Consider the following 144,179-nt stretch of genomic DNA (forward strand, 5'->3'; position numbering starts at 1 on the left):
CCCCTGTGGTGGTGCTGCAGGGAAATTGAACACTTGCTAATCTACCAAGTTTTCTCACAAAACCTACAAAAAAATGGAGCTCACCACGTACCAGTACAAAAATATAAATACTTTATTGAAGTCATAACAATACCTGTATAAACGGCGTTGCTATTAAAAACGAAGTAGCAGAAAGGAACACCACCCTGGTAGGACACCGGCTACGTATTCATATTATAATATAACAAGCTACTTATCAGTACGTAGTAAATAAAGGTGGGTCTCATACATTACATAGCTGTATACACTCACCTAAAGAATTATTAGGAACACCATACTAATACGGTGTTGGACCCCCTTTTGCCTTCAGAACTGCCTTAATTCTACGTGGCATTGATTCAACAAGGTGCTGATAGCATTCTTTAGACATGTTGGCCCATATCGATAGGATAGCATCTTGCAGTTGATGGAGATTGAGGGATGCACATCCAGGGCATGAAGCTCCCGTTCCACCACATCCCAAAGATGCTCTATTGGGTTGAGATCTGGTGACTGTGGGGGCCATTTTAGTACAGTGAACTCATTGTCATTTTGAAATGATTCGAGCTTTGTGACATGGTGCATTATCCTGCTGGAAGTAGCCATCAGAGGATGGGTACATGGTGGTCATGAAAGGATGGACATGGTCAGAAACAATGCTCAGGTAGCCCGTGGCATTTAAACGATGGCCAATTGGCACTAAGGGGCCTAAAGTGTGCCCAGAAAACATCCCCACACCATTACACCACCACCACCAGCCTGCACAGTGGTAACAAGGCATGATGGATACATGTTCTCATTCTGTTTACGCCAAATTCGGACTCTACCATTTGAATGTCTCAACAGAAATCGAGACTCATCCGACCAGGCAACATTTTTCCAGTCTTTACCAGTCCAATTTTGGTGAGCTCGTGCAAATTGTAGCCTCTTTTTCCTATTTGTAGTGGAGATGAGTGGTACCCGGGGGGGTCTTCTGCTGTTGTAGCCCACCTTTTTTTCCCATTCTGACATTCATTTTGGAGTTCAGGAGATTGTCTTGACCAGGACCACAACCCTACATGCATTGAAGCAACTGCCATGTGATTCGTTGACTAGATAATCGCATTAATGAGAAATAGAACAGGTGTTCCTAATAATTCTTTAGACGAGTGTATTTAAATCACAAAGCATGCAAAGGGTTCCCAGTAATACTCTGAGAAACCCAGAAGCAAGTGCGAGCCACGTGTGTCCAAGACCATTGTTACGCCATCCTGGTCTTGGTTCAGGACAGCACCGCTGTAAATCTACTGTGCAGTGTTTATTAATGGCAATCCAAGCAGTTGGGCAGCTGAATGTCAAGTACCCTGCAGCTAGAGACTGACAGGGATCATGGAGAGATGAGCGCTTTGCATGGCATACAGACAGTGGTCACGGCACGCAGAGAGATGGCAGTGACAACTGTCTTTGAAACAGGGCAGATGTCCTCCGTGACTGGCCATACTACAGTAAAAAAGTCTGATGTAAAAAATAAAATAATAATGTCCCTGAATGTTTTTTTTTATATATTTTCATGACCACGTCCCTGCAGCCCTTTCTTATTTCCTGCGATGTTATGTCCATGGGCGGGGCAGTTATAGGGGTGTGTTTATGTAACTATCTGGGTGGGAGGAGCTATAAACTAGTTGGGTAATTTTAGGGGCGGTGCTGGAGCTGTGACAGAAGAAGGAGAATTGCATCATGGGGTTGGTTGGATACAGGAACAGGAAGTACAACATACAGGATAGAAACAAACCAGAATAATGGGTTTACATGGTGAAAACAGATCAGAAGAGTCCAAATTGGTCGACGGGACCTATGCTACTAAGGTCCAGAGACAGACAAACACCAAGAGACAAAAACAACACAAAGGGCAATAGACAGAGTGGTCAAAAAGACAAGCCAAGGTCAAAAGCACAAACAAATCCAAATAGATATTAGAACCAAGAACCTAGTTAGTGAGCCCAAACAAGATTATCACTGGCACTGGTATATGGCTAGGAAGGGGTTTAAATAGAGCACTGAGTCCCAGGATTAGAACCTGATAACTCATGACTCGGCGCTCCATTAGTCAGAACACTAGCGCACAGGAATAGAGCAGCTGAGCAGTCATCCAACTGCTAGTCTCCTCCTGTACCCGAGGAGATCTTGGAACTGGAGCCCAAACAGGTAAGTTTGTGACAAGAATACAATTAAAAAAGGAAAAAGTAAATAAATACATTAAAAATAATTTATATAAATGCACAAAAAACATACTCCAATTCTTAGCTGCTGTGGTTCCAATAGTCCTAACTAAATTGGAGAGTAATACATCAAAATTCATAGTATACAATGATAAAAACTACTAAGACTACTTTAGGGTAGTACTATTTAATTTCTAGAAAAAAATCACTTTAAAAAAATATTTTTTTTTACAATTTTTATTTTACAGTTTTAAAATGACTATAAAAATTATAACCACATACAAAATCATTCATATAAACAATGTGGCAAAGATCACATTGATAGTCTAACAAATAAAAAAAATATATAAAACTATACTACATAAACAGTTAAATTGTGTCAGGTCCCCAAAAGGGGACGGGGGACACACGGTCGTGTGCAAGAGGCCACCCTGCAGTAGCCCCAACTACACTCAGCTGCTTGCATTATAAACATTAAAGACAACATAAGAAGACAGTAAAAAGAGTTTCAGGTTACAACTTTGCATCTCTAGCCAAATCTATGAGAGCATCCGCATTCGAGCAGCAGATATCAGTAAACAATTCGCAGTAACTTTACCCATTATTTAAACTTGTGAAAATAATTATAAACTGCAAGATGCCTCCAGAATAATCATTAGTGAGCTCATCCTAATACAAGCAGCTTTGAGGAAAATTAACCGCATTACTATTGATTCACTGCTGGGGAGATTGACTTCGTAATAGAATTAGAGAAATTAGTAGCAAATGTTAATTCTTCCCATTAATATAACACAGTGTGCAGAGTCTCCCAGAATTCAGTGCAGCAAGAGGCGAGATGCAGAACTGAGATTTCATTTTCATTATTTGGAGTTGAAGAATTTTAAATTTATCACTTTTCACAGGCTGTAAAATTCAGAATGGCGATTCTAGAATGAATAATTTTTCATTTTTTATTATTATTATTATTATTTGTAAAGTAAAATAAGATAGGCGCTTCCTGAAATTTGAAGTCACTTTATTTAAAGACCCATCCGCGGTTGTTTGTGTTCTGATTCATGCTTATCGACAAAGAAATTTTACTCGGGTACAAATCAACTCTACCCAAATTGAATGGACTGCCGGTAGGCCGAGGAGCCACCATAAACCCCTCTCCCCTCCCCTTTTATCTAAATCCCCCATACTTCCCCAAAGAACCACACATAACACCTTCATGTTGGGTGGTGATCGGCCACAGTTTTCTTTATTTGTTCATTCGTAACATCATAAACCACGAGCTTTAAAACTGCTCCAAACCACTGACACATGTCGCGGTATGCAGGCCGTCGGACTCCCAGTGGGCATGTCTGCCCTTTAAACTTCACCATGTATTCTGATTGTCTCCAAACCGCCAGCTGTGACTTTAAGGAACCAGGAAACGGACTCCGAACTGGAATTAGAAAGGTATACAAACAGTCAACAAGAAAAACATCCAAAATAGAAGCCGACTCAACGACGAGCGACCGTACATCTAAATAAAGAAAGGAAGGGCGGGACAACATTTCTCCAGCCAAGAGACCGGCTGGAAGGAGAAAGGGGGCTTATATAACCTGGGGAGCTAAACCTCCCCGGAACCAGGAGGATGCTGAGGCAGCTAAATTTAACGTAAAACAAACAGGGATCCAGCATCCAAAGTTTTGATTGTTGGTTCGTCTTTATTTCATTGACGGTTAAAAATACATCTTGTAGACAACACCACCCTCCACTGTCAGGTTAACATGTTTTGAACTCAAGCGTTCTTACTCATAACCTCATGTGGTGTCCGGCTTCAGGGATAAAATAGACCCCACCCTCTAATGGGAAAAATGGGGGAAGGGAAAACAAGTCTTGGAGGGGGAAAGAAAATCCTCCATCCCTCACGCAATAAGATTTTTTGCTTAAGATTTCTTCCCCTGGATGGAATAAACACTTTCTTGATGGGTTTTGTGCGGAAACTATCCAAATGATTATGTTTATTAATAAAATTGCTGGCCGTGCTTGAAATGCCCGTTGCCTGGGGGTTAGTAATGTAGTTGAGATGCTCCCGTAATCTAGCTTTCAGTTGTCTACTAGTACTGCCCACATACATAATATCACAGCTTGTACATTTAATAATATATATAACCCCCTCACTGTTACATTTTATATAACTCTTTATTGGAAAAGTTTCTGTATTTGTAGCATTAATAAAATTTGTGGTTGCATGAGCAAGTCTGCATGTTTGAGGCTACTTTCACACTTGCGCTTGGGGTTCCTCTTGTGAGATCCGTTTGAGGGCTCTCACAAGCGGCGCCGAACGGATCCGTTCATCCCCAATGCATTCTGAATGGATAAGGATCCGTTCAGAATGCATCAGTTTGGCTCCGTTCAGCCTCCATTCCGCTCTGGAGGCGGACACCAAAACGCAGCTTGCAGCGTTTTGGTGTCCGCCTGGCCGTGCAGAGCCAAACGGATCCGTCCTGACTTACAATGCAAGTCAATGGGGACGGATCCGTTTGACATTGACATAATATGGTGCAATTGCAAACGGATCCGTCCCCCATTGACTTTCAATGTAAAGTCAGGAGTCCCTATTAATATTCCATCGGATCGGAGTTTTCTCCAATCCGATGGTATATTTTAACTTGAAGTGTCCCCATCACCATGGGAACGCCTCTATGTTAGAATTTACCATCGGATTTGAGTTAGATCGTGAAAACTCAGATCCGACAGTATATACTAACACAGAGGCGTTCCCATGTGATGGGGACGCTTCAAGTTAGAATATACTAAGAACTGTGTACATAACTGCTTCCTGCTGCCTGGCACCACCCGATCTCTTACAGGGGGCTGTGATCCGCACAATTAACCCCTCAGGTGCCGCACCTGAGGGGTTAATTGTGCGGATCTCAGCCCCCTGATCGGGTGCTGCCAGGCAGCAGGGGCCAGACCCCCCTCCCTCCCCAGTATTAAAAGCATTGGTGGCCAGTGCGGCCCCCCCTCCCTCCCCTCCCCATCATTGGTGGCAGCGGAGCAGCATTTCCGATCGGAGTCCCAGTTTAATCGCTGGGGCTCCGATCGGTTACCATGGCAGCCAGGACGCTACTGCAGTCCTGGCTGCCATGGTTACTTAGCTTAATACTTACCTGCGCTGTCTGTGGCCGGCCGTCGCTCCTCCTACTGGTAAGTGACAGTTCTGTGTGATGCGCCGCACAGACCTGTCACTTACCAGTAGGAGGAGCGCCGGCCGGCCACAGACAGCGCAGGTAAGTATTAAGCTAAGTAACCATGGCAGCCAGGACTGCAGTAGCGTCCTGGCTGCCATGGTAACCGATCGGAGCCCCAGCGATTAAACTGGGACTCCGATCGGAAATGCCGCTCCTCTGCCACCAATGATGGGGGGGGGAGGGAGGAGGGGCCGCACTGGCCACTAATGCTTTTAATACTGGGGAGGGAGGGAGGGAGGGAGGGGGCGCACTGGCCACCAATGCTTTTAATACTGGGGAGGGAGGGGGGCGCACTGGCCACCAATGCTTTTAATACTGGGGAGGGAGGGGGGTCTGGCCCCTGCTGCCTGGCAGCACCCAATCAGGGGGCTGAGATCCGCACAATTAACCCCTCAGGTGCTGCACCTGAGGGGTTAATTGTGCGGATCACAGCCCCCTGTAAGAGATCGGGTGCTGACAGGCAGCAGGGGGCAGTTATGTACACAGTTCTTAGTATATTCTAAATTGAAGCGTCCCCATCACCATGGGAATGCCTCTGTGTTAGAATATACTGTCGGATCTGAGTTTTCACAATCATGAAAACTCAGATCTGAAAAAGATGTTATGCAGACGGATCCGCACTGAACGGATACCATCGTTTGCATTTATAGGTGCGGATCCGTCTGTGCAGATACCAGACGGATCCGCACCTAACGCAAGTGTGAAAGTAGCCTTACAAGGATGCCTCCCGCATTTAGTAAAGCCCAGGTATTTCAACCAGGTTATACGTGTACTATGGGACTGTGTAAACACTGCCAACATGCACAGTCGTCTCGACACGATCCTGCATCCTTTCTTTAGAAAATTATACAGGATGTTATCTTCATATAGATTTGGGAGGCATTTCCATATTGCTTATTCTATTAAGGAAAATTGCCGACTATATGTAAGAACCCCCTATTCCCTTCCGAGCCAAATTTTTATTTTCAGATTTGAATAAAAGATCTATTCTGTCTTTATTTTTGGCTATATTCAGGGCTCTGGATAAGATCCAATTAGAATACCCTCTGCGTCTCAAACGACCCCATATTAGTTGACATTCCTTCTGGAAGGCAATATTGGTACTACAGTTTCTACATGTTATAAGGCCCTCCTGTGGTTCCCGCTATAGTTATAATACCCTCCTATAGTGCCCCAGAATGTATAATGCCTCCTGTAGTTCCAGCAATACTTATAGTACCCCCCAACAGTTATAATGGCCCCCACATAGTTTACCAATGTAAATTGACCTCTTCAGTGTCCCCACTACTTGCAAAGGCCCCTGTAGTTATAACCAATCTCCCAGTGGCTCCAGCAGGTATAATGTCAACATTTAGTGCCCATAGCATTCACAAAGCCCCACTGTGGAGAAGATATAAAAAAATACTCACCTGACTTCCCACCGCCGGAGGTCCAAGTTGCAGGCTTCTGGATTCAGACGGGCATGTTGAGGTCACCAGGCCGTCTGTGCCTTGGAGCCACCTGACACCCGGCACAGGCAGTTGCTTGGTGACCGCCCGCGCCGTTCTACAAGCAAGCAGCCACAGTAATTCAACTGTATCGCCGTCCTTAGGTTGGCGAGACAGTTGTATAGCTACCAGCCGTAACTTTCTGGGGCCCTGGACAAAACATCAGGGGCTCAAGCCCCGAATGTTTTGACCTAGCGACGCCCCTGGCTGGAATACATGTTTCTATAAAGATTAAGCTAAATTTAACCCCTACCCTGCCAACTCCACAAATGTCAAGGAACCATGAACCAGACGTACAACAAGAGATAAGTGGAAATAAGAAGGCTTTATTGAAAAACAAGCCGTAAGCAAAAGTCCAAACGGATGGCTAAACCGAAGCAGGGTCTTGCGTAGACAGAGGTCAGGAACCAGAAGGGTAGTCAGACGAAGCCAGGATCAGGAACCAGCAGGGTAGTCAGACGAAGCCAGGATCAGGAACCAGCAGGGTAGTCAGACGAAGCCAGGATCAGGAACCAACGGGGTAGTCAGACGAGGCCAGGATCGGGAACCAGAAGCAGCAGCAGTCTTAGAAGCATGTTAACACAGGAGGACAAAGCAAGGAACTGAAGCCACAGACCTCCTATATATATGAGCTAGGCATCCAGCTCCTCCCAGTGGGAAGGAGAAGCCGCAGGGTGGGAGGCTACAAGAAACCCAGAAACCAAGATGGCCGCCAGCACATGTCAAACGAAGGAGAACAGTAAGAAGGTAAGACCATGACAGTACCTCCCCCTCAAGGGCCCCTCCTCCGCGGAGTAAGGAACGGTTTCTGAGGGAAGCGTGCGTGGAAGGCTCGGAGCAAAGCAGGAGCATGGACATCTGCGGAGGGAACCCAGGAACGCTCCTCTGGACCATAACCACGCCAATGGACCAAAAACTGCAACCGACCGCGGACCAGGCGTGAGTCCAGGATATTGCTCACCTCATATTCCTCACGATTGCCCACTTGGACCGGACGGGGCCGAGGAACCGAGGAAGTGAAACGATTACACACCAATGGCTTCAACAGGGAGACATGAAACACGTTGGAGATCCGCATGCCAGGAGGAAGCGCAAGGGCATAGGCTACCGGGTTTACCCTGCGAAGCACTCGGAAGGGACCAACAAAGCGAGGCGCCAGCTTGGGAGTGGGCACTCGAAGATTGAGGTTGCGGGTGGACAACCATACACGGTCTCCGACCTGGTAGGAAGGAGCGGGCGCTCGTCTGCGATCAGCCTGGAGTCTCTGGCGCTGCGCAGAGACCTCAAGGGACCTCTGGATCTGTGCCCAAGAAGCACGTAGGACGGAAAGGTGATCCTCCACAGCCGGAATATCCTGGGGAGAGAATACCTCCGGTAACACGGCAGGTTGGAACCCATAATTGGCCATGAAGGGAGACGTCCCAGAGGAAGAGTTCACCGCCGTGTTCCTGGCAAACTCAGCCCAAGGCAGGAGGTCAACCCAATTGTCTTGGTGATCGGAGACATAGCAACGAAGGAATTGCTCCAAGGCCTGATTGGATCGTTCTGCGGCCCCATTGGACTGAGGGTGGTAGGCCGAGGAGAAAGAGAGATGAATCCCCAACTGGGAGCAAAAGGCGCGCCAGAACCTGGACACAAACTGACTCCCCCGATCCGACACAATGTCCTTGGGCAAACCGTGCAACCGGAAGACCTCCCTGGCGAAAATCGTGGCCAACTCTTGTGCAGAGGGTAACTTCTTGAGAGGAACACAGTGGCACATTTTGGAAAACCGATCCACAATCATGAGAATGACCGTATGGCCTCGGGATGCAGGGAGGTCCACAATGAAATCCATCCCCAGGTATGACCATGGGCGCTCCCCGGTGGCTATGGGTTGCAAAAGGCCCAACGGAAGGTGCCGAGGGGACTTACTCTGGGCACAAATGGAGCATGCCGCTACATATGCGGCGATGTCGGAACGTAGAGAAGGCCACCAGAACAGACGTGAAACAGCCCAGGACAGCTGATTCTTTCCAGGATGCCCCGCGGCCTTGGAGTTATGGTAGGTTCGCAACAACCGAGTGCGCAACTCCTCAGGCACAAAACACCTGCCGTTGGGTCTCCCAGAGGGAGCACCAGATTGAGCCGCCAAAATCTGCTCACCCAGGGGAGAGGTCAGGCTGGTGCGAATGGCGGCCAGGATCTGATTCGGAGGTATGACCGAAGTCGGAATCGACTCCTCCCCGGACAGCTCGGAGTACTGCCGTGATAAGGCATCCGCTCTGATGTTCTTGGAACCGGGTAGGTAGGAGACCACGTAATTAAAACGTGACAAGAACAGAGCCCATCTGGCCTGACGTGGTGTCAATCTCTTGGCCTCAGAAAGGTAGGTCAGATTCTTGTGGTCCGTCAGGATGAGAACCGGAACCACCGAACCCTCGAGCAAGTGCCTCCATTCTTTAAGGGCCTGCACGATGGCCAATAACTCCCTGTCACCAATCTGATAGTTGCACTCCGCGGAAGACAGTTTCCGGGAGTAAAACCCACAAGGAAGCAGAGGACCCTTCGGGTGTTCTACGCTGAGACAGAAGGGCGCCTACTCCCGTCTCAGACGCGTCCACCTCGAGGACAAAGGGCAACCCAGGGTTGGGATGCGACAGAATCGGAGCCGACACAAAGGCGGACTTTAGAGCCTCAAAAGCTCGGATGGCCTCGAGCGGCCAGACCTGGAAATTACTGCCCTTCCTGGTCAGATCCGTGAGAGGCTTGGCTAGCATAGAAAAGTCCCTGATGAACTTCCGATAATAATTGGCGAAGCCCAAAAAGCGCTGCAGGGCACGGAGACCACTGGGCTGGGGCCACTGTAAGACAGCCGAAACCTTCTCAGGATCCATGGAGAACCCCTCAGAGGAAATGATGTAACCTAAGAAGGTTACCTGGGATCGGTGAAATTCGCATTTCTCAAGCTTACCGAACAGCCTGTTCTCTCGTAACCATTGCAACACTCGTCTGACATCCATAATGTGGGCCTCCATGGATTCAGAATATACCAAGATGTCATCCAAATAGACCACCACACACTGCTGCAACAGGTCACGGAAAACATCGTTGATGAATTCCTGGAAGACTGCGGGCGCATTGCACAACCCAAAGGGCATAACCAAGGATTCATAATGACCGGTCCTGGTGTTAAACGCGGTCTTCCACTCATCGCCCGCCTTGATCCTTACCAGGTTATATGCCGCCCTCAGGTCGAGTTTGGTAAAGACCGTGGCCCCTTTGAGGCGATCGAACAGCTCGGAAATCAAGGGTATCGGGTAAGCGTTCTTGATCGTGATGCGATTGAGACCCCTGTAATCGATACAAGGCCTCAACTCACCGCCCTTCTTTTTCACAAAGAAAAATCCAGCCCCTGCCGGGGACGAGGATTTGCGAATGTGTCCGCGTGAAAGCGCCTCCCTCACGTACTCCTCCATGGCCTCATTCTCCTGCTACCGACAGTGGATAGACTTTGCCACGAGGAGGAACGGCACCAGATTGTAACTCTATGGCACAATCGTATGGGCGGTGCGGAGGTAGGGCAACCGCGCGCACCTTATCGAATACATCCCGGTACTCTTCGTATTCAGGAGGCAACAGAGAGTCCGAGGAAGTACACAGCAACTTGACAGGCCCATGGATGCAACTAGCCCCACACTGCGGTGACCACGAGAGGATCTCGGCCGATCTCCAATCGAAAGTCGGATTATGCTTCTGGAGCCAGGGGTACCCCAAGACCACCGAGTAGTGTGGAGACGAAATCACCTGGAAACAGACCGACTCTCTGTGAACGGCACCAATGGCTATCCCCACTGGAAGGGTCTCATGAGTCACGTGTGGCGGCAGAAGGGGTCTGCCGTCTATCGCCTCAAGAGCCAGTGGGGAACCTCGAGGCTGCAGAGGAATGGAATTGGCGGCAGCGAACACACTATCAATGAACAAACCACCAGCACCAGAGTCCACCAACGCCTAGGGTCGTCACCGAGCCCCCGACCCAGGAGAGGACAACAGTGATCAGTGGTTTGTCAACACGGGAAACCGGGGACGAGGAGACTCCACCCAAGATCTGCCCCCGACAGGATCTCAGGTGCGAGCGTTTCCCGGACGGTTCGGACATGCCAACCGAAAATGCCCACCGAGACCACAGTACATGCATCGGCCCTCGCGTCTCCGGAGTACCCTCTCCCCCTCGGACAGGCGAGCAAACCCCAGCTGCATGGGTTCACCCCCAGACAAGTCATCCCCAGGAGGCGTGGGAGGAGAGGGAGGCACGGGTGGGACAGCAAACGTAGGCGCCAATCTGTTAGAAGGCCTCCGCAGGCTCTCCTTAAAGGAAGGTCTCTCCCTGAGTCTGGTGTCAATCAAAATCAGGAAAGAAATAAGAGACTCGAGCTCCACCGGTAGGTCCTTAGCTGCTAACCTCATCCTTCAAGGCATCCGAGAGACCATGAGAGAAAGCAGCGACCAGAGCCTCATTATTCCAGCCCACCTCTGCTGCCAGGGTACGAAACTCAATGGCGTATTCAGCTACGGATCGTGAACCCTGTCTGATGGACATAAGGAGCTTCGCAGCAGAGGCAGCACGAGCCGGCACATCGAATACCTTCCGAAGAGAAGCAACAAAACCGGAAAACTCGGCAACCACCGGATTGTTGTTCTCCCATAAAGGGCTGGCCCAGGCCAAGGCCTTGTCCGAGAGCAGCGAGATCAAGAAGCCCACCTTTGATCTCTCAGTAGGAAAGGCATGTGGCAGCAACTCGAAATAAATGCCCACCTGGTTAAGGAAACCTCGGCACTGAGTTGGCTCTCCCCCAAAGCGCTGTGGAAGGGGGGCAGAACCGGTCATACCCCGAGACACCGCAGGCGCAGCAACAGGTGTCGGGGTAGACTCTGGCGCAACAACTGGAGCGGCAGTAGGAGCGGGCCCAGGAGCGACAACCGACCCATCGGCAACGGAAGCGAAATGAGCCGTGCGTTCAAGCAGGGTTTGCAACGCCACAGCGAACCGACCCAACAGGTGATCCTGCTGATCAAGTCTGGCAACCAGCGTAGGTAGCGAGGATGGCCCTGTACCGTCAAAATTCATGGCTTGGTCCTAATGTCAAGGAACCATGAACCAGACGTACAACAAGAGATAAGTGGAAATAAGAAGGCTTTATTGAAAAACAAGCCGTAAGCAAAAGTCCAAACGGATGGCTAAACCGAAGCAGGGTCTTGCGTAGACAGAGGTCAGGAACCAGAAGGGTAGTCAGACGAAGCCAGGATCAGGAACCAGCAGGGTAGTCAGACGAAGCCAGGATCAGGAACCAACGGGGTAGTCAGACGAGGCCAGGATCGGGAACCAGAAGCAGCAGCAGTCTTAGAAGCATGTGAACACAGGAGGACCAAGCAAGGAACTGAAGCCACAGACCTCCTATATATATGAGCTAGGCATCCAGCTCCTCCCAGTGGGAAGGAGAAGCCGCAGGGTGGGAGGCTACAAGAAACCCAGAAACCAAGATGGCCGCCAGCACATGTCAAACGAAGGAGAACAGTAAGAAGGTAAGACCATGACAACAACCAAGTCCAGGAAAGCATAAAAAATGGGGGGAAGGTACAATAGACCCCCTCCTGCCCCCCACTTCACCCAACAGGAATTGGGAGGAGAGAAGGGGTTAAACCGAGAGGCAAAGGGAGCTATCCCATCCAATGACGGTATAAGGAGCGGAGAGGCAAACAGAGGGATCCACCCGCAGTCCCACATCACCCTCCCTACACGGTCTGGTGCCCTCCAGAACAGACAATCAGAGAGAAAGACAGATTGATTTTGGGATGATTTCTCCTCAATAACTCAGGTGAGTGCCCCTTACCTCTGCACTAAGAATTGCTTTAGCTAGGTGAGAGGCCTTGGTCTGGATCCAGGGGGTACTATTTCCCCTTATGGAGAGTGACTAGTAAGTGTGAGGAGTCATAGGCTAGCCAGAGGTCCTCTGGGTTTCTGGGGACAAATAATTTGTCCCCAGAAAATATCTGGGTTTCTGGGGACAAATTAGCATCCCTTTTAAAAGGATAAGAAAGTTAAAGGGGTTATCTGAATCTATAAAATGCCCCCATTCATGTGCCAGGCCCCTCACACGGAATATACTTAACCCGCTCCCTGTGCTGCTCCTGGTTCCCGCACCGCCACTGCTGCTTCTCCCCCTGCGCTGATTAAAACATCCGGTGTCGGGAAGAGAAGCCAATGGCATGTTGGAATGAGCTTTAGCCTCCCTAGTATCGCGGGTGATGCTAGGGAGGCCCGTCCCAGTAGAAGTAGCAGCGATGGTGCGGGGACCAGGAGAGGCGCAGGGAGCTGGGTAAGTATATTCCGTGTGAGGAGCCTGGCATATGGGGGGACAGTTTATAGTTTCGGATAACCCCTTTAAGGGTGTCTTTACAAGTGACAGAAAAAAATCTGCCAGAAAATATGTAGGTGCATATTTTTACAAAAGTGCAGATTATGTGTCAGGGGTGAAGTTTGCAGATAGCTGGAACTTATGAATAAACGAGCGACTGGCTTGATCCCAAACTAAGGAGCTTATAGGTAAGCCCTATAAAACCCTAAGAGCTCTCCCTGACTGCTATGCACATGCAAGGGTCTCGATGGTAGACGATTGCATGCCCATGTACCTAAGTCTGTGTGACACCTGAAAACCCTATAATAGTGAGGGGACATGACCACCGACTCCCTGCACTTAATACGGACGGAGTCAGGGTCACCTAGAATCAAGCCAGCAAGGAAACACAATAAAGTAAAGGACTTATTTGAGCAAACAGCAGAAGCAGCCTCCAGCAGTGAACACTTCATCCAGGAAGTAGTATGGGAGGGAATATAAAGGAAGACGATTAATCTAAATAAGTGACACCTAGCAGAAGGAAAGGAGATGAGAAAGTGAAACCAAAACAAAGAACATCATACAAGAAGTAGAGAAGAACGTCTGCCAGACCTTCTCACAGAACTGGCGGTGACAATATGATTGATTTGTTTCTGTGCAGGTTACAACCCTCATTAGAATGAATGGAGACATTCAGCTTCAGAAAATCTGCCACACACCCTTATTTACAGTGCAGAATGATAATTCCACGGTGGAACACTACGCAGGGATTGATAATTTTCAGTCCCATAGAACAACATGGGGGAAGTCTTTATGTTTCAGATTTTCTGGTGGAATATTCTGCCTAGTAGGTGTGAGGAGTCTTATAGTCCAGGATATGTTCCTCTTGTCTCCTTGGAAAAAGATATACAAATTAGGTTTCCTTCTAAATGAGTCCTCAATCTTTTAAACATGCCTTAAAGAGGACCTTTCACCAGAAAATAGTGTGTTAAATTCTTATACGACCTTATGGGGCTGCTCTCACTGATGTCCGGACACTTTTTTTTTTTTTTGTAAATGGACCCCCCGTTCGGCCGCTACGCTCTCCGCTAGTTTCGTTGCCTCATATGCAAATGAGGCTACAAAGTTATAGTAGGCGTTGTTCTCTAAGTTCTGGTGGGCGCGGTTATGCTCTCCCTGGCAGCAAGCGCATCCAATCACAACGCCCCGCTCTTAGCCCCGCTACCAGGGAGAGCATAACCACGGCCACCAGAACTTAGAAAACAACGCCTACTATAACTTTGTCACCTCATTTGCATATAAGGAGACGAAACTAACGGAGAGCGTAGCGCCGAACGGGAGGTCCATTTAAAAAAAAATAAGTGTCCGGACATCAGTGAGAGGAGCCCCATAAGGTCGAATAAGAATTTAACACACTATTTTATGATGAAAGGTCCTCTTTAAACCATAACTTGCATCTTATCTGCAGACAGCTATTTTGGGGTCATTGCCCCTCATCAGTGCAGGGCAGAGAGAACTGGCTTACCTAGGTAAAAGACAACTTCATAAAAAAAAACATAAATTTGACAAAAATCGGGGGTACCTGGGAGAGACTGATGCACACATACTCAGAAACTGGGTACTAACTATTGCTATTGGGCCCTATGACATCTGGGTACGCCTCTGTTAGGGTTCCTTCACATGTGACAGAAAATCTTTTTACTCTGTCTCTCTCTCACTCATGGCATAAAAAAAAAGAAGTGATACACATCTCCCCGATCCCCCACCGCTCTTATTCTGCTGTCCTCCACCTCCTATTTCCTCTTGACATACAAGAAATGACAGCTGAGCCAATCTCCCTCTGAGGTGTGTCACTGCACCACTGTTTGAGAGAAAGCTAAAGGTTTAGATAAATTGGATCATTCCAACCTAACAGTGATTTACCCATTGGGAAGTCAATTTGATAACCTTTACTGACTATAACAATTTTAATGGCTGAACAACCACTTTAAACCCTATGCAGGGCACTGGTCTTTGCTGCAGGGAAGCCATCAGGCTGCTACCTCTTGGAATAGTCCCGGTGTAATTGGCAGCTGACACATGGGAGTCAGAGACACTGGTGTGTGGCACCGAAGTATCAGACTATACTCGTAGTCAGGAAACACACCAAGGAGTACGTACAATTCTGAATATTGTCCATACATCAATGCAGGCAGCTCAGGGTCAGCACGGTGAACAGTAATGGGTCAGGTCAGGTGGCAGAAAATCAGACTCCAGGAGTCAACCAGATTTCACCACAAACCAACAAATATAGCTCTTTTACAGGGTCTAGCAGAACAGAGGACCTGGCTAGATCTGTGTGAACCTATTGCTCAGGCAACCACTGAAGAAAACAGCCAGGTATATATAGGAGCAGCTGATTAGCAACTGGACACAGCCATGCAGCAGGTCACAGACAGAAGATTAGCCCTTGCAGTCCTAATACACACAGGACAATGACACCCTGGCCTGCTGCTAGAGTACTGGAACTTTGACAGACACAGGGCGAGTGGAGCAGCAACCGTGCCTGCCCAGGAAAGTGGGACAGCAGAGGACACGGGCTGCCAGTGCAATGAATACTTAAACACAGACGCTATTATTTACAAAGGCCAGACGTTCTCATTGTGTGGCTATGTGTCACATTCTTCTTACCCTATAATATATCATTATAAAGACTGAAAACAGTGTTCTTACTCACAACAACAGTCACAACAATAGAAGACATGATTCTTAGAGAAAGTCACTGGAAGTCATGAAGTCATCTACTTACATTTTTACACCAGTTTATGCGGGGTTTTTTTTTTACATTTTTTTGTCATACAAGTGTTTTTACACTGTGCTCTTGGGAGTGGCAGCACATGATGGGGGCTAGGTTGGGGCCAGAAAATCATCCCCAAAAAATTTACTAACATTTACGCCTGGAAAAAGGCCTCTTCATAAATTAGGTGAATCATTCAGCAGCGCAGGCGGAATCAAAGATGCGTATCTTTGTACAAGACTACCACTGTGAGTAGGTGATTATTACAACATTATGTAAAAGAAATGAATTGGTGTTTGGTCTTTAGATAAAAAGATAGATCAACAAGCAGGTTAGCCACTCATAATGGATGAGTTACAAATTGCCTAACTGATTACGTTTAGTAAGCTTGAGCTTGGCTGGAAAAGAAGCAAAAAGAGGGGGAGAGAATGTCGGCTTGAAGGAGTTAAAGACAATTCATCGACCCTCCCAAAAAGAATACATTGGCCACGTTTGGGGTGGTCCTATTGCTACTCTGGGTCCCACTGACACAGTTGAGGTTTCACCACATATTGCTGCTGTCCTGAGGGGATGGTAAGGCGTGGTGCACCTCAATGGGAAATAAGTCCAGAGAGTCAGGGTCTGCAGTAAACCAGTGTGCTTCTTTACTGGAGGAACTCAAGTGCCCAATACAGGAAAGGCACAAAGCTGGCTTCTCCAGTCTCCTCCCTGGAAGAAGAATGTTCTATCCTGAAGAATGGCCTGAGCTAGCTGTCCCTCTCTCTCAGAAGTCTGGTATCCTGGCCAAAGGGCTGTTGGCTTGGTCGTGCTACTGGCTGGCGCCATTGTTGAAGGACTGGTGACACAGGTTCGGTGGCAGAGTATCTCTGTCTCAATGTCTTCTTCTGATCATTCATGCAGTCTGGCAATGTGTTCTACTAAACACTGGTCCCTATCTGCAGACAGCTAGAGGCTCTGACTGCTTTCTTTTATATAGAGTTCCCAGCTGAACTAGAACCTTCTAGTGTGTGTGTATGGGAGGGGGGGTTGTTTGTGGAGGAGTACAGCTTAAACAGAAACATTGTTACAATTTCAGTTTATCATGGACTTGTATATAGTTTCAATACAAGTCTATGGGAATGACTAAACAGTTTTTTCCAGACATACACAAGCCTTCTGATGTAAACAACAGATTCAGACAGTTACAAGATAGACAGTTAAAAGCTTATTGTGTCTTTTTTTCCTCTTTGTCATAAATATGATCCCTGGGTGCATACTTGTAGTAACCATTATAGAATTATATGTTTTGTGTAACTGATTTATAAGGTGTGATTTCTGCAGAAGAGAAGGGTCATTCACCAAATGTCTGACTGCTCTGAAGCCTCCATTTTATGCCAGCCGCTACAAAAGGTGCAAAGGGACAGTTTTCCTCATTATCCTGTCAAATCTAACACTTCTGGCTGCCATGTACAAACTTCAAAAACGCATCTGCTTCCTCCTGCTAAACCGGATACTGGAGGAAGGGGTCTTATTATGGCGTGAGATTTGAAAAGTTTCAAACAAAGAAATTTCAATATCAATTCCCCATTCCTTTTATTAATTCCCCCCTCCCAATGGAAGAACTGGGATTTGGACAGTCAATGACTGAGCCAACCGGAAACTGGAAACCAATGTTGCATGGACATATTTTATTTGTTACACCGTGTGGGAGTCACAGCCGAGCTGACGGGCATTCTTCTCCTTCTTCAGGGGCAGTAAGTTCTTATTACTGTATTTTCTACTATTATTTTACTCTTACTGTTTGTGTAGGTTATTTTTACTTCGTCTCATTTTATATCTGTTTTTGTAAGCACTGCACAATTTTTTTTTTGTATAAAATATTCACTTTATGAGTCCGCCTTGTTGCTCTAAAAAAAACATAACCTGAACGTGTGATCGTTTGTGAGAAGAACGTTCATATGTGCCTTTTGCAGCGTTTCCGGCTTATGTCAAGGTCAGTGGTGGCAGCTGGTGTTTGGCGTGTTGGGTCTGGGGTGTTTGGGGTTGATATACGCTCACTCTGCTGCCTGAGTGTGTGGTGTGCACATAGTGAGAGCTTGGAGGTAGTCTGACCCCTCAATAACTTTGCATAGTTCCTTATAGTAACCATGGAAAGTTTCTAACTTCTCAGTGCACAGACAGAATGTCCCCTCAGTATTAGCTGGCTGTGCATTAACGCTTTCCACAGTGCAGATATATTGCATTAATAGTGTAAAATGAACAGGATATGTTACAATAAGCACAAAAACTGCAGGTCAACATAAAAAATATAATAAGTGCACACTGCACACAATAGCATAAATCATAGTGCAAATTAATCCTTTCAAATGTAGTGAAGTAGTGAGTTGATGGCTTTGTGTAGTAGCAATAGGGGCAAATGTCCTCAAACGGCCATAGTCCAAAGTTGCCCTTGTTCCAGGGCACTACAACCTTCAAATAGGGTTTCTTTACAATGCTCCAAGAGCTAAGTAAAGACATCACCAGCTACACAGTTTTCTCAGGTAGTTTGCTACAATGTATCAGTCTGGAGTCCACACAAACACAGAGCATTGTCTAGACCAGATGCAATTGTATCCATTGATTGCAGGGCTAGATATAGTATGTTCAGGATTACCACCTCTGAATAGAAACGGGAGTGTTTCCAAAACACCTATCTGGAAATGAAAAGACACCCATCTCCACAGCAGTGTAATAACCTTAGTTGCTTCATTATGAAGGACACCTCCTAGTGAAAACCCAAATCAAAGCCCTGACAGACTACCAGTATGAACAGACCCTATAGCAGGCATCCTTAAACTGATACCTGTAGGCTGTTCGGACATGCTGGGAGTTGTAGTTTTGCAACAGCTGGAGGGCCGCAGTTTGAAGATGCCTGCCCTAGAGGTAAGTGAATTCATACACAGGAATACCTAAAGTCCTATCTAAGGGTACTTTCACACTTGCGTTAAAGTTTTCCAGTATTGAGTTTCATCCTAGGGGCTCAATACCGAAAAAAAACTAATACGTTTTATCCTAATGCATTCTGAATGGAGAGCAATCCGTTCAGTATGCATCAGGATGTCTTCAATTCAGTCACTCTTACGGTATTTGGCCGGAGAAAATACCGAAGCATGCTGCGGTATTTTCTCCGACCAGAATTCCGGAACACTTGCTGAAAGATCTGGCATTATTTTCCATTGAAATGCATTAATGCCGGATCCGGCACCAAAGTGTTCTGGCAAAACGGATCCGGTTTTCTGGTCTGCGCATGAGCAAACCTTTAAAAATGCAAAAAAAATAAATACCAAATCCGTTTTTCCGGATGATGCATTTGTTAGAGGGATCCTCATCCAGATCCGTCTATAAATGCTATCTGTTTGCACACGGATAACCGGATCGGGCAGGCAGTTCCGGTGACGGATCTTCACAGCGCAAGTGTGAAAGGACCCTAACCCTAAAGGACCCTGGTACTAATGACCAGAATAAGACATCCTGTTCCTCCAAAAGGAAAGATGAACGGGAGTCTCCCTAAGGCCTAATACAAAACAACAAAGAAATGCAACACACAGAAAAGCCAAAATACAAAGGGAAAGGTAACACTTAACTTACAAGAAGCTATGGCAGCACCAGGATCTCAGCCGAGATCCAAACACCAGCTATCCACAGGTCCAACTGAAGCTATAAACCGCACAGCATTGTGGGAGAGACAACTATAAATAGGGAAAGTTAAATGACCACAATGACTCTGACGAAAGCACCTTGCCAGCCTCTTGCCCTGGGACACTATTTGGGCATATTGGATTTCAAAGGCTCTGTTTCTGCCCCATGGACTTTTTACTGGAACTATTTGGGGCATGTGACAATGTGCACGATGGGGGCTTACAGGAAATTCCTAAACCCCTGAACCAATCTGGGTGATTTTTGGATAGGTTGTTCACCCAGATCGAGGTTATCAGAGGAAGTAACTTTTATGGGGATATGTGGTGTTTTGGGGTGTTTTCTGTGGTTGGGAACAATGTGTATTTTATGCCTGTAAGTAATTAAGTCCATTGTGTTTGTTAAAATTATCGCAGGCAGAGGCCATTGTGTTGTTAATTGCGTCACAGACAATGCCTATTCTGTTATTGATTGCGTCACAGGCAATGCCATTGTGTTTGTTGAAAGTATAGTTTTTGTGTTTAAACTGTAAAACTGTAAATGATTGGCTGCTATGTTATGTCCTCAGTTATGTTATGTCCTCAGTCCTCTGGAATTACAAACTACCGTCCACCATGACAGGAGCGGGTGGCAAGGAAGACGGCTCCAAAGGTTTAACATATCTGTTAATAAAGATTTATGAAACACATTATGTATTTTCAGAACCTGAGGAAGTTCAAGATGAAAAGTTACAGGAGTAATAATGGCCGTGATCTTATATGGACCAATAAGCCTTGGACCTAACTTCCAAGAAGGTACCTTCAACTTAATGTTTCTTGTGGACAGCCACACCAAATCACGCACTCATGTGTCTCCTGTCCAGCCACACATTTATATTTGTTGCACATATTCATCAAGTTATTTAGAATTTTCCGCCATATAGATGATAATGATGACGAAAAACGTTCCTCCTCAGGAATACCAGAAGTATCTGAACCAGAAAAAGTGCCAAACTGCGGGTGAAACCCATATGCCCCAAAAAACGGCAACTTACCAGTGAACTCCTGTCTACAATTATTTATGGCAAACTCTGACAAAGACAAAAATGAGGACCACTCCTCCTGGTTCTTAGAGACAAAACATCTTAACCCTTTCATGACCAAAGATCATTGATGCCCCAGTGTCCAGGTCAAAATTTACAAATCTGACATGCGTCACTTTAAGTGGTAATAGCTTTGGAACACTTTTACTTATCCTGTTTTCTCGTGACACATTGTACTTCATGACAGTCATAAATTTGAGTCAATATATATCACCTTTATTTATGAAAAAATCCCAAATTTACCAAAAAATTGAAAAAATTAGCAATTTTCTAAATTTCAATTTCTCTGCTTCTAAAACAGAAAGTGATACCTCATAAAATATTTATTACATAACATTCCCCACATGTCTACTTTATGTTGGCATCATTTTGGAAATGTTATTTTATTTTTTGAGGACATTACAAGGCTTAGAAGTTTAGAAGCAATTCTTAAGATTTTTAAGAAAATTTCCAAAACCCACTTTTTAAGGACCAGTTCAGGTCTGAAGTCACTTTGTGGGGCTTACATAGTGGAAACCCCCCATAAATGACCCCATTGTAGAAACTACACCCCTCAAGTTACTTAAAACCAATTTTAGAAACGTTATTAACCCTTTAGGTGTTCCACAAGAATTAAAGGAAAATGGAGATGAAATTTCTAAATTTCACTTTTTTAGCAGATTTTCTATTTTATTACATTAAGGGTTAACAGCCAAACAAAACTCAATATTTATTACTCTGATTCTGCATGTGGTCGTAAACTGAGGTAAGGGCGCACGGCAGGGCGCAGAAGGAAAGGAACACCGTATGCTTTTTGGAAGGCAGATTTTGCTGGATTGGTTTTCTGAACGCAATATGTTTTTTATTTTTCTACCGATCGTCTTGTGCAGGGGCTCATTTTTTGCAGAAAGAGTTGAGGTTTTTATTGGTACAATTTTTGGGTACATAGGATTTTTTGATCATTCATTATTACACTTTATGGGACAAGGTGGCCCAAAAATTGGCTGTTTTGGAACATTTTTTTTTTTTTACAGCGGTCATCTGAGGGGTTAGGTCATGTGACAGTTTTATAGAGCAGATCGTTACGGACGTTGCAATACCCAATATGTATACTTTTTCTTATTTATTTAAGTTTTACACAATAATAGCATTTCTGAAACCAAAAAAATTATGTTTTAGTGTCTCCATAGTTTGAGAGCCATAGCTTTTTTATTTTTTGGGCGATTGTCTTAAATATGGGCTAATTTTTTGCGGGATGAGGTAACGGTTTGATTGGTACTATTTTGGGGTATATTCGCCTTTTTTGATCGCTTGGTGTTGCACTTTTTGTGATGTAAGGTAACAAAAATGGCTTATTTTTTTACACCATTTTTTATTTTTTATGGTGTTTATTGGACGGGGTTGATGATGTGATATATTTATAGAGATGGTCGTTACGGACGCGGTGACACCTAATATGTGTGGTTTTTGTTTGTTTTTTTTTGTTTTTTTTTATAGGAAAAGGAAATTTATTTTTTACATTTTTATTTATTTATTTTTACTTTTATGATTTTCACATTTTTTTAATCAGTTCCCTCTTGGATCTTGAAGATCCAGTGGGGCTGATGGTTGTATTATACTTTGCAATGCTCTTGCATTGCAAAGTATAATACAATCAGATGCCTGTAGGTGGCAGCACTGGACGCCTATACCATGGCAACCGGACGCCTTTGCAAAGCGTCTGGTTGCCATGGCAACCATCGGGCGCTGCGATCGCAGCAGCCCTGATGGTTGAGAGAGAGGGAGCCCCCTCCCTCTATTAGCCCCATGGATGCCGCTACTGCGGCATCTATGTGGTTACAGCAGTGTCAGCATAGAGCTGACACACGCTGCTGATGGCGGCGGCTCAGGAATGGAGCCGCCGCCATCACAAACACAAGGGGGACCGCATCGGGGGCAGGGGACAGGGGGCAGCATTTTACTTACAGATCGGGGCAGGATAAGATGATGGACAAGAAGGGGGCACAGATCGGGCCAGGAGGGGGCGGACCGCATCGGGGCAGGACAAGAACAAGGAGGGGGCACAGATCGGGGGATTCAAGGGGGCACAGATCGGGGGCTTCAGGACACATTACTGATTTCAGGCTCTGATCTGCAGAGCGCAGATCAGAGCCTGACGCCGGCATTTTAACACTGCCGCGATCCGATTGGTTAGTCTGCACAGACTAACCAATCGGATTGATTGCCGGCAAGGGACCATTCTGATTGGTCCCTTGCCGGCATTACTGCACTGTATGCTGTCCGTGACAGCAGCAGTGCAGGGGCAGAAGCTTTAATCCAAGCGCTTTGCAGCGCTTGGATTAAAGAGCTGCCAGAACGTTTATATACGTGGTAGCTGCACGGGGTATGTGCAGCTATCACGTATATATACAGATTACAGACGTGAAGGGGTTAAATAAGTCTCCAGACTCTGATTAGTGTTGGTCTGTCTTCTTACATGTTCACACAGTGTGCAGTATGACATTCAGCATAAACCACTCTTCCAAATAAGAGGACTGTTCTTTGTAGTCTAACTTGTTTATTGTTTAAACAGGATTGTTGATTGGCAAAACAGGATTGTTTGATTGGTAAAACTACAAGAATACAAATAACATGTATAAGCATAAAGTATAGATAGCATGTACAGTACTATAACATTTGCATTAACATTGAAGCACATAGTAAAATGGCTGCCTGTACACAAGATTACATATCTAGCTAACAGTAGTAACAACTCCCTGAGTAACAGTTACAACTAGCTAAACAGCTCTGCATGACACATGTCCCTAAAACAAAGGTAGATCTCTGACCAGATATGCTTTTACAAAGATGGTGGAGTTTGAGAAGGAGATATGGAAAAGGAAAGCTCTGCTGATGTGTCCTGCAGACTGGAGACTTCTCTTTCCCAGGATGCTTTGCACTCCCACAATGCAGTAATCTTTATAACAAGAAAATACAACTTTAGACCGCTAGATGGTCCTATAACCACATTAAACACTTCAGAATTACCAAGGCTCTGGCAGAATGAACTAGAATCATTTTCTAACTCTGCTGTGCAGAACAAGTGTGCTACGTCTGTCAGTTCAACTGAGGATGAAAAGCCGGAAAAAAAGACAGTTGTACCCCCAGCTGAGTACAGAACACCTTCCAGAATCTGGACACAAACTGAGTCCTATGATCCGAAACCACATTCGAGGGAATGCCATGGAGTTTCACAATGTTTTCAACAATCACTTGAGCACTTTAGCATTAGGTAGACCAAACAACGCTATTAAATGGACCATTTCACTAAAACAATCAACCACCGCCAAAATAACTGTCTTTCCTAATGAATTAGGCAGATCAGTGATAAAATCCATAGATAAATGAGTATATGGTCTGGACGGGATGGGCAATGGAAGTAGGGACCCGGAAGGCCGAGTATGTGTCACCTTAGCACGTGCACAGACACTACAGGCTGACACATAGTCCTCAACAAACCTATGCAACCCCGGCCACCAGAATCTTTGAGAGAGCAGGGTTGGCAGTAGATTTGCTACCAGGGTGTCCCGTAAGCACTGTACAGTGATGTTCCTCAAACACCTTGTAACACAATTCAGATGGCACAAACAATTTTCCAGAGGGGCAAGAATCCGGTGCGTCTCTCTGGGCTTCTAAGACCTTCACCTCTAGGTCAGGGTATAGGGCGGATATCACCACCCCTTCCGATAGAATAGGACTCGGATTTTCAAAATCACCACCTCCAGGAAAACTACATGACAAGACATCTGCCTTGACGTTCTTAACCCTAGGATGATAAGTAACAGTGATATTCAATCTGGTGAAAACCAAAGACCATATGGCCTGCCTCAGGTTCAGTCGTTTAGCTGACTCCAGGTAAGCCAGGTTTTTGTGATCTGTGAACACCGTGATTGTATGAATCGCCCCTTCCAACCAATGATGCCATTCCTCGAAAGCAAGCCAACTTAATACCCAGTAACTCTATGTTACCCACATCGTAATTTCTTTCTGCGGAAGAGATTTTTTTCGAGAAAAAGGCACATGGACGCCATTTACCAGGTGATGGGCCCTGCGATAAAAGAGTGGGGTCTCACCACTGTTGAATAGTTCTGAATACATTTTCAGTAATAATTGGCGAACCCCAAAAATTGCACCTTGTGTACAGCAAAAACACACTTCTCTAATTTTGAATACAATTTATTATCCCTTAGTATCTGCAACACCTGTCTAACGTGATCCTGATGTATCTCCACGTCATGAAAAATGTTATTCACAAAATGCTGGAAAACCGCAGGAGCATTGGTCAGCCCAAAAGTGACCCTCAGGAGCATTGAAAGCCATCTTCCATTCATCCTCTTCCTTGATCCTGACCAGATTATATGCCCCCCTTAAGTCCAACTTGGAAACCACCTTGACACCAACAATCTGGTAAAACAAATCAGGAATCAAAGGAAGGTGGTAAGGATCACGGACAGTAATCCGATTGAGTTCATGGAAATCCAGACATGGCCGAAGACATCCGTCTCTGAGATTTGGAAGGTCTTATGTGTCCTTTAGCCATACTCTCGGTAATACACTCTCTCATGGCCAGTCTTTCAGGTCCAGAAAGGTTATACAACCTAAATTTGGGCAACTTAGCTCCGGGAATAAGGTTGATAGGACAATTATATTCTTGATGTGGAGGTAAATCCTGGCATCCACTCTTAGAAAATACGTCGGCAAAATCAGATATAAATGAGGGCAATGTCTTAGTAGTTAAAACAGAAAAAGATATGTTAAGACAATTGTTAATGCAATAATCACCCCAATCCAGAATCTGTCTAGCTTGCCAATCGATGGTTGGATTGTGCTTGCTCAACCATAGCTAAACCAGAACCACCGAAGCAGGAAGACCCTCCAACGCAAAACACGAGATAAATTCCTGATGAAAGTCACCACTTGCAATAAACACTTCTGAGCTAGAGGTGCAGAATCAATAGCAAAAATGGAAATATTTTTCTGTAATGCACTCGCTGACAACCTGTGCATACGGATGAACTGAGCATCAATCAGGTTTCGATAAACACCTCAATTCCCACAGTTTTTTACTTTAGCGCCACGTCAGCAGTCAGGTGCCTGCACGATCACTATGACGTACTATTACGTCAAATTGCGGGAACGCAGTGGTTCCCATGAAGTAGAAGTATGTCATAGGTCGGGAAGGGGTTAACTTCCAAGAAGCTATGGCAGCATCAGGAACTCAGCCGAGATCCAAACACCAGCTATCCACAGGTCCAACTGAAGCTATAAACCGCACAGCATTGTGGGAGAGACAACTATAAATAGGGAAAGGTAAATGACCACAATAGTAACACCTGGAGGTTAAGGGTGTGGCCATTACCAGAAACACAGACGCCTATTGATCCACAAGGTAAACATGTCAAACCAAACCACGTGTTGGCAGTCTCAAAGATCTCCTGCCACTCACTGTCACGGGGACGTCCGTAAGTCTCGGTATGTCCGTGACAGCGGGCTCAGGCAACTCTGTGCACCTTTGCTCCTCCTGCTTCCTCTGCCAGTCCCTCCATCTCCTTCCTGTTTGACAGGGCCAGAGGAGAAAGGTTGCAGAAACCTGGGACTGTCATGGTTCTGGCCATGGATGGCCGCAGTGGTGACGTGAATTATGTCATCGCTTTAGGGTTAGCGAGGACCACTGGTAAGTGATGTTCTTTATGTTGTAGAATGTCTATACGCAATTTCTTAAAAACCCGGACTACCCCTAGAAATTTTACGCCAGTCTAAACGCCATTGTTGATGGAGCATATTACCTGATGTGAACCTGGTCTTTCTATACCAAACTCATTCCCTCCAGTGTCCTCAAAGTGAGGTCATACAGAAGATAACGGTCTCATTGACGTTTGCGGAGGTGTGACGGGTTATTTATTGTTTAGAAGATTCACTTACGGTATTACTAAAGACTCAATATACACATCACAGACAGGAGCGTCCATTTACAGCAGCAGATTAGGCTAACGATTATCTGTTATCAGGAGCTCATTACTTCCCATTTAAGGTCCATTTACACTCGCTAACTATCTACATAATTTGGTTGTTTCTGAGCAATCGTAATGATAATTGATCTGTGCTCACCTGGCAGAAGATCAATAATAAAACCATTGTTTATCCTTAGCTGTCATGGCGGAAAAATTATTTATCTGTGACACAACTAATAAATTGTATATTTACAAATGGTCCAATAACGCCTTTTTGTTTCATGCGCCAATTATTAAAACATAACATTTATTGAATCCGTTACTTAAAATATCAATGAATGAAATAAAGTTGTTTAAAGCTATCAGCTGCGTCACATATTTGCTTTGTATCCTTATCTCTTCTAAATACTGTTTTACTCACAGTTCACTTTTGCTAGCCTAGGGGGCAGGGAGGGGATGGCCCTATAAACCTTCTGCTAATGACATCACCGATATCGCTAGCGTATCGCTAGTCTGCATGTTCCCATGTAGGAATTAAGCATGAGTTACAAGGGCTCTAATTTGAGAAAGCCTTTCCCCTCCTCTGTTTACCTGACAGTCGCTCTGTGTACGGCCCCCTTCCCTCTATAGGCTCCTGCGCATGAACATGGACTTAGTCATCAAACCTCAAGCCCATGCCCCCTGCGCATGTCAGGGGACGCAGTATCTCACAGGGATAAGAGACCAAATATAGGGCCAGCAAAAAAGTTGGTACATAGACAACTGATAAATGACATTTACAGAAGGCTTTTCTGCCTAGCGCACTGCCAGGTCCTGGTGTCCAGCGTTGCAGACTGAGCTCTTCAAGACGCTATTGTGAAATACAGTGAATAAATAATACCACCACATTGTCACCAGATAATTGTCACAACCAGACAGCTGAGAAGCTCTGACAGAGGCCTTTCAGAACCTCCTCCTTGACTTTCTTTGTTGTGGTATTCAGTTCCTCATCTCGTTAGCCTCTCTCAGCTGTCATGTGTTTGACTAATTGCTTCCCTTTAAATTCCTCCCCAGAATGCTTTTCTGGGCGGCTTATACTTCTTCCTGGAGTGTGTGTGCATGCTGATCTTGTTCTCCTGTCTGCTACAAAAGCTAAGTGTTGAACATTTATCTGTTATTTTCTGTTTGCTGGATCCCAGGTGACCCTGACTCCCTCCGTATCTTGTGTAGGGAGCCGGTGGTCGTGTCCCCTCACTATTGTAGGGTGCTCAGGGGTTATATAGTCAAGGTACGTGGATATGCAAACCTCCACCATTCGGATCTTTGCATAGGCTGAGCAGCCAGGGAAAGTGCCAGGTCTTCTGCAGGGGTCTCCCCTTGGTTCCTTAGTTTTTGGATCCAGCAAGTCATTTATGCATGTTGCTTTGCCTTGTTTCCTGTACACCGTCCGTGACAATAATATAACTAGTGGTGAGCAAAGTTCTCTAAAAATGTATTCAGACGTTTCGGCGGAAAAAATCTTTGCGCATTTCTTGGTAAACAGCATGTGCAATGACAGGGAACAGCGATTGCGCCACTCTCCATCAATGTACCCCTCAGATGCCGCATTCATCGCTGATTGCAGCATCTTACTTTAATATTTAAGTCTATAATTAAAAAATAATAATAAAATCATACTTACCTAATTCATTTGATCGCAAAGAGCCCGCCCGCGCCATCTTGATTGATGATCCAGCGCAAAATCCCATGTGCCCCGTGATGACATCATCAAGTCGGCCGGCAGATGAAAAATCAATTAGTTTACTACCATGAAGCATGAGGAAATTCGGCTTCTCGGCGAATCGAATTTACCTTGAAATTCAGATTGAAGTGCACAAAGTGATTCGCTTAACACTAATTATCAACTTACCATAAGTAAATAATATCAACACACCATGACTGGTCACCACCGCCATACCTTAACAAGATAACATTACCATAACCTGACAGGATAACATCACCATACCCTGACGGAATGCTACCACCATATAATGACTAGATAATAACACCATACCGTGTCTGTATAACACCAACATATTTTGACCCTAACCCTAAATGAGATTACCACACCACGACTAGATAATACCACCATATCCTGACTGAATAATACCACACTGTGCCTGGATAACACCACCATACCCTTACTGGATAATACCACCATATCAAGACTGGATAACACCACACCGTGCCTGGATAACACCACCATACAGGGGCGGATTGGCCATAGACCTTTCAGGGAAATTTCCTGGTGGGCCGATGCCCAGGGGCCCCCCTGGGCCGTCCTCATGGCCGGCCACTGGAAGTTTTTGGGGATGTATTTTGCACTGCTGCCAGTATTTTGTGATGGACTGTGGTATTTGGCTCTGTTGGGGTGGTATGATGTGCCACAACATGGTATTGCTGACCCTGCCTACTTGTGTTGGCCCTACCTTCCATCAATTTGGACCCGACTACAAAATGGGCCACTTTTAGTATTTGTTTGCGGGCTACTTTAAGTTCCCAGTCTGCCCCTGCCACCATACCATGGCTAGAGAGAGATAAGAGAACTGATTCTAAAATTCTAAGTAAGAGAGAGAGAGAGAGATTTCCAGGTATTTAGAGCACTTACCCTTTGGGTAAAATTTTTATGGACCCGAATCAAATCATATGGCCAAATAAGACCAGACTTAAATTTTACCCCCATAAGCAGGTATTTTATGTGGGGTGAGATGTTGTCATTAAATGGCTTCTGTCACCCCCCAAAACTAATTTTTCATTTTTGGGCATATTAAAATCCTTATTGTACGACTATTCCCTATATAGGCCTCTTACCTTGTTCTGTGGCTTCGTTTCATTACAAATCGAGCTTTTAAAATATGCAAATGACTTCACTACCAGCAAGTAGGGCGGTTACTTGCTGGTAGCCGCCGCATCCTCCTTTTAAAAAAAACGCCCCCTCCTCCTGTTGATTGACAGGGCCAGCGAGTGCTCTCCTCCTCCGGCTGGCCCTGTCTGCAATTAAAATCCCGAGCCTGCGCCTTACGTGTCTTCATTCGGCGCAGGCGCTCTGAGAGAAGGACGCTTGCTTCCTCAGCACTTCCTCAGTGCGCCAATGACGTCTTCCCTTTCGGGTTTAGAGGTGACGTCATTGGCGCAGGCGCACTGAGGGAGTGCTGAGGAAGTGAGCATGTTGCCTCCTTTACTGGTTGGATTAATTTTTCCATCACATTATACACTGCTTTTTTCCATGGTTATGACCACCCTGCAATCCATCTGGGGTGGTCGTGCTTGCACACTATAAGAAAAAATGCCAGCCTCTCTGGTGGCCGGGAACGTGGGACTGATATAAAAATGAATCCAGACAGCGAACAAGCCAATATGGACAATCAAATTACATTTGCAAGTGTCTGGTATTAACTTCCTCTACATGATTAATCATATTTGCTGAAATCACTAGAGATGAGCGAATCGAAGTTGACGAAGTGGAATTTGATCAGAATTTCAGGAAAAATTCAATTTGCACCGAATCCGAATTTCCTCATGTTCCTAAAATGGCTGCTGCACATGTTTGGACATGGTGCAAAGAACTCTGGGAACGAGGGATCACCCACAATGCCATGCATGCAGCCAATCAGCATCCAGCCAGCCCTGTGATGTCACAGCCCTATAAATAACCTCTTGGATTCTGCCATTTTCCACTGTACTTAGTGCAGGGAGAGACGTCAGCAGGCGCTAGGGACAGTGCTAGGAAAGACTTAAAAGCTTTTATTTTGCTGTATAGAAGTTCAGGGAAAGGATAGGGAGTAATCATTCCACAGTATTGAAGCAGAACAGGGTTCAGTAGGGGAGCTTACAGACTGGGTAATAGGAACAATCCTATTACACCTTGTTGCACCGACTGAGGATCCAAACTGCCATTATACAGCTCTGTAATTCCAGCAAACCGTTCTTATTATTGGGGTGCAAGTGCTGTGTGATACAGCCATTAACAGGGTTTATTACAAGGAAATATTTCTACGTCTTATTTGCCCTTGTGCGGTGCAGTTATATGTTCTAAAGTCTTTTTTGGCATTTATTAGTGGAAAAAAATGGCTTATTAGCCGTTATGTGGTGAAGTGAGAAAATTACAGACTTTTTTGGGGTGTTTTAATTTCCTTATTATTTATTTATTTGATCTAACAGTATATCAGACAGAGAAGTGCCAGGCCCTAAACAGGGGAGTGGCAGAGGCCTAAATGTTTATGGCGCAGACACAGGTTGCAGCAGAGTAAGGGGGCGCAGCAGCAGGAGTCGCAGCGAGAGGCCTGAGCTCCCAGTGTCATCTAGTGCTCGAGCCAAGAGTCGGTGGGTTTGTCATACACAACCCTTAGTTGGCATGGCCCGGGAGCAGGCCCTGTGCCCTCACCTGTCCTCCACCTGCCTCTGTCCTTTTCTGTTCCCTCAGCCAGAGAAGTATTATATGCTGTGGGCTCAGCTCCACTTTACAGCAAGGACGAGCTCCTAGAAGACAGTCAGCAGCTACTGCCCAGCCAAGATGTGGAGGAGACACCCACCGCTTCCTCCGGTAGGTGGGCAAGTAGTAATGAGGTGAGTGGTGTGGGAGCTGGTGTTGCGAGCGGTCAGGCTCCTGAACCAGAGACCATTGAGGAGGACATCAGTGACGTGCAAAAGGTACTCGATTATGATAATGTAGCTGATCGCACTTGGGAGCTGGGTGAATTAGGGGCTTCATCATCATCGGAAAAAGAGGGTGGCAGTTTGCCTGTGAGGCAGCCGCTGAGCCAGCAAGTCGCTAGTGAGCCCGGGAATCAGCAGGGTGGCAGCAGTGGGAGGTCAGGAGCCAAACGTGCCTGTGGAAGACCACCCACTTCGCAGGAGCCCACCTGCCCGGAAAGTAGTGATGCAGGGGTTCACGGAAGCAACGGTGTTAGCAGTCTGTCAGTGCGGAGTGTTGGGGGTAAAATCACCTACTCAAAAATGTGGCAGTTTTTTGCTAAGCCGCCGGAGGAGGTGAACATGGCCATTTGTAGAATCTGTGGGCAGAAGGTGAAGCGTGGCCAGTATAACACAACAGTATGCATGCACTTATCCAACGGCGCAGAAGCTGAATATGCTCCTGTCCAAGTTGCTGGTGCTTTCCAAGTGGTGGACTCTGCACCTTTCAGAAAACTAATGGCTTGTGCCGAGCCAAAGTAGACAGTCACAAGTCGTCATTTCTTTGCCATAAAGGCAGTACCAGTCCTGCACATGTATGTAGAACAGAAGGTGGGCCAGTCCTTGAGCCTGTCAGTGTCGGCCAAAATGCACGGCAGCGCCGACATGTGGAGCTGTAACTACGGTCAGGGACAATACATGTCCTTTACAGCCCACTGTGTGAATGTGGTTCCTGCACAGCCACATCAGCAACTTGGCCAGGTGACGCCGCTTCCGCCTCCACGTTCTTACGCCGTTGGTCCTGCGACAATGTCCACCTCTGCCTCCTCATCCTCCACCGTGTCCTCAGCCTCCACTGCAGGGAAAAATCATAGTGCCCCTCCAGCATAACACATGTGCCAGGCATGGCAGTGTCACGCTGTTCTGCACCTCGTTTGCCTGGGAGAACGGAGTCACACAGGGGAGGAACTGCTCCGTGTCCTTCAACAAGAAATCGAATCCTGTCTTTCTCCGTTACAACTCAAAATCGGAACCATGGTGACAGACAACGGGAAGAACATGGTGTCTGCGCTGCGTCATTTTGAACACTTGGTATTCAATTTTTTGGGAGTGAAAAGAGACCAAAATGGCAAACAGCGAATTTTTATTTATTTCAATTACGGCATACACCATGCCAGAAAAACATTTTATATATTAATAGATTCGATATTTTTGGACACGCCGATACCTATTAAGTTTATTTTATTATTGTTTAATTTTCATATGTAAAACAGTTTTTTTAAATATTTTTTTATTTTGTTTTTTTACTATAATATATGATCTCCTGATCGTTTGTACCATAGACTGCAATAGAATACTATTGCAGTCTATGTAACAATTGAGAAAAAGCTACTCTCACCTGCTCCTTCTCTGCTGTGAGCAAGAAAAAAAACGCACCTGGATGCGGGTAACTTGAAGTCCAAACGAAAAGCAGAATCCAGCTCAGTCTCGCAGAGGTAAAATCAATATTTTATTGACGCGGTATAAAAATACATCCAGGAAAAACAATCTTAGTCTACATGTTTCGGGCTACTTAGAATGTGAGCCCTTACTCATGACATTGTCATGGATAATACTACAATACAGTGACTGGATGAAACTTGCCCCCCCCCCCTTCATTGGGACAATGAGTTTTTTAGGTACAGAAGAAAACATAGTAAGGCCTGTTCACACAGCGGGTTTTAACATGAAATTTTGTTGCAGACAGCCGCAGCGAAAGTTCGCTGAAAACCCTCCAGCGGTCACGTTATTTCTGCCTCCCATACAGTTCAACGGAAGGCAGCACTGACGATCGTGGAGCGGCGACAACTTTAACCCATCGCTCCATGATCCTCAGTGATGCCTCCAATTGATATGTATAGGAGGCACCAAATTCTGGTAAAATGATATTGTACCAACCAGGTGTGTGAAAGAGCCCTAGGTGTACTAGGACCTCATAGTGGGAAATACAGCCCTATAATGGCAGGTCTACCTGCAGAAAAACAGTTTAGACTGACGTACCATCAAATCTATGAATTACTACCACTTCTCCATGTATATAATACTTCAACAAGGAAGGGATATAAATATATATAAAAGATAAAAGAGCCGCGCGGCTTCATTGTACCCAAGGATTAATGACAAATCTCTCATTTCAATGTCTCAATGCTTCCATCTAAAGCTTATAAATCTCACACAAAGGGGCAGATTTAGTAATTACCCCCTACTGTTTAAATACAAAGTCATAAGAGCATTAATAATATACAGATTAGTGATGAGCGGCATAAGAAATATTCATTTTCGCGATATTTCACTAATTTTTTGCATATTTGCAATTAATTAGCGAATTCTAGAATTCGTGATCTCCAGTCATTATTTTAGCAATTGCGCAAATCGGCACTAATGATGTGCATATTTTTTGCGCAATACATGCAACTTCACAATTTTGCAGGTCTGAGTAGATATTACTGATTGGTGCACTGAGTATTGTTGTGACATCACAGCACTATGTCTGTAGCCTGTATGTATGGACAGCAGAGAAACAGTAATCCCTATCACACTGCCTAACACCCTGCACTGGAACCTGTCAGCTACACTATATCAGGATATAACCTACACTGACTATCTCCCAGTAACTATCTGTATTATATATATGAGATAACTATCTAATGTAATTGGATAAGGAATAGGATCCAGATGAAAGCACAGAGCACAGCAATGTCACTGCTCTCTCAGAACTGCAGAAAATGGCTGCTGGGGAGGTTCTTATATAGTAAGGGGTAGGCAGCCTTCCTATTGGTTGCTAGGGATGTTGCTGAGCTCTGACAAAGACATTGCAGCCTTCTCATTGGCCCACAAGCAAGAAGGGAGGTTACTGATGAAAAAAATCTAGAATATTCGTGATTACGATTATATAGCACTATATTTTACATCTTCGCGAATTCTCGAAGTGCCGATATTCGTGATAAAAATTCGCAATTAGAATATTCGCAATCAACACTAATACAGATGATTATCATACAATGAAAGCCGGAACACTTGTGATGGACGCAGAGGCGCCTGCAGGATGTTGTCACTTCATGGCTGGGGAAATATATTGATCGAGAAAGTCATTATAAATATAATATTCAGAGTAGATGGATAATGATGTCACACTGTATACACAAGTATTGTCTCCACACAGTGTAAAAACTGCTGCCACACTGTACAAATAACTCTGCTATACACTGCGTATACAGCGCTGCCATACAGTGCATATAAACAATACCACTATACAGAGCAGAAGTGATAAACAGTGTTCTAACCATACTATTATAAGGCCTTCATTAAAATGCCATTGTTGAGCCTCCTTGAAGAGTCACTGCACTTTCACACAATTTAATTTGATTTGAGCATGCCCAAAAATTAGAATTGCTTCATTCATTTGGCATTCGGTGTCAGTATTAAACTGCAAGATGATCGCTAATGAGCATTCATGCGAACACTCATTAGCGTCTCTCAGAAAAAATACAGCCTTACAGGGGATGTCTCAGTTCAGAAAATAGCATTTATTATGTAGAGAAAGTTAATACAAGATACTTACTAATGTAATGTTATTGTCCATATTCAGTGACGTGCCCGGATGGGGGGGGGGGGGCAGTCCGCCCCGGGCGTCGGCCCTCATGGGAGTGCCACTTCCAGGCCCAGAAGCAATGAGCGCTTCCATCAATACAGCGAGGGATTACAATGTGGGGGCAATAATTATTAGAGGAATTACTATGTGGGGGGAAAGTTACTATATGGGCAATGTGGGGGAAACTACTGTGTGGGGGAGACTACTGTGTGGGAGCAGTGTGGGGGACACTACTGTATGGGGCAGTGTGGGGGAAATAACTGTGTGGGGGCAGTGTGGGGGAAATAACTGTGTGGGGGCAGTGTGGGGGAAATAACTGTGTGGGGGCAGTGTGGGGGAAATAACTGTGTGGGGGCAGTGTGGGGGAAACTACTGTGTGGGGGACACTACTGTATGGGAGCAGTGTGGGGGAGACTACTGTGTGGGAGCAGTGTGGGGGAAATAACTGTGTGGGGGCAGTGTGGGGGAAATAACTGTGTGGGGGGCAGTGTGGGGGAAATAACTGTGTGGGGGCAGTGTGGGGGAAATAACTGTGTGGGGGCAGTGTGGGGGAAACTACTGTGTGGGGGACACTACTGTATGGGGCAGTGTGGGGGAAATAACTGTGTGGGGGCAGTGTGGGGGAAAACTACTGTGTGGGGGCAGTGTGGGGGAAATAACTGTGTGGGGGCAGTGTGGGGAAAACTACTGTGTGGGGGACACTACTGTATGGGAGCAGTGTGGGGGAAATAACTGTGTGGGGGCAGTGTGGGGGAAACTACTGTGTGGGGGCAGTGTGGGGGAAATAACTGTGTGGGGGCAGTGTGGGGGACACTACTGTATGGGGCAGTGTGGGGGACACTACTGTATGGGGCTGTGTGGGGGAAATTACTGTATGGGGGCTGTGTGGGGGACACTACTGTATGGGGCAGTGTGGGGGACACTACTGTATGGGGCTGTGTGGGGGAAATTACTGTATGGGGGCTGTGTGGGGGACACTACTGTATGGGGCAGTGTGGGGGAAATTACTGTGTGGGGCTGTGTGGGGGAAATTACAGTGTGGGGGAAATTACTGTATGGGGGGCAGTGTGGGGCAAATTACTGTATAGGGGCAGTGTGGGGGAAATTACTGTGTGGGGAAGTGTGGGGGAGATTACTGTATGGGGGCAGTGTGGTGGAAATTACTGTGTGGGGCAAATTACTGTATGGGGGCAGTGTGGGGGAAATTACTGTGTGGGGGGGCAGTGTGGGGGAGATTACTGTATGGGGGCAGTGTGGTGGAAATTACTGTGTGGGGCAAATTACTATATGGGGCAGTGTAGTGGAAATTACTGTGTGGGGCAAATTACTGTATGGGGGCAGTGTGGGGGAAATTACTGTGTGGGGGCAGTGTGGGGGAGATTACTGTGTGGGGAAGTGTGGCGGAAATTACTGTGTGGGGCAAATTACTGTATGGGGCAGTGTGGGGGAGATTACTGTATGGGACAGTGTGGGTGAAATTACTGTGGAGAAGTGTGGGGGAAATTACTGTGTGGGGCAAGTTACTGTATGGGGGCAGTGTGGGGGAAATTGCTGTGTGGGGGTAGTGTGGAGGAAATTGCTATATGGGGGTGTTGCTATTGGAGAGGCACTGTAGGAACAATTCTATTATTTCTGGGGACACTATACAGGGGAGTATTGCCTGGAGCACAATATAGGGTGTTTATTACTGGGGCACTCTAGGGGACATTATAGCTGCTGTGGACACGATAGGGACATTTTGGGGTAATTTATCAAACTGGTGTAAAGTACAACTGCCTTAGTTGCCCATAGCATCCAATCAGATTCCACCTTTCATATTTGACAGCTCTTTTGGAAATCCATTTCTACTTTACACCAGTTTGATAAATTACCCCAATTATTTCTACTGGGGTCCCTATTTTTTCAGCAGTATAGTTCCTGGGGCATCGGGGGGCACAACGGGCACAGTATTGGGGGTGGCAGCAGGATGACACTGTGGGGACACCAGGATGGGGAGGTTGATGGAAAAATTGAGAAATCTAATGTATCTGTATTACAAACTCTGTAGAGATGAGATGCGGTTGAAAGAATTTGTCATGGTGGTCTAACGGAGGAGAAGAGGAAAGAGAAGGTCTACATGACAGGAGATGTCCCTGGATGTAAGAGGTATGTGGTCAAGTATTGGGGGGGGGGGGAAGGGGGTGCCAAAGAAAGGATCCGCCTCAGGTGCCAAACACCCTAGGCACGCCACTGTCCATATTGCTTCCTTTGCTGGCTGGATCCATTTTTCCATCACATTATACACTGCTTGTTTCAATTGTTACAAACACCCTGCAATCCATCAGTGGTGATCGTGCTTGCACACTACAGGAAAAAGCACTAACCTATGTGAACTCCCACGATCCCGACCACCAGAGTGTCACGGCTGAGGATGGGGAAAAACCTCAGCCGTGCGATGCCACGAGATGTTAGTCGCTGCTCGGCCAGGACAACAGAATAAGGGAGCAGGACACCGCCTAACGCATCCCTAATCCGACCCTGACTCCTAGCTGCATGAGCCGACCTTGAAGGTAGGAGGGCTGATGCTCAGGAACCTCAGATCCCTACTCACCCTCCGCCGATCCCTGAACTAGGAGCTGGGTAGACCACCCGTTCCTCCTGGATGCGGAGAAACAGGAGTCTAAACTGGCCAACCTGCAGTGGGATATAAACATAAACAGACTATGGATATGCCAGGAGAGTGAAAGACTTCCACCCCTACCTGTTACAGACACACTGACTGGATCCCTGGACACGAGTGCTGAAGTCCACACACAGACATAAAAGGACACCACACACATAAACACATAAACACACAGGAAGCCAGAACCATAGCTGCAATAATAACAGACACCACATAAACATAAACTTAACATCACAAAACAACATTTATAACCACAAGGGTGGCCCTCACTGGCAGATGGTAAATAAGGAGGATGACTCCAGCTTACCATAGCTGAAGTACCCCTCAGACTTCTGAATCACAGCAGAAGCTATATAGGCCCAAGTAGCCACACCCACACAGACACGCCCAGTGTTCACACACACAGAAGGGATTTAACCCTTCCTACACCAGGTATAGGAAAACAGCCACATAAAGGGGAAGTGAACAAACACCTATCACACAGCAGCTGTTACCGCCGGCAACGACATGCGTGGCAACCATGTCCTGGGAGCCAGCCAAAAGGCCGAGACACTGCCACCACATGTACATAAACAACACGTTGCCGCAGACAACCACAAGTGAAGGAAAAATGTCAGTGCACACACCCAAACCTCGTGCACACCAAACATATAAAAGGCACACCTACAAAGACAGGTTGCCAGGTGCAACCGCATACATAATGTTGCCAGCGGCAACCACAGGTGAGGTAACATACTACAGCCCTCACCTATGATTGACAACAAGACCAAACCGCAGACAACTGCATGCGGTTCCAGGAGTCACGACCATAACCATGGTCGTGACACAGAGAGGCCGGCACTTTTTCCTATAGTGTGCAAGCACAACTACTGCTGATGAATTGCGGGGTGGTCATAACCATGGAAATGAGCAGTCTATAATGTGATGGAAAAATTAATCCAGCCAGCAAAGGAGACAATATGGACAATCACAATATATTAGTAAGTGGCTTGTATTAACATCCTATACATAATAAATGCTATTTGCTGAAGTGAGAAAACCCATTTAAGTGTGATCTACCCTTTCTTATCATTTTTCTGAGCTCCCTAGATGAAAATAAATATAATGGAAAGTAAGGGAAGTGAGGTCACTGCATACAGTACTGGCAGATTCCATAAGAGACACCCACTGCTTGTGAGAGAAATGCATCTTTGCCGATGCAAACGGCCCCTTGAAATAGAGCGATGTGACAATGTGGCCCTCCAGACCAAAAAACGTTGTGCAACCCTGCACTAGAGGGAGCTCACTGCATAGAGATTTATACAGCATATTGTACGTCAGCTCCCTCTAGTGGTGACTGCCAGGAGACAGGAATCTCAGCATAGTAACATAGTACATAAGGCCGAAAAAAGACATTTGTCCATCCAGTTCGGCCTGTCATCCTGCAAGTTGATCCAGAGGAAGGCAAAAAAAAACCCTGTGAGGTAGAAGCCAATTTTCCTCACTTTAGGGGAATAAAAATTCCTTCCCGACTCCAATCAGGCAATCAGAATAAATCCCTGGATCAACGATATCTCTCTAGTAGCTATAGCCTGTAATATTATTACGCTCCAGAAATACATCCAGGCCCCTCTTGAATTCCTTTATTGTACTCACCATCACCACCTCCTCAGGCAGAGAGCTCCATAGTCTCACTGCTCTTACCGTAAAGAATCCTCTTCTATGTTTGTGTACAAACCTTCTTTCCTCCAGACGCATAGGATGTCCCCTCGTCACAGTCACCGTCCTGGGAATAAATAGATGACGGGAGAGATCTCTGTACTGACCCCTGATATATTTATACATAGTAATTAGATCTTCTCGCAGTCGTCTTTTTTCTAAAGTGAATAACCCTAATTTTGATAATCTTTCAGGGTACTGTAGTTGCCCCATTCCAGTTATTACTTTAGTTGCCCTCCTCTGGACCCTCTCCAGCTCTGCTATGTCTGCCTTGTTCACAGGAGCCCAGAACTGTACACAGTACTCCATGTGTGGTCTGACTAATGATTTGTAAAGTGGTAGGACTATGTTCTCATCACGGGCATCTATGCCCCTTTTGATGCAACCCATTATCTTATTTGCCTTGGCAGCAGCTGCCTGACACTGTTTTTTGCAGCTTAGTTTGCTGTTTATTAAAATTCCTAGATCTTTTTCCATGTCTGTGTTACCGAGTGTTTTACCATTTAATAAGTACGGGTGACTTGCATTATTCCTTCCCATGTGCATAACTTTACATTTGTCAGTGTTAAACCTCATCTGCCACTTATCTGCCCAAGCCTCCAATCTATCCAGATCCCTCTGTGGCAGTATACTGTCCTCATCAGTGTTAATTACTTTACACAGTTTAGTGTCATCTGCAAAAATTGATATTTTACTATGCAAGCCTTCTACAAGATCATTAATAAATATATTGAAGAGAATAGGGCCCAATACTGACCCCTGAGGTACCCCACTAGTGACAGTGACCCAATCTGAGTATTTACCATTAATAACCACCCTCTGTTTTCTATCCCTCAGCCAGTTACTTACCCACATACAGACGTTTTCTCCCAGTCCGAGCATTCTCATTTTATATACTAACCTTTTATGTGGTACAGTGTCCAATGCTTTGGAGAAGTCCAGATACACGACATCCATTGATTCGCCGCTGTCAAGTCTAGAACTTACCTCCTCATAGAAACTGATTAAATTTGTTTGACATGATCGATCCCTCACGAAGCCATGCTGATATGGCGTTATTTGCTTATTTCCGTTAAGATGCTCTAACATAGCATCTCTCAGAAAACCTTCAAACGGGGGGCGGAGCTAGCGCCGGAAGAGAATGGTCGCTAGTGTTTGAGCTCCGTCACATCGAGTCTCTCCCTACATAGCTTACTTTAGCAATACCCGACGAATTATGGTCAAAATCGGGAACCCCAAGCTTGGGGAAGCTACCCGTCATCAAAAGACTGTGTCAGGAGAAGGTGACATGGACAAATTTATAAAAAAGGCAGCGGCGGTCTGCGCCGCAAAAGAAACCAAGATGGCGCCCACAGTACGTGAGGAGACAGCCACAAGCGAACACGAGGTATCTGAGGCTGATAGCGATAGTGAGGAAATTAAAGGCTCACAAAGCTTACCGATTTCCAGGAAGTTTCTGAAAAAGGCTCTTACGAAAGCTCTGGAACCGGTCGCCCACGAACTAGCCTCCTTTAGACAAGAAATGAGACATATTGGAGGCAGAGTGGAGACGCTAGAAACAGCCCAAACCTCCATGCAAGAGTGGCAGATGGCGGCCACAGAGAACTTCAAGAAGTGCCAGGACCATATGAATGCGATCCATACTGCACTTGAAGATCAGGAAAACCGTGGTCGGAGGAACAACCTCCGGTTCCGTGGAGTTCCGGAGGCTATTACGGCTTCTGAAATACCAGCTGCGATTCTGGCTATATGCTCTGACCTCCTAGGTCCGAACGGTCCAGCGCAAATCACCCTTGAAAGGGCCCATAGAGCCCTGAGACCCCAACCCAATGCTGCGGACCCACCGAGAGATATAATCTGCCGTTTTTTGAACTTTCAAGATAAAGAGGCGATCCTCTACAAATCTCGCAACGCCGCTGAAATTAAATACAACGGAGCAAATATCAACATACAGTCATGTGAAAAAATTAGGACACCCTTTGAAAGCATGTGGTTTTTTGGAACATTTTTAATAAAAGGTTATTTCATCTCCGTTTCAACAATACAGAGAGATTAAAGTAATCCAACTAAACAAAGAAAACTGAAGAAAAGTCTTTTCAAGATCTTCTGTAAATGTCATTCTACAAAAATGCCTATTCTAACTGAGGAAAAAGATAGGACACCCTCACATGTATTCCCTCTTAAATTGGCTCAGATCTCACACAGGTATATCACACCAGGTGCACATAATTAGTAGATAGTTACTCTGCATGTTGAATGAGGCTTGCCCTATTTAAACCTCAGACATTTAGTTTGGTGTGCTCCTGACTGTTGAAGTGAGAGTGAGCACCATGGTGAGAGCAAAAGAGCTGTCAGAGGACTTCAGAAAAAAGATTGTAGCAGCCTATGAGTCTGGGAAGGGATTTAAAAAGATCTCAAAAGATTTTGAAATCAGCCATTCCACTGTCCGGAAGATAGTCTACAAGTGGAGGGCTTTCAAAACAACTGCCAACATGCCCAGGACTGGTCGCCCCAGCAAGTTCACCCCAAGAGCAGACCGCAAGATGCTAAAAGAGGTCTCCAAAAACCCTAAAGTGTCATCTCGAGAACTACAGCAGGCTCTGGCTACTGTTGATGTAGAAGTACATGCCTCTACAATCAGAAAGAGACTGTACAAGTTTAACTTGCATGGGAGGTGTGCAAGGAGGAAACCTTTGCTTTCCAAGAGAAACATCGAGGCCAGACTGACATTTGCCAAAGATAAAGTTGACAAAGACCAGGACTTCTGGAATAATGTTCTTTGGACAGATGAGTTCAAAATTGAATTATTTGGACACAACAGCAGAGGACATGTTTGGCGTAAACCAAACACAGCATTCCAAGAAAAGAACCTCATACCAACTGTGAAGCATGGAGGTGGAAGTGTCATGGTTTGGGGCTGCTTTGCTGCAGCAGGACCTGGTCAGCTCACCATCATAGAATCCACGATGAATTCTACTGTGTATCAGAAGGTGCTTGAAGAACATGTGAGACCATCAGTTAGAAAATTAAAGCTGAAGCGGAACTGGACCATGCAACATGACAATGACCCAAAACATACTAGTAAATCAACCAAAGATTGGCTGAAAAAGAAGAAATGGAGAGTCCTGGAATGGCCAAGTCAAAGTCCAGATTTGAATCCCATTGAGATGCTGTGGGGTGACTTGAAAAGGGCTGTACGTGCAAGAAACCCCTCAAACATCTCACAGCTGAAAAAGTTCTGCATTGAGGAGTGGGGTAAAATTTCCTCAGACCGATGTCGAAGACTGGTAGATGGCTACAAGAACCGTCTCACTGCAGTTATTTCAGCCAAAGGAGGTAACACTCGCTATTAGGGGCAAGGGTGTCCTATCTTTTTCCTCAGTTAGAATAGGCATTTTTGTAGAATGACATTTACAGAAGATCTTGAAAAGACTTTTCTTCAGTTTTCTTTGTTTAGTCGGATTACTTTAATCTCTCTGTATTGTTGAAACGGAGATGAAATAACCTTTTATTAAAAATGTTACAAAAAACCACATGCTTTCAAAGGGTGTCCTAATTTTTTCACATGACTGTATATCAAGATTTGGCACCAGTGACATTGAAGAAACGGAAAATCCTCAAGCCTCTGACTGACTGGCTTAGGGGGCAAAAAGTGCCTTACCGCTGGTCATTCCCGTTTGGCCTTTCCTTCGCCATTGATGGTCGCAGATATAATATTCACTCGCATGCCGACCTGTCCCCGCTGTTCGAGAGTTTGGAGATCCAGCCCCTGAAGATAGAAAACTGGGACAGCTTACAAGACCTGGCAGCGCTCCCTAAGTTCCAGTATTCGGCACCATTCGAGACCAGAAGAACTCCCAAAGCTCAGCGTCTGAAGAGAAAGAACTCTCCCCTAACTCCCAGAAGAATTAATGCGGACTACTCCTGATCAGAAAGCCACCCGTTACACAAGTATGGTCCGTGACTCCAGCTCCAATCAGTTACACCCGTCGACCAAGAGACTGGTAGTAATCTCTTAGTATTTCATGTTGCAAGTTCTGCTGCAGCTGTATCCTACTGCTCTATTAGCAATAGTTATTCAGGCTAAATAGTATTCCATGTTTAAGGCAAATATACAGAGTTAGCTTTTATATGCTGTTACAGGCCTATATTTGAATTTATATAGATCTCCTGCTGCCATCCATATGGCTCTTCTCTCCTCCCCTTCCCCTTGGTCTCCCCACAGCATAATGCGGGAAAGCTTGTTTTCTTTTATTTTTCCCTACCCCCCCCTTCTCAACTCTAAAGGCTATTAGCAGCAGGACTTATAATCAGGCACTGGGCTATATACTGTATAATATATATGACGTCTCTCTTGCCTATATATCGGTTACAGATAGTAAGAAAAAAAAAAAAAAAAAAGTGCCTCATTTTCTGGGGTTCTTGTGTTAATTAGCCTTATTAGGTCAGGTACCTGTGGAAGGGGCTGTCTCCCTGGAGACCTGCCCCAACCAACAGATACTTTATACCATGTAGGGAAAGGTCCCTAAATGAGTAAAAAACTCCTTTTTACCCCCCTCAAGGTGATCGTAGATCCTGTTTTTTGTTCTGTTTGGGTCATATCTATGGCTTACTTTGTTACCTATGTTCTCAGATCGCAAGGAAAATTCCGAGAGAGAGCCATGCGACATCATGCCAACAGCAAGTCTTCACATAATACTCTCCGGTCAGTAACATCAGACATTACGATTCAGACATTACCCCTGACATCTCCTACATATTTCCATGGTTCGGGCTTCCCTCCACACCACCAATGGCGGACTTACGGATAGCGTCATATAACGTTCATGGCTTTAATTCGCCATCCAAGAGGCGCAAAATTTTTGGGGTGTTGAGGAAAGACAGAGCAAATGTCCTATTCCTCCAAGAGACTCACTTAAAAACAAACAAACTTCCTAATCTCTCTTTTTCTCAATACCCTCACTGGTATCACTGTGGTTCCCCCTCCTCTAACTCGAAGGGGGTAAGCATAGGTTTTAAGAAAAATGTCCCCTTCCTATTTAGTGACCAGATAATAGATCCCGACGGTAGATACTTAATGGTTAAAGGGAAAATTGGTCCTCAATCTTACACACTCATCAACGTCTATGCCCCCAATTTTAAGCAAACCACCTGGCTTAAAAAAATCTTGTCCTTAGTCGCTCCTTTCCAGGAAGGTATTACAATATTTGGCGGTGACTTTAACGTAGCAATAAACCCACTGTTAGACTCTTCCTCACATAAGTCAGTGCACTCCCAAAAAGCCCTCAGCTCTTTAACCACCAGGCTTTGGAACTCCCATTTCATAGACACTTGGCGAACACTACACCCGGATTCTCATGAGTACACTTTTTACTCTTATGCTCACAATTCGTACCAACGACTAGATTACCTATTTATTTCTAAGAATCATATTGGGTTATGTTCAGACACAGAGGTCGGCTCCTTCTTATGGTCGGATCATGCCCCGATATATCTGTCGGTGTCGGCACCTCACCCTAGGAATTTTAATAAGCCTTGGCGACTGAATGAATCTTTACTGGGAACCCCAGAGACAAAAGAGCGACTCCAAAAACTATTAGAGGAATATTTTACCTTGAACAACACTCAAGATATCTCTCCTCAAACTCTCTGGGATGCCCACAAGGCTTTCATTAGGGGTCAATGCATAAGCTTGAGTTCTTACCTTAAAAAGAAAAGAGAAAAACAAATAGACTCACTATATAAACAAATCAAACGACTAGAGGGGTTACAAAAAAGTTCGCTTATTAGCTCACACTTGGAAGAGCTTAACAAACACAGGATCTCTCTCAAAAACCTATTAAACTCGGCCTCGGCTAAATATTATTTGCACTCCCAACAGAAGATATTTGCACACGGAGATAAGGCCTCAAAGTTTGTTATGCAAAGAATCAAGAAAAGAAAACTAGACAATTACGTACATAAAATAAAAGATGCTTCAGGATCTTGGATCTTTGATCCTTCAAAAATTGCAATCCAATTTAGGAATTATTATGAAGCCTTATATAACTTGGTTCCTCCACAACAAACTGCGAACCCCACTCTAGACAGGAATTTAAGCAATTCCTTTTTGAAAAATCTTCCGCTCTCAAAACTGTCAGAGGAAGACAAAAATTCCCTTCAAGCCCCTTTCACTAAAGACGAATTGGCTGAGGTCATTAAGAAGTCACCTAAAGGGAAAAGCCCTGGCCCAGATGGGCTTCCATCCCCTTACTACCTAACCTTCCTGGATATCTTGATCCCTCACTTGCTGCCAATCTACAACACGTCCCTTCAGAATATTCCTCTTTCATCTGACATGACAAAAGCTAACATTATCCTTATCCCGAAAGAGGGGAAAGACCACACTCAGTGCCCTAACTTTAGGCCTATTTCTCTCCTGAACATAGATCTAAAATTCCTGGCTAAGCTACTGGCTAACAGATTAGCGAAAATCCTCCCCTCGCTTATTCATAGGGACCAGGTTGGCTTTGTCAAGGGCAGAGAAGGTAAGGACAATACGACAAGAGTCCTAAATATTTTACACTATGCTAATAAGAAATCACTTCCGGTGGCCTTACTCAGCACCGACGCCGAAAAAGCCTTTGATAGAGTCAGCTGGTCCTTCATGAAACATGTCCTTACATTCCAAAATTTCCCAATGGCCTTTATGTATGCAATTGATGCCATGTATATCAATGCCTCCGCTTCCATATCAGTTAATGATACTATCTCACACCCTTTTAATATCAAGAATGGCACCAGACAGGGTTGTCCCCTGTCCCCCTTGTTATTTGTATTGTCACTCGAGCCCCTTCTTTTAACTATCAGAGAGGATTCAGACATCAAAGGCATAACTCTTGGTGATCAAGAACACAAAACAGCAGCCTTCGCGGATGACATGCTTGTAATAATCAGTAACCCAAAGACCGCGCTCCCTAAAATCTACCAACACCTGGAAAATTACGGGCTCTGCTCTAATTTTAAAGTAAACCACAGCAAGTCGTTTATCATTTGCTCAGGTATATCTACCCCCACAAAGCAAAAATTGGCCCAATCTTCCCCTTTTAACTGGTCAGCCCCCTTTCTAACATATCTAGGGGTCAAAATCAGTACAGATCCTTCTCTATGGTTTCGTCTGAATTATGACCCCCTGCTCTCAGATATGACTAAACTAATTAGAAACCTGGAATTGCCGTTGCTTTCGTGGTTTGGGAGGAAAAACATACTGGCTTCATTGATCCTTCCGAAGTTAACCTACCTACAACAGGTCCTCCCAATACAGGTTCCCTCCTCATTCTATAAGAAGGTGAGATCTCTTTTTAGCTCATTTATTTGGTTTAAGAAAAAACCCAGACAATCTTATAAATCTTTGAATAGAGCGAAAAAATGGGGTGGTATTTCCCTCCCAGACCCCGAATTGTATGGTAAAGCTGTCCTTCTAGCTAGAGCGATAGATTGGTTGAGGGAACCCTTAAACAAATCTTGGGTCTCCATGGAACAAGCTCTATTGGGTCGCACCTTTAGGGCCTTCCTTTTAGGCCATAAAACTGCTCAAACTTTACCCCCACTTGCTTCCTCTCTAATGAGAGCCACATTTTCTGTTTGGAAGGGTCTTAAAGATTCGCAACACTTTATACCATTTCCCTCCCTAATATTACAAGTCAGAGATATTATAAATCTAGCACCTAAAGCTATGTTAGATAGTGTGGTGGGCTCGCTTAAAAACTCCACGTCCCCTGTAAAAAACTTCCTGGATGCTTCTCAACCCTATTCTATAGCAGACATGAAAAATAAGCTTAATTACACCTATACAACCATCTCCCCTCTGCTCTTTCTAAGATCATATATTCAGCAAAATATTAAATGTACAGATTTTTCACGCCCACCGGTATGGTTAGAAGACCTCGTAGGTGGCACTCATTATCCGACCAAACTAATTTCCCAGCTATATAACAAAATAAGAATGCCTGAAGCTCTATTCACACCGGCATTCATTAGACTCTGGGAAAGAGATCTGAACAAATCGTTTTCCAGACAGGAAATAGATCAAATAATGGTTTCCCCACACAAAGCATCTAGATGCACCAGGATTCAAGAAAATTGCTACAAAGTAGTTACCAGATGGTATAAAACCCCGGATAAGACATGTCTATATTCAGCATCGGCTTCGGATATTTGTTGGAGGTGCTCCAGCTCCAGAGGCTCCTTCATACATATATGGTGGGACTGCCCCCCTTTAAAAGCTTGGTGGACGCAAATATTTGATCTATGCAACAAAGTCTGTATGTCCTCCTTTGCTCCTAGCCCAGAGACGGCCTTGCTGAATCTATTCCCTAAAACCCCTAATACCCCAAATATTGGTCTTTACAGACAATTGATCAATGCAGCTAGATTCTTGATTCCACTTCACTGGCTGTCGCCAGACGTACCCCTTATCGAGAAATGGCACTCCAGAGTGGACCAAATTTACAGATTGGAGGAAATTTCGTACTGGGAATGCAGATCCATCCACAAGTTTAGAGTCATCTGGTTGCCATGGGAAACATATAGAGGGCTTAGGAGTGGATAAACTCCAATTTTTGGACCTTCCCACTCTTCTTTCCGCTTGCTTATTCCGCCAACAGTATTTCAGGGAAAAGTTAACATCAGTGTTATCTAGTTAGGACAACCTGGAAATGTAACGAGATGACTCTTGGAAGCTTAGATAGTCCCGAATTGCGGATTTCCCGGATCCCATAAGATACCTATCAGCACATTAGTGTTATTTAAAGGAGTAAACTGTAGTAATGTCCTATTCTTCCTTGTGATCGTGTATTCATTGTACTCAATGTTTTCACTGTATTCATTGTGTTCACTATATGGCATTCATTATATTGAATTTGAAGTGTCAACCAATATGTTGGAGCACGGAGAATTGTCATCACTCTCCGTTGCGCCTATGTTAACTTGTACACATGCTTTTGCAAATAAAGCTTTTTGAAAAAAAAAAAAAAAGAAAAAAAAAGAAAAGGTTACAGAGCAATTTCTATGGCTTTGGGACTCCAATGAACCACATTGAGAGTTATTATCCACAAATTGAGAAAACATGTAACAGTGGTAAACCTTCTCCGGAGTGGCTGGTTTACTAAAATTTCTTCAATGGCGCATCGACAACTCATCCAGGAGGTCACAAAAGAACCCAGAACAACATCTAAAGCACCCCACCCAGGTCTTACTTTCCTCAGTTAGTTAAGGTCAGTGTTCATAATTCAACAATAAGAAAGAGACAGGGCAAAAATTGTATCCATGGGAGAGTTCTGAGGCGAAAACCACAGCTGACAAAAAAGAACACAAATATTTTACTGCTTCAAGTCCTGGACGACTTGATGCAATTGATGAAACTATGAATTGTACTGTCTACTAGAAAATCCTGAAGGAGAATGTCCAGCCATCAGTTTGTGACTAACAAATACTTGGGTTCTGTAGCTGGACAATGATCCAAAGCACAATAGCAAGTCCACCTCTGAATGGCTGAAAATGTTTTTAAGGTTTTGGAGTAGTCTAATCAAAGTTCAAACTTGAATCCGATTAAGATGCTGTGGCATGTCCTTAAAGGGTTTCTGTCATGGAAAAAAAATTGTTATGTAGCTGACTGACATTAGAGATATGCTAATGTCAGCAGTACATAACTGTATGTTTGTTAACTACCTGCCTGCCGCCGTTTTCTTAAAAAACAGAAGTTTATAATATGTTAATGACGTCTCTAGGTGCTATGAGGGCGTTGCTGCAGCACCTATGGGCTCGGTCTACACACCTTTTGGCACGCCAACATCCACTTGATTGATGTCCTTCTTCTCTGCATTGTCCTCATAATCCCACGCCTGCGCCATCCTGTGTAGAATTCAGTGCAGACACAGTGAGTGAAGAATGCTCGGCTGCTGCCAGGCAGGCCTGCAGGGGAGGCCTGTGACGCAATCAGTGTAGGTGTAGTGAGGAAGCTGGCAGCAGCTAAGCGTCTTTCACTCACTGCGCCTGCGCTAAATACTAAACAGGATGGTGCAGGCGTGGGATTATGAGGACGATGCAGAGAAGAAGAACGTCAATCAAGTGGATGTGGGCGTGCCAAAAGGAGAGGAGACCGAGCCTCTAGGTGTTGCAGCAATGCCCTCATAGCACCTAGAGGCTTCATTAGCATATTATAAAAGTCTGTTTTTTAAGAACATTGCGGCAGGCAGGGTGTTAACAAACATACTGTTATGTACTGCTGACATTAGCACATTGCTAATGTCAGTCAGCTACATTACGATTTTTCTCATGACAGAAACCCTTTAAACAGTGTGTTTATGCTCGAAAAATTCCTCCAATGTGGCTGAATTAAAACAATTCTGCAAAGAGTTGGTCAAAATTCCTCCAGAGAGATGTGAAAGACTCATTGCCAGTTATTGCAAATGCTTAATTGCAGTTGTTGCCGCTAAAGGTGGCACAACCAGTTATTAGGTTCATGGGGCAATTACTTTTTCACATATGGTCAGGTTTGCTTGGATAGCTTTTTTCACGTAATAAATTAATCAATCATCATTTAATTTATATACTCAGATTATCTTTGTCTGATATTCGGATTTGATAATTTGAAACATTTAAAGGGCTTCTGTCACCCCACAACAGTATTATTATTTTTTTTTATGGCTAGTTACATTCATTATAGCGCGATATATGAGAATATAATGTTGTCACTTACATTCATGCGGCCGTTTCTTGAGAAAACGAAGTTTTATAATATGCAAATCCGGTCTCTACCAGCAAGTAGGGCGTCTACTTGCTGGTAGCCGCTGCAGAAAACCGCCCCCTCGTCGTGTTGATTGACAGGGCCAGCCGTGATCTCCTCCTCCGGCCGGCCCTGTCAGTATTTCAAAAATCGCGCGCCTCTGTTCATTCGGCACAGGCGCTCTGAGATGAAGAGGCTCGTCTCCTCAGAACTCCCTCAGTGCGCCTTCTCTTTCGGTTATGTCATCGGCGCAGGCGCACTGAGGGAGTTCTGAGGAGACGAGTCTCCTCATCTCAGAGCGCCTGCGCCGAATGAACAGAGGCGCACGATTTTTGTAATACTGACAGGGCCGGCCAGAGGAGGAGATCACGGCTGGCCCTGTCAATCAACACGACGAGGGGGGGCGGTTTTCTGCGGCGGCTACCAGCAAGTAGACGCCCTACTTGCTGGTAGAGACCGGATTTGCATATTATAAAACTTTGTTTTCTCAAGAAACGGCCGCATGAAAGTAAGTGACAACATTATATTCTCATATATCGCGCTATAATGAATGTAACTAGCCAAAAAAAAAAAATGACTGTTGTGGGGTGACAGAAGCCCTTTAAGTGTGAAAAAGGGGACTAATACTTTTTCACAGCACTGTAAATAAAGTAATAATAATAATAACAATAATAATAAAAATTATACAAGGGAAAACTGCAATGCTTCTGCAATTAGAAACATCTTTAAGGGCTCATGCACATGACCATATGTATTTTGCGATTAGCAAAAAACGGATCCACAAAACATACGTATGATATCCGTAGTGCATTACATATTTTGCGGAATGGAACAGCTGGCCCCTAATAGAACAGTCCTATCCTTGTCTGTAATGCGGACAATAATAGGACATACTCTATTTTTTTTAAGGAAAGGAAATACGGACATACGGAAACGGAATGCACACGGAGTAACTTCAGTTTTTTTTGGCGGACCCATTGAAATGAAATGTTCTGTATACGGTCCACAAAAAAGCAGACACGGAAAGAAACTATATTTGTGTGCATAAGCCCTAAGTCTGTTTGTTAAGAATAAACATGTTTCTCTTAAATGTAATACTCTATTTTCAGTAGTGTCTTGTGAAATATAATCTTATCCAAGCACTGGAGAAATATAGTTGTAACTAATGAAACATGAATTGTGATGTCCTCTGACTGGAGAAGTAGGATGTGATGAATGCCACTTGTAATGTTTGCGATTTACAATACCATCAATCACTACTATTGATTTTTTAATTTTATTTTTTATGTTAGAAGTATTAGTACTTCACATTTCCATAATAAAATATGGCTATACAAAATAGTATATAAACTAAAACTTTTTGTTAGATTCTACTTTTGTTAGTGTATTTTGTTTTTATAGTAAAAGGTATACATAGGCTGACAATTTAAAATAGAAACCTACAGTTGCATTGCAACTGTAAAAGTATAATCTGGAATGCATACTAGCTCAGTAGAAACTACAACATTAGATGTCGACACATCTCTATCAGCCTAAGATCTAATTCAGACGGGCATGTCCGTAATGCAATCTGCAAACCATGGATCTGCAAAATAAGGATACCTTCCATGTGCATTATCTTTTTCTCTCAATCTTGTCACAAGAAATGTCTATTCTTGTCTGCAATACGGAGAAGAATAGGACATGTTCTATAATTTCCCGAATAAACACACAGATGCAGACAGCACAGGAGTGGTATAATTTTTAATTTGTTTTGCAGATCCCAAAAAATGAATGGGTCGGTGACACTGTCTGCAAGCCACAAAAAAAATGCTGATTGGGCACGGATGCAAAATACAGTTGAGTGCATGAGGACATAGAAATGCTAATCTTTTGCTTAATATTCCTGTACAGTATTCAGTTTAGTCATCTGTTTAAAATGATTATTAAGCCACTTTTATTTCTCATATTTTGAGAATGACACAAATATTAGTTTTCACAAAGTTTGCTGCTAAAGTGCTTTTAGATCTTAGTTTCAGTTGTTTCTGTGATGTAGTGAAATATAATTACACGCACTTCATACGTTGCAAAGGCTTTTATCGACAATTACATGACATTTATGCAAAGAGTCAGTATTTGCAGTGTTGGCTCTTCTTTTTCAGGACCTCTGCAATTCGACTGGGCATGCTCTCAATTAACTTCTGGGCCAATTCCTGACTGATAGCAACCCATTCTTTCATAATCACTTCTTGAAATTTGTCAGAATTAGTGGGTTTTTGTTTGTCCACCCGCCTCTTGAGGATTGACCACAAGTTCTCAATGGGATTAAGATCTGGGGAGTTTCCAGGCCATGGACCCAAAATGTCAACGTTTTGGTCCCTGAGCCACTTAGTTATCACTTTTGCCTTATGGCACGGTGCTCCATCGTGCTGGAAAATGCATTGTTCTTCACCAAACTGTTGTTGGATTGTTAGAAGAAGTTGCTGTTGGAGGGTGTTTTGGTACCATTCTTTTTTCATGACAGTGTTTTGGGGAAAAATTGTGAGTGAGCCCACTCCCTTGGATGAGAAGCAACCCCACACTTGAATGGTCTCAGGATGCTTTACTGTTGGCATGACACAGGACTGATGGTAGAGCTCACCTTTTCTTCTCCGGACAAGCCTTTTTCCTGATCCTGCAAACAATCGGAAAGAGGCTTCATCGGAGAATATGACTTTGCCCCAGTCCTCAGCAGTCCATTCACCATATTTTCTGCAGAAGATCAATCTGTTCCTGATGTTTTTTTTTTTTAGAGAAGTGGCTTCTTTGCTGCCTTTCTTGACACCAGGCCATCTTCCAAAAGTCTTCGCCTCACTGTGCGTGCAGATGCGCTCACACCTGCCTGCTGCCATTCCTGAGCAAGCTCTGCACTGATGGCACTCCGATCCCGCAGCTGAATCCTCTTTAGGAGACGATCTGGCGCTTGCTGGACTTTCTTGGATGCCCTGAAGCCTTCTTAACAAGAATTGAACCTCTTTCTTTGAAGTTCTTGATGATCCTATAAATTGTTGATTGAGGTGCAATCTTAGTAGCCACAATATTCTTGCCTGTGAAGCCATTTTTATGCAACGCAATGATGGCTGCATGCGTTTCTTTGCAGGTCACCATGGTTAACAATTGAAGAACAATGATTTCAAGCATCACCCTCCTTTTAACAGGTCAAGTCTGCCATTTTAACCCAAGTAGCCTGACATAATGATCTCCAGCCTTGTGCTCGTCAACATTCTCACTTGACTTAACAAGACGATTACTGAAATGATCTCAGCAGGTCCTTTAATGACAGCAATGAAATGCAGTGGAAAGGCTTTTTTGGGATTAAGTTAATTTTCATGGCAAATAAGGACTATGATCTGATCACTCTTCATACCATTCTGGAGTATATGCAAATTGCTATTATAAAAACTTAAGCAGAAACTTTTCCAATTTCCAATATTTATATAATTCTCAAAACTTTTGGCCATGACTGTACACAGATTAGAGCATCTAAACACAGCTAAAAGGATGGGGCAGGTCTTCAAGTATAATGCAATGGAAAGGAAAGACTTCTTGAATTCTTGCAGAGCAATACAGATAAGGGGACATGAATTGTATCTGTAGAGGCTAAGGAATGAAGAGGAAAAGAATTAAATAAATTAAGTTATTTATAGTTGTAAGAATGCTAGAATACACATGACAGTCATTCCAAGGTCAGTCATATTATTATTATTATTGTTATTATTAGTAGTAGTATTATTATTATTAGTATTATCATGTTAAAACAAATAATTGATTATGATTAGAGTTGAGCAGACACCTGGATGTTCGGGTTCGACGGGTTCGGCCGAACTTCACCAAAAAGTTTATTGAAGTCAATGGGGACCTGAACTTTAGAGCACTAATATGGCTCTAAAATCGTCATGGAAAGAGCTAGAGGGCTGCAAGTGGCATCAAAATGTGGTTAAGAGCATGGCAAGTGCTCTGCAAACAAATGTGGATAGGGATATTGTGCCGGCATACATACATAATTCCTCTGGGTAGCCATCTTATATGCTTCTGGCATATGTAAAAACTGTGAACTCTCATCTTTCTGAAGCCTGGGTCACCTATGATATAGATGGACACTTTTATTACCACTACTCTGTAAGGCCAGCAATAAAAGGTCATAAAAGCTATACCAGGCCCAGCTCATCCTGTCCTATGAGATAAGATCAGCTCGCTGTCAAGCCTGGCTGGAGCGTGACGTCATTAATTTCCAGGTCTGGTTTGAGGAGAGCTAATAGCTCTTAATTAGCTCTGGGCATAAAACCAGTCCACTTTCATATTTCATTTATGAATCAACTTATGCCCTTTCTGACACCAGGTCCAGGCTCTATAGAGTATTGTGGTTAATTGGGTATCAAATATGACTAGAGGATGTGATTCCGTAGCTGACCTATGGGTGGTAGAAGAACTACAGGTCCCAGCATTACTGTGTGTGGTCTCATTCTGTAGGTAAATAAATAAGGATCGCAAATATGTATTCTGTATAAAAATATGCCGATGTATCAAGGAGATACGAGCTTAAGTATAATCCTCATTGTAGGAACTGAACTTTGATGGGGTCATAAAACACTTGGAGGCCAATCCCTAGGATTGACAGTCACTCTGCTGTCATTGGCTGAAAGGAGTAAGTCTCCTGCCCATGGGAGAGTTCATAAAAATCCATGCACGAGGACAGAGGAGAGAGACCCATGGAACATCACCAGACACTTAATTGGACATTGACGGCATATCCCTGTATCAGAAGAACTTTGAGGGTCTCCCCTGATACATACTGAAAAGGGGGTTTGCAAGGATTCAAAAAGGACATATGAACTACCATCTGAACCCCTCCAGAGAAACTAAGTATTCTTTCATCCTTTTCCCTTTCATTTGAACTGTCGTGATTATTTATATTATTATTATTCTGTAGATTTATAGTCATTTTCATTAGACTTGTATGCACTGCTTTTTACCTCTTATTAAAGATTATAAAATCTAAATAGCCAAGTCTTCCATATTCTAAGCTGCTGAACAACGTACCTTGCCTTTGAAGAGACGTTACCAGGTAGTTAGTTAAATTGCATTTAGGAATTGTAGCTGGGGGTGATTGACTGCGGTTGGTCAGTAAGTGATATCCGGGTCATTCACTATCACACAGATCAGTCGGCTCGTGGACCGGGAACCCACGTGGTGGCAGTTACCGAAGTGTAGTGGGGGGTGTTAGCCGAATGGTAATACCCCGGTCACGTGAGGTCTATGTGTGTGCGCAGACTCCGTCATAGACCACTACGTCACAGCTGTGGGATCCGGAGTGATCGGATCCATAGTTCGTGACAGATATGACTTAAAATTACATAAAATACGCAAAAAAATAAAATAGAAATCTTGATCTAGGAGGACGTGGTCCATAAGAAGTAGGAGGTCGAGGTAGAGGTAGATATGGCGGTGTAGGTAGAAGTGGCGGTGGAGGAGGAGGAGGTAGCCAACACTGGTTTTTGTTTTTGTTTTTTATTTTTTTGTTTAAATTAGGTACACCTCAAAACATTGGGAAATATAACCTGTGATAACCCACTCCAGTCATGCTAAACAAACGTTCAGACAATACACTGGCTGCAGGGCAATACGTGTAGGCGTATGCACACATACAGCTACACCATGTCACACGTCCCTGTGATGTCCACAATCCAATTGGATATCTGCTCACGTCCCTGTGATGTCCACGATCCAATTGGATATCTGCTCTATCAACTTCCGATGTTCTTTTCCGATGTTGATCACAGTTAGCGGCGAATCAGGGTTCCAGGCCGGATAGGGAGCGTGAGAAAGGGATACCACATCCAAGGGAGGGCAATAGCTTAAATCTTATCAGGCTGAAATGTGGGAGAAGTTATCAAAGCGAAAGGATTAAATTAAATGAGGGGGCGCACAGCAATTATCCACTCCCGACTCGGGGAGGTAGTGACGATAAATAACAATACAGGACTTTTAAGAAATGTGGAACAAGTTGTTAAACCGGAAGGATCGAATGAAAGGGCCAATTAAAGAAAAATTTTGAAATTTAAGTCCCTGTCACCTATGCAGAGAAGGGGTTTGTCATCAGCAAAAATGGGTTAATGTCCCCCTTCAATGGAACAGACAATTAAAAAAAAAAATCGGTCACTGTCAACTATGCAGAGCAGGGGTTTATTCACAGCAAAACTGTGTTCATGTCACCCACAATTGAACAGATGATTTCACAAAAATTGGGTCCCTGTCAATTATGCAGAGCAGGGGTTTGTATACGGCAAAATTGGAAAAATGTCCATTGACAATGTAACAGACGATTTTTTTAAATTTAGGTCTCTGTCACCTATGCAGAGCAGGGGTTTATTCATGGCAAAAATTGGAAAATGCCACCCAAGAATGTAACAGATGAATTAGTAAAATGTATTTCCTTGTCTACTAGGTAGAGCAAAAAATTGTTGAATTTCACCCGACAATGTAACAGACAAATTAGTGAAATTTATTAACCTGTCCACTAGGAAAAGCAGGGGTATTGTCACCACCAGACATCTGAGAAGCTCTGACAGATGCCTTTCAGAACCTCCTCCTTGAGGTTCATTTGTTTTGCTTTCATTTTCTCATCTCGTTAGCCTCTCTCAGCTGTCATGTAGTTGCACTGATTGCATCCCTTTAAATCCCTCCCCATAGTGCATCAGTTTGCGGTTTATATTACTTCCTGGAGTGTGTGCATGCTGATCCTACTTCTGAGTCTTCTACAAGATAAGTTTTGTTCATTCATTTGTGTTTTTCTGTTTGCTGGATCCCAGGTGACCCTGACTCCCTCCGTATCTAGTGTAGGGAGCCGGTAGTCGTGTCCCCTGACTATTATAGGGTGTTCAGGTGTTATACAGTCGAGGTACGAGGATATGCGATCATCTACCATTGAGATTTTTGCATAGGCTGAGCAGTAAGGGAGAGAGCCAGGTCTGATGCAGGGCTCTCCCTTTTTGTTCCTTAGTTTTGGATCCAGTCAGTTGTATATTCATTTTGTGTTTTCTTGTTTCCTGTACACCTTCCGTGACATTATAAACCGCCAAAACCGTCTCAAGCATGAATCCGTTTTCAACCTTGATTGACCGCATGCAGGGTCTTTCACTGGAGGTAGCAGATCTCCAGAAAACTGTCTCTCAGTTTGAGGTGACCGTTTCTGCTTGCGTTCATGGAGTTTGTTCTGAGCCTAAGATCTCGCTCCCGGATACGTTCTCCGGGGGTAGTGAGAATTTTGTTCGTTTTAGAGAGGCTTGCAAACTCCATTTTTGCCTACTTCCCCATTCCTCTGGTGATGAGGAACGGAGGGTGGGGATCATCATATCGCTGCTCAGGGATAACGCTCAGTCCTGGGCCTTTTCGCTGCCGGTGGGGGCACGGCCCCTCCGTTCAGTGGATGAATTCTTTTTAGCCCTGGGTCAGATATATGATGATCCGGATCGTATTGCTCTGGCTGAGTCTAGACTACGTCTTTTATGTCAGGGTAAAAAATCCGCAGAGATATACTGTTCAGAATTTCGGAGATGGGCAGCAGATACTGGTTGGAATGATGCTGCACTCCGAAGTCAATTTTGCCATGGTCTTTCAGAGGGATTGAAAGATGCATTTGCCTTTCATGAGAGACCTACCTCCTTGGACTCGGCCATGTCTCGAGCCGTTCGTATTGACAGGCGTCTTAGAGAGAAAGGAGAGATCACTCCTTCCTGTCATACTCAATCCCAGGACAGTGCGGCGGTCTCATTCAGTGCACAGGGGTCTCAGTCACTGTCAATCCCTTCTGAGCAGAAGCCCATGCAGCTGGGGTTGATTGCCTCTGACAATAGAAGATTCAGCCCTCATGGGAAGGTTTGTTTCTGCTGTGGAGGTATAAATCATTTGGCAAATGTTTGTCCCTCTAGAAGATTCAGGCAGTTTTTTGGGAGTAATAAAGAAACAAAAAGAAAAAAATCATTTAAAAATGTTCCATCTGTTACCATTGGCAGGGTTGAGGCGGAAATTGAAGGTTTTCCGTTTGCTTGTAGTTCCCGTTTTGTCCTGCCTGCCAGGGTGGCGCTAGAGAGAAAGAACATTTTTTGTGAGATTTTTGTAGATAGTGGAGCAGCTGTCAATCTCATTGATAATCAATTTGCTATAACTCATGGTTTCCAGGTATGCACTTTGGGAAAGGATATTCCTGTTTTTGCTATTGATTCCGCTCCACTTTCTCAGAAATCATTAAAGGGCATAGTTCACAATATCCGTTTGATTGTGAGTGATGCTCATGTTGAGGATGTGTCATGTTTCGTCTTTAGTGGGTTGCCTACTCCTCTAGTGTTGGGGCTACCCTGGCTCACTAAACATAACCCCACCATTGATTGGCAAGCAAGGCAAATAAATGGTTGGAGTGACTTTTGCAGAGAGAATTGCCTCACGACATCTGCTTCTGAGGTTTCTACTAAGACTGTACCATCTTTTCTCTCTGAATTTTCGGATGTCTTCTCTGAGAGTGGTGTTCAGGACTTGCCCCCGCACACGGAGTACGATTGCCCTATTAATCTCACCCTAGGCGCCAAGCTTCCTAAATCTCGTTTATACAATCTCTCCCAACCTGAAAGGGTCGCTATGCGTGCTTATATCTCTGAGAGTCTGAGAAAGGGACACATACGACCCTCGAAGTCACCTGTTGCCGCTGGTTTTTTCTTTGTTAAGAAAAAAGATGGTTCTTTAAGACCATGTCTGGATTTCAGGGAGCTGAACAGTATCACAATTCGTGACCCTCTGATCCCGGACCTGTTTAACCATATTGTTGGGGCTAAAGTATTTTCCAAGTTAGATTTAAGAGGGGCATACAACCTGGTCAGGGTCAGAGAAGGAGATGAATGGAAGACGGCCTTCAATACCCCTGAGGGCCATTTTGAGAATTTGGTTATGCCTTTTGGTTTGATGAATGCTCCAGCCGTTTTTCAGCATTTTGTGAACAGCATTTTTTATCATTTAATGGGGAAATTTGTATTAGTGTATCTGGATGACATTTTGATTTTTTCTCCTGATTTCAAAACTCATAGGGAACACTTACGTCAGGTCTTGCTCATCCTGCGGGAGAATAAATTGTACGCTAAACTGGAGAAATGTGTGTTTGCGGTTCCAGAAATTCAATTTCTGGGGTTTCTTCTCTCCGCTTCTGGTTTTCGCATGGACCCCGAGAAGGTCCACGCTGTGCTTGAGTGGGAGCTTCCTGAGAATCAGAAAGCGCTGATGCAGTTTTTTGGGCTTTGCCAATTATTACAGGAAGTTTATTTTGAATTATTCCTCTGTTGTTAAACCACTCACTGATATGACTAGAAAGGGGGTAGATTTTTCCTCCTGGTCGGTAGAAGTGCGTAAGGCCTTTTCTAATATCAAGGAGAGTTTTGCTTCCGCTCCCATCTTGGTACAACCTGATATTTCTCTACCCTTCATAGCTGAGGTTGATGCTTCTGAGGTGGGTGTGGGTGCGGTCTTGTCTCAGGGTCCCTCTCCTGCCAAATGGCGACCGTGTGCCTTTTTCTAGAAGAAACTCTCCTCCGCAGAGAGAAATTACGATGTGGGAGATAGGGAGTTGTTGGCCATCAAGTTGGCTTTTGAGGAATGGCGCGATTGGCTGGAGGGAGCCAGACACCCTATTACCGTGTTTACTGACCATACAAATCTGGCCTACTTGGAGTCAGCCAAGCGTCTGAACCCGAGACAGGCCAGATGGTCTTTGTTCTTTTCAAGGTTTAATTTTGTTGTCGCGTTCCGCGCTGGGGTTAAGAATGTGAAGGCGGATGCCCTGTCACGTTGTTTTCCGGGAGGTGGGAATTTTGAAGACCCGGGTCCCATTTTGGCTGAAGGTGTGGTGGTCTCTGCTCTTTATCCTGAATTGGAGGCAGAGGTTCAGGTAGCCCAGTCAGAGGCTCCTGATCTTTGCCCTCCTGGGAGGTTATTTGTGCCTCTCGCTTTAAGACACAAGATTTTTAATGAACACCATGATACTGTCCTTGCTGGGTACCCGGGGGCAAGAGCCACAGTGGATCTCATCGCTCAGAGATTCTGGTGGCCGGTGCTTCGTAAGTTGGTGGAGGGTTTTGTGGCAGCCTGCGAGACCTGCGCTCGTGCCAAAGTCCCTCATTCACGGCCATCAGGTCCTCTCCTTCCCTTACCCATTCCTTCCCGTCCTTGGACACATCTGTCCATGGACTTCATTACGGACCTGCCTCGTTCCTCGGGGAAGACTGTGATTCTGGTGGTGGTGGACCGTTTTAGCAAAATGGTGCATTTCATCCCTTTTCCTGGCTTGCCCAATGCTAAGACGCTGGCGCAGGCATTTATTGATCACATTGTCAAATTGCATGGTATTCCTTCAGACATAGTCTCTGATAGGGGCACTGCAGTTTGTTTCCAGATTCTGGAAGGCTTTCTGTTCTCGCTTGGGGGTTCGGTTGTCATTCTCTTCTGCTTTCCACCCGCAGTCGAATGGCCAGACAGAGCGCGTCAATCAGAATCTGGAGACATATCTGCGCTGTTTTGTGGCGGAGAATCAGGAGGATTGGTGTTCTTTTTTGTCCCTTGCTGAGTTTGCTTTAAATAACCGTCGTCAGGAGTCCTCTGATAAGTCACCATTTTTTGGTGCATATGGGTTTCATCCGCAGTTTGGGACATTCTCTGGAGAGGGGTCTTCTGGTTTACCTGATGAGGACAGATTCTCCTCGTCTTTGTCATCTATTTGGCAAAAGATTCAGGATAATCTAAAGAGCATGAGTGAGAGATATAAGCGTGTGGCGGATAAGAGACGTGTGCCTGGTCCGGACCTGAATGTTGGTGATCTGGTGTGGTTGTCTACTAAGAATATCAAATTGAAGGTTCCCTCCTGGAAGTTGGGTCCTAAGTTTATTGGGCCTTACAAAATCTTGTCCGTCATCAATCCTGTTGCCTACCGTCTTGATCTTCCTCAGACTTGGAAGATCCATAATGTTTTTCATAAGTCCTTATTAAAACCTTATGTCCAACCCATTGTACCCTCGTCTTTGCCTCCTCCTCCGATTGTGGTTGATGGTAATCTTGAATTTCAGGTCTCTAGGATTGTGGATTCTCGTGTTGTCCGCGGTTCTCTTCAGTACCTCGTTCATTGGGAGGGTTATGGCCCTGAGGAGAGGATGTGGGTCCCAGTGATGGACATTAAGGCCACTCGTCTCATCAGGGCTTTCCATAGGTCCCATCTTGAGAAGGTGGGCTCTGAGTGTCCGGAGTCCACTCGTAGAAGGAGGGGTACTGTCACCACCAGACATCTGAGAAGCTCTGACAGATGCCTTTCAGAACCTCCTCCTTGAGGTTCCTTTGTATTGCTTTCATTTTCTCATCTCGTTAGCCTCTCTCAGCTGTCATGTAGTTGCACTGATTGCATCCCTTTAAATCCCTCCCCATAGTGCATCAGTTTCCGGTTTATATTACTTCCTGGAGTGTGTGCATGCTGATCCTACTTCTGAGTCTTCTACAAGATAAGTTTTGTTCATTCATTTGTGTTTTTCTGTTTGCTGGATCCCATGTGACCCTGACTCCCTCCATATCTAGTGTAGGGAGCCGGTGGTCGTGTCCCCTGACTATTATAGGGTGTTCAGGTGTTATACAGTCGAGGTACGAGGATATGCGATCATCTACCATTGGGATTTTCGCATAGGCTGAGCAGTAAGGGAGAGAGCCAGGTCTGATGCAGGGTTCTCCCTTTTTGTTCCTTAGTTTTGGATCCAGTCAGTCGTATATTCATTTTGTGTTTTCTTGTTCCCTGTACACCCTCCGTGACAAGTATATCACAGCCATAAATTGGTGAATTTCATCCGACAATGTAGCAGAAAAAATTGTGAAATTTATTAACCTGTCTATAGGTAGAGTAGGGGTATATCACAGCCAAAAATTGGTAAATGTCACCCAACTATGTAACAGAAAAATTTGTGAAATTTATTAACCTGTCCACTAGGTAGAGCTGGGATATATCACAGCCCACAATTTGTGAATTTCACTCAACTATGTAACAGATAAATTAGTGAAATGTATTAAACTGTCCACTATGTAGAGCAAAGGGAATATCACAGCAAAAAATTGGTGAATGTCACCCAACTATGTAACAAAAAAAATTGTGAAATTTATTAACATGTCCACTAGGTAGACCAGGGGTATATCACAGCCAAAAATTGGTGAATGTCACCCAACTATGTAACAGAAAAATTTGTGAAATGTATTAACCTGTCTACTAGGTAGAGCAGGGGTATATCACAGCCATAAATTGGTGAATTTCATCCGACAATGTAGCAGAAAAATGTGTGAAATTTATTAACCTATCCACTAGGTAGAGCAGGGGTATATCACAGCCAAAAACTGGTAAATGTCCCCCAACTATGTAACATAAAAATTTGTGAAATTTATTAACCTGTCTACTAGGAAGAGCAGGGGTATATCACTGCCACAAATTGATGAATGTCACCCAACTATGTAACAGACAAATTAGTGAAATTTATTAACCTGTCTACTAGGTAGAGCAGGGGCATATCACAGCCACAAATTGGTGAATTTCAGCCGACGATGTAACAGAAAATGTTGTGAAATTTATTAACCTGTCCACTAGGTAGAGCAGGAAGAGATCACAGCCAAAATTTTGGGATATGTAACCCAACAATGTATCAAACAAATTAGTGAAATGATTTAAAATAAAATAAAATACGTAAAAATTAACAAAAAATAATCTTGATGTGTGAGGTGGAGGTCCATATGAAGTAGGATGTTGAGGAGGATGTGGACGTAGCGGTGTAGTTGGAAGCGGAGGTGGAGGAGGACGAGGTAGTCAACACTGGCAAAAATGGCTGGATAAGGCTTGTATATATGTCTATTCTGCACAAGGCACGGACAAGTCCATGCCTGGTTCATTTTAATGAACGTGAGCTTGTCCACATAGGCTGTGGACAGACGGCTGCGCTTGTCTGTAATAACGCCCTCTGCCATGCTAAACACACGTGCAGACAATACACTGGCTGCAGGGCAAACCAGCACCTCCAAGGTGTAAAGGGCAAGCTCAGGCCAGGTGCCCAATTTGGAGACTCAGAAATTGCAGGGGGCAGACCCATTATCCAGTACGTGTAGGCGTGTGCACACATACTGCTCCACCATGTTGCTGAAATGCTGCCTCCTGCTAAGACGTTCCATATCAGCTAGTGGTGCTGGTTGTTGTGGAGTGCTGACAAAGCTTTTCCACATTTCAGCCATGCTAACCCTGCCTTCTGAGGTGCTGGTGGTGCCCCAGCTGTGTTGGTGACCCCTTCCTCGTCCTCTGCCTTTGCCTTCTGCTTCCACTGTGCCCCTGATGTCAGGTGGGAATGTCACCAGCAGCGCATCTACCAGCGTGTGCTTGTACTTGCACATCTTACGATCACGCACCAGTGAGGGAATTAAGGATGGTACGTTGTCCTTGTAACGGGGATCCAGCAGCATGGACACCCAGTAATCAGCACAAGTTAGAATGTGGGCAACTCGGCAGTCATTGCAGAGACAATACAGCTTATAATTAGGGATGAGCGAACTCGAACTGTATAGTTCGGGTTCGTACCGAATTTTGGGGTGTCCGTGACACGGACCCGAACCCGGACATTTTCGTAAAAGTCCGGGTTCGGGTTCGGTGTTCGTCGCTTTCTTCGCGCTTTTGTGACGCTTTCTTGGCGCTTTTTGAAAGGCTGCAAAGCAGCCAATCAACAAGCGTCATACTACTTGCCCCAAGAGGCCATCACAGCCATGCCTACTATTGGCATGGCTGTGATTGGCCAGAGCACCATGTGACCCAGCCTCTATTTAAGCTGGAGTCACATAGCGCCGCCCGTCACTCTGCTCTGATTAGCGTAGGGAGAGGTTGCGGCTGCGACAGTAGGGCGAGATTAGGCAGATTAACTCCTCCAAAGGACTTGATTAACTGATCGATCTGCAGCTGTGGATCATTGAGCTGCTGATCCTCAATTGCTCACTGTTTTTAGGCTGCACAGACCGTTTGTCAGTCTCATTTTTCTGGGGTGATCGGCGGCCATTTTGTGTCTTGTGGTGCGCCAGCACAAGCTGCGACCAAGTGCATTTAACCCTCAATGGTGTGGTTGTTTTTTGGCTAAAGCCTACATCAGGGTGAAGCTGTGACACCAAGTGCATTTAACCAGCAATAGTCTGTTCATTTTTTGGCCATATACAAAATCAGGGGCAAGCTGCGCCTGTCACCAAGTGCATTTAACCCTCAATGGTGTGGTTGTTTTTTGGCTAAAGCCTACATCAGGGTGAAGCTGTCACACCAAGTGCATTTAACCAGCAATAGTCTGTTCATTTTTTGGCCATATACAAAATCAGGGGCAAGCTGCGCCTGTCACCAAGTGCATTTAACCCTCAATGGTGTGGTTGTTTTTTGGCTAAAGCCTACATCAGGGTGAAGCTGTCACACCAAGTGCATTTAACCAGCAATAGTCTGTTCATTTTTTGGCCATATACAAAATCAGGGGCAAGCTGCGCCTGTCACCAAGTGCATTTAACCCTCAATGGTGTGGTTGTTTTTTGGCTAAAGCCTACATCAGGGTGAAGCTGTCACACCAAGTGCATTTAACCAGCAATAGTCTGTTCATTTTTTGGCCATATCCCAGTCTAATTCTGTCACTAAATCCATACCGGTCACCCAGCGCCTAAATACTAGGCCTCAAATTTATATCCAGCTAAATCTGTCCCTAGTGCTGTAGCTGGGCGAGTTATTTAGTGTCCGTTCAAGCACATTTCTTGTTCTGGGTTGAAATACAATTCCCAATTTAGCAATTTCATAATTTAGTGGTTCCTGCTATATCAGAGCTCTTTGAAATCTATCCCAAAAAGGGTATATAATATTGAAGGTGCACATAGGGTCATTCAGAGTAACTTCACACACACCCGCTACTGTGTATTTCCAAGTCTAATTCTGTCACTAAATCCATACCGGTGACCCAGCGCCTAAATACTAGGCCTCAAATTTAATTCCCTCTAAATCTCTCGTTACCCACCGCTGTACTGTTGTTGCTGGGCAAGATATTTAGTGTCCGTCAAAGCACATTTTTTGTTCTGGGTTGAAGTACAATTCCCAATTTAGCAATTTCATAATTTAGTGGTTTCTGCTATATCAGAGCTATTTGAAATCTATCCCAAAAAGGGTATATAATATTGAAGGTGCACATAGGGTCATTCAGAATAACTTCACACACACCCGCTACTGTGTATTTCCAAGTCTAATTCTGTCACTAAACCCATACCTGTCACCCAGCGCCTAAATACTAGGCCTCAAATTTAAATCCCTCTAAATCTCTCGTTACCGTTGTCCTGTTGTAGCTGGGAAAGTTATTTAGTGCCCGTCAAAGCACATTTTTTGTTCTGGGTTGAAGTACAATTCCCAATTTAGCAATTTCATAATTTAGTGGTTCCTGCTATATCAGAGCTATTTGAAATCTATCCCAAAAAGGGTATATAATATTGAAGGTGCACATAGGGTCATTCAGAATAACTTCACACACACCCGCTACTGTGTATTTCCAAGTCTAATTCTGTCACTAAATCCATACCGGTGACCCAGCGCCTAAATACTAGGCCTCAAATTTAATTCCCTCTAAATCTCTCGTTACCCACCGGTGTACTGTTGTTGCTGGGCAAGATATTTAGTGTCCGTCAAAGCACATTTTTTGTTCTGGGTTGAAGTACAATTCCCAATTTAGCAATTTCATAATTTAGTGGTTTCTGCTATATCAGAGCTATTTGAAATCTATCCCAAAAAGGGTATATAATATTGAAGGTGCACATAGGGTCATTCAGAATAACTTCACACACACCCGCTACTGTGTATTTCCAAGTCTAATTCTGTCACTAAACCCATACCTGTCACCCAGCGCCTAAATACTAGGCCTCAAATTTAAATCCCTCTAAATCTCTCGTTACCGTTGTCCTGTTGTAGCTGGGAAAGTTATTTAGTGCCCGTCAAAGCACATTTTTTGTTCTGGGTTGAAGTACAATTCCCAATTTAGCAATTTCATAATTTAGTGGTTCCTGCTATATCAGAGCTATTTGAAATCTATCCCAAAAAGGGTATATAATATTGAAGGTGCACATAGGGTCATTCAGAATAACTTCACACACACCCGCTACTGTGTATTTCCAAGTCTAATTCTGTCACTAAATCCATACCGGTGACCCAGCGCCTAAATACTAGGCCTCAAATTTAATTCCCTCTAAATCTCTCGTTACCCACCGCTGTACTGTTGTTGCTGGGCAAGATATTTAGTGTCCGTCAAAGCACATTTTTTGTTCTGGGTTGAAGTACAATTCCCAATTTAGCAATTTCATAATTTAGTGGTTTCTGCTATATCAGAGCTATTTGAAATCTATCCCTAAAAGGGTATATAATATTGAAGGTGCACATAGGGTCATTCAGAATAACTTCACACACACCCGCTACTGTGTATTTCCAAGTCTAATTCTGTCACTAAACCCATACCTGTCACCCAGCGCCTAAATACTAGGCCTCAAATTTATATCCAGCTAAATCTGTCCCTAGTGCTGTAGCTGGGCGAGTTATTTAGTGTCCGTCAAGCACATTTCTTGTTCTGGGTTGAAATACAATTCCCAATTTAGCAATTTCATAATTTAGTGGTTCCTGCTATATCAGAGCTCTTTGAAATCTATCCCAAAAAGGGTATATAATATTGAAGGTGCACATAGGGTCATTCAGAGTAACTTCACACACACCCGCTACTGTGTATTTCCAAGTCTAATTCTGTCACTAAATCCATACCGGTGACCCAGCGCCTAAATACTAGGCCTCAAATTTAATTCCCTCTAAATCTCTCGTTACCCACCGCTGTACTGTTGTTGCTGGGCAAGATATTTAGTGTCCGTCAAAGCACATTTTTTGTTCTGGGTTGAAGTACAATTCCCAATTTAGCAATTTCATAATTTAGTGGTTTCTGCTATATCAGAGCTATTTGAAATCTATCCCAAAAAGGGTATATAATATTGAAGGTGCACATAGGGTCATTCAGAATAACTTCACACACACCCGCTACTGTGTATTTCCAAGTCTAATTCTGTCACTAAACCCATACCTGTCACCCAGCGCCTAAATACTAGGCCTCAAATTTAAATCCCTCTAAATCTCTCGTTACCGTTGTCCTGTTGTAGCTGGGAAAGTTATTTAGTGCCCGTCAAAGCACATTTTTTGTTCTGGGTTGAAGTACAATTCCCAATTTAGCAATTTCATAATTTAGTGGTTCCTGCTATATCAGAGCTATTTGAAATCTATCCCAAAAAGGGTATATAATATTGAAGGTGCACATAGGGTCATTCAGAATAACTTCACACACACCCGCTACTGTGTATTTCCAAGTCTAATTCTGTCACTAAATCCATACCGGTGACCCAGCGCCTAAATACTAGGCCTCAAATTTAATTCCCTCTAAATCTCTCGTTACCCACCGGTGTACTGTTGTTGCTGGGCAAGATATTTAGTGTCCGTCAAAGCACATTTTTTGTTCTGGGTTGAAGTACAATTCCCAATTTAGCAATTTCATAATTTAGTGGTTTCTGCTATATCAGAGCTATTTGAAATCTATCCCTAAAAGGGTATATAATATTGAAGGTGCACATAGGGTCATTCAGAATAACTTCACACACACCCGCTACTGTGTATTTCCAAGTCTAATTCTGTCACTAAACCCATACCTGTCACCCAGCGCCTAAATACTAGGCCTCAAATTTAATTCCCTCTAAATCTCTCGTTACCCACCGTTGTACTGTTGTTGCTGGGCAAGATATTTAGTGTCCGTCAAAGCACATTTTTTGTTCTGGGTTGAAGTACAATTCCCAATTTAGCAATTTCATAATTTAGTGGTTTCTGCTATATCAGAGCTATTTGAAATCTATCCCTAAAAGGGTATATAATATTCAAGGTGCACATTGGGTCATTCAGAATAACTTCACACACACACGCTTCTGTGCATTTCCAAGTCTAATTCTGTCACTAAATCCATACCGGTCACCCAGCGCCTAAATACTAGGCCTCAAATTTATATCCCGCTGAATTTGAATACAATACATTGGGCCAAATAATATATTTGTTGTTGTGGTGAACCATAACAATGAGAAAAACATCTAGTAAGGGACGCGGACGTGGACATGGTCGTGGTGGTGTTAGTGGACCCTCTGGTGCTGGGAGAGGACGTGGCCGTTCTGCCACATCCACACGTCCTAGTGTACCAACTACTTCAGGTCCCAGTAGCCGCCAGAATTTACAGCGATATATGGTGGGGCCCAATGCCGTTCTAAGGATGGTAAGGCCTGAGCAGGTACAGGCATTAGTCAATTGGGTGGCCGACAGTGGATCCAGCACGTTCACATTATCTCCCACCCAGTCTTCTGCAGAAAGCGCACAGATGGCGCCTGAAAACCAACCCCATCAGTCTGTCACATCACCCCCATGCATACCAGGGAAACTGTCTCAGCCTCAAGTTATGCAGCAGTCTCTTATGCTGTTTGAAGACTCCGCTGGCAGGGTTTCCCAAGGGCATCCACCTAGCCCTTCCCCAGCGGTGAAAGACATAGAATGCACTGACGCACAACCACTTATGTTTCCTGATGATGAGGACATGGGAATACCACCTCAGCATGTCTCTGATGATGACGAAACACAGGTGCCAACTGCTGCGTCTTTCTGCAGTGTGCAGACTGAACAGGAGGTCAGGGATCAAGACTGGGTGGAAGACGATGCAGGGGACGATGAGGTCCTAGACCCCACATGGAATGAAGGTCGTGCCACTGACTTTCACAGTTCGGAGGAAGAGGCAGTGGTGAGACCGAGCCAACAGCGTAGCAAAAGAGGGAGCAGTGGGCAAAAGCAGAACACCCGCCGCCAAGAGACTCCGCCTGCTACTGACCGCCGCCATCTGGGACCGAGCACCCCAAAGGCAGCTTCAAGGAGTTCCCTGGCATGGCACTTCTTCAAACAATGTGCTGACGACAAGACCCGAGTGGTTTGCACGCTGTGCCATCAGAGCCTGAAGCGAGGCATTAACGTTCTGAACCTGAGCACAACCTGCATGACCAGGCACCTGCATGCAAAGCATGAACTGCAGTGGAGTAAACACCTTAAAACCAAGGAAGTCACTCAGGCTCCCCCTGCTACCTCTTCTGCTGCTGCCGCCTCGGCCTATTCTGCTGCTGCCGCCTCGGCCTCTTCCTCCGCCTCTGGAGGAACGTTGGCACCTGCCGCCCAGCAAACAGGGGATGTACCACCAACACCACCACCACCACCTCCGTCACCAAGCGTCTCAACCATGTCACACGCCAGCGTTCAGCTCTCCATCTCACAAACATTTGATAGAAAGCGTAAATTCCCACCTAGCCACCCTCGATCCCTGGCCCTGAATGCCAGCATTTCTAAACTACTGGCCTATGAAATGCTGTCATTTAGGCTGGTGGACACAGACAGCTTCAAACAGCTCATGTCGCTTGCTGTCCCACAGTATGTTGTTCCCAGCCGGCACTACTTCTCCAAGAGAGCCGTGCCTTCCCTGCACAACCAAGTATCCGATAAAATCAAGTGTGCACTGCGCAACGCCATCTGTAGCAAGGTCCACCTAACCACAGATACGTGGACCAGTAAGCACGGCCAGGGACGCTATATCTCCCTAACTGCACACTGGGTAAATGTAGTGGCAGCTGGGCCCCAGGCGGAGAGCTGTTTGGCGCACGTCCTTCCGCCGCCAAGGATCGCAGGGCAACATTCTTTGCCTCCTGTTGCCACCTCCTCCTTCTCGGCTTCCTCCTCCTCTTCTTCCACCTGCTCATCCAGTCAGCCACACACCTTCACCACCAACTTCAGCACAGCCCGGGGTAAACGTCAGCAGGCCATTCTGAAACTCATATGTTTGGGGGACAGGCCCCACACCGCACAGGAGTTGTGGCGGGGTATAGAACAACAGACCGACGAGTGGTTGCTGCCGGTGAGCCTCAAGCCCGGCCTGGTGGTGTGTGATAATGGGCGAAATCTCGTTGCAGCTCTGGGACTAGCCAATTTGACGCACATCCCTTGCTTGGCGCATGTGCTGAATTTGGTGGTGCAGAAGTTCATTCACAACTACCCCGACATGTCAGAGCTGCTGCATAAAGTGCGGGCCGTCTGTTCGCGCTTCCGGCGTTCACATCCTGCTGCTGCTCGCCTGTCTGCGCTACAGCGTAACTTCGGCCTTCCCGCTCACCGCCTCATATGCGACGTGCCCACCAGGTGGAACTCCACCTTGCACATGCTGGACAGACTGTGCGAGCAGCAGCAGGCCATAGTGGAGTTTCAGCTGCAGCACGCACGGGTCAGTCGCACTACAGAACAGCACCACTTCACCACCAATGACTGGGCCTCCATGCGAGACCTGTGTGCCCTGTTGCGCTGTTTCGAGTACTCCACCAACATGGCCAGTGGCGATGACACCGTTATCAGCGTTACAATACCACTTCTATGTCTCCTTGAGAAAACACTTAGGGCGATGATGGAACAGGAGGTGGCCCAGGAGGAGGAGGAGGAGGATGAGGAAGAGGGGTCATTTTTAGCACTTTCAGGCCAGTCTCTTCGAAGTGACTCAGAGGGAGGTTTTTTGCAACAGCAGAGGCCAGGTACAAATGTGGCCAGCCAGGGCCCACTACTGGAGGACGAGGAGGACGAGGATGAGGAGGAGGTGGAGGAGGATGAGGATGAAGCATGGTCACAGCGGGGTGGCACCCAACGCAGCTCGGGTCCATCACTGGTGCGTGGCTGGGGGGAAAGGCAGGACGATGACGATACGCCTCCCACAGAGGACAGCTTGTCCTTACCCCTGGGCAGCCTGGCACACATGAGCGACTACATGCTGCAGTGCCTGCGCAACGACAGCAGAGTTGCCCACATTTTAACCTGTGCGGACTACTGGGTTGCCACCCTGCTGGATCCACGCTACAAAGACAATGTGCCCACCTTACTTCCTGCACTGGAGCGTGATAGGAAGATGCGCGAGTACAAGCGCACGTTGGTAGACGCGCTACTGAGAGCATTCCCAAATGTCACAGGGGAACAAGTGGAAGCCCAAGGCCAAGGCAGAGGAGGAGCAAGAGGTCGCCAAGGCAGCTGTGTCACGGCCAGCTCCTCTGAGGGCAGGGTTAGCATGGCAGAGATGTGGAAAACTTTTGTCAACACGCCACAGCTAACTGCACCACCACCTGATACGCAACGTGTTAGCAGGAGGCAACATTTCACTAACATGGTGGAACAGTACGTGTGCACACCCCTCCACGTACTGACTGATGGTTCGGCCCCATTCAACTTCTGGGTCTCTAAATTGTCCACGTGGCCAGAGCTAGCCTTTTATGCCTTGGAGGTGCTGGCCTGCCCGGCAGCCAGCGTTTTGTCTGAACGTGTATTCAGCACGGCAGGGGGCGTCATTACAGACAAACGCAGCCGCCTGTCTACAGCCAATGTGGACAAGCTGACGTTCATAAAAATGAACCAGGCATGGATCCCACAGGACCTGTCCGTCCCTTGTCCAGATTAGACATTAACTACCTCCCCATAACCATATATTATTGGACTCCAGGGCACTTCCTCATTCAATCCTATTTTTATTTTCATTTTACCATTATATTGCGATGCTACCCAAAGTTGAATGAACCTCTCCTCTGCCTGTGTGCTAGGCCTAAATATATGCCAATGGACTGTTGCAGTGGTGGCTGACATGAAGCCTGATTCTCTGCTATGACATGCAGACTAATTCTCTGCTGACATGAAGCCAGATTGTCTGTTACGGGACCTCTCTCCTCTGCCTGGGTGCTGGGCCTAAATTTATGACAATGGACTGTTGCAGTGGTGGCTGACGTGAAGCCCGATTCTCTGCTATGACATGCAGACTGATTCTCTGCTGTCATGAAGCCAGATTGTCTGTTACGGGACCTTTCTCCTCTACCTGGGTTCTGGGCCTAAATTTATGAAAATTGACTCTTACAGTGGTGGGTGACGTGAAGCCTGATTCTCTGCTATGATATGAAGACTGATTCTCTGCTGACATGAAGCCAGATTGTCTGTTACGGGACCTTTCTCCTCTGCCTGGGTTCTGGGCCTAAATTTATGAAAATTGACTCTTACAGTGGTGGGTGACGTGAAGCCTGATTCTCTGCTATGATATGAAGACTGATTCTCTGCTGACATGAAGCCAGATTGTCTGTTACGGGACCTTTCTCCTCTGCCTGGGTTCTGGGCCTAAATTTATGAAAATTGACTCTTACAGTGGTGGGTGACGTGAAGCCTGATTCTCTGCTATGATATGAAGACTGATTCTCTGCTGACATGAAGCCAGATTGTCTGTTACGGGACCTTTCTCCTCTGCCTGGGTTCTGGGCCTAAATTTATGAAAATTGACTCTTACAGTGGTGGGTGACGTGAAGCCTGATTCTCTGCTATGATATGAAGACTGATTCTCTGCTGACATGAAGCCAGATTGTCTGTTACGGGACCTTTCTCCTCTGCCTGGGTTCTGGGCCTAAATTTATGAAAATTGACTCTTACAGTGGTGGGTGACGTGAAGCCTGATTCTCTGCTATGATATGAAGACTGATTCTCTGCTGACATGAAGCCAGATTGTCTGTTACGGGACCTTTCTCCTCTGCCTGGGTTCTGGGCCTAAATTTATGAAAATTGACTCTTACAGTGGTGGGTGACGTGAAGCCTGATTCTCTGCTATGATATGAAGACTGATTCTCTGCTGACATGAAGCCAGATTGTCTGTTACGGGACCTTTCTCCTCTGCCTGGGTTCTGGGCCTAAATTTATGAAAATTGACTCTTACAGTGGTGGGTGACGTGAAGCCTGATTCTCTGCTATGATATGAAGACTGATTCTCTGCTGACATGAAGCCAGATTGTCTGTTACGGGACCTCTCTCCTCTGCCTGGGTGCTGGGCCTAAATATATGCCAATGGACTGTTGCAGTGGTGGCTGACGTGAAGCCTCATTCTCTGCTATGACATGCAGACTAATTCTCTGCTGACATGAAGACAGATTCTCTGTTACGGGACCTCCCTCCTCTGCCTGGGTGCTGGGCCTAAATATATGCCAATGGACTGTTGCAGTGGTGGCTGACGTGAAGCCTCATTCTCTGCTATGACATGCAGACTAATTCTCTGCTGACATGAAGACAGATTCTCTGTTACGGGACCTCCCTCCTCTGCCTGGGTGCTGGGCCTAAATATATGCCAATGGACTGTTGCAGTGGTGGCTGACGTGAAGCCTCATTCTCTGCTATGACATGCAGACTGATTCTCTGCTGACATGAAGCCAGATTCTCTGTTACGGGACCTCTCTCCTCTGCCTGTGTGTGTGCTGGGCCTAAATATATGCCAATGGACTGTTGCAGTGGTGGCTGACGTGAAGCCTCATTCTCTGCTATGACATGCAGACTGATTCTCTGCTGACATGAAGCCAGATTCTCTGTTACGGGACCTCTCTCCTCTGCCTGTGTGTGTGCTGGGCCTAAATATATGCCAATGGACTGTTGCAGTGGTGGCTGACGTGAAGCCTCATTCTCTGCTATGACATGCAGACTAATTCTCTGCTGACATGAAGACAGATTCTCTGTTACGGGACCTCCCTCCTCTGCCTGGGTGCTGGGCCTAAATATATGCCAATGGACTGTTGCAGTGGTGGCTGACGTGAAGCCTCATTCTCTGCTATGACATGCAGACTGATTCTCTGCTGACATGAAGCCAGATTCTCTGTTACGGGACCTCTCTCCTCTGCCTGTGTGTGTGCTGGGCCTAAATATATGCCAATGGACTGTTGCAGTGGTGGCTGACGTGAAGCCTCATTCTCTGCTATGACATGCAGACTGATTCTCTGCTGACATGAAGCCAGATTCTCTGTTACGGGACCTCTCTCCTCTGCCTGTGTGTGTGCTGGGCCTAAATATATGCCAATGGACTGTTGCAGTGGTGGCTGACGTGAAGCCTCATTCTCTGCTATGACATGCAGACTGATTCTCTGCTGACATGAAGCCAGATTCTCTGTTACGGGACCTCTCTCCTCTGCCTGTGTGTGTGCTGGGCCTAAATATATGCCAATGGACTGTTGCAGTGGTGGCTGACGTGAAGCCTCATTCTCTGCTATGACATGCAGACTAATTCTCTGCTGACATGAAGACAGATTCTCTGTTACGGGACCTCCCTCCTCTGCCTGGGTGCTGGGCCTAAATATATGCCAATGGACTGTTGCAGTGGTGGCTGACGTGAAGCCTCATTCTCTGCTATGACATGCAGACTAATTCTCTGCTGACATGAAGACAGATTCTCTGTTACGGGACCTCTCTCCTCTGCCTGGGTGCCGGGGCCTAAATATCTGAGAATGGACTGTTCCAGTGGTGGGTGACGGGAAGCCAGATTCTCTGCTATGGAACCTCTCTCCAATTGATTTTGGTTAATTTTTATTTATTTAATTTTTATTTTAATTCATTTCCCTATCCACATTTGTTTGCAGGGGATTTACCTACATGTTGCTGCCTTTTGCAGCCCTCTAGCTCTTTCCTGGGCTGTTTTACAGCCTTTTTAGTGCCGAAAAGTTCGGGTCCCCATTGACTTCAATGGGGTTCGGGTTCGGGACGAAGTTCGGATCGGGTTCGGATCCCGAACCCGAACATTTCCGGGATGTTCGGCCGAACTTCTCGAACCCGAACATCCAGGTGTTCGCTCAACTCTACTTATAATCGCTCACGTGTGCCAGGCATCCCAGCAGCAACGAAAATCTGTCCTCTGTGTGAGGTGCATCGTCTCAGTCCTTTGTATCCCCCCAGCCATGCACCAGTGATGGCCATGAGCTGGTCTGGCTGCCACGCTCTGTGAACATGGTTTCTCCTCCTCCATCTCCTCATCCTCCACCTCATCATCCTCCAGAACAGTGTCCTGGCTTGACAATTGTGCATCTGGCATTTGTGGGTGCAGGAACCGACCCTCTGAGCCACTTGTGAATTACTAGCCGGAAACCCTATGAAATGATCCTCCTCTTCCATCATTGCCCGAAGTGTTTTTTTCAAGGACGCATAGAAGTGGGATAGTAATGCTGAGAGCAGCGTCATCGGCACTGGTCATGTTGGTGGAGTACTCAAAACAGCACAACAAGGCACACAGGTCTTGCAGGGAGGCCCAGTCATTGGTGGTGAAGTGGTGCTGTTCCACAGAGCAACTTACCCATGCGTGCTGCAGCTGATACTCCACTATCAGGAGTATCCACCTTGTGGGCACGTCGCATATGAGGCGGTAAGCGGGAAGGCAGTAGTTACGCGCAGCACTGACAGACAAGCAGCAGGGTGAGAATGCCAAAAGCGCGCACATACAGCCCTAACTTTCTGCAGCAGCTCTGACACATCGGGGTAATTTTTAAGGAATCTCTGCACCACCAAATTCAGCACAAGCGCCAGGCAAGGGATGTGTGTAAAACGGGCTGCTATGAGATTTCCCCCATTATCGCACACCACCAGGCCAGGCTTGAGGCTCACTGGCACCTAACCACTCATCTGTCTGTTGTTCAAGGCCCGTCCACAGCTCCTGCATGGTGTGGGGTTTGTCCCAAAACAGATATGTTTAAAAACTGAGGAGGTGGTAGAGGATGAGGAAGCGGAGTAGGAGGAGGAAGCAACAGGAGGCAAAGGTGTGCTGAGGTTGAGAACATTTATGCCTCTCTTCAGGCTCTGATTGCACAGCATGTAAACCACTTGTGTCTTGTCGTCAGCACATTGTCTGAAGAACTGCCACGCCAGGGAACTCCTTGGAGCTGTCTTGTGCTTGGTCCCTTGCTGCGTTAGGCTGTAGCAGGTGTACTATCTAGGGGACGTACGCTCTACTTTTGCACCCTGCTCCCTCTTCTGCTGTGCTGGTGGCTCTGTGCGACCACCGCCTCTTCCTCCCAACAACACAGGTCACTCGCATGATCTTGATCCCATGTGGGGTCGAGGACCTCACCGTCCTCCACATCATCTTCCACCCAGTCTTTACCCCTGCCCTTCTTGTTGGTCTGCACACTTTCGAAAGCTACAGCAGTTGGCACCTGTGTTTCGTCATCATCCGAGATGTGCTGCGGTGGTCCTCCCATGTACTCATCCTGAAACATAAATGGCTGGGCATCAGGGCACTCAATCTCGTCCACTTCTGGGTCAGGGCTATGTAGATGGCCCTGGAAAACCCTGCCAGCAGAGTCATCAAAAAGCAGAAAAGACTGCTCCATGACTTGGGGTTCAGACTGCTTGGCTGATTTGCAAGGGGGTGAGGTGAAGGACTGGTGAACATAGGCTGCAGGTGCCAACTCTGATCTTTAAGCAGGAGACTGGGTGGGAGACAATGTGAAGGAACTGGAGGCACTGTCAGCCACCCAATCTACTATCGCCTGTACTTGTTCTGGCCTCACCATTAGTAGAGCCGCATTTAGTCCTAACAAATAACGCTGAAGGTTCTGTTGTCTACCCGCACCTGAGGAAGGTGTTTCACTTGTGCGTGTAGCTGGCACAGATCAACCACATCCACTCCCTGCAACAGGAGCTCCACCAGCAGCACAACAACCTGGGCCACGTCCCTTATTTGACGCTCTCCTCATTCTTTGCTTTCACCCACCAAACTAACAGATGGTTTATGTCAGGCAAAAAATTTCATTGCCAATTGTCAACAATTAAGTTCACTGAGAGTAAGGCAGTGCCACTGTCATAAAGAGGAAAAATGTCTTAAGGTCACACAACAGTGTGACAGCAAATTTTATACAATTACTTCACGGCCCAAATTTTTTTTAATTTGTCAACCAACAATGCAATTGCAGTATTGACTGATTGTATTTCACTGCGACAAATGCAGCTAAAGCAGCAAATTTATTATCTTGCCCAAAATGTAAACAACAGAGTATAAACAGCAGTATCTAACGCTTGTATTTCACTGTGACAAATCCAGCAAAGGCTGAAAATTTGGCATTTTGCCCAAAATAGGTGTTTTGTTTTAATACCAGAATTTAACAGCTGTATATTACGCTTGTATTGGACTGTCAGAAATGCAGCAAATAAAATACAGATATGGCAAAGTGGTCAGTCCTATGTCACAACACGGACAAGTACTTGCGCTGCTGCTGGTCCCGGAATAGTGCGGTAGGTTTCACACTGGCAAAGTCAGATCAATGGGTTTTGGAACCGCGCTGCTGGACACTATGTGTTCCGGTCACAGGTGAATGATACAAGGGTGTCCACCCTCTCCTCAATGCCAAGGGATACGATCCTTCCAGATCTCCTCCTCTACAGGGTTTAAGATGATACGGAGAATAGTGAAGCACCCTTGAGAATCTTATCTTTAAAAGGTTTTATTCTACTTACAACAAATCAGTAGACAAAAGGCATAAAATACAAGTAGATCGTCACAATCCTGCCCGACCCGGGTTTCGCTGCCTTGCTTCTTCAGGGGCGATGACTGAGCATGCTCACCATTGAGCCCTTTAAATAGCCCAGCTGTCTCATTATAACAGTGGGTGTGATTTCGATCAGTATGGTATATTTGCAATTTAATATAATGATTTTAAAATCAACAATTCATTAGGTGTAGTCGCCTTTAAAATATAAACAGAATATACACACATACAAGAGCAACTTCTTACTCCCTATTATCAAATTGGACATCTTCAGGTTTCCACTTATATCCGCATTACATATATAATCAGCCTTCTAGGGATCATTTTTCAAATTTTCTTATACCATGCAGGTATTCCAACTCTAGCTTTTACTCCTATCTTCCTCCCTCTATTCCCTTCTAAATTATTTGACAATTAATAACCGTCTATTCTCAGAACATTCCGTAAATTTTCGGGACGTTCGTTCATGTCTGGGGCGTCACTTATTTACTCTCCGCCCATTCTTGGAGCGTCACCAAGGTGGACGTCATCGATTATGGTAGCGTCATGAAGGTGTTCTCAACCCCGCCTCCACCTCTAATGCTCTTACCACGAGTCTTCATGGACCAATGGGACAGCCAGAATCCTGACGTCATTCGAAGGTCCTTAGGAGGCCAGGTAGGGAACAGTCGGATGACTGCCACCGATAACTTCAATTTACAATAAACAGGGTTTTAGATCAAACTCAATGTTGAGTCCACTGGGCTGGAGGGTCCCTAGGTGGTAAATCCACTCCACCTCTTTTTTATTTATTTGTGCCAGCGAGTCCTCTCCACGCCAGTGTGGCCCAATGATTTCAACTCCAGCAAACTTTAACCCATTAGGGTTTTTTCCGTGTATTAGTTTAAAGTGTGCTGATACGCTGTGGGTCATTAGGCCTTTTCTGATGTTCCGTAGGTGTTCTTGTATCCTAACTTTCAGCTTCCTAATTGTCCGTCCTACGTACTGGAGCCCGCAATGGCATTCCAGTACGTAGATAATGCCTTCATTTTCGCACGATCAATTACTTTTTATGCGAAATTCGGCCCCATTCTTTTTGGATACTATATGTTTAATATTTATTAGACGTTCTTTTGAGTTCCGATTTTTACAACCTGCACCTTAAACAAGCGACCAACATTAGAGAAAAACTCGTACATAGTGCGATACCCCCAACAATTTTAAAAAAGAAAAAAGAAGGGAAATTCACCTGGTGTGGTTTCTGTGCAGGTTGTAAAAATCGGAACTCAAAAGAACGTCTAATAAATATTAAACATATAGTATCCAAAAAGAATGGGGCCGAATTTCGCATAAAAAGTAATTGCTCGTGCGAAAATGAAGGCATTACCTACGTACTGGAATGCCCTTGCGGGCTCCAGTACGTAGGACGGATAATTAGGAAGCTGAAAGTTAGGATACAAGAACACCTACGGAACATCAGAAAAGGCCTAATGACCCACAGCGTATCAGCACACTTTAAACTAATACACGGAAAAAACCCTAATGGGTTAAAGTTTGCTGGAGTTGAAATCGTTGGGCCACACTGGCGTGGAGAGGACTCGCTGGCACAAATAAATAAAAAAGAGGTGGAGTGGATTTACCACCTAGGGACCCTCCAGCCCAGTGGACTCAACATTGAGTTTGATCTAAAACCCTGTTTATTGTAAATTGTAGTTATCGGTGGCGTCATCCGACTGTTCCCTACCTGGCCTCCTAAGGACCTTCGAATGACGTCAGGATTCTGGCTGTCCCATTGGTCCATGAAGACTCGTGGTAAGAGCATTAGAGGTGGAGGCGGGGTTGAGAACACCTTCATGACGCTACCATAATCGATGACGTCCACCTTGGTGACGCTCCAAGAATGGGCGGAGAGTAAATAAGTGACGCCCCAGACATGAACGAACGTCCCGAAAATTTACGGAATGTTCTGAGAATAGACGGTTATTAATTGTCAAATAATTTAGAAGGGAATAGAGGGAGGAAGATAGGAGTAAAAGCTAGAGTTGGAATACCTGCATGGTATAAGAAAATTTGAAAAATGATCCCTAGAAGGCTGATTATATATGTAATGCGGATATAAGTGGAAACCTGAAGATGTCCAATTTGATAATAGGGAGTAAGAAGTTGCTCTTGTATGTGTGTATATTCTGTTTATATTTTAAAGGCGACTACACCTAATGAATTGTTGATTTTAAAATCATTATATTAAATTGCAAATATACCATACTGATCGAAATCACACCCACTGTTATAATGAGACAGCTGGGCTATTTAAAGGGCTCAATGGTGAGCATGCTCAGTCATCGCCCCTGAAGAAGCAAGGCAGCGAAACCCGGGTCGGGCAGGATTGTGACGATCTACTTGTATTTTATGCCTTTTGTCTACTGATTTGTTGTAAGTAGAATAAAACCTTTTAAAGATAAGATTCTCAAGGGTGCTTCACTATTCTCCGTATCATCTTAAACCCTGTAGAGGAGGAGATCTGGAAGGATCGTATCCCTTGGCATTGAGGAGAGGGTGGACACCCTTGTATCATTCACCTGTGACCGGAACACATAGTGTCCAGCAGCGCGGTTCCAAAACCCATTGATCAGAAATGCAGCAAAGGCCGCAAATGTATTATCTTGCCCAAAATGGGTGTTTTTTAATAACATAATATAACAGCAGTATCTAACGTTTGTATTTCACTGTGACAAATGCAGCAAAGGCCGCAAATTTAGTGTTTTGCCCAAAATGGGTGTTTTTTTAAGCCCAAAATATTAGTGCAGTATTTCAAGCTTGTATTTCACAGTGATAAATGCAGCAAAGGCCCCACATGTAGGGTATTGCCAAAAATTGGGTGATTTAAAAAAAAACCTAGAATATAATTGCAGTAGGCATGGCTGTGATGGCTTCTAAGGGCACACAAATTAAACACTTGTTGATTGATTGATTGATTGATTGATTGATCTGCAGCCTTTCAAAAAGTGCCATTAACTCGCCGAACACCGAACCAGAACTATTACTAAAATGTTTGAGTTCGGGTCCGGGGTCCAAAAATCCTAAAGTTCGGTACAAACCCGAACTTTGCAGTTCAGGTTCGCTCAACCCTAGTTATGTTTAATTAAAAAAAATATAGAAACTATTATTATTGTATATATATAACTTCACCGCAGATGATCTTTGTGTAACAGTTAATGGTAAATCTATTTAAAATATTCAATCTTATTCTCACCCTCCAATTTTGTTGCAATAATTGTAAATTATAAACTTACCTAGTCCACACACCCTGGACACACCTAGACCACCAAAAACAAATATTCTAAAGTCTGTGGAGCATTTCATAACCCAAAAAAAACTTTACTGAGATTTTCAAACTTTAATAGAAAGAGGTATATAATTTATAGTAGCTTAACTAAATTTTTATGCGCCCCAGAACTCCCTATGTCCCACTTGCCTTACTTGTACGCTTTGCATTTCATTTACCTTCAAGTGTGGCACTGTACCTATACATGCAAACAAAGTGAGAGCAGACTGTTAATTTGTATATGGCCAAGATAAGATTAGCCCTTTATTCAGCATTTAAAAAGTTGTACAAAAACATTATATAACACAATATTAAAGAGCTACACAATAAATGTTGGAAAACAACTAAAAGACCTACAAAATTGTACTTAACCGTGAAGTGGCCTAAAATTCTACTATAGAGTGACAAAGCGCTCTCCTTTTACACCATCTGCTGATTCCACATAGATTGCTGCAGAACCAGCTCTGTTACATGTTGATACAAGTAATGGGCCCATGACAGAAGGGAGAGGATGTCAGCAGTAAGTTTGTGTTGACATCACTGTTTATTTTTCCCTTTTTCTGATCCATCACATGAACAACCCCAAAACAAACGGATCCTGTCTTTTGATCATCCACCTTCCCACAGTCAGTATTTGGTCAGTAATTGATCTGTAATGGCAAGGCCAAACAAAACAGGAGTAGGTCTAAAACAGAGATGACAAGTGATGCAAATATTTGCATGTATTATGTATTTTGTACCCAGTGGCGTACCGCCCATAGAGGCAGACCACGCCACTGCTATGGGGCCCGCGGCACTGGGGGGCCCGTAGCGCAGAGAAAGCCCCGCCCATCCGATTTGGCCCCGCCCACTCATGACCTGCAGCCGCGAGCCAGCTATGCGGCTGGCGCTGGCTGCTTTTCTCAACTGTCTGAACTGATGTCACGTGACTCATTATCTTACGTGTCTCTTATCTAATCTTCTGCAATCGCCCGGCCTCGACGCCCTCCCCCCCCCCGGGCCCCCCCTTGACCTGAGACTGACCCGGCTCACCTCCGTGTCTCAGACGTGACCTGACCCTCCTCCTGACTCGGCGCTCGAGCCGCTGGCCAATCAGCACAAGGCAACTCTCTGTTGAGGCAGCTGCTGATTGGCCAGTGGCGCAAGGGGGCGGGCGGGAGAATCGGCTCGAAATTCGCCGGTGTCACCTCACACCAGAGTCAGTGGAGTGCCTGCCCTGAGCTGAGCTGAGAGGAGAGACGAGCTGCTGGCGCCTGCTGCTGAGTGCTGACTGCTGACTGAGCCAGAGGGAGAGGGAGGATTGGAAGTACAGAAGATTTGTGACGTGACTGAGCAGTGTGCACCGTCCCCTGGCTGGCCTGAAGGCTGAAGAAGTAAGTCACAGTCTGGGGGGAAGGGGGGGGCTCCTCTATGTTTGGGGTCTCCTCTATGTTTGGGGTCTCCTCTGGCTCCGCTCCGCCTCCTTCCCTTTCTATCTGTCCACTCCAGGCACTGGGCCCCCTATGTATGGTGGGGCCTGTGGGGGTCTTTTTGGGCTCCTCTACTCCTCCTTCCCTTGCATCCTCTGTCCAGGGACTCAAGCACTGGGCCCCTCTATGTTTGGGGGTCTCCTCTGGCTCCGCTCCCCTCCTTTCCTTGCATCCTATGTCCATGCACTGGGGCTGGGCCCCTCTATGTTTGGGGGTCTCCTCTGGCTCCGCTCCTTTCCTTGTATCCTATGTCCATCATGCACTGGGCCCCTCTATGTTAGGAGGGAGCGGAGCCATAGGAGATCCCCAATCATCCTCAGACTTGATGTAAAGTGTCATCCTTTCACTTCTTGAGATTGTTTTCTGTGTTTGGAGCCTCCTCTTTAAGGCTACTTTCAAACTTGCGTTTGATCGGATCCGTTCTGAACGGATCCGATCATATTAATGCAGACGGAGGCTCCGTTCAGAACGGATCCGTCTGCATTAATAACTTAGAAAAATTTCTAAGTGCAAAAGTAGCCTGAGCGGATCCGTTCAGACTTTCAATGTAAAGTCAATGGGGGACGGATCCGCTTGAGGATTGAGCCATATGGTGTCATCTTCAAGCGGATCCGTTCCCATTGACTAAGGCTACTTTCACACTTGCGTTCGTCGGTCCGCTCGTGAGCTCCGTTTGAAGGAGCTCACGAGCGGACGCGAACGTCTCCGTCCAGCCCTGATGCAGTCTGAATGGAGCGGATCCGCTCAGACTGCATCAGTCTGGCGGCGTTCAGCCTCCGCTCCGCTCGCCTCCGCATGGACAGGCGGACAGCTGAACGCTGCTTGCTAATATAACAAGAGTTAAATGCAATATTACTAGTTGTAACAGCTCAACTTAACATGTGATATGCATTGTTTTACTCTTTCAGGTTTATTTTTCTGATCCCCGCCATGCTACCATACTTCTTTTGACTTGGACTTTCAGAGGCAGACACGTCATCTTCAAAGTAAGTTAATATTTTTTTATTTATTTTTGGGTAAATATTTTAAATGTAGCTTATCTATAATATTTCATTTGTTTTATTTCACAGAACAAATCCTTATTGGAAAATACATGTACATTTTATACGTTACTGCAACAAAGTTGGTTAATAATAAAATAAAAATGTTTATCCCTAAGAGTTTCTGTAGGTCATGTATAAATTTATTTAATGGGGGTGTGGCATGGGAGGAGCCAGGTCAGGAAGTGGGAGGGGTCATGGTGGGTAGTGGGCGGGGTTAAGGGGCCCAATTCAGATTTTTGCTATGGGGCCCAGTGATTTCTATGTACGCCCCTGTTTGTACCCAATCCTTTTTTGGCACTTTTGGAAAGGCTGCAGAGCAGCCAATCAACAAGCAGTTAACTGTCTGACCTTAGAAGCCATCACAGCCATGCCTACTAATGGCATAGCTGTGATTGGCCAGAGCAGCATGCGACCCAGGCTCTATATAAGCTTGAGTCACATAGCGCTGCACATCACTCTGCTGTTAAAAGTGTAGGGAGAGGATGCTGCTAGATTCGTGATTTCAGGGAGAGAATAGGAGAGAATCTAACTCAGCGACCTACATAGAAATAGTTGTGTGGGTGCAGGGCACAATCGTTTTACCCTGCCCTGAGCCCATTGACCAAAAAAATATAACTTTTATAATTCTGTTAGTTAGGATGGGCGGCAGCGGCCATTTTATGCAAGCTCAGTGCACCAGCACTGCATCTGAGCTTTTGGAACATTGCAAATCACAATTTTTTTGGGCAACATCTAGATTAGTCAGTGTGCAGTGTGTAAGCTAGAAATACACCCATTTTCTGGGGTTTTAAAAACACTTTTTTGCCAAAAAAATATGTATTTTCCTGATCTGCAAGTGTAAAATTCAAGTTTAATATATACAGCTTTCATATTCTGTTACCAAAAAAACACTTTTTGGGAAATCTACAACATCTGGATTAGTCCGTGTGCAATTTAGCTATAAATACACCCATAATTTTCTGGGGTTTTAAAAACACACTTTTTTTGTACACTTTTTTTTTGTCAAAAGACAGTATTTTCCTGATCTTCAAGTGTTAAATTCAAGTTTAATATATACAGCTTTTATATTATGTTACCAAAAAACACTTTTTCTGGCAATCTACAACATCTGGATTAGTCAGTGCAATTTAAGGTAGAAATAAACCCATCATTTTCTGGGGTTTTAAAAACACACTTTTTTTTTTACAATAACAGTATTTTCAGGCCTTGCAGCATCAGCATGTGTGAAATTACAGGCTTATATACTGATGTCAAATTCAGTTGTTAACCCCTTCCCGACCGCAATCTGTATATATACATGATAGCTGCACATACCCCGTGCAGCTACCACGTATATATACGTTCTGGCAGCTCTTTAATCCAAGCGATGCAAAGCGCTTGGATTAAAGCTTCTGCCCCTGCCCTGTATGCTGTCACAGACAGCATACAGTGCAGTAATGCCGGCAAGTGACCAATCAGAGTGGTCCCTTGCCGGCAATTGATCCGATTGGTTAGTCTGTGCAGACTAACCAATTGGATCGCGGCAGTGTTAAAATGCAGTTTTCAGGCTCTGATCTGCTCTCTGAAGATCAGAGCCTGAAAGCAGTGTCCTCGCAGCCCCCCCATCTGTGCGTGCAGACACTTACCCCCCTGCCCCCGATCTGTACGTGCAGACACTTACCCCCCCGCCCCGATCTGTGCTTGCCCATCTGTGCCCCCTCCGTCTGTTCCCAGTGCTGCGGCGCTGCCCCCTCCTTGAGTCCGCCCCCTGCTGCCGTGATATACCTCCCTCCTCCCCCCCTTCCAGCGCTGACCCCCGTCTACTTCCCTGCTGTTTGATGGCGGCGGCTCCATTCCTGAGCCGCCGCCATCATCAGAGTGTCAGCTCTATGCTGACACTCTGCTGTAAATTCTGTAACCCCATAGATGCCGCGGCAGCGGCATCCATGGGGTTAATAGAGGGAGGGGGCTCCCTCTCTCCACCATCGCTTTGAAAAAGCATCTGCTGTTGCCACCTACAGGGCATCTGAATGTATTACACTTTGCAATGCAAGAGCATTGCAAAGTATAGTACAGCCATCAGCCCCACTGGATCTTCATGATCCAAGAGGTACTTGATAAAAAAAAAAATGTGAAAAAAATAAAAGTAAAAATAAATAAATAAAAATGTGAAATTAAAAATAAATTGCCTTTTCCTATAAAAAATACTACACCTATTAGGTATCACCGCGTCCGTAACGACCGTCTCTATAAAGATATCACATGATAGACCCCGTCCGATAAACACCATAAAAAAATAAAATAAAAACAGTGTAAAAAAATCCATTTTTGTCACCTTACATCACAAAAAGTGCAACAGCAAGCAATCAAAAAGGCGTATGACCCCCATTGTACCAATCAAACCGTCACCTCGTCCTGCAAAAAATGATACCCTATTTAAGACAATCGCCCAAAAAATAAAAAATCTATGGCTCCCAGACTATAGAGACACTAAAACATAATTATTTTGGTTTCAGAAATGCTATTATTGTGTAAAACTTAAATAAATAAGAAAAAGTATACATATTAGGTATTGCCACGTCCGTAACGATCTTCTCTATAAAATTATCACATGACCTAACTCCTCAGAAGAACGCTGTAAAAATAAGTAAATGAAAACTGTTCCAAAACAGCCAATTTTTGAGTCACCTTGCCCCATAAAGTGTAATAATGAATGATCAAAAAATCCTATGTACCCAAAAATGGTACCAATATAAACCTCCACACTTTCTTCAAAAAACGAGCCCCTGCACAAGATGATCAGCAGAAAAATAAAAAACATATGGCGTTCAGAAAACCAATCCAGCACAATCTGCCTTCCAAAAACCGTATGGCATTCCTTTCCTTCTGCGCCCTGCCGTGTGCCCGTACAGCAGTTTACGACCACATGTGGGGTGTTTATGTAAACCGCGGAATCAGGTTAATAAATATTGAGCTTTGTTTGGCTGTTAACCCTCAATGTGTTAAAGAAAAGATTTTTAGAAAATGGAAAATCTGCCAAAAATGTGAAATTTAGAAATTTCATCTCCATTTTCCTTTAATTCTTGTGGAACGCCTAAAGGGTTAAAAAAGTTTGTAAAATCAGTTTTGAGTAACTTGAGGGGGTGTAGTTTCTACAATGAGGTCATTTATGGGGGGTTTCCACTATGTAAGCCCCACAAAGTGACTTCAGACCTGAACTGGTCCTTAAAAAGTGGGTTTTGGAAATTTTCTTAAAAATTTTAAGAATTGCTTCTAAACTTCTAAGCCTTCTAACGTCCTAAAATAATAAAATGACATTTCAAAAATGATGCCAACATAAAGTAGACATATGGGGAATGTTAAGTAATAAATATTTTATTAGGTATGACTTTCTGTTTTAGAAGCAGAGAAATAGAAATTTGGAAAATTGTGAATTTTTGGTAAATTTGGGATTTTTTCATAAATAAAGGTGAAATATATTGACTCAAATATATGACTATCATGAAGTACAATGTGTCACGAGAAAACAATCTCAGAATGGCATGGATAAGTAAAAGTGTTCCAAAGCTATTACCACATAAAGTGACGCATGTCAGATTTGTAAATTTTGACCTGGACACTGGGGCATCAAAGATCCTTGGTCATGAAAGGGTTAAACAAACACGTGGGCAAAAAAAATAGTTGGCATCCTTTGATGCAGATGTCATTTTGAGATACACCCTTAATACATTTGGGTTAGAGTCAGAGATTTGAAATACCTCAATTAGGTGCAACAATATTGAATTCAGGCCTACACTGGTCTAGGCCGTGTGAGATACACTCTATATACAGGGGTTTGATTCAGGCATTTGAAATGCAGCCATTTTGGTCAAAGAAATCTTTAATTTAGGCCTACACTGGTTCAGACTGTGTGAGATACACCCTCTACATACACGGGTTTGATTCAGGCATTTGAAATGCAGCCATTTTTGGCAAAAAAATATTTTATTCAGGCCTACACTGGTTCAGACCGTGTGAGATACACCCTCTACAAGCAGAGGTTTAATTCAGGCATTTGAAATACAGCCATTTTGGGAAGGAAATATTTATTTCAGGCCTACACTGGTTCAGACTGTGTAAGATACCACCTCTACATACAGGGGTTTGATTCAGGCATTTGAAATACAGCCATATGAAATACAGACATTTTGGGCAAATAAATATTTAATTCAGGCCTACACTGATTCAGACCGTGTGAGATACACCCTCTCCATACAGGGGTTTGATTCAGGCATTTGAAATACAGCCATTTGAAATACAGCCATTTTGGGCAAATAAATATTTAATTCAGACCTACACTGGTTCAGGCCGTGTGAGATACACCCTCTACGTACAGCAGTTTGATTCAGACATTTAAAATACTGCCATTTGGTGCTCCAATATTGAAATCAGGCATACACTGCTTCAGACCGTATGAGATACACACTTTACATACAGGGGTTTGATTCAGGTATTTGAAATACAGCCATTTTGGGCAAAAAAATCTTTAATTCAAGCCTACACTGGTTCAGGCCGTGTGAGATACACCCTCAACATACAGGGGTTTAATTCAGGCATTTAAAATACAGCCATTTAGTGCACCAATATTGAATTCAGTCCTTCACTGGTTCAGGCCGTGAGAGATATACCCTCTACATCCATGGTTTTGATTCAGGCATTTGAAATACAGCAATTTTGGGCAAATAAATCTTTAATTCAGGCCTACACTGGTCCAGACCGTGTGAGATACACCCTATACATACAGGGGTTTGGTTCAGGCATGTGAAATACAGCCATTTGAAATACAGCAATTTTGGGCAAATAAATATTTAATTCAGGCCTGCACTGTTTCAGGCCATGTGAAATATATCCTCTACATACAGGAATTTGATTCAGGCATTTGAAATACCGCCATTTGGTGCAACAATATTGAATTCAGGCCTACACTGGTTCAGGCCGTGTGAGATACACCCTCTACATACAAGGGTTTATTTCAGCATTTGAAATACAGCCATTTGGTGCACCAATATTGAATTCAGGCGTACAATGGGTCACGCCGTGTGATATACACCCTCTATATACAGGGGTTTGATTTAGGTATTTGAAATACAGCCATTTTGGACAAAATAATCTAATATTTAGGTCTACACTGGTTCAGGCCCTGTGAGATACACTCTCTACATTCAGGGGTTTGATTCAGGCATTTGAAATACAGCCATTTGAAATACAGCCATTTTGGGTAAATAAATCTTTAATTTAGGCCTACACTGGTTCAGGCCTTGTGAGATGCACTCTCTACATACAGGGGTTTGATTCAGGCATTTGAAATACCGCCATTTGGTACATCAATATTGAATTCAGGTCTGCACTGGTTCAGGCCTTGTGAGATACACCCTGTACATACAGGGGTTTGATTCAGTCATACACTGGTTCAGGCCCTGTGAGATACACCCTCTACATACAGGGGTTTGATTAAGGCATTTGAAATGCAGCCATTCTGAGAAAAAAAATATTAAATTGATGCCTAGTCTGGTTCAGTTTGAGATACACCCTTTACATACTGTCGTTTTATTCTACTATTAAACACACATTTAGGGCAAGATCCTAAATTTGAAAAACATGAGGAGAGCGTCAAATAAGGTACGTGGCCCAGGTTGTGGTGCTATTGGTGGAGCTCCTGTTGCAGGGAGAGGACGTGGTCGATCTGTTCCAGCACACGCACAAGTGAAACCTTTTCCTCAGGTGCGAGTATGCAACAAAACCTGAAACGGCATTTGGTCGGGCCTAATGCTGCTCTACGAATGGTGAGGCCTGAACAAGCACAGGCAATAGAAGATTGGGTTGCTGACAGTAGATCCAGTTCCTTCACATTGTCTCCCACCCAGTCTCCTGCTGAAAGACCACAGTTGGCACCTGCAGCCCATGTCCATCAGTCTTTCACCTCACCCCCTTGCAAATAAGCCAAGCAGTCTGAGCCCCAAGTCATGCAGCAGTTTCTTCTGATTTTTGATGACTCTGTTAGCAGGGTTTCCCAGGGCCATCCACCTAGCCCTGCCCCAGAAGTGGAAGAGATTGAGTGCACCGATGCCCAACCACTTATCTTTCAAGAGGAGTACATGGGAGGTCCATCGCAGCACGTCTCGGATGATGACGAAATATAAGTGCCAACTGCTTGTGCCTTCGAAAGTGTGCAGACCGACAAGGAAGGCAGGAGTGAAGACTGGGTGGAAGATGATGTGAAAGACGATGAGGTCCTCGACCCCACATGGAATGAAGGTCATGCGAGTGACTTATGTAGTTAGGAGGAAGAGGCCGTGGTCGCACAGAGCCACCAGCACAGCAGAAGAGAGAGCAGGGTGCAAAAGCGGAGCGGTCATCCTCTAGACAGTATGCCTGGTACTGCCCATCGCAGCAAGGGACCTGAGCACACCAAAGCCAGCTCCAAGGAGTTCCCTGGCGTGGCTGTTCTTCAGACAATGTGCTGACGACAAGACACGAGTGGTTTGCATGCTGTGCAATCAGAGCCTGAAGTGAGGCATAAATGTTCTCAACGTGAGCACAACCTGCATGACCAGGGATTTAAGTGCGAAGCACGAGCTGCAGTGGAGTAGACACCTCAAAACCCAAGAGAGGTCTTTGGCTCCTCCTGCTTCCTCTTCTGCTGCAGTCTCGGCCTCTTCATCCACCTCTGGAGTGACAGTGCCACCTGCCACCCCGCATACACAGGATCTTGCAGCAACACCAACACCTGGGTCACCAAGCATCTCCACAATGTCCCACTGAAGCGTTCAGCTCTCCATCTCCCAAACGCTGGAGAGGAAGTACCCCCTACCCACCCGCGATCCCTAGCCCTGAATGCCAGCATTTCTAAATTACTGGCTTTTGAAATGCTGTCATTCCGTCTGGTGGAGACGGATAGTTTAAAAGGACTTATGACAGTGGCTGTCCCACAACACGTCGTGCCCAGCCGCCACTCCTTTTCAAGGCGAGCCATCCCTTGTCTGCACAAGCAAGTAGGGGACAAAATCAGGTGAGCACTGAGCAACGCCATCTGTTGCAAGGTGCACCTGACTACGGATACATGGACCAGTAAGCATGGTCAGGGCCATTATATCTCCATAACAGCACACTGGGTAAATGCAGTGGCGGCTGGGCCTGAGGCGGATAGCAGGATTGCAGGGCGCTTCAGTTTGCCTCCTGTTGCTTTCTCCTCCTACTTTGCTTCCTCATCCTCTCCCAGCTCCTCATCCGGTCAGCGTAACACTTTCACCACCAACTTCAGCACAGCCAGGGGTAAACGACAGCAGACAGTTTCAAAACGTATCTGTATGGGGGGCAAAAGGAGATGTGGACGGGCCTTGAACAACAGACTGATAAGTGGTTTGTTCTAGTCAGACTCCAGCCCGGCCTGGTGGTGTGCGATAATGGGCAAAATCTTGTAGCAGCTCTGGGACTAGTCGGTTTGACGCACATCCCTTGTCTGGCGCATGTGCTGAATTTGGTGGTGGAGAGATTCCTTAAAAATTAACCCGATATGTCAGAGCTGTCTGTGCGCGTTCTCACCCTGCTGCTGGTCGCCTGTCAGCGCTGCAGCGTAACTTCGGCCTTCCCGCTCACCACCTCATATGCGACGTGTCCCTTAATTCCCTCACTGGAGCGTGATCGTAAGATGCGAGAGTACAAGCGCACGCTGATAGACGCGCTGCTGTTGGCATTCCCACCTAACAGCGGGGGCACAGTGGAAGCACAAGGCGAAGGCAGAGGACAAGGAAGAGGTCTCCAACGCAGCTGGGGCACCGCCAGCACCTCAGAAGGCAGGGTTAGCATGACCGAAATGTGGAAAAGCTTTGTCAGTACGCCACAACAACCAGCACCACCAGCTGATATGGAATGTCTTAGCAGGAGGCAGCATTTCGCCAACATTGTGGAGCAGTATGTGTGCACACGCCTACACGTACTGAATGATGGGTCTGCCGCATTCAACTTCTGAGTCTCCAAATTGGGCACCTGGCCTGAGCTTGCCCTTTACGCCTTGGAGGTGCTGGCCAATGTATTATCTGAACTTGTGCTTAGCACTGCAGGGAGCGTCATCACAGACAAGCGCAGATGCCTATCCACAGCCAATGTGGACAAGCTCAAGTTCATTAACATGGATCCCTCAGGACTTGTCCGTACCTTGTGCAGAATAGACATGTATACCAGCACTAACCAGCCATTGTTATACTGCAGCGCAATTGCTCATTCTTGTATTTTGGATATTTCACACTCTTTTAGAGTGTACCCAAATTTAAAAAAATGAAATTAAAACGAAAAACCTGTGTTGGCTAACTCGTCCTCCTCCACCGCCGCTTCCACCTACACCACTACGTCCACCGTCTCCTCAAACTCCTACTCCATATGGAACCTTACCTCATAAATCTAATATATCTATTTTTTTTATTTGTACATATTTTATTTTATATAATTTAACTACTATGTCAGTTACATTTTCAGGTGAGATTCTCCAATTTTTGGGTGTAAAGTACCACTGCTATACCTAGTAGACAGGTTAAAAAAAAATGTAATTTACATTTTCGGCTGAAAATCACAAATTTTTGGGTGCATAGTACCACTGATATAAAGTACAGACCAAAACTTTGGACACACCTTCTCATTCAAAGAGTTTTCTTTATTTTCATGACTATGAAAATTGTAAATTCACACTGATGGCATCAAAACTATGAATTAACACATGTGAAATTATATACACAACAAAAAAGTATGAAACAACTGAAAATATGTCATATTCTAGGTTCTTCAAAGTAGCCACCTTTTGCTTTGATTACTGCTTTGCACGCTCTTGGCATTCTCTTGATGAGCTTCAAGAGGTAGTCACCTGAAATGGTTTTCACTTCACAGGTGTGCCCTGTCAGGTTTAATAAGTGGGATTTCTTGCCTTATAAAGTTGCGTTGTGGAGAAGTCAGGTGGATACACAGCTGATAGTCCTACTGAATAGACTGTTAGAATTTGTATTATGGCAAGAAAAAATCAGCTAAGTAAAGAAAAATGAGTGGCCATCATGACTTTAAGAAATGGAGGTCAGTCAGTCTGAAAAATTGGGAAAACTTTGAAAGTGTCCCCAAGAGCAGTCACAAAAACCATCAAGCACTACAAAGAAAATGGCTCACATGCGGACCGCCCCAGGAAAGGAAGACCAAGAGTCACCTCTGCTGCGGAGGATAAGTTCATCCGAGTCACCAGCCTCAGAAATTGCAGGTTAACAGCAGCTCAAATTAGAGACCAGGTCAATGCCACAAAGAGTTCTAGCAGCAGACACATCTCTAGAACAACTGTTAAGAGGAGACTGTGTGAATCAGGCCTTCATGGTAGAATATCTGCTAGGAAACCACTGCTAAGGCCAGGCAACAAGCAGAAGAGACTTGTTTGGGCTAAAGAACACAAGGAATGGACATTAGACCAGTGGAAATCTGTGCTTTGGTCTGATGAGTTCAAATTTGAGATATTTGGTTCCACCCACCGTGTCTTTGTGCGAATCAGAAAAGGTGAACGGATGGATTCTACATGCCTGGTTCCTATGTGAAGCATGGAGGAGGAGGTGTGATGGTGTGTGGGTGCTTTGCTGGTGACACTGTTGGGGATTTATTCAAAATTGAAGGCATACTGACCAGCATGGCTACCACAGAATCTTGCAGCGGCATGCTATTCCATCCGGTTTGCGTTTAGTTGGACCATCATTTATTTTTCAACAGGACAATGACCCCAAACACACCTCCAGGCTGTGTAAGGGATATTTGACCATGACGGAGAGTGATGGGGTGCTGCGCCAGATGACCTGGCCTCCACAGTCACCGGACCTGAACCCAATCGAGATAGTTTGGGGTGAGCTGTACTGTAGAGTGAAGGCAAAAGAGCCAACAAGTGCTAAGCATCTCTGGGAACTCCTTCAAGACTGTTTGAAGACCATTTCAGGTGACTACCTCTTGAAGCTCATCAAGAGAATGCCAAGAGCGTGCAAAGCAGTAATCAAAGCAAAAGGTGGCTACTTTGAAGAACCTAGAATATGACATATTTTCAGTTGTTTCACACTTTTTTATTATGTATATAATTCCACATGTGTTAATAGTTTTGATGCCTTCAGTGTGAATTTACAATTTTCATAGTCATGAAAATAAAGAAAACTCTTTGAATGAGAAGGTGTGTCCAAACTTTTGGTCTGTACTGTACCTAGCAGACCATAAAAAAAAATAAAAAAAATAATTTACATTTTCTGTTGAAATTCACCAATTTTTGTGTGTGAAGTACCACTGCTATACCTAGTAGACCGGTAAAAAAAATGTAATAATTTGTCAGTTACATTTTCAGTTGAAATTCAACAATTTTTGTGTGTGAAGTACCACTGCTATACCTATATATAATTCCTACCGTCGGTCAAGAAATCTCCGTGACCAATTGGTCAGGGCCGACATTGGCCCCAAAGGGTCCTGCAGACAAACCACATTAGCGCAGCCGGGCTTGGGGTGTTTCCCCTGCCTGGGGTGCGTTAATTGCAGGTACATTCGCAAAGGGAGATCGTTCATACATCCTCTCACAGGTGAATCACACAGTATACTGTTCCATCTTACGTGCAATTCCAGTTACGTTGTTTACGTACTTTCATGCCCCTGCAAATTACTCTATGTGGGTGAGACGACAACTGACCTGAAGACCCGCCTTAATAATCACCGCCTGAGCATTCGTAAAAAACGCCTTGATTTACCTGTTTCTAAACATTTTTCTGAGGCTGGGCACAGGGAGTGTGATCTGATGGTTTGGATCATCGACCATGTACCCCAGCCCAGACGTGGCGGTGACAGGTCTAAATTACTGAAACATAGGGAACTCCGCTGGATACATAGGCTTAACAGCCTTAAACCCAATGGATTGAACATTGAGTTTAATTTTGGGGAGGTGTTATGAGGGGGGGTTTGCCCTCTGTGTCATGTGGAGTATGCCTAGGTGTGTCTGTGTACACACAGAATGTACATTTATTCAAAAACTGTTGAATCAACAGTAAATTTGATTCTTCCTCTCATTTTTTTCTTCTTTTTTCACAGATCACCAGCACTTACCATGCGGAGGGGTTGAGTCTGAGAATGAAATTGACACAATTTTATATACAGGAGGTCAACACCTCTGAGAGCTATGCTTTTTTTTTCTTTTTCTTTTTTTGACATTTCTCACTGTCCGATCAGGCACACACCAGGGGCACTACAATTGGGCCGATATGGTGTCACGGCTGTTCCATCATCTATCTGGTATAGATTTGCCCCCTGTAACACCTGGGTACAGACTGGAGGAGAACCCTCGTGGGTATGTAAGCGACCGGACACCAGTGATGGTAGACCCCCTACATACAACGGTTTTCGTTGTGATGGTGGGCTCCTATCCAGGCATGGCATGATGACAATCTGTTTTCCGGGCTGTCTGTGTCGGTCTGGTTCGCTATACCCTGGAGTACCACAATATGGGTTAAGGGCGTCTTTCCAGTTTCCAAGATGGCGTCCCGGCATGAGACGTGAATGGGACATGCGCCGTGAAGCACCTAGGCCGGAAGTGATGACGTAGTGGTGACGCAGCAGAGGGCGGCCTCTGATGACGCAAGGTGATTGACAACAGGCGATATCCCCTTCCTGGTGCCGGACCGGGACAACAGTGAGTCGGTAATGGGACCCAGCGATCGTACAGCTGCGGCGTTCAACCTACACAGGATCAAGTAATTGCATAGCTATAAGTTTTTGAAAGTGTCCTTTGATTCATTTCTCAGCTCCTCCCTCAGTATGTTTACACGCTTTGGACACATCCACCGGCTATGTACTAGTACAAGTGCGGCCGATGGGTCTGCCCTCCTTTTTCTCTTATTCACCATAATGTCTGATACATGCACTTGAATGATGTTTCACATTGTAATAACATCAGATATATGTAACTGATGACATTTGTTTTTGCACTTGTATTTTTTCGTGATTATGTTTATGCATTGGCTAGCTTCGAACACGCCCCTTGGGGTGGGACGTGTAGTGATCACATGATTTGTAGCTTAATTGATTCACCTATTTAACTGCTCACACTTGATTTGTATTTGTGCTTGAGAAAGGCTCAGTATTGGAACCGAAACGTTGTACCGCAAGGTTGATTAAAAACCACTTTCACCTTTTCAAGACCGGAGTGCCGTCCTTTTTCTGGATTTATATATAACCTATATAGAAAATGCCAGACCGCTCATACTGAAGCAATACTTTATTACAAAAATCACAAATACATTAGTAGACATGATTAAAAGAAAATAGTGCAGGTAATAAAAAGCAACATCACTGTAGGAGAAACTACAGGGGATGTAAGTCCATTACAGTCCATCATGATGTACAAGAATCAATAAAGTGCAATTGCAAACAATTCATTAAAGTAAAAGGACATCGGACATTTACCCATACGTGTCTCCTCCAGGATGGCGCCAACCCCAACGCGCATTTCGGCGTACCTTCGTCTGGGGGTAGCGTCATCACTGGGAGACATAGATTATATACTGCTGCCAACCAATCAGTACTTACTGCTCATTGCTCTGCTTGTCTATCATCACCACTGCGCCGGAAGTGACCTACGCGGTTATGCGCCAGCGCCTAGGAGATTATATGACCTCACTAGATCACATGTTCCTAACGCGATCATGTGAGGATGCTGACATGTAAACCGCGTACATGAATTGGTGGTGGAATAGTGCGCATCTCAAAAACCATATTGGAGCAGTCATACCAACACACTAAATATGCAAGGAACCACAGTGGGCATAGAGGAGATGTGTGGAAAAGATAGAGAGGTGGCCTCATTCATTAGATATGGGAAGATGAACATACAGGAATGTGCAAAGTTGGTGAATAATACAGATCATCCACATAATTCAAACATGCGCTGCAACACACGATGCCTTATTCTAAAACATTAATATGTGCACTATTACGTATTCAGCCCCAAATTCTCAAAACACATGATTGGATGAATACAACAATTACATGATTAGCTATGTGACAAATTCATAAGATTTCATAATGATTGTTACTATTTCTAAAAACCAATACATATTCTGTGCTGCTCTATGTTCTGAGCAGATCATGCTAAGTGCATACGTGCATTGAAAAACATACAAATATATAAAAATATACTAAATCAATTGTGATAATAACAAGTGAATATTATATATCTCCCACGCTAGACAAGCACATCACAATATACGTTTGTGATGTAATCACTTACATATTCCATGGTGCAAAAACATATATGTTTTGTGTTAGAAGTGAAAAATAGGAAATATACTTATATCAGAATAGATTTATTGAAATGTGAATAAATATAACTAAGTGGGTGGTACATGTACCAAAAATAGGAAGAAAATAATAAAACAGGGGGGGGAGGAAGGTAAGGGGGGAAGGAAGGGAAGGGTGGGGAGGGAAAGGGGGAAGGGAAAGGGAAGAAGGGAAGGGGGAGAAAATCAGGCAATCCATATTAGACCAGCCCATTACCATTGCATACATGTACGCAAATATCACCTCACATTTTTATCCCATAGTGTGTTTGTAAATGTGTTAATATATTTCATCTCTCAAGCCACAAGGTCATTAACCATATGGGATAAGAGGATTATACCTGGTGGCAGACCGCATCAAACCCAATGATGACTCTAAAAATGGGAAGGGGGTTAATAGAAATTAAAACCAAAACATTAAAAACCGCAAAAAAAAAAACTTTTGGGTGTGAAGACCCATATGAACCCCATGATCCTATAAATTTGAAGAGAAACCAGTGGTCTCATTCAAGCCATTTGGATGCAGTGTGTTGCATTCGAGTTGTGCCAATCTTTTTGTTATATTGCCGCCTCTGATATTTTTCAGGACACAATCAATCGCCCGTACTTTCAAATGCACGGGGTTGCAGTCGTGATATACTTTGAAATGTCTTGCCACTGGTTTTAAATTACCCAGTTCTTTTTCATTAGTTGCTGACATTATGTCTCTGACATGCTCACGCACTCTCACCTTTAGTTCTCTTGTGGTTAAACCCACATAAATCTTAGGGCATGAACATTTTGCGTAATACACAACTGCTGTACTCGTGCATGTGAGGCATTGTGTTATTTTAAAGGTTTTCCCATTGGTTGAATCATCAAAGGAAGTCACTCTTTCCATATTGGGACATGTTATACATTTCCCACATGGGATAAAACACCATTTAGGTTTTCCTATCCCTGGAAACAAAGGCTGGCTCTGTTTAATAAATAAGCTACAGTACAAGATGATCTTTCAAATTCTTTGATCGATTGGCCGTTACCATCGGATATGGTGCTATATATTTCACCAGTATAGGATCAGTCAACAATACAGGCCACGATCTTCTCAGGATGTCTTTCATCTCCATCCATCTTCAATGGTAACCTGTGATGAATCTTGTCTTATTGTATTATGTAGAGAGAATCTAAATCGCACATCCTCATTCCTATACTACTGATATGACAACTGTATGCAATTTGCAGCATTTCTTTTGATAAAACATGGCTATACAGCACTAGTATCAATCATTTGCTGTTCACTATTAAGAGGCATTAGTATACAGTTTGATCAAAGAGCATAGGCCCACTTACCGCGACAAGGTTGCCTCTTGTTAAGTGGGGACCTACTCTAACCATAGCGCGGCGCCGTGCGGCGGCCACCGCGCCTCCACACCGCTCCAGCAGGCAACGCGATCCGGCAGCCACACCGCGGCCCCACCGTGAGGCAGAGCCACCTAGGCCTCAGATCCCATCACTCCACCAGAACGGCACAGAAGCAGCGACGGCCACCGTCCAGCACCGCATGTGAACTGGTGCAAAGGGATCACCTGTTCACAGCTTCTCAGGAACTCCAACTGAGATGTGGTAGTGCACAGCAAATGATTGATACTAGTGCTGTATAGCCATGTTTTATCAAACGAAATGCTGCAAATTTCATACAGTTGTCATATTAGAAGTATAAGAATGAGGATGTGCGACCCAGATTCAGCACTCCTCCCCATTTGGCACAGGTGCTTTTAATTTAGCAGAAGTCTGCAAAGGGTCAAATAATTCCTACTACATCTCAGTTGGAGTTCCTGAGAAGCTGTGAACAGGTGATCCCTTTGCACCAGTTCACATGCGGCGCTGGATGGTGGCCGTCGCTGCTTCTGTGCCGTGCTGGTGGAGTGATGGGATCCGAAGCCTAAGTGGCTCTGCCTCACGGTGGGGCCGCAGTGTGGCTGCCGGATCCTGTTGCCTGCTGGAGCGGTGTGGAGGCGGGGTGGTCGCCGCACGGCGCCGCGCTATGGTTAGAGTAGGTTCCCACTTAACAAGAGGCAACCTTGTCGCGGTAAGTGGGCCTATGCTCTTTGATCAAACTGTATACTAATGCTTCTTCATAGTGCTCAGCAAATGATTGATACTAGTGCTGTATAGCCATGTTTTATCAAACGAAATGCTGCAAATTTCATACAGTTGTCATATTAGAAGTATAGGAATGAGGATGTGCGACCCAGATTCTCTCTACATTATACGAATGAATCTTGTCTTATTATCACTGACCCTTTGTTCCCCCAAGAAAAGGAGATCCTGACAGGATCATATCCTTGCTCTCCTATAGGCCTTCTTGATTGAGCGCTGACTGTACCCACGACTGGTGAATCTCTGTTTTAATTCCTCATTTCATCCATCGAACATATTCTCCGAGCCTGTAAAAATTGTCCAGTCGGGATCGAATTTATCATCTGTGGGGGGTGGGATGAAGATGCATGTAAATAAGAATTCACTGCTGTTGGTTTCCTGAATATATTTGTCACTATATAACCATCAATGCCTCTTTCCAACTGCACATCCAGGAACTCAATAGAGTCCCTATCATACTTGTATGTCAATTTGATGTCCTTGCAATTATTATTCAGCATTCCCAAAGAATTCTTGTAACTGCACCACATTTCCCTGCCAGATCAAAAATACATTGTCGATGTACCGTGCCCCAAAAATGGCGCGGTCCATCGACATGTATCGACCTAACAGTAGTCCGGTTAAAAAAAAAGAATAATAATTGTCAGTTACATTTTCAGTTGAAATTCAACAATTTTTGGGTGTGAAGTACCACTGCTATACCTAGTAGACCGGTAAAAAAATAAAATAAAATTGGCAGTTACATTTTCTGGTGAAATTCAGCATTTTTTTGGTGTGTTGTACCACTGCTATACCAATTAGGTCGGTAAAAAAAAAAACATTTGTCAGTTACATTTTATTGTCAAATTCACAAATTTTGGGGTGTAATATACCCTCCTCTACCTAGTTGACAGATTAATAAGTTTCAATAATTTTTATTTTACATTTTCAGGTGACAATAAACAATTTTTTTCTGTCATAGACCCCTGCTCTACCAAGTAGACAGGTTAATAAATTTCTGTAATTTTTCTGTTACATTCTTGGGTTGACATTATACAATTTTAGACGTGAATAAACCCCTGCTCTGCATAGGTGACAGGGAATAACATTTCTGAAATTTCTTTAATTGATGCATGCCACCTCCTTTGATTTAAAGGGGTATTCGCAAGACTCTATTTCATACTTACCTGCTCCCGGCGCGCTGTCCACTTCCTGGTTTCGACACTCGGCAGGGGGCGGGCTCCTCCTTGATTGAAGTCTTCTCCCGGCTGGGCCGCACGCTGTACTGAACGTGCACGCCGAGGCCGCGCATGCGTCCTGGTGACTTCGTCTGCGCATGTGCGGCCACCACGATTCTTGAGAAGAGCGGAGGCCGTAACCAGGGGAGACCGAAGACAACAGTCAGGTAAGTATATGTTTATTTACTTCTAAGGGGTGGGAATTTGTTAATTAAATATATTTAGGAAAATGATCACTGTTAATTCATTAACAGATTTAACAGTGATCATTAAGATGAGAATACCCCTTTAATGCTTAAACTTGAACAAGTTGTACCACCTTTGCACTTCAATAATTTGTCCCACATTTCCGCTATACTCTTTTGGCCAACATTTGCCCCTCAATAGCTTTTTCCACATTTCTGCTTGACTCTTTTGGCCCACATTTGGGCTTCTGTAATTTGCACAACATTTGCGCCTCAATAGCTTTTCCCACATTTCTGCTCGATCCCCCCAAAAATGTATAAATTTATCTCCCTTAAATTTGATCTCTTTTTCTCACGCTCCCTCTCCGGCGTGGAACCGTGATTCGCCAATATCCGTGATCAACATGGTAGGCTCACAAAAAGAACATCGAAAGTTGATAGAGAAGATATCCAAATGGATGGTGGATGTCACTGGGGCACCTCTACATAGGTGACAGGAACATAAATTTAAAAAAATCCTCAATTACATTGTCAGCTGTATAGTTGACAGGGAATAAAATTTAAGAAATTCTTCATTAATTGATGTGCGACACATCCTTTCATTCCATGCTTAAACTTTAATTTTAAATATAATTTGAAATTTGAAAAAGTTTATCCTCCCTTGGATGTGGTCTCTCTTTCTTACGCTCCCTCTCCGGCCTGGAACCCTGATTCCCCACCACCCGTGATCACCATGGTAGGCGCATAAAAGAACATCGAAAGTTGATAGAGCAGATATTAAATTGGATCGTGAACATCACGGGGACGTGGGACATGGTGGGGTAGTAAGTATACACTAACTGACTGACAGGGGTCAGCCCCTGCAACTTCTGGGTCTCCAAATTGGGCACATGGCCTGAGCTTGCCCTCTACCCCTTGGAGGTGCTGGCGTACCCTTCGACCAGTGCATTGTCTGAACGTATGTTTAGTACGACTGGATGGTTATATTTCCCAATGTTTTGGGGTGTACCCTAATTTAAAAAAATAAAAATACATTTTAAACCAAAAAGACTTGTAGACTACCTCCTCCTTCTCCACCGCCACTTCCACCTACATCCCCACATCCACTGCCTCCTCAACCTCCTACTCCATATGGACCTAGTCCTCCTAGATCAAGATTATTATTTTTTATTTTTACTTATTTTATGTTATTTAAAGTCATTTCCCTTTCCATGACATTTTAACAGCCATTTTAGTGCTGAAAAGTTCGGGTCCCCATTGACTTCAATGGGGTTTGGGTTTAGGGTCAAGTTCAGGTCCTGAACTCGAACTTTTTTCTGAAGTTCGGCCGGACTCGATGAACCAGAACATCCAGGTGTCTGCTCAACTCTACAATTGATGGCTTTCTTAATCACTGTCCCTAGTGCCGGTCACGTCTCTCTCTGCATTAAGTTTACAGTGAATGGTGGAGACCGGGCAGGGTGAGGCTTTAAATCTGATTCATTACTACGAAGCGCAAGGAAATTCGGATTTGTGACTAATCAAATTTTTCCTGAAATTCGGATATCATTCCACTTTGTTAACTTCGATTCGCTCAATACTCAGGATAGGTCATCAATATCAGATCGGTCCAACACCCTTCAAACTCCGCTGATTAGCTGTTTGAAAAGTATTGAGCAGGTGTATTTACCAGTAAGGTGTCCCCATTCACTTCTATGGAATGACTTTGTCTGTTTAGGGGAATAGGACGGAGCCATCCCATAGAAGTGAATGGGGACACTATACTTGCAATTACACTGCTCGCCACTGCTGCGTAGGTAAGTAGGACAGAGGAGGCGGCACTCATACAAGCAATGCCTTTATAAAAAAAAAAAGTATCTTTCTCAGTATCCTAATTTAGTGTCCTAAATATCTGGATAGGAGTAGCAGTGCTCTTATTCTTTATACACTCACCTAAAGAATTATTAGGAACACCATACTAATACAGTGTTGGACCCCCTTTTGTCTTCAGAACTGCCTTAATTCTACGTGGCATTGATTCAACAAGGTGCTGATAGCATTCTTTAGAAATGTTGGCCCATATTGATAGGATAGCATCTTACAGTTAATGGAGATTTGAGGGATGCACATCCAGAGCACGAAGATCCCGTTCCACCACATCCCAAAGATGCTCTATTGGGTTGAGATCTGGTGACTGTGGGGGCCATTTTAGTACAGTGAACTCATTGTCATGTTCAAGAAACCAATTTGAAATGATTCAAGCTTTGTGACATGGTGCATTATCCTTCTGGAAGTAGCCATCAGAGGATGGGTACATGGTGGTCATGAAGGGATGGACATGGTCAGAAACAATGCTCAGGTAGCCCGTGGCATTTAAACGATGGCCAATTGGCACTAAGGGGCCAAAGTGTGCCCAGAAAACATCCCCCACACCATTACACCACCAGCCTGCACAGTGGTAACAAGGCATGATGTATACATGTTCTCATTCTGTTCACGCCAAATTCGTGCAAATTGTAGCCTCTTTTTCCTATTTGTAGTGGAGATAAGTGGTACCCTGTGGGGTCTTCTGCTGTTGTAGCCCACCTTTCTTTCCTATTCTGACATTCAGTTTGGAGTTCAGGAGATTGTCTTGACCAGGACCACAACCCTACATGCATTGAAGCAACTGTCATGTGATTGGTTGACTAGATAATCGCATTAATGAGAAATAGAACAGGTGTTCCTAATAATTCTTTAGGTGAGTGTATGTATTGTGACACAGTGAGAGGTTTGGTCTGGGAAAACAAGTATTTTCCTCCCAGCATGTGCTGCTGGGCTGATTTACAGCCAGGTGAGGTCAAATACCGGACCGGATTTTAAGTGGCGGTCTGGGTTTTGGCAGCACCTGGCTGTCCTTAAATAGTCAGCTGGGCTCAGAAGCCATGTCTCTATGTTGGGATCTGGGAGCCTTGTGTCTGGATGAAGGCTTGCTACCTGTTTAGTGCGAAAACAGGTTGGTGCTGCTATGGTCAAGGACTCTTTGAGGCAGAATTGCCACATGATGTGAATTACCACCAACATCGCAAGGTGACTTTTTGCTTGATTAGGACAGCTTGTTTTGTCACTTGCCTAAAATGTGAATAAAACACTTAAGGCCCCTTCCACACGGGCAAGAATTCCGCACTGAATTCCAACCCATTAATTTATATGGGGCTGTTCACATGAGCGGTGATTTTTACGCATCACTTGTGCGTTGCGTCAAAATCTCAGCATGCTCTATTTTGTGCGTTTTTCACGTAACGCAGGCCCATAGAAATGAATAGGGTTGCGTGAAAATCACAAGCATCCGCAAGCAAGTGCGGATGCGGTGCGATTTTCACGCACGGTTGCTAGGAGACTATCGGGATGGAGACCCGATTATTATTATTTTCCCTTCTAACATGGTTATAAGGGAGAATAATAGCATTCTGAATACAGAATGCATAGTAAAATAGCGCTGGAGGGGTTAAAAAATAATTTAAAAAAATTTAACTCACCTTAATACACTTGATCGCGCAGCCGGCATATCTTCTGGCTTCTTTCTTTGCTTTGTGCAGGAACAGGACCTGTGGTGATGTCACTCCAGTCATCACATGATCCATCACATGATATTTTACCATGGTGATGGATCATGTGATGGGCCATGTGATGACCGGAGTGACGTCACCACAGGTCCTGTTCCTGCACAAAGCAAAGAAAGAAGCCAGAAGAGATGCCGGCTGCGCAATCAAGTGGATTAAGGTGAGTTACATATTTTATTTTATTTTTACCCCTTCAGCGCTATTTTACTATGCATTCTGTATTCAGAATGCTATTATTTTCCCTTATAACCATGTTATAAGGGAAAATATTACAATCTACAGAACACCGATCCCAAACCTTAACTTCTGTGAAGTTTGGGTTTGGGTACCAAACATGCCGATTTTTCTCACGCACGTGCAAAATGCATTGCAATGTTTTGCACTCACACGGAAAAATCATGCATGTTCCCGCCACGCACCCGCACCTTTTCCTGCAATGCCCGTCTGAAAGAGGCCTAACTGTTTGATCCAAAGAACTTGTTGCCTCTATACTGGGTCCGCTAATCCTGTCTACCAGAGCGAAAACCCCACACTATATACACCACCCTCATATCTAGATATATAAGACAGTGCTATCTCCTATATATAGAATAAGCAGATGTTGACACAGATACACAAACACTCACACACTAACACACACATACATACAAACACATACACGTACTCTTATTCACTTACAGGCTGCACGTTCTACGCTCTCCTCCTTCTCCGGTATCTTTTGGAGGCTAAAGGACCTGCGATTATGTGATATGATGACATCATCAAAGGTTCTTTATCCTACCATTGCTATTTCTCAAACGTCCTTTATACACTCTCTGAATCCAGAGGGGAAACAAACCAGGCTGGTGTAGTGAGCTGCATCTATATTTATTTATATAAGGAGATATATAACGCGAGTTTGACCGCAACGAGTGGTTGATTAAGTGTAGTTGCGTAAGTGTGTGACTAAAGATTAAGTGACTTTAGATTCAGGGACTTCAGTAGGGGACTGTAATTAGCCAGTTTCTTATTACTACATTATATTGTATTTTTTGCTTTGCTGGTGTAATCCCCATTTAGTATGTGTTGCACAATTGACAATGCAGTCCAGTGCACATCTTGCATGATGTATGCAGTCCTGGAACAGGAGTTCAAGGGTGCATATCTTTGTTCAAGATGTGAGCAAATTACCTGTTTGGAATCGCTAATCGAGTCTCTAAATGGGCAAGTTGCAACACTGAGAGGCATTGACAATTTGCAAAAGAGTTTGCTTCTCACCGAGCAAGCACTCTTTGGGGTAGATAAGGGGGAGGGTGACAGAGGAGGCTGAGGAAAGTGAGGTAGCTAGCTGGGTAACAGTTAGAAAGCGGGGTAGAGGGAAGAGTGCCAGGGAGGCTAGCCCTGATCTGACACACCCCAACAAGTTTGCACGTTTGGCAGATGAGGGGGATGTCAGTCCAGGGATGGCACTGCCGCAGTCAGACACTTCCTCTGTCAGTCAGGGGAATGCCAGCTGCGGTAAGCAGGGGACCAGGAGAGCAGGGCAGGCTAGACAGGTGCTGGTAGTGGGAGACTCAATTATTAGGGGAACAGATAGGTAAATCTGTCACAAAGACCGTGATCGCCGAACAGTGTGCTGTCTTCCTGGCGCTAGAGTTCGACACATCGCGGATCGGGTTGACAGATTACTGGGAGGGGCTGGAGAAGATCCAGCGGTCATGGTCCATATCGGAACCAATGACAAAGTTAGGGGTAGGTGGAGAGTCCTTAAAAATGATTTCAGGGATTTAGGTCAAAAGCTGAGGGCAAGGACCTCAAAGGTAGTATTTTCCGAAATACTACCTGTACCACGGGCCACACAAGAGAGGCAGCGGGAGATTAGGGAAATTAACAAGTGGCTTAAGAACTGGTGTAGGAAGGAGGGGTTTGGGTTCCTGGAGAACTGGGCCGACTTCTCTATTGGCTACAGGCTCTATCGTAGGGACGGGCTGCACCTCAATGGGGAAGAGGCAGCTGTGCTGGGGAGAAAGATGGTTAGAAGGTTGGAGAAGTGTTTAAACTAGGGACTGGGGGGGAGGGTAATTATGTTATAGAATGGGAAGATAGTGCAGATAGAGACCGGGGGCAAGGTAGTGAGACTGGGGGAGGAATAGAAGGAGGGACTAGAACAGTTCAGAAGGAAAGGTGTAGAGTAAAAAATATACATAAACCTCTCAAATGTATTTATACTAATGCCAGAAGCCTGACTAATAAAACTGGTGAACTGGAATTAGTGATGTGTGAGTAGGACTATGACATAGTGGGAATAACTGAGACATGGCTGGATGATAGCTATGACTGGGCAGTTAATGTACAGGGTTACAGTCTGTTTAGAAAGGATTGTCAAAACCGGAGAGGGGGAGGGGTCTGCCTTTATGTAAAGTCTGTTCTAAAGCCCACACTCCATGAAGATATAAGTGAGGGACATGAACATGTGGAGTCACTGTGGGTACAGATACAAGGCGCGAAAAACAATAATAAATTACTAATAGGAGTTTACTATAAAGCACCTAATATACTAGAGTCCACAGAAAATCTACTACTAAACCAGATGGACGAGGCGGCAAATCATAATGAGGTGGTTATTATGGGGGACTTCAACTACCCAGATATAGACTGGGAAACTGAAACTTGTATATCTCATAAAGGAAACAGGTTCTTGGCAATAACCAAAGACAATTACCTCTCCCAACTGGTTCAGGACCCGACTAGAGGGACGGCCATACTGGACTTAGTATTAACCAATAGGCCTGACAGAACAACAGACGTGCAGGTTGGGGGACACCTGGGAAATAGTGACCACAAAGTAATAACCTTCCAATTATCATTCAAAAGAGCGTTTCTACAGGGAGGAACAAAAATACCAAACTTCAAAATAGGTAAATTTAGCCAACTAAGAGAGGCCATAGGCCTAACTAAATGGGATAAAGTCCTCACAAATAAAAATACAGCCACAAAATGGTATATCTTTAAAAGCATCCTAAAATCTCATTGTGAGAGGTACATACCGTATGGGAATAAAAGGTTAAGGAACAAAAAGAAACCAATGTGGATAAACAGAACTGTAAAGAAAGCAATACATGACAAAAAGAAAGCATATAAAACACTACAACAGGAAGGTAGAACGGAAGCACTGAAAAACTATAAGGAAAAAAATAGAACATGTAAAAAACAAATAAAAGCGGCCAAACTAGAGACTGACAGATTAATTGCCAAAGAGAGTAAAACTAACCCTAAAATGTTCTTCAATTATATAAATGTTAAAAAGTATAAATCTGAAGGTGTCGGCCCGTTAAAGAGTAATGAGGGGGGAGTCGCAGAGAGCGACGAGGAGAAAGCAAAGCTGTTAAATATTTTTTTCTCCAATGTATTCACTGAGGAAAATAAACTGTCAGATGACATGCCAAATGTTGAAATAAATTCCCCATTAAAAGTGTCCTGTCTGACCCAGGAAGAAGTGCAACAGCGACTTAAAAAGATTAAAATAAACAAATCGCCAGGACCGGATGGCATACACCCCCGTATCCTAAGGGAATTAAGTAATGTCATAGCCAGACCCTTATTTCTGATATTTGCAGATTCTATATTGACAGGGAATGTCCCACAGGATTGGCGCATGGCAAATGTGGTGCCAATATTCAAAAAGGGTCCAAAAACAGAGCCGGGAAACTATAGGCCGGTAAGTTTAACATCCGTTGTGGGTAAACCACAACAGATGTACCACATAAAAGGTTAGTATATAAAATGAGAATGCTCGGACTGGGAGAAAACGTCTGTAAGTGGGTAAGTAACTGGCTCAATGATAGAAAACAGAGGGTGGTTATTAATGGTACATACTCAGATTGGGTCACTGTCACTAGTGGGGTACCTCAGGGGTCAGTATTGGGCCCTATTCTCTTCAATATATTTATTAATGATCTTGTAGAAGACTTGCATAGTAAAATATCAATTTTCGCAGATGACACTAAATTGTGTAAAGTAATTAACACTGAAGAGGACAGTATACTACTACAGAGGGATCTGGATAGACCGGAGGCTTGGGCAGATAAGTGGCAGATGAGGTTTAACACTGACAAATGTAAAGTTATGCACATGGGAAGGAATAATGCAAGTCACCCGTACATACTAAATGGTAAAACACTTGGTAACACTGACATGGAAAAGGATCTAGAAATTTTAATAAACAGCAAACTAAGCTGCAAAAACCAGTGTCAGGCAGCTGCTGCCAAGGCCAATAAGATAATGGGTTGCATCAAAAGGGGCATAGATGCCCGTGATGAGAACATAATCCTACCACTTTAAAAATCACTAGTCAGACAACACATGGAGTACTGTGTACAGTTCTGGGCTCCTGTAAACAAGGCAGACATAGCAGAGCTGGAGAGGGTCCAGAGGAGGGCAACTAAAGTAATAACTGGAATGGGCCAACTACAGTACCCTGAAAGATTATCAAAATTAGGGTTATTCACTTTAGAAAAAAGACGACTGAAAGGAGATCTAATTAATATGTATAAATATATCAGGGGTCAGTACAGAGATCTATCCCATCATCTATTCATTCCCAGGATGGTGACTGTGACGAGGGGACATCCTCTGCGTCTGGAGGAAAGAAGGTTTGTACACAAACATAGAAGAGGATTCTTTACGGTAAGAGCAGTGAGACTATGGAACTCTCTACCTGAGGAGGTGGTGATGGTGAGTACAATAAAGGAATTCAAGAGGGGCCTGGATGTATTTCTGGAGCGTTATAATATTACAGGCTATAGCTACTAGAGAGAGATCGTTGATCCAGGGATTTATTCTGATTGCCTGATTGGAGTCGGGAAGGAATTTTTATTCCTCTAAAGTGGGGAAAATTGGCTTCTACCTCACAGGGTTTTTTTGCCTTCCTCTGGATCAACTTGCAGGATGACAGGCAGAACTGGATGGACAAATGTTTTTTTTCGGCCTTATGTACTATGTTACTATGTTACTATGTTACTTGTATGTACACCTATGACAGCCACAGGCCCAGCCTCGCCTGAACTGTACTAGAAAAGAAACTACTCTCCCTTCTTAACTCCGGCCCAGAAGCAGTCACTTCCCTTGCTTCACCCTGTAATTATGCCACTGGGTAATATACTGTTTTTGCCTAGGATGGTCTTAACCAGTTCCAGGTCAGAGAAGATCTTTCTGTGGACTGCTGTGACATCCTTTCTGGTATACTTTCTAGTGTTGTGTTAGCTTTGTGTTTCCCTGGGATGCCCCTTTTTGTACTGCTGAATTCATTGTTTTTGCTAAGATTATCCTGAATACTCCCTGTTGCTGCTTTGCAGTCACCTCAGATCTAAGAAAGCCATATGATTAGTTCTTCTTCAGATTACAGTGTTTTCAGACATAATAGCTCTATGTTAAAGATGAGTGAATGAAACCACCCAAATCAGAATTCGTCCCAAATTTCTTGATTCATTTTGGGCAAAAAGTGCACTGAAAACTGATCTATAACACTCTCTGGTGTTGAGAGAGAGAGAGTGAGAGAGAGACTAGTATGTTACTTTGGGTTTCTGGGCAATGTACAGATGTAACCAAGCTAAAAGGAATAGTTAACATGTTAAGTAAACAATGGAAAGGACATGTTCATTGACTTTTTTTTTAATGGATTTCAAAGGCTTTTGTCAGCAGATAACACTGTGACGTGTTATCACAGTTCAATATAGTTTGGCTACATCTGTATATGCGTTGTCCGGGGGTAGCTCATTATGGAGTGTGCTTAGTATGCATAGATTGTGTGTGGAGTATTTTAGGCCAGGCAACGCTCCTCTGGGTTATTAGGAAAGATATTTAAGTTAACTTCCAAATTATCTATGTCCGTATGATGCCAGCAGATGTAACATGTAATAATTTTCATAGAAACTTAGATAAGCCTTGACTGGCTTATAATACCCATCATGTGTACTCGGCACTCTCCATAAGGAGAAATAGTACCTCAACCAAGGCCTCTTATGCAGCCAAGCAATTTCTTTGCTCTGTTCTGTTAAGGAGTAGTTACCCAGAAAGAGTTCCTGGTATTATACAGTACATGGTATTATCTTTGTTGGGGTACTATTTATCCTTATGGAGAGCTAGTGAGTGTGCATGAGGACTATTGTAAGCCAGTTAATGCTCCTCTGGGTTTTTGTGGAAAATATGAGAATTAGAACTTCTTACATTTGCTGCCATCAGATAGGCTTAGCTATTTTGAAAGCTAACTTCAAGATTTTTCCAAGAAATAGGAGGGGGGGGATATTGCCTGGCGTACAATACTCCCCATACATACTACGCATGCTTTGCCCTCTTGACAATAAGAAAGAATACACCCCAGACAATGCATATACTGTATATTACCCAAAACCCAGAATAGCATACTAGTCTTCTCTCTCATACCAATTTTTAGGATAATTAGAGCATATTTTAAAAATTTTAAAATTGTCAAATGGGAATCTATTATTGATGAGCGAGCATACATCGCTATGCTCGGCACATGGCAGTACTCGGCTGAGTACCACATGTGCTCGAACGACATGCTCGAGTCTCCTCCCGGCATGTTTCGTGGCTGCTAAGCAGCCAATAAACATGCTGGTAAGTACTGCCTACATGTTGGCCTCTGGCATTACAGTGATTGGCTGTCCGGAACGTGTCATCAGGTGCTATATAGCACCCAATGATGCGGGTTCGGCTCATTGCGAGTCAGGGAGAGCTGCGCTTAGGAAGGGACTGATAGTGTCAAAATGGGAAACCATTAGTGATGAACGAGCATACATCGCTATGCTCGGCACATGGCTGTACTCGGCCGAGTACCACATGTGCTCGAGCGACATGCTAGAGTCTTCTCCCCGCACGTTTCGCGGCTGCTAAGCAGCCAATAAACATGCTGGTAAGTACTGCCATCACTGTAATGCCAGCAGCCATGTTGGCCTCTGGCATTACAGTGATTGGCTGGCCGGAACGTATCATCAGGTGCTATATAGCACCCAATGACTCAGGTTCGGCTCATTGCGAGTCAGGGAGAGCAGCGCTTAGGAAGGGACAGATAGTGTAGGGAGTTTGTGATTGTATTTTATTCAAGTGAATAATGTTTCAAAGACCCAAAAGTCCTTTTAAGGACTATTGTGTGTGGTTGGCAGCAATTTTAGCAAAGTGGTACTCAATTTTTTTTTTTACATACTTTGCAAAATAGCTATTCTTTTTCTATATAGGTGTCTGCAGTGACTTGTGAAATCTGTGTAATACCTTCTGTGTATCAGGGGCAGAGATAGGAAGAATATTAGTTAAAACAATATTTTGTTCCCCAAAATCTATACACATTTTTGCTGTAAACGGTGTCATCCATGAGTTGTCATATCTGCGCTGCAATACCTTGTGTGGTTGTCAGGGCCAGATATAGGGAAAAAAATTTGAATATAGAAAACACTAATTTTTTTCCCCATATTTTATCCACATTTTTGCGGTCAAAGGTGCAATCCGTAAATTGTGTGATTTGCGCTTCAATACATTTTGTATTTGTCAGGGCCAGATATAGGGAAAAAATTAGAATACAGAAACACTATTTATTTCCCATAATCTATCCACATTTTTGCATCAACGGTGCAATCCGTGAATTGTGTGATCTGCGCTTCAATACATTGTGTGGTTGTCAGGGCCAGATATAGGGAAAAAAATTTAATACAGAAAAACACTATTTTTTCCCATAATCTATCCACATGTTTGCTGTCAACGGTACAATCAGTGAACTGCGCTTCATTACATTTAGGCTGAGTTCACACGAGCGTGACAGATTTGGTCCGGATGCGTTCAGGGTGCGTTCAGTTAAACTCGCACCATTTTGCAAGCAAGTTCAGTCAGTTTTGGCTGCAATTGCGTTTAGTTGTTCAGTTTTTTCCGCGCGGATGCAATGCGTTTTGATGCATTTTTCACGCGCGTGATAAAAAACTGAATGTTTACAAACAACATCTCCTAGCAACCATCAGTGAAAAACGCATTGCATCCGCACTTGCTTGCAGATGCAATGCGTTATTAACGCAGCCCCATTCACTTCTATGGAGCCAGGGCTGCGTTAAAAACGCTGAATATAGAACATGCTGCGATTTTAAAGCATTGCAGAAGTGATGCATGAAAAAAAATGCTCATGTGCACAGCCCCATTGAAATGAATGGGTCAGGATTCAGTGCAGGTGCAATGCGTTCACCTACTGCATTGCACCCGCGCGGAAATCTCGCCCGTGTGAACTCAGCCTTAGTGGCTGTCAAGGCCAGATATAGTGAAAAATATAAACTACATCAGAAAACAGTGTCTGTACCGCAGATTCCAATAATCTGGGCCTAAAATAGTGTTTTTGTGACATATACTGTCCTGCTTCAGAAAACTGTTTCTTTAGTGCAAAATCCAAATATCTGGGCATAATCTAGTGTCCATATTCTGTGTGTTTCAGTGACATATACTGTTATGCATCAGAAAACGGTGTCTTCAGGGCAAAATCCCAAAATCTAAGCCTATGCTAGTGTCCATATTCTGTGTGTTTCTGTGACGTATACTGTCCTGCATCAGAAAAATGTTTCCTTTAGAGCAAAATCCAAATATCTGGGCCTAATCTAGTGTCCATATTCTGTGTGTTTCTGTGACATATACTGTCCTGCTTTTAGAAAACTGTTTCTTTAGAGCAAAATCCAAATATCTGGGCCTAATCTAGTGTCCACATTCTGTGTGTTTCTGTAAAATATACTGTCCTGCATCAGAAAACTGTTTTTAGGGCAAAATCCAAAAATCTGGACCTAATATAGTGTCCATATTCTGCGTGTTTCTGTGACATATACTGTCCTGCATAAAAAAGTGTCTTTAGGGCAAAATACAAAACTCTGGGCCTAATTGTCACGGTCATATTGGTGTTTGACCGTGACACGGTTGCCGTGCAGACTCGTTGCTTGTGGCAACGTGTAGTTTGTGGTTTGCACATGCACTTCACCTTTAAATTGTGTCTCCCTGCTGTGTGGTGTGTGTAGGGTTAATATCCTGACTTGGTTAGATCAGGGTGTGGTCTCTTCTAGCTATTTAGCCTTTGCTTGTAGCTTGGAGGTTTTGTGCTCTAGCCTTGCTGTGGGCTGGAAGCTATGATTCATTCTGTAGCTATTTGATCTACCCAGTCATTGAGGGCCACCTTGCTGGACATTGAGGTCTCTTAGCAATGTCATTCCTTTGTCTCCCTTGTATCCTCTATGTAACCAACCTCACTTGTTGTATGTTTGGTGTGGGTTTATGTTCAGGGTTTGTTGAACGTCTTGTTTGTTGTTACTTGTCTAGGAAGTTGTTGGTGTTTGTCCCTGCATGAGTGCAAGACGTTTCCCTGTGTGTGTTGTCCCTCTGGAAGGGGGTTGGTTTCCCAGAGGGGAGAACCATTTTCCTAGGATGTGCAGTTGCTGGAGTCCTGGTTCCTGTGTCAGTACGGACTGCATCCAGAAGGTGTTTGGATGGCAGCGTGTCTGTTTGGGTTCCAGGTTACTCCAGCTGTGTTTTTCTTTGGTGTCTTCCAGCAGCTGCAACAGGTAAGTGACCAGATTTACTGTTGTTGTTGGTTCAGTTGTCTCTGGCCACTGGTTACTTCCTTGTCATATCCTTGGTGTTGTTGTCATTTGTTGCTATGCCTGTGAGAGACTCTGGTTCATCCGTGTCGTGGATGAACCAGTTGATCTCTTGTCCCTTTCTGCTTACCTCAGGGTAATTCAGGTATTTCAGGGTTCTGTGGTTCCAGCGTATGGGCCCTCCTACCATCAGGATTGGCTCATACAGATAGGAGATTAGGACCAGATTTAGGGATGCTTTAAGAGGTGACCTTCTCCCGGATCCCAGCATCCAGGCTTAGTTTCTACCTTATATCTCTGACATTATACGGTGGGGGGTTTTCCCCACTCCCCACCGTGACACTAATCTAGTGTCCATATTCTGTGTGTTTCTGTGACATATACTGTCCTGCATCAGAAAACAGTGTCTTTAGGGCAAAATCCAAATATCTGGGCCCTAATCTAGTGTCCATAATCTGTGTGTTTCTACTACATATACTGTCCTGCATCAGAAAACAGTGTTTTTAGAGCAAAATCCAAATATCTGGGCCTAATCTAGTGTCCATATTCTGTGTGTTTCTGTGACATATACTGTCCTGCATCAGAAAACAGTGTTTTTAGAGCAAAATCCAAATATCTGGGTCTAATCTAGTGTCCATATTCTGTGTGTTTCTGTGACATATACTGTCCTGCATCAGAAAACTGTTTCTTCATAGCAAAATCCAAATATCTGGGCCTAATCTAGTGTCCATATTTCTGTGCTGTGTCCTGCATCAGAAAAATGTTTCTTTAGCGGACTGTAAAACAATCTGCACCACATCTAGTGACAAAACAATTAAAATGAAGAAGGCGAGCACTAAGGGGCGGGGAAGTGGGCCTGATGCTGATGGTGCATGCAGAGGCCGTGGCCCTGGTCACAATGAAACTGTGCCTGCTGCCAGTGCACCAGAAAAAAACAAAACAATCAATGTACTCAGCTTCATGTCCAACTTATCTGGGCGGCGCAGGACAACACTGTCTGAGTTGGACCAGTGCAAACAGTTGGTAGGTTGGATTGCTGAAGCACCACCCTCTCTTCTACCAAGTCCAGTCTCTGTAGCCAAGAGTCTGGTCAACTGAATCTTCTCTCTGATCATCCTTCCTCCCACCATGGACAGGCTTGCCAAACAAGTGATCCCACACTCCGATGAGCTCTATCTAGCACCACTATTACATTTGGCCCTCGTGCCCAGCACGCCAGAAGAGGGACCTGAGATATTGAGCCCTGATTCCCAACCTCTTGAGTCTTCACAGTCTCAAGAAGATGATGGTGGTGAATGGCAATCATTCGTTCACGAGGTGTATGATGATGAGACACAGTTACCAATCACTGAGGTTGTGGTTAGGTCAAGTCAGGAGGATGAGCAGAGTCAGGAAGTGGAAGAGGAGGTGGTTGACGATGAGGTCACAGACGCAACATGGGAAGATGAAAAGCCGAGCGAGGACAGCGGTACAGAGGGGGAGGAATTCGCAGCACCGCAACAAACTAAAAGAATCAGTGGGGTTGCAAAAGGGAGAAATTTGGCCCACACCAAACAGGCCCACAACTGTTATACCGAGCACCCCTATGCGTAAATCTACCTCGCCAAGGGGTAGGTGTTCTGCAGTATGGTGCTTTTTTGAGGAAAGTGCAGATAACAAGAGTGGTAGTTTGCACCCTGTGCGGTACCAAAATGAGTTGGGGCGTGAATACTAGCAACTTCACCACCACCAGCATGATCCGCCACATGGCATCCAGGCACCCTAACAAGTGGGCCGAACGCCTGTGTCCACAATCTGGGTCTGCAGGTCACACCACTGCCTCCTCTTCCCCTGTATTATGCACTGCTGGCCAATCCCCTGTCGAAGGCGCAAGCCCAGATGCCCCTTGCCCTGCACCTGGACCTTTGCATGAACCATCAGCAACAACATCTACTTCCCTGTCCCAGTGCAGTGTCCAAATGTCCATACCACAGTCATTTGAACGCAAGCGCAAATACACACCCACCCACAGGCCATAGCAATAAATGCGCAACTTTCAAAATTACTGGACCTTCAAATGTTGCCATTTAGGCTTGTGGACACTGAGGCCTTCCGCAGCCTGATGTCAGCGGCCATCCCTCGGTACGCAGTCCCCAGCCGCCACTATTTTCACGGTGTGCCATGCCCGCCTTACATCAGCATGTGTCCTAGAACATCACCCGTGCCCTGACCAATGCAGTTACTAGGAAGGTCCACTTAACCACGGACACATGGACAAGTGCTGGTGGCCAGGGACGCTACATTTTCCATGACCGCACACTGGGTGAATGTTGTGGAGGCCGGGAGTGAGTCGTACTCTGGGATGGCACAAGTGCTACCCACGCCCAGGATTGCGGGCCCTACATCGACAAGGGTCTCAACCAGCAGCTCTATTATTGGTTCCAACCCCCATTTCTCCTCCTTTGCCGCTTGCTCCTACACTTCCAACTCCAGCAGCAGTCAGCCATCAGTCGCTAGCTGCAAGCAGTGTAGCACTGCTGTGGGTAAGAGTCAACAGGCCATGCTGAAGTTGATCTGTTTAGGGGACAAACAGCACACCGCCACAGAGCTGTGGCTGGGTATAAGGGACTAAAGCGCACTGTGGCTCTTGCCACTCAACCTACAACCAGGCATGATTGTGTCTGACAATGGCCGTAACTTGGTGGCAGGGCCGTTTCTAGGGGCGGGCGGGACGGGCGGCCGCCCGGGGCGCTGTCAGAAGCAGGGGGCGCCCGTTGAGGTAAAAAAAAAAAAAAAAATTTGGTTATGTGATAAAGGTTCGGGCGGGCGGTCGGCCGGTCGGCCGGCGGTGCCCCTCATGCTGAGCCTCCTGAGCGGCCGGCTCAGTGCTGCGCAGCCTGCCTGCGCTGCAGACTGCTGAGTTGCTAATGTAGCGTGGCCGAGCTCTGTTCAGTCCGGCCCGGGGTACAGGAGCATTTGTTTCCTATACCCGGCCGGACTGAAAGGAAGTGCACACTAAGTGAGCACTTCCTGTCAGCAGGGTACACGAAACAAAAGCTCCTGTACCGCGGAGCGAACAGAGCTCGGCCACGCTACATTAGAGGTGACATTGACAAGGGGGACGAAATGAGAGTGACAAGGGGGGGGGCGAGTACAATCAGAGTGACAAGGGGGGGGGTGAGTACAATCAGAGTGACAAGGGGGGGGGTGAGTACAATCAGAGTGACAAGGGGGGGGGTGAGTACAATGAGAGTGACAAGGGGGGGGTGAGTACAATCAGAGTGACAAGGGGGGGTGAGTACAATGAGAGTGACAAGGGGGGGGGGGGGTGAGTACAATCAGAGTGACAAGGGGGGGGGTGAGTACAATGAGAGTGACAAGGGGGGGGGTGAGTACAATGAGAGTGACAAGGGGGGGGTGAGTACAATGAGAGTGACAAGGGGGGGGTGAGTACAATGAGAGTGACAAGGGGGGGGGTGAGTACAATGAGAGTGACAAGGGGGGGGTGAGTACAATGAGAGTGACAAGGGGGGTGGGGGGAGTAGAATGAGAGTGACAAGGGAGGGGGGAGAAGAGAGTGACAAGGGAGGGGGGGAGAAGAGAGTGACAAGGGAGTCCGCAGAACCAGACCAAGAGCCAGACTGCAGCCAGAGACCAGATCATCTTATTGTCCTGGTGGTAAGTAGACAATGCAATATGTGTATTATTTAATTGTTTAGTTATTAATACTACATTTTGCGGACCGCACATTGCCGGCACTAAGAGAATATGCCTATTCTTGTCCGCTATTGGGGACAAGAATAGGACATGTACTATTTTTTTTCAGGATCGGAATTGTGGATCCGGGTCCGCAATTCCGGATCTGATAAGGGGGGGGGCGTCAATTTTTATCTTGCCTAGGGCGGCAAAGATCCTTGCACCGGCCCTGGTCAGACTTACTGACGTCACGCGCCTGATCCTCCCACTAGGCGGCGCAGGCGCGTGACATACAGTGAGTGAGTGAGCGCCGCACTGCATGCCTGTTACCGCCCGCCCTGAGTCCCTGAGCAGTGCTGATGCCTGCTGTGAGGCGAGTGATGGTCTGGGGGGGCATTAATTACAATGGGGGGGCATTAATTACAATGGGGGGGAATTAATTACAATGGGGGGAATTAATTACAATGGGGGGAATTAATTACAATGGGGGGGCCTCTGTGGGAGACATGAAAATGGGGGCCACTGTCACTGTGGGGGACATTAAGTTTAATAAGGATCACTATGGACATTATTTAGAATGGAGGCTGCTGTTGGTGTCATTACTCATTATAACTGTATAATGTCTGATAGGCCTAGTCCTGAGCTGAGTTATATTACCCTGCCCATGCCCTGTATAATAATGTACCCATCCCTGATACCCCTTAGTTATATTACCCCGCTGGAGTAATATAACTAAGGGGTATCAGGATACATTATTATACAGGGCAGGGTAATATAACTCAGGACTAGGCCTATCAGACATTATACAGTTATAATGACATCCACAGCAGCCTCCATTCTAAATAATGTCCATAGTGATCCTTATTAAAAATAATGTCCCCCCACAGGCAGGCAGTGCGGGCGGCGGCGCTCACTCACTGTACCTCACGCACTGCGTGACGTACAGTGAGTGAGGTGAGCACCGCCGCCCACACTACCTGCCTGTCTGTTACCGCCCGCCCGGAGCAGTGCTGAGAAAGAAGCCTGCTGTGAGTGAGAGCCTGAGTCTATGAACAGTGGGTCACTGTGACCGTCTGTGCAATGTGGTTCCACATTTTTTACAATGGGGAGACACTTATTTCATCGAGCAGTTGTGAGGGGGGGGGGGGGGAGTTTTTTTGACACTCGCCCTGAGAGAAATTTTACCTAGAAACTGCACTGCTTGGTGGCGGCTTAAGAGCTCAGCAACCTGACACACATCCCATGCATAGCACATGTCTTAAACTTAGTGGTTCAGTGGTTTATCAAAACCTACCCCAATTTTTCAGAGCTACTATTGCAGGCGCGCCGCATGTGTGCCCATTTCCGCAAAATGTCTACAGCTTCAGCCGGTCTGTCAATGCTGCAGCAGCGCTTGCGGCTTCCAGCTCACCAACTGTTGTGCGACGTGAGCACGTGCTGGAACTCTATGTTCCACATGTTGGCCAGGCTTTGTGAGAAGCAGAGGGCAGTTCTGGAATACCAGCTGCAACATGATCGTCACCTTTAGAGTCAACTGACACTATTCACAAGCGAGGAGTGGGCATTGATGTCAGACCTCTGTGAGATTTTAAAAAACTTTGATGAATCCACAAAGATGGTTAGTGGCGATAACGCTATTATCAGCGTAACCATCCAACTGCTGTGTCTACTCAAACGATCACTGCTCACAACTAAGGACAATGCTCTGAATGTGGCAGACGAGGAAATGGGGAGGACATTACACAGGGTGATAGCCAGCCCACCCTCAGTTCGTCTTCTCAGCGCGGATTGGACCATGAGGAACAGGAGGAGCTGGAGACAGTTGCCTCTGCTACAGAGGGTAGTACCCATGGAACTTTAATTCCATCTGTTCAGCGTAGATCGGCAGAAGAGGAGGAGGAGGGGAGGATGAGGAGATGGAGAGTCATCCTGATGTGGACATCGACGTCTTGCCTGTTGGTACTCTGGCACACATGGCTGACTTCCTGTTAGGCTGCCTTTCCAGTGACCATCGCATTATACGCATTTTAGATAACACGGATTACTGGGTGTTCACCCTTCTCGACCTCCGCTACAAAGAGAACTTCTCATCTCTCATTCCTCTGGTGGAGAGGACGAGCAAAAAGGTGCAAGATCCTTGTTGAAAATTGATCCAAAGTTTTCCATCTGACAACGCTGGCGGCAGAGTCCGTACTTCCCTAGGCCCTCGCCAAAAATGTTTTGGAGGGTCAGTTCAGCAGCAGGCCCTCTCCCATAATGCTTTAGAGGGTCAGTTCAGCAGCAGGCCCTCGCCAATAATGTTTTAAAGGGTCAGCTTAGCAGCAGGCCATTGCATATAATTTTTTAGAGCATCAGCTCAGCAGTAGGCCCTCGACCCTAATGTTTTAGAGGGTCAGTTCAGCAGCAGGCCCTCGACGCTAATATTTTGGAGGGTCAGCTCAGCAGCAGGCCCACACCTAAAATCTTTTACAGGGTCAGCTCACCTGCAGACCCACAACTCAATGTGAATGAGGACCTCCTTTATGTGATATACAGGTTGTATCGGAATGCCTATTTATTGTAATTTTTGGCAGGACTTGCAATTTATATACAGGTAAATATACAGGAAAGAATGTTTTTAATAAATTTTTCCTATAAAATCGATTTTTTTACTTTGGTTTTGTGCGTAAAACCTTAATTAGATTGTGGGCCTGGTGATTAGTTTAAGGCTTTTTTTGCAGCATCAGCAGCATGGTGATAAAAATGAGTGGCAAGGTGACATGGTGTGGAGATGGCAGCATGAGGAGGCCACATAGTGGCACAATGACTGAGTTTGGATAAAAGACTGAGGCCACAGATTGATTCCATATGCATCTTTCTAAGCAATCTGTGGAGCTTTATCACTGTCACCTGCAGATTAATGCAGACTAGCGCCATAGCTATAGGGGAAGCACGGGAAGCTGCAGCTTTGGGGCCCTGACCCAGAAGGGGCCCATCCAGGAGCAGGAGGACTAAATGATTTGGTCAGGGCCCCCTCAACAGTATTACACAATTAGGCCTCATGCACACGACAGTATTTTTTTCACGGTCCGCAAAAACGGGGTCCGTAGGTCCGTGATCCGTGACCGTTTTTTCGTCCGTGGGTCTTCCTTGATTTTTGGAGGATCCACGGACATGAAAAAAAAGTTGTTTTGGTATCCGCCTGGCCGGGCGGAGCCAAACGGATCCGTCTTGAATTACAATGCAAGTCAATGGGGACGGATCCGTTTGACGTTGACACAATATGGTGCAATTGCAAACGGATCCGTCCCCATTGACTTTCAATGTAAAGTCTGGAGTTCTTTTATACCATCGGATTGGAGTTTTCTCCAATCCGATGGTATATTTTAACTTGAAGCGTCCCCATCACCATGGGAACGCCTCTGTGTTAGAATATACTGTCGGATATGAGCTACATCGTGAAACTCAGATCCGACAGTATATTCTAACACAGAGGCGTTCCCATGGTGATGGGGACGCTTCAGGTTAGAATATACAAAAAAAAACTGTGTACATGACTGCCCCCCTGCCCCCCCCCCTGTTTTTAACTCATTGGTGGCTAGTGGGCCCCCCCTCCCTCCCCTGTAGTTAACTTGTTGGTGGCCAGTGTGCGCCCCCCCCCCGCCCTCTATTGTAATAATAGCATTGGTGGCAGTGTACGCCCCCGCCCCCCTCTCCCTCCCTCTATTGTAATAATAGCATTGGTGGCAGTGTGCGACCCCCCCCCTCCCTCCCTCTATTGTAATAATAGCATTGGTGGCAGTGTGCGCCCCCCCCCCCCCCGATCATTGGTGGCAGCGGAGTAGAAGCATCATACTTACCTGGCTGCTGCGATCTCTGTGTCCGGCCGGGAGCTCCTCCTACTGGTAAGTGACAGGTCTGTGCGGTGCATTGCTGTCACTTACCAGTAGGAGGAGCTCCCCACTCCCACCAATGTATTAAAAGAATAGAGGGAGGAAGGGGGGGCCGCACACTGCCACCAATGTATTAAAACAATAGAGGGAGGAAGGGGGGGGGCGCACACTGCCACCAATGTATTAAAACAATAGAGGGAGGAGGGGGCGCACACTGCTACCAATGTATTAAAACAATAGAGGGAGGAGGGGGGGTGCACACTGCTACCAATGTTAATGCAATAGAGGGAGGGAGGGGGGGCCGCACACTGTGCCACCAATGCTATTATTACAATAGAGGGAGGGAGAAGGGGGCCGGGGGGGCGGGGCGCACACTGTGCCACCAATGTTATCATTAAAATAGAGGGAGGGAGGGGGGGCGCACTGGCCACCAATGAAATTTAAACTGGGAAGGGAGGGGGGTCTGCCCCCTGCTGCCTGGCAGCCCCGGATCTCTTACAGGGGGCTATGATAGCACAATTAACCCCTTCAGGTGCAGCACCTGAGGGGTTAATTGTACGGATCACGGCCCCCTGTAAGAGATCGGGTGCTGCCAGGCAGCAGTCATGTACACAGTTCGTTGTATATTCTCACTAGAAGCGTCTCCATCACTATGGGAACGCCTCTGTTTTAGAATATACTGTCGGATGTGAGTTTTCACAAAGTGAAAACTCAGCTATGAAAAAGCTTATATGCAGACAGATTTTCGGATCCGTCTGTATGAAAGTAACCTATGGCCACGGATCAGGGACAGGGATGCCAATCTTGTGTGCATCCGTGTTCTTTCACGGACCCATTGACTTGAATGACATTGAAAGTCAATGGGTCCGCGAAAAAAAACGGAAAACGGCACAACGGCCACGGATGCATACAACGGTTGTAAATGAGATACAGTGACAGTATAGACCGTGTATAAAACTGAGGGAACAGCAACCGGCTCTGGTCTGAGAGAGCGATCTTTTACTAGCCACAGGAAAGGGGGCGGCATGAAAGGAATGGGTCGCTAAAAAATTACTGTGGGAAGCAGCCCCATTCAAAAACTTGCTGTAGGGCCCAGTCAATTCTATCTAAGCCACTGATGTAGCCCACAAAAGCAAGTTGGGTTTATCAATTCCAAAACCTTAATTAATTTGTGGGCCTTGTGATCAGTTTAAGGCCTTTTAAGCAGCATCAGCAGCAGCATGGTAATAAAAATGAGTGACAAAGTGACATGGTGTGGAGATGGCAGCATGAGGAGGCCACATAGTGACACAATGAGTCTGGATAAAAGACTTTTACACAAAGATTGTTTCCATCTGTATCTTTCTAAGCAATCTGTAGCCCTGTATCTCCGTCACCTGCTGTATCTCCGTCATCAGATTAATGCAGCCATCAAATGGTTTTGTCGGTTCCACCTCAGCTCACCAGCAGGCCCGATCCTAAAATCTTTTACATGGTCAGCTCACATGCAGGCCCGCAACTCATGCTGCTTGCTTTGAAGTAGTAGCTGTATCCGTTTATCAGGCTCCCTCTTCGAAATCAAACTATGATTTCCCGTTATCGGTGATCACCACGATAGGCGCATAAAAGAACATCGAAAGTTGATACGGAAGATATCCATATGGATCATGGACGTCACGGGGACGTGCGATCAGGCAGAAGTTATTTAGAGTCAACAAAGCTGTAGCAGGGCTTCTCCTGTATAACGTTTCCTCATCCAAAATACCCCAGTGACATTCCCAGTAATTTTTCGATTACTCATTCCAATAACAGGGCATCTTAAGAGTCCTGTATTGTTATTTATCGTCTCTACCTTCCCGAGTCGGGAGTGGGTAATTGCCGCGCGCCTTCTGCCTTCCTTCGATTTTTCTGCTTTAGAAACTTGACCCAACTTCTCCTCCCAATCAGATTTCAGCCATTGGTTTTGTGCGTATTTTTGTCGGTCTGTAAAAGTGGCATACAACTCGGACAACATGGTTGCCAACAGCGACCTGGGAATCCAAGATGCATCCAGACATCGTCCCCATGGTGTTCCCGATCCATTTTGGTGGTGTTTCTGTCACTTTCTGACCTTTTCCAATGGACCAGACACCCTCCCCTCTTCAGAGCAGGGGGTGAATGGTTGTCTCCCATTGACTTCCATACTCAGGTTCTCGGCCGAGCACACGAATATAGCAATGTGTTCAGCCCGAGCACCGAATACTTTGGTGCTCGATCATCACTAGAAACCATGTTCACTTATCTATACTCCATGTCCTTAGAAAGACAATTTTAACTGAAAGAATTCATGTTGAAAGATATAATAAAGATTATTTTGGAATTTGATAATAAATGTAACATTACTAAGTATAAAAAAGATGAAGAGTTGAGTAATATACATGTAACTCTATATTTTGGTGTAAAGCACAATAGGCTAAGCCAGGGATGGCTAACCTGAGGCTCTCCAGCTGTTGCAAAACTACAACTCCCAGCATGCCCACACTTCCTACAGCTATCAGCCTACAGCAGGGCATGGTGGGAGTTGTAGTTTTGCAACAGCTGGACAGCCACAGGTTGGCCATTCCTGGGCTAAGTCATTATCCCTGATCACTTTGGCTGTGTCATTAGAAACATGACATGTGTCCAAATAGCCAATAAACAGTGGTATAATTACTGAACCTTATAATCCTTGGATTACATCCCAGGCAGATGGTAAAATATTCACTACAATAAGTGCAGATAAATTCTATATGTTTGCAGTGAGATTTTATGCAAAATTTCTTATATATTCTGAATAAATAAATACATGTACAGGAACATTTGTCACAGGGGTGATGTTCAGTGAATTTTATTTTAGAAGAGGTGTGAACATCTTGATAAAATAACATTTTTAAGAAAAGATTGAGAATTATTAAAATAATTTTAAAGGGGTAATTTGGTTTACGGAAATAATGGTTATTTATGTATAAAGAAATACATTTTTCTTTAAAACTTCCATGCAGTTTCCAAAATTTCTGCTTTCTGTCAGTATATTATTTACTTCTATTCATCTCCATAAAGCTTTTCAGCAGATGGAAGCATGAAGTGCTCCAAAATCTCCTGATAGCTAGCTGCATTGACCCTGCCCTTGATAAAACCCAGTGGACCAACACCAGCAGCTGACATGGCACCCCAGACCATCACTGACTGTGGGTACTTGACACTGGACTTCAGGCATTTTGGCATTTCCCTCTCCCCAGTCTTCCTCCAGACTCTGGCACCTTGATTTCCGAATGACATGCAAAATTTGCTTTCATCCGAAAAAAAGTACTTTGGACCACTGAGCAAGAGTCCAGTGCTGCTTCTCTGTAGCCCAGGTCAGGCAATTCTGCTGCTGTTTCTGGTTCAAAAGTGGCTTGACCTGGGGAATGCGGCACCTGTAGCCCATTTCCTGCAAACGCCTGTACACGGTGGCTCTGGATGTTTCTACTCCAGACTCAGTCCACTGCTTCCGCAGGTCCCCCAAGGTCTGGAATCGGTCCTTCTCCACAATCTTCCTCAGGGTCTGGTCACCTCTTCTCGTTGTGCAGCGTTTTCTGCCACACTTTTTCCTTCCCACAGACTTCCCACTGAGGTGCCTTGATACAGCACTCTGGGAACAGCCTATTCGTTCAGAAATTTATTTCTGTGTCTTACCCTCTTGCTTGAGGGTGTCAATGATGGCCTTCTGGACAGCAGTCAGGTCGGCAGTCTTACCCATGATTGCGGTTTTGAGTAATGAACCAGGCTTGGAGTTTTTAAAAGCCTCAGGAATCTTTTGCAGGTGTTTAGAGTTAATTAGTTGATTCAGATGATTAGGTTAATAGCTCGTTTAGAGAACCTTTTCATGATATGCCAATTTTTTGAGATAGGAATTTGGGGTTTTCATGAGCTGTATGCCAAAATCATCAATATTAAAACAATAAAAGGCTTGAACTACTTCAGTTGGTGTGTAATGAATCTAAAATATATGAAAGTCTAATGTTTATCAGTACATTACAGAAAATAATGAACTTTATTACAATATGCTATTTTTTTAGAAGGACCTGTATATACAGATAGCACAGGATCCACCATTTACAATAGGTGATGGTCATAGCTAATCTGCTATCTCCTGACCCCTGCACAGATAATTGCATGCCTAGATAACCCTCTCATGGAAGTCAATAAGATCCCCTCCTATCCATTGTGTCTATCGCCCATGAGGCTGCTGTAAATAATATCCTGAAATGCTCTTAAGAACAGCTCAGGCAAGATGACAACCGCATATTAATGTTCAGGATATAGAATTAGAAACAATCCACAACAAGAAAATAGATGAGAAAAAAGGCATATGTGTTGAGTGTGAAATGGCAATACAAAACTGACTTAAAAAATTCCCCTTGTGGCAAATCTATTCCAGTGTGTACTGGGAAACACTGTTTACTTTTGAGCTGTAACAAATGGGCAATATGGCATGTTAAAGGTTGGCTTTGCTGCCTTGCAGCGCTAGGGTCCTAGGTTCAAATCTGACCAACATCTCCATGGAGATTGTATGTTCTCCCTGTGCTTGTGTGGGTTTCCTCCAGGTACTCTGTTTTTCTCCCACACTCCAAATACATATGGGGGTAATTTATTAAATTTAAATATGCCGCAGATGGCAGCACAACGGTTAGTTGCGCTGCTACCTGTATATGCGACTTCTTCCACTCACACCAGGTCTAAAATTGTGGCCGGGGCCCGTCTCATTCATCTTTTTCTATGACTAATTTAGACATACAAAATGGTATAAATGTAAGACAGCTCAGAACCTGTCTTATATTTAGAACTGGTGCTGGATGTGCATAAGTTATGGAGATTCCTGTGTCTCTTCATATTTTTGGCAGACCCTCTGCCAGCTATGGGGCTTTATTAGAACTGACGTCTAAAACACAGGTCTTAATAAATGTGCCCCCTAATGCAAATTCATCAACTCTTTATTTCACTTTAAAGGGTTATCTTGCATTGACCTATACAGTTTAAAAACGTTTAACTGTATTTTATATGTATATTGTTATATCTATCCTGTTTATCTGTATTGTGTTTGCATAGCTCTGTGGAAAGGGTTAATAAATACTGAGACTTCTGGGACTTTGTAGCAAATGAGAAGCTAGTAATTTTCTACAGCTACCATAAGGGTTAAAGAAGAGCATGTTTTGGAGGGAAAAAGACAGACTTGTTTACCACCAGAACCAGACAGACTAACCTTTTGGATGTCTGGTTTAGCTACGTTGTTATGTACGAAAACTTGTTTTTGTCTGAAAACACTGCTGTGTCATTACTGCATAGGCGATTATCTTTCAGCTGCCAACAAGTTATTTAACCCCAACTGGTGCAATGAGTTGCTTCTCATTTCTTAAACAACCATGTCGAAGGACACCTCTCGTGGTCGTGGAAAAGATGTTAGTCTGTTTGAGAAGGGCACAAATCATTAGCATGCATCAGAGAAAACATCTAAGGAGATTGCAGAAACTACTAAAATTGGGTTAAGAACTGTCCAACGCATTATTAAAAACTGGAAGGATAGTGGGGACCCATCATATTTGAGGAAGAAATGTGGCGGGAAAAAAATCCTGAATGATCGTGATCAGGGCTATGTTTAATAGTGAAAGTAAGAGCATTTCCACACGCACAATGTGAAGGGAACTCAAGGGATTGGGACTGAACAGCTGTGTAACCGTAAGAAAACCACTAATCAGTGAGGCAAGCTAGAAAAAAAGGCTTCAATTTGTTAGGGAGCATAAAGATTGGACTCTGGAGCAATGGAAGAAGGTCATATGGTCTGATGAGTCAAGATTTACCCTGTTCCAGAGTGATGGGTGCATCAGGGTAAGAAGAGAGGCAGATGAAGTGATGCACCCATCATGCCTAGTGCATACTGTACAAGCTTGTGGGGCAGTGCTATGATCTGGGGTTGCTGCAATTGGTCAGGTCTAGGTTCAGCAACAGTATGTGCTCCAAGAATGAGGTCAGATGACTACCTGAACATACTAAATGACCAGGTTATTCCAGCAACAGATTTTTTCTTCCCTGATGGCACGGGCATCAGGAGGCCACAGAGTGGCACGATAACGAAAGATTGTGGAGGTGGAAGCAGCGTGAGGAGGACACAGAGTGGCACGACAACAAGAGATTGTGGTGGTGGCAGCAACATGAGAAGGCCACAGAGTGGCACAATGACGAGAGATTGTGGAGGTGGCAGCAGCATGAGGAGGCCACAAAGTGGCACGACGACAGAGTGTGGCGGCAGCAGCAGCATCAGGAGGAGGCCACAGGGTGGCACAATGACAGTGTGGACGTGGCAGAAGCAGCATCAGGAGGAGGTCACAGGGTGGCACAATGACAGTGTGGAGGTGGCGGCAGCATCAGGAGGAGGCCACAGAGTGGCACAACGACAGAGTGCAGTGGTGGGTGGCAATAACAGTACCCACTGACGATGGTGGGTGTAAGAAGGAGCACTTGGCATCAGATGTGTGGCATCAAGTGGGTGGAAGGATCTGAATTAGGGATGAGCGAACCCGAACTGTAAAAGTCCGGGTTCGGTGTTCGGCGCTTTCTTGGCACTTTTTGAACGGCTGAAAAGTAGCCAATCAACAAGTGTCATACTACTTGCCCCAAAAGGCCATCACAGCCATGCCTACTATTGGCATGGCTGTGTTTGGCCAGTGCAGCATGTGACCCAGCCTCTATTTAAGCTGGAGTCACGTAGCGTCGCACGTCACTCTGTTCTGATCAGTGTAGGGAGAGGATGCAGCTGCTGCTGTTAGGGCGAGATTAGGCACTAGACAGGGATTTACTCAGCAAAAACACTTAGTGAAGTGATCGATCTACAGCTGTGAATCATTCATCTTCTGCTATTCAATTGCTCACTGTTTTTAGGCTGCCCAGAGCGTTTTTCAGTCACTTTTTTTCTGGGGTGATCGGCGGCCATTTTGTGTCTTGTGGTGCGCCAGCACAAGCTGCCACCAAGTCCATTTAACCATCAATAGTGTGTTTTGGTTTTTTTTTGTTTGTTTTTTGCTATATCCTACATCAGGGGCTTGGCTGTGCTTGCTATTTTATTGAGGGGTGAAATACAATTGCCAAAATAGCAGTACCCTAAATCTGGTGTTTCAGCTGTGGCTAGCCAATTGTAATACTGTCTTCTGTCTGGCAAAGGATATATTTTTGTTCTGGGTTGAAATACAATTCCCAATTTAGCAATTCCCTAAATTATATTCAGCTAAATCTGTGGTTATTGCTGTGGCTGGTCAAGTTATTTAGTGTCCGTCAAAGCACAGTTTTTGTTCTGGGTTGAAATACAATTCCCAACTTAGCAATTCCCTAAATCAGTGGTTTCTGCTGTATCAGGCCAACTTTAAATCTATCCATAAGAGGGTATATTAGATTGAAGGTGCGGATAGGGTCACCCTCAATAACTTCATACGCTACCGTGCATTTCCAAGTCTAATTCTGTCCGTAAACGTATACCTGTCATCCAGGGCCTAAATACTAGGCCTACAATTTATATTCAGCTAAATCTGTCGTTACTGCTGTGCATGTATTAGTTCAATACGGTACCTAAATAGATAGCCAGATAGTGTTAGGTGTCTGTAAAAAAAAAAAAAAAAAAGGCCTGAATTTGAATTCAATACATTGTGCCAAATATTTTTTTTGTGGGACCTCTCTCCTCTGTCTGGGTGCCGGGGCTTAAAAATATCTGACAGTGGCCTGTTCCAGTGTTGGGTGACATGAAGCCTGATTCTCTGCTATGGGACCTCTCCCCTCTGTCTGGGTGCCGGGGCCTAAAAATATCTGACAGTGGCCTGTTCCAGTGTTGGGTGACGTGAAGCCTGATTCTCTGCTATGACATGAAGCCTGATTCTCTGCTATGGGACCTCTTTCCTCTGTCTGGGTGCCGGGGCCTAAAAATATCTGACAGTGGCCTGTTTCAGTGTTGGGTGACATGAAGCTTGATTCTATGCTATGACATGAAGCCTGATTCTCTGCTATGGGACCTCTCTCCTCTGTCTGGGTGCCGGGGTCTAAAAATATCTGACAGTGGCCTGTTCCAGTGTTGGGTGACATGAAGTATGATTCTCTGCTATGACATGAAGCCTGATTCTCTGCAATGGGACCTCTCTCCTCTGTCTGGGTGCCAGGGCCAAAATATCTGACAATGGCCTGTTCCAGTGGTGGGTGACGTGAAGCCTGATTCTCTGCTATGACATGAAGCCTGAATCTCTGCTATGACATGAAGCCTGAATCTCTGCTATGGGACCTCTCTCCTCTGTCTGGGTGCCGGGGCCTAAAAATATCTGATAGTGGCCTGTTCCAGTGTTGGGTGACATGAAGCCTGATTCTCTGCAATGGGACTTCTCTCCTCTGTCTGGGTGCCAGGGCCAAAATATCTGACAATGGCCGGTTCCAGTGGTGGGTGACGTGAAGCCTGATTCTCTGCTATGACATGAAGCCTGAATCTCTGCTATGGGACCTCTCTCCTCTGTCTGGGTGCCGGGGTCTAAATATCTGACAGTAGCCTGTTCCAGTGGTGGGTGACATTAAGCCTGATTCTCTGCTATGGGACCTCTCTCCAATTGATATTGGTTCATTTTTATTTATTTTATTTTTATTTTAATTCATTTCCCTATCCACATTTGTTTGCAGGGGATTTAACTACATTTTGCTGCCTTTTGCAGCCCTCTAACTCTTTCCTGGGCTGTTTTACAGCCTTTTTAGTGCCGAGAAGTTCGGGTCCCCATTGACTTCAATGGGGTTCGGGACGAAGTTCGGGTCGGGTTCGGATACTGAACCCGAACATTTCCGGGAAGTTCGGCCGAACTTCTCGAACCCGAACATCTAGGTGTTCGCTCAACTCTAATCAGAATAGTAGCTGAGGCAGGTAGCCAGAACAAACTGCTCTCCTTTTTCAAGGTTTGGGTGAGGCAGCATGGATGATCTAATTTGATACATCAGGCTTTGGTGGGTGGAAATCCTGGCTTATCCAGGACTGATTCATCTTGAGAAAGCTCAGTCTCTCCACATTTTGGGTTGACAGGCAAGTTCTTCTTGGGTTAATTATGGCCCCGCCACACTAAACATCCGCTCTGATGCCACACTACTGGCTGGGCAGGACAGCTTTTCCAGGGCAAACTCTGCTAGTTGCGGCCACAAATCCAGTTTGGCTGCCCAGTAGTACAGCGGATCTTCAATGTGGGGTGGCAGGGTGCTGTCCAACTATGCCACCACCTGATGGTTCAGGTCCTGCTCCAGGTCTAGCTGATGCTGCTGGTGAGCAGTTTCTTCACTATGCGGGTCAATAAAGCTTCTTATTAGCGACTCTAGACTCAGGCTGCTGCTGTTAGAGCTGGTACTGCTCCTGCCACCCCATCCCTCCCCAGCAGCCATGGCAGTGGAACGTGAGTGCAGATAGGCAGCTAACAACTGACTACATAGGATGTCTCTATAGTAGTTCAGTTTGTCCTCCCTCTCAGCTGGTGTAAAAAAGGCCCCCATTTTGGACCGGTAGCGAGGGTCCACCAAGGTGGAGAGCCAGAAGTAATCCCTCTGCCAAATGGTGACAATTCGGCTGTCACTATGCAAGCAAGTGAGCAGGCATCGGCCCATTTGTGAAAGTGACTCGGAGGGACTCCCTGCCTCCATCTCCACTGCATACTGCCAGTGTGTCTGGGTCCTCTGCCTCATCTTTCTAATCGCCCTGTAGCTCCTCTGGCTGCTCCTGCTGACTCCTGTCACCTGTGTGTAAAAACCACCCATTTCGCTACACAATACTTGTGTCCCAATGTCCTCCTCCTCCAGTTCAGCCCCCACAGGACTCATGTGGCCATGAGATCTAGGCACCATGTCTCCAGTCCCCTGACCAGCCAGATTTACCAGCATCTGTTCTAGAACATGAAGTAGTGGAATGACATTGTTCATCCCTGGCGACTAACAACAACGTGGCATCCTCAAAGGGCCTGAGCAAACGGCAAGTGTCATGCATGAGCTGCCACTTGCTGACATCAAAGTTACGCAGGGGAGTACTTCTGTCCGCTTGGATCATCAAGAAATAGTTTATGGCCTTTATGTGTTCATATAGTTGGTCCAACATATGGGGGGGTGGAATTCCAACGGGTGGAAACATTGCATATCGACCTATACTGGGGGATGCTGTTCTGCAGCTCAAGGAGGGTGTGCTTTGCTTTGTACGAGTGGCTGAAGTGAATGCAAAATTTCCTGGCCATTTTTAGGATGTTTTGCAGATGGGTGGAAGACTTCAGGAACCCCTTGACAACCAGATTGACCCTCATTGACTCAGCGCCAACACAATGTCCTTCCTGTTGTTGGTCACCAATGTTCTGATTTTGAGTTGTCGCGGTGAAAGCTAGGATTTGATTTCTTGATGAAGAACATGGAGTTGTTCCTCCCCTGTGTGACTCTGTTTTCCCAGGGAAACGAGGTGCAGAACAGAGTGACACTGCCATTCCTTGCACATGTGGTATGCTGGAAGTCCCCTGTGAATTGTCCCTGCAGTGGAGGCGGAGAACACAGTGGAGGATGAGGAGGCAGAGGCGGACATTGTCGCAGGACCAACAGCGTGGCAACTTGGAGGTGAAAGCGGTGTTACCTGGCCAAGTTGCTGGTGTGGCCGTAAAGGACATGTATTGTCTCTGACCATAGTTACAGCTCCACACGTCGGCACTGCTGTGCACTTTGGCAGACACTGACAGGCTCAAGGACTGGCCCACCTTCTGTTCTACATGTGTGTGCAGGGCTGCTACTGTCTTTTTGGCAAAGAATGACGGCTTGGGACTCTCCACCTCGGCTTTGCTCAAGCCATCAGTTCTCTGAAAGGTGCAGAGTTCACCAATTGGAAAGGGAGGGACTGCAGCACTAGTGATGAGCGGGAGGTGCCATATTCGATTTTGTGATATTTCGTGAATATTCAATTGAATATTCGTCTTATATTAGTCGAAATTGAATAGTCATCATTATTCTATTGATCGTGAATAATATGCGATTAAATAACTTGTGCATTGCGATTTTCTTTTAACTGTATAATGCAACTTTCCTATCGGTTTGCTATTTAGAATATTCACATAATTTTTTCCAATCTGTACAGTTGTTCGCATACTCCTCCCTGACAGACGTCCCCATCACCATGGGAATGCCTGTGGGTTAGAAAATACCATTGGATCTGAGTTTTCCCTGAGATCGTAAAAACTCAGATCCGATGGTATATCTAACCCACAGGCGTTCCCATGGTGAGGCGGACGCTTGTTGGGGAAGAGTATGCGAACGACCATACAGATTGGAAAAAAAAAATATGAATATTCTAAAATTGCTATATTGTTATAACTTTGTTTTTTAGAATATTCGTCATAATCTAAAACACGAAGTTATAGCAATATATAGCGAATATTCGTGAAAAACACATATAGACTGCAATTTAGCTAATATAGTGCTATAGTATATTTTTTTAATAACAAGTTGCCACTCTCTTCTCCCGATGATGATGAAGCCCCTTCGTCACCCGTCTTCCAAGTGCGATAAGCTACATCATCATCATCAATTATTGTCTACATGTCACTGATGTCCTCCTCAACCGTCTCTGGGTCCGGAGCCTCACTGCTCACAACACCAGCTCCCACGCCACTCTCCTTATTACTACTTGTCCTCCTAGTGGAGGAAGCGGTGGCTCTCTCCTCCAGATCTTGGCTGGGCAGTAGCTGCTGACTGTCCTCTAGTAGCTCATCCTTGCTGAAAAGTGGAGCAGAGCCCACAGCATATACTACTTCTCTGGGTGAGGGAACAGAAAAGGACCGAGGCAGGTTGAGGACAGGTGAAGGCACAGGGCCTGCTCCCGGGCCATGCAAACTAAGTGTCATGTCAGAGGAACCCATTGACTCTTGGCTGGGAGTGTCTGATGTCACTTGGAACGAAGTGGATGACTGAGTCATCATTCAAGGACCGCTGGGTTGCTGATTAAAACACGACCGCTAGATGACACCGGGAGCTTAGGCCTCTCGCTGCAACCCCTGCTGCCACGCCCCCTTACTCTGCTGCAACCTCTGCCTGCTCCAGAAACATTTAGGCCTCTGCCACTACCCTTTGCAGAGTCTGGCACTTCTCCACCTGACATACTGTTAGATCAAATTATCAAATGTTAGATCAAATATTTTTTATTGCGCCACTAATAGAGTTGAGCGAACACCTGGATGTTCGGGTTCGAGAAGTTCGGCCGAACATCCCGGAAATGTTCGGGTTCGGGATCCGAACCCGATCCGAACTTCGTCCCGAACCCAAACCCCATTGAAGTCAATGGGGACCCGAACTTTTCGGCACTAAAACGGCTGTAAAACAGCCCAGGAAAGGGCTAGAGGGCTGCAAAAGGCAGCAACATGTAGGTAAATCCCCTGCAAACAAATGTGGATAGGGAAATTAATTAAAATAAAAATTAAATAAATAAAAATTAACCAAATCAATTGGAGAGAGGTTCCATAGCAGAGAATCTGGCTTCCCGTCACCCACCACTGGAACAGTCCATTCTCAGATATTTAGGCCCCGGCACCCAGGCAGAGGAGAGAGGTCCCGTAACAGACAATCTGGCTTCATGTCAGCAGAGAATCAGTCTTCATGTCATAGCAGAGAATCAGGCTTCACGTCACCCACCACTGTAAGAGTCCATTTTCATAAATTTAGGCCCAGCACCCAGGCAGAGGAGAGAGGTCCCGTAACAGACAATCTGGCTTCATGTCAGCAGAGAATCAGTCTTCATATCATAGCAGAGAATCTGGCTTCCCGTTACCCACCACTGGAACAGTCCATTCTCAGATATTTAGGCCCCGGCACCCAGGCAGAGGAGAGAGGTCCCGTAACAGACAATCTGGCTTCATGTCAGCAGAGAATCAGTCTTCATATCATAGCAGAGAATCAGGCTTCACGTCAGCCACCACTGCAACAGTCCATTGTCATAAATTCAGGCCCAGCACCCAGGCAGAGGAGAGAGGTCCCGTAACAGACAATCTGGCTTCATGTCAGCAGAGAATCAGTCTGCATGTCATAGCAGAGAATGAGGCTTCACGTCACCCACCACTGCAACAGTCCATTTTCATAAATTTAGGCCCAGCACCCAGGCAGAGGAGAGAGGTCCCGTAACAGAGGATCTGGCTTCATGTCACCAGAGAATCAGTCTGCATGTCATAGCAGAGAATCAGGCTTCACGTCACCCACCACTGCAACAGTCCATTTTCATAAATTTAGGCCCAGCACCCAGGCAGAGGAGAGAGGTCCCGTAACAGAGGATCTGGCTTCATGTCACCAGAGAATCAGTCTGCATGTCATAGCAGAGAATCAGGCTTCACGTCAGCCACCACTGCAACAATCCATTGGCATATATTTAGGCCTAGCACACAGGCAGAGGAGAGAGGTCCCGTAACAGACAATCTGGCTTCATGTCAGCAGAGAATCAGTCTTCATATCATAGCAGAGAATCAGGCTTCACGTCAGCCACCAATGCAACAGTCCATTGTCAGATATTTAGGCCCAGCACCCAGGCAGAGGAGAGAGGTCCCGTAACAGAGGATCTGGCTTCATGTCAGCAGAGAATCAGTCTTCATGTCATAGCAGAGAATCAGGCTTCACGTCACCCACCACTGTAAGAGTCCATTTTCATAAATTTAGGCCCAGCACCCAGGCAGAGGAGAGAGGTCCCGTAACAGACGATCTGGCTTCATGTCAGCAGAGAATCAGTCTGCATGTCATAGCAGAGAATGAGGCTTCACGTCACCCACCACTGCAACAGTCCATTTTCATAAATTTAGGCCCAGCACCCAGGCAGAGGAGAGAGGTCCCGTAACAGAGGATCTGGCTTCATGTCACCAGAGAATCAGTCTGCATGTCATAGCAGAGAATCAGGCTTCACGTCACCCACCACTGCAACAGTCCATTTTCATAAATTTAGGCCCAGCACCCAGGCAGAGGAGAGAGGTCCCGTAACAGAGGATCTGGCTTCATGTCACCAGAGAATCAGTCTGCATGTCATAGCAGAGAATCAGGCTTCACGTCACCCACCACTGCAACAGTCCATTTTCATAAATTTAGGCCCAGCACCCAGGCAGAGGAGAGAGGTCCCGTAACAGAGGATCTGGCTTCATGTCACCAGAGAATCAGTCTGCATGTCATAGCAGAGAATCAGGCTTCACGTCAGCCACCACTGCAACAATCCATTGGCATATATTTAGGCCTAGCACACAGGCAGAGGAGAGAGGTCCCGTAACAGACAATCTGGCTTCATGTCAGCAGAGAATCAGTCTTCATATCATAGCAGAGAATCAGGCTTCACGTCAGCCACCAATGCAACAGTCCATTGTCAGATATTTAGGCCCAGCACCCAGGCAGAGGAGAGAGGTCCCGTAACAGAGGATCTGGCTTCATGTCAGCAGAGAATCAGTCTTCATGTCATAGCAGAGAATCAGGCTTCACGTCACCCACCACTGTAAGAGTCCATTTTCATAAATTTAGGCCCAGCACCCAGGCAGAGGAGAGAGGTCCCGTAACAGACGATCTGGCTTCATGTCAGCAGAGAATCAGTCTGCATGTCATAGCAGAGAATGAGGCTTCACGTCACCCACCACTGCAACAGTCCATTTTCATAAATTTAGGCCCAGCACCCAGGCAGAGGAGAGAGGTCCCGTAACAGAGGATCTGGCTTCATGTCACCAGAGAATCAGTCTGCATGTCATAGCAGAGAATCAGGCTTCACGTCACCCACCACTGCAACAGTCCATTTTCATAAATTTAGGCCCAGCACCCAGGCAGAGGAGAGAGGTCCCGTAACAGAGGATCTGGCTTCATGTCACCAGAGAATCAGTCTGCATGTCATAGCAGAGAATCAGGCTTCACGTCAGCCACCACTGCAACAATCCATTGGCATATATTTAGGCCTAGCACACAGGCAGAGGAGAGAGGTCCCGTAACAGACAATCTGGCTTCATGTCAGCAGAGAATCAGTCTTCATATCATAGCAGAGAATCAGGCTTCACGTCAGCCACCAATGCAACAGTCCATTGTCAGATATTTAGGCCCAGCACCCAGGCAGAGGAGAGAGGTCCCGTAACAGACAATCTGGCTTCATGTCAGCAGAGAATCAGTCTGCATGTCATAGCAGAGAATGAGGCTTCACGTCACCCACCACTGCAACAGTCCATTTTCATAAATTTAGGCCCAGCACCCAGGCAGAGGAGAGAGGTCCCGTAACAGAGGATCTGGCTTCATGTCAGCAGAGAATCAGTCTGCATGTCATAGCAGAGAATCAGGCTTCACGTCAGCCACCACTGCAACAGTCCATTGTCATAAATTCAGGCCCAGCACCCAGGCAGAGGAGAGAGGTCCCGTAACAGACAATCTGGCTTCATGTCACCAGAGAATCAGTCTGCATGTCATAGCAGAGAATGAGGCTTCACGTCAGCCACCACTGCAACAATCCATTGGCATATTTTTAGGCCTAGCACACAGGCAGAGGAGAGGTTCATTCAACTTTGGGTAGCCTTGCAATATAATGGTAAAATGAAAATAAAAATAGGATTGAATGAGGAAGTGCCCTGGAGTCCAATAATATATGGTTATGGGGAGGTAGTTAATGTCTAATCTGGACAAGGGACGGACAGGTCCTGTGGGATCCATGCCTGGTTCATTTTTATGAACGTCAGCTTGTCCACATTGGCTGTAGACAGGCGGCTGCGTTTGTCTGTAATGACGCCCCCTGCCGTGCTGAATACACGTTCAGACAAAACGCTGGCTGCCGGGCAGGCCAGCACCTCCAAGGCATAAAAGGCTAGCTCTGGCCACGTGGACAATTTAGAGACCCAGAAGTTGAATGGGGCCGAACCATCAGTCAGTACGTGGAGGGGTGTGCACACGTACTGTTCCACCATGTTAGTGAAATGTTGCCTCCTGCTAACACGTTGCGTATCAGGTGGTGGTGCAGTTAGCTGTGGCGTGTTGACAAAAGTTTTCCACATCTCTGCCATGCTAACCCTGCCCTCAGAGGAGCTGGCCGTGACACAGCTGCCTTGGCGACCTCTTGCTCCTCCTCTGCCTTGGCCTTGGGCTTCCACTTGTTCCCCTGTGACATTTGGGAATGCTCTCAGTAGCGCGTCTACCAACGTGCGCTTGTACTCGCGCATCTTCCTATCACGCTCCAGTGCAGGAAGTAAGGTGGGCACATTGTCTTTGTAGCGTGGATCCAGCAGGGTGGCAACCCAGTAGTCCGCACAGGTTAAAATGTGGGCAACTCTGCTGTCGTTGCGCAGGCACTGCAGCATGTAGTCGCTCATGTGTGCCAGGCTGCCCAGGGGTAAGGACAAGCTGTCCTCTGTGGGAGGCGTATCGTCATCGTCCTGCCTTTCCCCCCAGCCACGCACCAGTGATGGGCCCGAGCTGCGTTGGGTGCCACCCCGCTGTGACCATGCTTCATCCTCATCCTCCTCCACCTCCTCCTCATCCTCGTCCTCCTCGTCCTCCAGTAGTGGGCCCTGGCTGGCCACATTTGTACCTGGCCTCTGCTGTTGCCAAAAACCTCCCTCTGAGTCACTTCGAAGAGACTGGCCTGAAAGTGCTAAAAATGACCCCTCTTCCTCCTCCTCCTCCTCCTCCTCCTGGGCCACCTCCTCTTCCATCATCGCCCTAAGTGTTTTCTCAAGGAGACATAGAAGTGGTATTGTAACGCTGATAACGGTGTCATCGCCACTGGCCATGTTGGTGGAGTACTCGAAACAGCGCAACAGGGCACACAGGTCTCGCATGGAGGCCCAGTCATTGGTGGTGAAGTGGTGCTGTTCTGTAGTGCGACTGACCCGTGCGTGCTGCAGCTGAAACTCCACTATGGCCTGCTGCTGCTCGCACAGTCTGTCCAGCATGTGCAAGGTGGAGTTCCACCTGGTGGGCACGTCGCATATGAGGCGGTGAGCGGGAAGGCCGAAGTTACGCTGTAGCGCAGACAGGCGAGCAGCGGCAGGATGTGAACGCCGGAAGCGCGAACAGACGGCCCGCACTTTATGCAGCAGCTCTGACATGTCGGGGTAGTTGTGAATGAACTTCTGCACCACCAAATTCAGCACATGCGCCAAGCAAGGGATGTGCGTCAAATTGGCTAGTCCCAGAGCTGCAACGAGATTTCGCCCATTATCACACACCACCAGGCCGGGCTTGAGGCTCACCGGCAGCAACCACTCGTCGGTCTGTTGTTCAATACCCCGCCACAACTCCTGTGCGGTGTGGGGCCTGTCCCCCAAACATATGAGTTTCAGAATGGCCTGCTGACGTTTACCCCGGGCTGTGCTGAAGTTGGTGGTGAAGGTGTGTGGCTGACTGGATGAGCAGGTGGAAGAAGAGGAGGAGGAAGCCGAGAAGGAGGAGGTGGCAACAGGAGGCAAAGAATGTTGCCCTGCGATCCTTGGCGGCGGAAGGACGTGCGCCAAACAGCTCTCCGCCTGGGGCCCAGCTGCCACTACATTTACCCAGTGTGCAGTTAGGGAGATATAGCGTCCCTGGCCGTGCTTACTGGTCCACGTATCTGTGGTTAGGTGGACCTTGCTACAGATGGCGTTGCGCAGTGCACACTTGATTTTATCGGATACTTGGTTGTGCAGGGAAGGCACGGCTCTCTTGGAGAAGTAGTGCCGGCTGGGAACAACATACTGTGGGACAGCAAGCGACATGAGCTGTTTGAAGCTGTCTGTGTCCACCAGCCTAAATGACAGCATTTCATAGGCCAGTAGTTTAGAAATGCTGGCATTCAGGGCCAGGGATCGAGGGTGGCTAGGTGGGAATTTACGCTTTCTATCAAATGTTTGTGAGATGGAGAGCTGAACGCTGGCGTGTGACATGGTTGAGACGCTTGGTGACGGAGGTGGTGGTGGTGGTGTTGGTGGTACATCCCCTGTTTGCTGGGCGGCAGGTGCCAACGTTCCTCCAGAGGCGGAGGAAGAGGCCGAGGCGGCAGCAGCAGAATAGGCCGAGGCGGCAGCAGCAGAAGAGGTAGCAGGGGGAGCCTGAGTGACTTCCTTGGTTTTAAGGTGTTTACTCCACTGCAGTTCATGCTTTGCATGCAGGTGCCTGGTCATGCAGGTTGTGCTCAGGTTCAGAACGTTAATGCCTCGCTTCAGGCTCTGATGGCACAGCGTGCAAACCACTCGGGTCTTGTCGTCAGCACATTGTTTGAAGAAGTGCCATGCCAGGGAACTCCTTGAAGCTGCCTTTGGGGTGCTCGGTCCCAGATGGCGGCGGTCAGTAGCAGGCGGAGTCTCTTGGCGGCGGGTGTTCTGCTTTTGCCCACTGCTCCCTCTTTTGCTACGCTGTTGGCTCGGTCTCACCACTGCCTCTTCCTCCGAACTGTGAAAGTCAGTGGCACAACCTTCATTCCATGTGGGGTCTAGGACCTCATCGTCCCCTGCATCGTCTTCCACCCAGTCTTGATCCCTGACCTCCTGTTCAGTCTGCACACTGCAGAAAGACGCAGCAGTTGGCACCTGTGTTTCGTCATCATCAGAGACATGCTGAGGTGGTATTCCCATGTCCTCATCATCAGGAAACATAAGTGGTTGTGCGTCAGTGCATTCTATGTCTTTCACCGCTGGGGAAGGGCTAGGTGGATGCCCTTGGGAAACCCTGCCAGCGGAGTCTTCAAACAGCATAAGAGACTGCTGCATAACTTGAGGCTGAGACAGTTTCCCTGGTATGCATGGGGGTGATGTGACAGACTGATGGGGTTGGTTTTCAGGCGCCATCTGTGCGCTTTCTGCAGAAGACTGGGTGGGAGATAATGTGAACGTGCTGGATCCACTGTCGGCCACCCAATTGACTAATGCCTGTACCTGCTCAGGCCTTACCATCCTTAGAACGGCATTGGGCCCCACCATATATCGCTGTAAATTCTGGCGGCTACTGGGACCTGAGGTAGTTGGTACACTAGGACGTGTGGATGTGGCAGAACGGCCACGTCCTCTCCCAGCACCAGAGGGTCCACTAACACCACCACGACCATGTCCACGTCCGCGTCCCTTACTAGATGTTTTTCTCATTGTTATGGTTCACCACAACAACAAATATATTATTTGGCCCAATGTATTGTATTCAAATTCAGCGGGATATAAATTTGAGGCCTAGTATTTAGGCGCTGGGTGACAGGTATGGATTTAGTGACAGAATTAGACTTGGAAATGCACAGAAGCGTGTGTGTGAAGTTATTCTGAATGACCCTATGTGCACCTTGAATATTATATACCCTTTTTGGGATAGATTTCAAATAGCTCTGATATAGCAGGAACCACTAAATTATGAAATTGCTAAATTGGGAATTGTATTTCAACCCAGAACAAAAAATGTGCTTTGACGGACACTAAATATCTTGCCCAGCAACAACAGTACAGCGGTAACGAGAGATTTAGCAGGATATAAATTTGAGGCCTAGTATTTAGGCGCTGGGTGACAGGTATGGGTTTAGTGACAGAATTAGACTTGGAAATACACAGTAGAGGGTGTGTGTGAAGTTATTCTGAATGACCCTATGTGCACCTTGAATATTATATACCCTTTTTGGGATAGATTTCAAATAGCTCTGATATAGCAGGAACCACTAAATTATGAAATTGCTAAATTGGGAATTGTATTTCAACCCAGAACAAAAAATGTGCTTTGACGGACACTAAATATCTTTCCAAGCAACAACAGTACAGCGGTAACGAGAGATTTAGCAGGATATAAATTTGAGGCCTAGTATTTAGGCGCTGGGTGACAGGTATGGGTTTAGTGACAGAATTAGACTTGGAAATACACAGTAGCGGGTGTGTGTGAAGTTATTCTGAATGACCCAATGTGCACCTTGAATATTATATACCCTTTTAGGGATAGATTTCAAATAGCTCTGATATAGCAGAAACCACTAAATTATGAAATTGCTAAATTGGGAATTGTATTTCAACCCAGAACAAAAAATGTGCTTTGACGGACACTAAATAACTTTCCCAGCTACAACAGGACAGCGGTAACGAGAGATTTAGCAGGATATAAATTTGAGGCCTAGTATTTAGGCGCTGGGTGACAGGTATGGGTTTAGTGACAGAATTAGACTTGGAAATACACAGTAGCGGGTGTGTGTGAAGTTATTCTGAATGACCCAATGTGCACCTTGAATATTATATACCCTTTTAGGGATAGATTTCAAATAGCTCTGATATAGCAGAAACCACTAAATTATGAAATTGCTAAATTGGGAATTGTACTTCAACCCAGAACAAAAAATGTGCTTTGACGGACACTAAATAACTTTCCCAGCTACAACAGGACAGCGGTAACGAGAGATTTAGCAGGATATAAATTTGAGGCCTAGTATTTAGGCGCTGGGTGACAGGTATGGGTTTAGTGACAGAATTAGACTTGGAAATACACAGTAGCGGGTGTGTGTGAAGTTATTCTGAATGACCCAATGTGCACCTTGAATATTATATACCCTTTTAGGGATAGATTTCAAATAGCTCTGATATAGCAGAAACCACTAAATTATGAAATTGCTAAATTGGGAATTGTACTTCAACCCAGAACAAAAAATGTGCTTTGACGGACACTAAATAACTTTCCCAGCTACAACAGGACAGCGGTAACGAGAGATTTAGCGGGATATAAATTTGAGGCCTAGTATTTAGGCGCTGGGTGACAGGTATGGGTTTAGTGACAGAATTAGACTTGGAAATACACAGTAGCGGGTGTGTGTGAAGTTATTCTGAATGACCCTATGTGCACCTTCAATATGATCTACCCTTTTAGGGATAGATTTCAAATAGCTCTGATATAGCAGAAACCACTAAATTATGAAATTGCTAAATTGGGAATTGTATTTCAACCCAGAACAAAAAATGTGCTTTGACGGACACTAAATAACTTTCCCAGCTACAACAGGACAGCGGTAACGAGAGATTTAGCAGGATATAAATTTGAGGCCTAGTATTTAGGCGCTGGGTGACAGGTATGGGTTTAGTGACAGAATTAGACTTGGAAATACACAGTAGCGGGTGTGTGTGAAGTTATTCTGAATGACCCAATGTGCACCTTGAATATTATATACCCTTTTAGGGATAGATTTCAAATAGCTCTGATATAGCAGAAACCACTAAATTATGAAATTGCTAAATTGGGAATTGTATTTCAACCCAGAACAAAAAATGTGCTTTGACGGACACTAAATAACTTTCCCAGCTACAACAGGACAGCGGTAACGAGAGATTTAGCAGGATATAAATTTGAGGCCTAGTATTTAGGCGCTGGGTGACAGGTATGGGTTTAGTGACAGAATTAGACTTGGAAATACACAGTAGCGGGTGTGTGTGAAGTTATTCTGAATGACCCAATGTGCACCTTGAATATTATATACCCTTTTAGGGATAGATTTCAAATAGCTCTGATATAGCAGAAACCACTAAATTATGAAATTGCTAAATTGGGAATTGTATTTCAACCCAGAACAAAAAATGTGCTTTGACGGACACTAAATAACTTTCCCAGCTACAACAGGACAGCGGTAACGAGAGATTTAGCAGGATATAAATTTGAGGCCTAGTATTTAGGCGCTGGGTGACAGGTATGGGTTTAGTGACAGAATTAGACTTGGAAATACACAGTAGCGGGTGTGTGTGAAGTTATTCTGAATGACCCAATGTGCACCTTGAATATTATATACCCTTTTAGGGATAGATTTCAAATAGCTCTGATATAGCAGAAACCACTAAATTATGAAATTGCTAAATTGGGAATTGTACTTCAACCCAGAACAAAAAATGTGCTTTGACGGACACTAAATAACTTTCCCAGCTACAACAGGACAGCGGTAACGAGAGATTTAGCAGGATATAAATTTGAGGCCTAGTATTTAGGCGCTGGGTGACAGGTATGGGTTTAGTGACAGAATTAGACTTGGAAATACACAGTAGCGGGTGTGTGTGAAGTTATTCTGAATGACCCAATGTGCACCTTGAATATTATATACCCTTTTAGGGATAGATTTCAAATAGCTCTGATATAGCAGAAACCACTAAATTATGAAATTGCTAAATTGGGAATTGTACTTCAACCCAGAACAAAAAATGTGCTTTGACGGACACTAAATAACTTTCCCAGCTACAACAGGACAGCGGTAACGAGAGATTTAGCGGGATATAAATTTGAGGCCTAGTATTTAGGCGCTGGGTGACCGGTATGGATTTAGTGACAGAATTAGACTGGGATATGGCCAAAAAATAACCACACTATTGCTGGTTAAATGCACTTGGTGACGGGCGCAGCTTGCCCCTGATGTAGTATATGGCCAAAAAATGAACAGACTATTGCTGGTTAAATGCACTTGGTGTCACAGCTTGACCAACCACACTACTGAGGGTTAAATGCACTTGGTGACGGGCGCAGCTTGCCCCTGATGTAGTATATGGCCAAAAAATAAACAGACTATTGCTGGTTAAATGCACTTGGTGTGACAGCTTCACCCTGATGTAGGCTTTAGCCAAAAAACAACCACACCATTGAGGGTTAAATGCACTTGGTGACAGGCGCAGCTTGCCCCTGATTTTGTATATGGCCAAAAAATGAACAGACTATTGCTGGTTAAATGCACTTGGTGTGACAGCTTCACCCTGATGTAGGCTTTAGCCAAAAAACAACCACACCATTGAGGGTTAAATGCACTTGGTGACAGGCGCAGCTTGCCCCTGATTTTGTATATGGCCAAAAAATGAACAGACTATTGCTGGTTAAATGCACTTGGTGTGACAGCTTCACCCTGATGTAGGCTTTAGCCAAAAAACAACCACACCATTGAGGGTTAAATGCACTTGGTGACAGGCGCAGCTTGCCCCTGATTTTGTATATGGCCAAAAAATGAACAGACTATTGCTGGTTAAATGCACTTGGTGTGACAGCTTCACCCTGATGTAGGCTTTAGCCAAAAAACAACCACACCATTGAGGGTTAAATGCACTTGGTGACAGGCGCAGCTTGCCC

The sequence above is a fragment of the Bufo gargarizans genome, chromosome 3 (genome assembly GCF_014858855.1).
Source record: "Bufo gargarizans isolate SCDJY-AF-19 chromosome 3, ASM1485885v1, whole genome shotgun sequence".
NCBI classification, from domain to species: Eukaryota; Metazoa; Chordata; class Amphibia; order Anura; family Bufonidae; genus Bufo; species Bufo gargarizans.